Source organism: Erythrolamprus reginae, chromosome 3, assembly GCF_031021105.1.
Source record: "Erythrolamprus reginae isolate rEryReg1 chromosome 3, rEryReg1.hap1, whole genome shotgun sequence".
Lineage (NCBI taxonomy): Eukaryota > Metazoa > Chordata > Lepidosauria > Squamata > Dipsadidae > Erythrolamprus > Erythrolamprus reginae.
Window position 1 is genome coordinate 154,688,863 of NC_091952.1, and position 144,179 is coordinate 154,833,041.

At 40.6% G+C, this 144,179-nt stretch overlaps 2 protein-coding genes across 2 annotated transcripts; one reads left to right on the forward strand and one right to left on the reverse strand.

The window, feature by feature from the left end:
- The first annotated feature begins 13,315 nt into the window (after nucleotides 1-13,315).
- ANKRD33B (ankyrin repeat domain 33B) lies at nucleotides 13,316-61,724 on the forward strand. The gene is made up of 4 exons (XM_070748615.1): nucleotides 13,316-13,762; nucleotides 37,411-37,540; nucleotides 56,793-56,933; nucleotides 60,874-61,724. Exons 1-4 carry the CDS (start codon nucleotides 13,316-13,318, stop codon nucleotides 61,722-61,724), a joined length of 1,569 nt encoding a protein of 522 aa, XP_070604716.1.
- A 15,096-nt stretch (nucleotides 61,725-76,820) lies between these two features.
- Nucleotides 76,821-125,668, reverse strand: DAP (death associated protein). The gene is made up of 4 exons (XM_070747079.1): nucleotides 125,336-125,668; nucleotides 114,773-114,872; nucleotides 80,132-80,174; nucleotides 76,821-77,699 (listed from the first exon to the last, which is right to left on the reverse strand). Exons 1-4 carry the CDS (start codon nucleotides 125,388-125,390, stop codon nucleotides 77,583-77,585), a joined length of 315 nt encoding a protein of 104 aa, XP_070603180.1. The 5' UTR covers nucleotides 125,391-125,668; the 3' UTR covers nucleotides 76,821-77,582.
- Between the last annotated feature and the right edge of the window lie 18,511 nt (nucleotides 125,669-144,179).

Consider the following 144,179-nt stretch of genomic DNA (forward strand, 5'->3'; position numbering starts at 1 on the left):
GGACTCCAGTTCCTAACTCCAGTGATTCTAAGAGATGGGATCTTTCTCATCTTATTTCTTTACTGGTCATGCAAGGGTAAAGTTAGAAAAATGAAATAATTTGTATAATGCAGCCTTCTAGGTCCTCTAAATGTAGGTAGTCATGAAGTAATAGTCTCAATTGTTCCTTTCATCCTTAGTTTTTAAATAAATCTCATATAGTTCAGCCAAGTCAAGCTTTATTTTAACAAACCCCAAAACACGGGAAATCTGATTGCCAAAGCAATACATGCACCACTCCCAGGAGACTATAAATGTTCTTCAATTAGCAGTCACAGAAGGACAGTTCCTAAGAAAAAAATGAGAAAAGTAAATCTTGACTGCAGTTTTATGTTGTAACAAAATGTTTTACTTTTACAGACAGAAATAAGAGAAACTAAAGCTTCTAATACAATTAAAGTAAAATAGAAATTGAACATCAGTTTCCCTGCATCCCAACGTGAAGTCCTCTACTGTTCCTTGGATTTGTCCTGGCTTTCCTGACATAATTCCAGATATTTATCATAGTTGTTTGGGTGGGATGAAACTCCAAATTTCTTATTCTGTGTTCCTGGAATTCCACTTTGTTTCTTTTAAGGACCCACATTTTCTTTGCAGGAAAGTGGGAAAGACTGAAGAAGCCAGATTTGGGGGGAAAGGGTTGGGTGAGTCCATATTAAAGATCAAATGTGAGAGATATTGATTCACATGTTGGAGCTGGCAGCTTGCAATTTGAAAGGCCTGTGAGAACTGCAGGAGTGTACGTGGATGTGAAAGCATGCATACTCATGCACTCCAAAGCCAAATCAAAGATGTATATTTCAACACAGGAGATTTCATGAGGCTGTGAATAGTTAGAATGATCATGCAATTCTCTTTCAAGGAACAAAGTAGTTTGTACAATCAATGGAAGGTGTTTGTTGTTGACCTTAATCTATTCAGTTGTAATTCCACTGGTTTTGTACTGCATTTACTAAGTTCACACATTTTTCAACTTTGAAAACACAAAGTTTTCAATGCATGATGTGATGAGACAGTCTGATGCTGATTAGGGTTGATATGGTGTGATTGATTTTAGGCCTAAGGGAAGAGTAAAAGCTAGATCTCTCAGCTTGTAAGCTTGTACACCAGCACAAACCACTACATGCTGGCTCTCTCACACAACATGTGGAATTCCTGGTATTTACTCTTAGGAGAAGTTTGCATGGGTTGCAGAAGGATTATTAGCACAACAAAAGAGCTTTGTGCATTGTGCCCTGATTTATTAAATCAACAGTGTAAGGGAACATGCAGTTATTAAATTACATACAATTTGTATTCTGATCCTAATGAAATATATGGGACTTTAAAAAAAAAAAAAGCTGCCTATACTTCACTTGGAAAGACCCCCCTTCCCCAGCCCTCCCCACAGGCCTGTTATACCAAGAAGCAAACACAGTTTGTAGTCAGCTGGGTGTTCATGAAATAAACATATTCTGCAGTAATTATTTTAATTAATGTTAGAAATTGCCTTGTTGCTGAGCCTTCTTGAGATATCAGATATCCTTGAAATTCTGTAGCAGTGTTGGAAGTTCAATCTGGTTCGTATCTTATTCCAAGCCAGGATAGAAATGCAGGGAAAAATAAGTTTAAGGTAGGCTGCAGTTGGAAAGGATTTCTATTTCTGTTTATTGGCCCAGTAACAACAGTGACAATAGCATGGGTTCTTGGAGGAAGCTGGCAAATTGGGGTTGTGAGTTTTTGTATTTCTGATGGGTTTTTTTAATTGGTGTGTTGATATTTGTATGAAAATGTGTTCATTCTGTGTTCTGGACTGGATATAGTATTTTAATTGTCGTTAGTAAGATTTCCTACTGTGGCAGGTGGGGTCATCTCATTTGCAAAGTTAGTTTCAGTCCTTGCTCAATTCTGTTGTCTATTTGGAGACCCCTTTAGCCAAGTTTGGTTTTACAGTGTATACATTGTTTTATGAATGAAATTTAGTTTCCTTAAGCTTTGCCTGAAGGCTGTTTTAGTGGACAAAAGCCTGGGACTTCCTGCCTTTGTTAAGATTTTTTTCCATCTTTTCCTTTAGATAAAATATTTTATTCTGCTTCTTTCCTTATAGTGTAGAATATTTTACTTTTGGGAGGGGGGGCTTTCCTACAGTAGAATTGCATCCAAGAGCCACTCCGGGATGTAGAATCACCATATAATTTTGAATGACAAGCAGTTTTCTACATTGTAAGACTTATTTCAAAATACTCCCCTGAGCCAACTCCAATGCTTGTATCATAATAAAATTGAGCAAGGGCTCTGCTTTTCATTGCAAGCCTGAGAGGCAAGGGCTTATTTAATTCATGCCTTATAAAATTGCATTATGAGTCCAGCTGATTTTGGTTTCAGTACACAAAGTGTATGGGCACTGATATTTTGGCTTGCAAGATACTTTTAAGGGATCTTAGGTTGCATTAAATCATATAAGCATGCTGGAGATAAAATTGGGTGCTTTTTTGGCATCTGTTACATATAGATTAAAATGTTCCAAACTTGACAAGTATTACATAGATCTGTATTAGTAGCATGAAATGCTACACATGTCATTGATACAAGTAACCGTAGTAATTGAGTCTATTCTTTCCTTATCTTACTAGAAAAAGAAATATTGGTACTTAATATTGCAGGTTGTTGTTTAAAATAATTTTTATTAAAAGAACAATTTACACAAGATAAAAAAACCTACAAAAACATGAAAGGAAAAGAACAAATATTTAATAAACTTTCTTCGCTCCCCTCCAGGTTATCTTTTTAATTTCTCAGAATGCCCAAATCTATTTATGTGGAGCATTGTGGGAAAGTAAAATAACAACTTTTGGCTATCTGCTTCTTCTAGCCTGTTCACTCTCAGATAGGAGTGTCTGTACCTTCTGATGGAAGAAAGGATCCATCAAGGAGTCTTTTGCTAGGAAGGCTTGTCTCATTTTATCAAACTTGCTGCTGGTTCTGCAAAGTGCTCTGATTCCTTCTAGCAATAAGGTATTGGAGATATTGGAGCTTCCTTTCTATGGCAGTCTGCCTGGCTTATATGTATATTTGGTTGTCTTACATACCTTAAGCACCTGGCAATGACCTTTTCTTTTTACCATCTCTGTTTTAACAAAGTGATACCCAGAAATTACCTCAAAATTCTTTATCTTTTGCTACAGGACTGCTATCCAATTATTTTCCCCTCATTAAATTTACATTTAATTTAATTACATTTACATTTGAAATGTTTTTACTTGATTTATGAGGGAGGAGAATGTCACCTAATATCTCTGATATGAGTCTATTGAGAATCTAACATAGAAGACAATTCTACTCAGTGTTGTTGGACAAGAACTTGCCAATTTCCATTAATTTTCTTCTCTTCCTCAGTTACAGCTCCAGTATATCCTGTGATATGTTTTTTTCTGAACAGTACTTTTCAAGAACAGATGTCAGTAAAAATACTAGGTTGAAGCAAAGGAGACAGAAAAAATAATTATTTTACTAATTTAACATATTGATGTTAAATTAGTAAAATAAGACTGTACAGTACATCTAAATCCTACTTTGAACTCAGTGGGAATTACTTGAGTAAATAAATTAAGAATTGCGCTGTGAAAGGGGTCTATTAGTTGAATATTTTATTATATTATATATCTGATTTTTGAGAGCCATTCTGATGTAGTGGTTAAGGCATCTATTAAAATCTGGAGACTGTCAATTCTAGTTAGGCGACTTATGTTAGTCACTCTCTCTCTAGACCAGTGTTTCCCAAAGTGTGGTAGGCGTATCCCCAGAGATACGGGAAGAGTTTGGTGGGGGTATGCGTTGCATTGGAGTTTGGCTGGGATATGCCCTGCACCGTGGTTAGTTGCGCCTAATTTGACGTTCTAATGAGTCAAGTCAAGACAGCCTTGTGAGGCATGAGATGGTCCGGTATGACATAGCGTGAATATACTGCACATCATTACAGAGACAACTTACTTCGTAAGTAGGTGACAATAAAAAAATACTAGAAACTTTGTGTCGCAAAATGCAAAATGTAGTGCAGCGGAAACCATTGGCGAAATTTTAATCAAGCCTGCAGCCAAGATAATGGCAGAAGGAATGATAGGAAATAGAGCAAAACAAACTTTTGACTGCGTTCCTCTCTCAAACAATACAGTTCATAGATGAATCATTGATAGGTCTAATAATGTGAAACATGTTATTATCTGATATTTCTCAAAGTTGTTATTATGCATTGCAAGTCAATGAGTTCATTGATATTGCGAATTTTGCAAATCTTATGGTGTTTGTTAGATACAAAAAAAATCATGAAATTCATTACGACTTTTTATTTTGCCAGCCTTTATTAGGTCACGCAACAGGAGAAGATATCCTTAATGTTATGATTAAATTTATGCAAGAGAACAAAATTGATTGGAATAGATGTGTTGGAATAAGCACAGATGGAGCAAAAAGTATGGTCGGAATTAATAAAGGACTCGATGCAAGAATTCAAAATGTTGCCCCAAATGTCATATCCACACATTGTTGCATTCACAGAGAGGCTTTGGCAACACGTAAGATGCCTGCTGATCTATAGAGAAACTATTTCCCTGATTTAAACAAAAATATTAAATGGATAAGATATCTGTTTAACATTAACACAAAATCCATGCCAGAAGGTTTGTCGCATGCAGAAGAAGAGCAATTGTTGGAATTGGCTTCAGACGAATTCTTGAAAAATAAACATAAGGAGTGTACTTTAACATCATTCAAAATGTGTATCCAGTTTTAACAGAAAAGGTTGTGTTAACATCTTGCCTTTTCCAACTTCATATTTGTGTGAAGTTGCTTTTTGTAAACATTAAGTCGAAAAAAAGTAACAGACTATTGGACATGGAACCGCATCTCAGATTAAAATTAACAACCAAGGAACCAAATTATGACAATCTGTCATTTCAGCACAAACAATTTCATCCTTCTCATTGATCCAAATAAATGTTATTTATAATATAACTTTTATTTATATTTTATTATGAATAATTTTATTTTTCATTCATTATTATTTTGTGTATGTACCAAAAAAAGAAAAAAGAAAAATATTTTGATTGTTATTAAAATACATCCATTTTTTTGGGTGAGGGGTACTAAGCGTTACGAAAATTATAGAAGGGATACACATATGTCAAAAGTTTGGGAAACACTGCTCTAGACTTTAAGAAGGAAGCAATGGCAAACTACTTCTGAAAAATATTCCAAAGAAAATTGCAGGAATTTGTCCAAGTAGTTGTGAGAACTTGGCACAATTGAACAGAAGAAAAAAAGATCAATACCATACATGTAGTGGCAGACTTTAAAAATAACACTTTTTACTTTAAAATCTTAAAGATAATTAAACTGTGTGGGGCCTTTGAGATTAGGAAAACAGGTAAATAACTAGAAAAGGGAAACATGTAATTTTCATTTTGATAGAAATAATTATGTTAAAAATCTTTTGTTTCACCTCATGAAAATAAAAATGGATTACAAATCTAATAGCATAGTTGTTATTTTTAAATAATATATAATAACTATAACCTACCATCTGAATGGCCTGTATACAGTGATCCCTCGATTTTCGCGGGTTCAAACTTCGCGAAACGGCTATACCACGGTTTTTCAAAAAATATTAATTTAAAAATACTCCGCGGTTTTTTTCCTATACCACGGTTTTTCCCGCCCGATGACATCATACGTCATCACCAAACTTACGTCTGCCATTGCTGATTGGCCGAAATCTCGGCCAATCAGCTTTGTCATCGCAAAAAGTTTGCCCAACAACGCTGATGGGCCGAAATCTCGGCCAATCAGCATTGTCATCGCAAAAATTTCGCCCATCATTGCTGATGTACCGAAATCTCAGCCAATCAGCATTGTCATTGCAAAAATTTCGCCCGACAATGCTGATGTACCGAAATCTCGGCCAATCAGTGGTGTTATCCCAGCGTGCATTGGAACTTTTACAACTTGTTAAAACTTGTTGGACGATGGCTCCTAAACGTTGCACGCAGAGCGGAGGCGGCGACACTAAAAAGAGCAGGAAGATGCTGACAATTAAGGAGAAAATTGAACTTTTGGACATGCTAAAAGAGGGACGCTCTTATGCAGACATTGGTCGGCATTATGGGATCAACGAATCGAGTGTGCGATACATTCGGAAAGGCGAAAAGAAGATAAGGCAAACTTCTATGATAACATTCAACAAGGCAGCAAAAAGGATGGTGACGCCTAGAAACAAATGCCTTATGAAAATGGAAGCTGCTTTGTCCGTGTGGGTACAAGACTGCCGTAAAAAGAGCATTGCTTTGGATACCAGTACCATACGGACAAAGGCACAGCAACTCTACACCCGTCTTGCAAACACAGAAGGAGGCGATGCAGATGAGGGAAAAGAAGATGCTGATGAAGGTGCTGATGACTCAGAAGACCCCCAGCCATCAACATCCACTGCTTCTCCGGCCCCATCCACATTCACAGCAAGTAAAGGGTGGTTCGATAAATTTCAACGGCGCTATGGCCTGAGGAGTGTGTCATTGCACGGAGAAGCTGCCTCAGCAGATACAGGTGCAGCCGAGCAGTACGTCCATGGCATGTTTAAAGACCTAATTGAAGAAGGGGGCTACCTTCCAGAACAGGTGTTCAACATGGACGAAACAGGCCTGTTCTGGAAGAGGATGCCTTCACGGACTTTCTTGATGCAAGATGAAGCCAAAGCCCCTGGTTTTAAGGCCCAGAAAGATCGGGTAACTTTGATAATGTGTGGAAATGCAGCAGGCTTCATGATGAAGCCAGGGCTAATTTATAAGTCACGAAATCCAAGAGCCCTCAAGAACAGAAATAAGAATGTATTGCCAGTGTACTGGATGCATAATCCTAAAGCATGGATTACAAAAGCCCTCACGCGGGACTGGTTTCATCAGTGCTTCATCCCACAGGTGAAGGATTATTTGGCTGGCAAAGGACTCAATTTCAAAATGCTTCTCCTAATGGACAATGCTGGAGGCCATGATGACCTGGCACATGAACATGCTGGGGTACAAGTCGAATTCTTGCCACCAAACACCACATCGCTTATCCAGCCGATGGATCAAGGTGTTCTCCGCGCATTTAAGGCACTGTACACGCACAATTCCCTTGGAAGCCTCGTGGAAGCAATGGATGCTGATGAAAACTTCACATTGAAGGGCTACTGGCGTCAGTACATGATTGCATCGTGTCTGAAGAACATTCAGAATGCCTTAATGGATATGAAGTCACAGACAATGAATGCCTGCTGGAAGAAATTGTGGCCAGAAGTGGTGCATGATTACAAGGGATTTGCTCCCGAAAAAGTCAACATGCTGCAGTCCAGAAATCTGTGAAGCTGGCACAGGCACTGGGTGGAGAAGGCTTCATTGACATGACACCAGATGAAGTCAATGGTTTGCTTGATGAGCATGGCCTACCACTGACAGACAAAGATCTGGAGAAGCTGACCAGGTCAGCGACTGAAGAAGAGGAAGAAGAGGAAGCTGAACAAGCTGAGGAAGAAGAAAATGTTGGCCTAACGCTTGAGCGGCTTGCAGAAGTGCACAGAGCTGCTGCACATCTCCAACAGATTGTGGAACTTTGGGATCCCAACATGACTCGCTCTATACACTTTAAGGCCTCTCTTGACAACATCACTGCACCATACAGAGCCATGTTAGCCCAGAAAAAGAAACTGTGCCAACAACTGCCCATAACTATGTTCGTCACGAAAACCAAGAGGTCTGTCACACCATTACCTTCAGCGTCCATTGTAGAAGTGCCCGATGAAATGGTGATAGAAGATCCCTAGTTATCCTAGTTATGCTAATATTTTTTGCAAATAACCCCCCCCCCAAATTGTTAATAAATAATTATCATTTATAACTATCAGGATGACTAAGTGTCTTATTCAATGGTGAGTACAGGTACAGGTAGAGGTACAGTACAGTACAGTACTGTACAGTAATGGGAAGGGGAAATGGTAATTAAGGGGATGGGAAATGGTAATTTATGGGTTAAAAGTGTTGGGACTGAGTGACATAGAAGAATGAATGAATGAATGAGTGAATGAATGAATATTGTACCTGTATGTAAATTCCCCCCCCTGTGTGTGTGTGTGTGTGTGTGTTTGTGTGTGAACTCTTGAACCATTTTCAAACACAGGTGAGGGCTGGGTTTTTTTATTCTGTCATTATTTAAGTGCTTTTACCATACTGTATGCTTTCAATCAAGAGTCACTTCTCTCTCTCTTTCCTGTCATTCTCTGCTTCAATCATTTTCTCATTTCTCTTTTTTCCTCCCCCTTTTTCTATCATTTCTCTCTCCCTCTACCTTCCACTCTCCCCCCTCTTGCTCTTTCTCTCTCTCCCTCTCTCCTTTCCATCTCGCTCTGTCTGTTGCTCTCTGTGACAACACCTGTCCCACCTCCTGCAGCCCCCCTCGCTGACAGCTAGGACGAAAGCGCTCTCAGCCAAGGGACTACGAGAGGGGTGGGGCGGGCATTCCGAAAGCACTCAGAGCGGCTAGCGGCCAAATGAGGAGGCCGAGAAGCCGTAGCCGCCAGCGCTGCTGCAGGAGGACTCGTGCCCCAAAAAAGCCGGTGAGAGGGGCGAATCGGGCGGGCGGGGGGTAGCAGCGAGGAGGCCGGAGGCGCTGGGTGGGTGGCCAACATTAAAAACAATCTTTGCCAGCCTCCGCACTTTCGTCGCTCCCCGCCTCCAACTTCAAGCCCTTGCGCGGCCTTGGAAAAAGGGTGCGCATGCACAGATGGTGTTTTTACTTCCGCACCGCTACTTCGTGGAAAATCGACTTTCGCGGGAGGTCTTGGAACGTAACCCCCGCGAAAATCGAGGGAACACTGTATATGGTTTTAAAAATAAATGAAGAAACAGTTCCACAGCCCTGTTTGCATGCTGTCAGAGTTAGCTAGAATGAACTGCTTCAGATTTAGCAGAATTATTGAAGAGTTATTTATTTGCTAACAACTTTGGAAAATTTACATCATTAATATTAATATTTATTGAAATATATTCCATCAAATAGATTTTGAATGATATTATTACACATAATTACATTTAATTATGGGAATTTCATTTAATGTCGTAGGTTAGGCATTCATTTGTTAAACATGTGTCTCCCTTGAAGGCATTTATAGAATTTATAGAATTACATGGATCGAACAACTCTCTCATTCAGTAGGTAGATGTGATTTGCATTTATCTATAATTTCCCATAGTTTTACTGATTAAAGTCATACTCATTAAATCAGCACCAAAATATTAAAAATTAGGTATTTTATGTACCCTTTACCAAGTTTTAGAACAAATGTACTGGTCCGGTGTTGCAAAGGTGTATTTAGAATCAGTAAATGCATTTAAGGCTTAGGTTACTATTATCAGTTTTCTGAATGTTAATATTCACATGGCTATCTGTATTATCCTACGCATTTCAATGAAACCTCTTTTTTGGCCACTGATCCTATTTATTAATTTATTTTTTTGAATCAATTTATTGCCTCAGGCATTTTACACAGTCCAATTATCGAGTAAAATGAACAGTGCTGCAAATATTAATTAATGCAATTGATGTAAAAGCATTACAGTATTATACTGATGGTCCCATGCAGAATTAATCTTCAAAAGATCCCCTGGAAAACTCATGTTTTCACAAGCTTCTGGAAGTTCACGAGAATAAGAGCCACCCTCTTCAAATATGGCACATTGTTCCAAAATTGGAGAGTCTCTACAGAGAATATTCACCATTTTGACCTTCAGATTCTCAAGAAACATCTAACTGTTGGTAAGCAGGGAGCATGGGGAGGCAGCTTGTTATCAAGAGGCTTTGGTCTGGTCAACTGAACCTGGTGAACAGGAAGAGACAAGAGCCAGTAGGCTCAGCCTGCTAAATCTGAGAAGGCTACTGACCTCCTAGTAGACCAGTTTGGAAATTGTTGGCCTGACATATTGAATTTTCACCCAAGTACTGATTTCCCCCCACATTTCCTTTCAAATCAGTTGTGATTATATTCCATCAAATATTTTCAAGGGGATACTGATTAAATGCCAATAATTGCCTGATCCTAGTCCAGCAACATCTTGAATATTAGCCATTAATATACAGTATTACTTTGTGTGCAGAAGTGGGCTGCTAAGGTGGAACGGTGACGTGTACTCGCCCCCATGGCTCTGAGTACTAACGGAGTCCAGCGCAAAAAACCTGCACCGAAACACGGGCAAACCTGCATCTCCATGTGCGATTCTGCTACCTGCACAGGTGCAGTAGCAGAATTGTGCTGGACTCCACTACCACTCAGAGCACATCACCATTCCACCTTAGCAGCCCACCTCTGTGTGTATCAGTGGAAATTGCTTTCCCTTATTTCTGAGGAGCAGTAGAGAAAATAAGCATCTATGCAAGTTTGCAGGAAAAAACTACCTACTGGATTACTGACAGACACTGTACTAAAGATAGATCATTCAAATTCAGCATGAGTAGAACAGATTACTGGAACCTAAAACTATAATCCTATTAAATAGCTGTGCTTGAAACAGCTATATTGCAACAAAGCTATTTGTTCCTCTTAAGTTTTTAATCAGACAGTTTGTCTTTCAGAAAAGTTCCACAGGCTTGTAGCTTTATTGTTTTAATTTTAAAAAATGCCACAAGGCACATGGACTCCATTCTACCTTCTTTATCAGGCTTAATAAAGAATTAACCTTTTTGTAATTAAAGCCATGATTTAAAGGCCTTTATTACTTCAGATGTGATGTCACTTTCTGGGCAGAGTGATTACTATTAGTAGGCAGATTTTTCATTCCTTAGCTTCTTAGCCACATACACTGCTCAAAAAATAAAGGGAACACTTAAACAACACAATATAACTCCAAGTAAATCAAACTTCTGTGATATCAAACTGTCCGCTTAGGAACAACACTGATTGACAATCAATTTCACATGCTGTTGTGCACATTCAACTTTGTACAGAACAAAGTATTCAATGAGAATATTTCATTCATTCAGATCCACACACTCACACATTCTAGGATGTGCTATTTGAATGTTCCCTTTATTTTTTTTTGAGCAGTATATTTTAAAGATTGATGTTGTATCCATAAAGGTATTTTGCCCCAGTTTAGCCATTCTCTCTGCCAATTCCATGGGATTGTTTCAAAAATATTTTAAATAACCCTTTTAACCCCATTTTAATTTTTTTCTGGTTACTTTTATCACATTTGCTGTCCTGAGTGTGAGGCATCAAATGCTAAATGAGCCACACTGGTTAGCTATATCAGCCACACTAAATGGCAAAGTTCTGCAGTGCGAAGAAAAGAACATATGGAGAAGTTCTGGAATTCTTATTCTTATGCTTGGCCTCTTTTACTTTTTTTTTTTTTGTCTCAGGCGTGTTGTCTCAGGCGTAGTGTCACCGTACTAACCTGGATAATAGCTGCACGTAAATCGGTTTGCAAAAATGTGCCATCTTCTGGTGATCCGATTAGGAGTCATGGTTGCAGGACTTTTCTGAACGAGTCCGTCGCTCTGCCCTCTTTTGCCCTCTTCACTTGCTGTGCAGTAGGATTCCTATTGCAATGTTGTGCAATAGGATTGATCGGTGGCTGTATTGGTAATCGCTGCCCCTTTTTGACCCCTCCTCCCCCTTATCGACCTTGAAATGGATAAAGGAGGTTACAAAACAATGCAGGATTGTTTGAAGGGAAGTGGCGATATGGAAAAACTCTTCTCAGCTTATGGGGGGGGGGGGCTTCAATAAAACTGTAATGCAAGTAACTTTGACGGCAATATTTTACTCCCAGTGCCGCAAAGCCAGTGTTGTGGGAGAAATCCGGACGATTTTTAAAAATAAAATAATAATAACAGAGTTGGAAGGGACCTTGGGAGGTCTTCTAGTTCAGTGTTTCCCAAACTTGGCAACTTGAAGAATTCTGGGAGTTGAAGTCCACAGATCTTCAATTTGCCAAGGTTGAGAAATACTGTACTGTTCTAGTCCAAGCTCCTGCTTAGGCAGGAAAACCTACGCTTCTTTTCCGGCGGGAAAAACACTTGACTACACTTCTGCCTGCGATTTTTTTTTTTAAGTCGAGGGTGCCGACTAGGATGTCTAAACTCTGCAATTGGAAATCAGATAGTTTGAAAGTGTATTGTTATTTTATTACAGATAGCATCTGTCGAGTTTCTGCCAATTCTCCACCCCAAGCGAGTAATGAGAACGAGCAAGCAAATAATTGCTGCCGCCGTTTGCCAGCAAATCACTTGCTTGGGTGTTTTTTTCCCCCTTTAACCTCTTCTCCAAAAACCCCCGACTCTGGAGTTTCCCGTCAGGGAAAAAAAACCTCTTGGCAGGCAACTCGCGACGCCTTATTCACATTGCGGAAAGTGGGAGCAGATAGAAAGCAACGGAGCAAGCGTAACGCTTGAACGCTATCAGATGACTCGGGACAAGAATCGTCTTCTCGCCCTCAAATTCCGGAACGCCTTGCACTGAGCCTTCAATGTGCCTTGCCGCCAGTTCCAATATGTGTGAGAAGAAATTCCCATTCCCGCTTTTTTTCAACTTTTACAGACGTTAAAGTTGAGAGTCAGGAAAAGACTCTCGCACGGAATGAAGACATTTTCGCAATCTATTGGAGGGAGAACGGGTGGATTTGATCAGAATTTCCTAGCATCAAGATTCCACTTAAATGTACGGGGGAAAGTTTTCGTAAAGTCATTGTGGCAGGACCGAGTCCTTTTATTCCCCTGTCCAATAGGAAGGTGGTTGTGCTGAGGTACCTGCGGTGGATTCTCTTCTCTCTTGTGCTGCGTTTTCTGGTGTGTGTGTTGTGTGTGTACGACGCATAGGGAAGGACCTATAAACCTCCCCCCGTCTAATCTTTTTTACTGTGATGTGAACTTAACTCTGCCCCTTAAATCTGCCTCTCCCCACCTCGCCTTCTTTACGCACTGCTGTATAAGAAGTGTGTCTCCCCCCTCCCCCCGCGATAAATGTGACTTTGCTGCGAATGGTCCGTCAGGGCTATTCAGCTAAGGTGGGAAGGATGACTGTACGTTGCCACCCTACCCTCATTCTTTCCTCCTGCTGGACATTCCCTCTGGACCTCCGCGTTTATCCCCCGAGATTTATGCAACTGGGCGGGAGGAGTGGGATTACTCGGGCGCCCTTTGGCTTCGGGAGATAAGCGCTTAGGAGGAGGCAGAAGAGCCCGGGACCTCGCGCTCCCCTTGGCGGGAAGCGACGATGGTGCTTCTGTCCGGGGCCAGGAAAGAGGGCCGAGAAAGCCGGGGCCCGAACGGAGAGAAGCAGCCGCAAGCAGGGAGGCTCGGAGTGCCGGGAGCCGAGGGGGGAGTAAGTCCCGGCGGTAGCGGCAGGATTGACCCGACCGTCCCCTCAGAACGAGCGCGCAGAGAGGGCCAAAACCAGGAGGAGGAGGAGTGGGACGGTGGAGAGGAGGACGAGGAGTATGAAGACTTCTCAGATCTCCCGGAGACGCGGAGCGTCGCTTCAGACGACTCCTTCTACCCGCTTCAAGAAGACGACGAGGACGAATGGGAACTTTCCGACAGCAAGCAGCAGCACCTCAGTTTCTTCCGCGCTTGCTGTACCAATAACGCCGCCGCCGTGCGGGCGCTCATCCGGCAGGGGCTCCAGGAGGAGGACGTGGCGGAGACGGACCGCAACAAGCGGGTGAGAGGGCGCAGCGCCTAAGCGCTGGCGGGCCTGGGCGAGAGAGGAAAAAGGGTGCGGTGCCCAGGAGAGCAATTTCACTCCCATCCCTTGACCCCCTTGTTGCCCTACAATCTGATGGTAATACAGTACAGTATTCTCATTCCCGTAAGCCTCGAGCGGGTGAGCCTGTACTTTGGAGCCATCCGAGAAGAATTAGTGATTGCTTTCTATCCTCCTCCTCTTCTTCCCTTTTTTCCTTCCCCCCTTCTTTTTTTGCTTCTAGGCTAATACTGTGGCTACAATTTAAAAGCATCAGGCATTAACAACTTCCCCCCCTCTACAAATCCTTAATTCCCGCATCTCTCCCTGTAGTATAGAAGTAGCCCTCGACTTCAGGGGCAATCTACCACCCCTGTCGGTGCACTGCGATTGCAGCATCAGTTCACTTTTGCTTCTGTACTTTCACAGGAAGCAAAAATGCTGAAATCTCACGAGGGGAAAGTGTGTGTGAGAGAAATTTTGGTGATTATTTTGTTTCCACACATGTACGGAAACAAAAAATTGGTGAAATCTCTCCTGCGCGCGTCCCCTCATCAGATTTTACTTGTGCATGTGCGCAAAGCAAAAATATGCTGGGACGCATACACGCACATACAAGAGAACTGAAGCTGTGCACACAGTGCACCATGTTCTACCAGTGTGCCGTCCTCTACCGTACTGGTAGCAACCCACTACTACTCGACTTATAACTATTAGTTTAGCGAACATTCAAAGTTACAGCACTGGAAAAAAACCTTATGGCTGTTTTTCACACTTAATGATTGTTGCAGCATTCTGGTTGCTCACATGATCAAAATTTGGACACTTGTAAACTGGTTCATATTTATGAAGGTTGCAGTGTCCCGGAGTCATGTGGTCACCTTTTGCGATTTTCCGACAAAGTCAAGGTGGAAGTCAGATTCACTTAACCCTGCTATCAACTTAACTGCAATGACTCATTTAGCAACTCTGGCAAGAAAGGTCATAAAAAGGGGCAAAACTCAACTTAACTTGGTTAGCAATGGAAATTTTGGGCTCACTTGTCGTTGTAAGTCAAGCACTACCAGTACAACTTTCAAACTGCTTTTTCCTGGGCCTTTTTTCATTGGTCCATTCCTCAAATCCCTCCTTCATGTATCTCAAGACGTGAAATGGATGAAATCATAACCAGTGGCCCCTTCAGCCCCTTCTTTCCTTAATTGCTTGCAGACAATTGCCTTTTCATATTAACAGAGTTTATGTAGAATTGTGAGTGAATCCATACAGTTGGCAAGAAATGATTCTGACTCTTGTGAAAACAGAACAGATGAAAAAAAGTTAATCCATCCAAAAGGAAGGAGGCCAAATTCTCCATTAGGTGGGGCAACACAAAAAATTAAAAGTAAGCATATTTGAACATTATATTATAGATAAGAGTAGTCTATGATTTATACAGTAGTTGCTGAAATTAGTTTGGTACTGTGTTTCAACTTTCTGCAATATGGGTAATCCTCGATTTACGTACACAATTGTGAAAATTTATGTTGTTCGAGTAAGACACTTATTAAGTGAATTTTGCCCCATTTTACCACCTTTCTTGCTCCAGTCGTTAAGTGAATCAGTGCAATTAATAAGTTGGTAACCTGGTTGTTAATTGAATCTGGCTTCCCTGTTGACTGCTTGTCAGAAGGTCACAAAAGACGCAATGATAGGATTCAAAATTTTTAACAATAGGTTCTGAGGGCATGGTTTTATGTGGGGTGTGGCTTGGTGGTCATGTGACTGGGTGGGCGTGACTATGTGCATAGGGACTACTCAGAGGGCTGAAAAAAGTAAATTATGACTAGTCCTCACATTTATGGCCTTTGCATCATCTTTAACAACTGTGTCACTCATTTCACAACTGTGGTGTTTCTCTTCACCATGGTGACAAGGTAGGGCACAAAATGTAAAATGTGAGGACAGTTGTAAGTGTGAGGACTGGTCAAAATCACTTTTTCAGTCCTCTGAGCAGTCCCTGTGTGCACCTGGGGTGGCCAGGTAGTCATATGACTGGAAGGGGGGACAACTCAATGTCATCTCGAGGGATGCTTCTGACCTGGCCTCTTGTGAACTGGGTATGCTGCCACGGTCCTAAACGTGAAAACAGTCATGTGACTTTTCCAGTGCCGTTGTAACTTTGAATGGTCAATAAATGAACTGTTGTAAGTCAAGGATTACCTGTACTAAAATACAAAAAGCTTCTTTGCTTGCAGAAAGCTGCCCTAAATACCAATAATTAGATTAGAAATACCTGCAAGCTGGAGTTACAAATCAGGCAGTGTGCCAGAGCACCTTAAGTAATTAAAATAGTTAAAATGCAATGAAAACTATCAGCAGCCAACTCTTGCTCAAAAAGTGAAATCCCTTAGCAGAGAGCACACCCAAGAGAAGCAATCCTTAGATCCATTTGCACCACTTAGAGATACCAGCTGGTCTCACTCACCTCATAATAAGGAAATCATCCAGATTTAAGGAAAGATCCCATGCCCCTTCCCCCCAGAAAGGCAGTAAAAAAAATCAGTGCCAAGCTTGCATCTTGCCTCTTAGACCCCAAAAGGATAGTGCCAAGAACAACTAAAGAAGTGAAGGAAGAGACCCCCCTCTCCCCAGATAGAAAAAGCACTTGAGATAAGCGTAACTAGAACGAAGCAAAGGAGCAAACACAGTAGCCGTTGCTTGTTAAACCAATTACCAGAACAAACAGACACAGGAACTAGATAGGTTTCTGAAGCTCCTTCTTTTCAGGAACAGAGATGAACATTTTTTCCTTCCAAACGAAGCTGAATAGGGAAAATTATTCCATCAATAAACACAAGATTGAGAAGGGGCATGGCCAACATCACAGCGCTATGGGTGTTTCCTGTGCTCCATAGGAAACCTTGAATTCCAGCTGTTTGGAGACCTGGAACTGGATTGGAACCAGGAGAGGTGGTGGTGAAGAAGAGAGGCACTAGTAGTTGGTGGTCTGGGGAGGGGCTGGCAACCCTCCCCCCAGGGCAGTGTTCTCTCTAATTTTTTTTTGGGGTGGGCGGAAAAGGATAGTGTCTGAGCGGCAGTCCCTTCGGGACTGGGCGACACAAAAATAATAATAAAATTTCCCTCTCGGCTTCTGGGCAGGTTTGGAAAACTCTGAGTTGATGATGATTTTTAAGTGAGCGATTGCTCACTGCTCAGCTTAGAGGGAACTATGCCCCAGGGTGCTGGCCCCAGCGTCTCGGCCAGCAGCTCTGGAAGACAACTGGTTAAAGGAAAATATAGCAACACCCTGTGGAAAGTTTGAATTTGCTGACAGCTGTAGACTGACCTTGCTCATAAGAAGATGATTATAAGGTTGAAAAGACTTGAAGGCAGTATGTGTTGCACTATTGTATTTGATGGTGCACTGTTTTGGTGATAGAAGATAAGAGGATTTTGAATTGGATTGGACTGAAATACAAAGAGATTATATGGACTTAAACTGCAAATAAAAATAAACCTCTGAAATTTGTGAATTGTGAACTTTACAATATGGAGGTGTGTGTCTATGAAGAATTGACTGAGATGTTAAAATACATCTATGAAGATATAAAAACTTATGTTTTGGAAATCAGAGATGAAAATAAAATAGAAATGAAGCTGGATCATAAAGAACACTTAGAATTTACAATGGGGGTAAATGAAAATGAAGAACAAAGAGATTACACATGAAACAGGGACTGAAAATAAAAAACAAATTGAAGATTACACTAGGATTCACAGTGATAAAAAAGAGTAATGTCTCCATGAAACTAGTTCCTGGTGCCCAAAAGAGGGGCCAGTGCACTAGCGCCTGTCAGTCAGAAGTAGCACATGTTGATTGTTAGTGTTCTCCATGTTTCAATTACACAAAAACAAATATTGATGCTAACCAGCTTCCTTTTTTTTTTGGAGGGACATTAGATTTGGAGCCCTACAATTAAACCGTTCTATAGAAGAGCCATGTATTTAATATGCCCTCCTGTTCATATTTCTCTTTGTCCCCTTGTTTACACTCCATTTTTCTTCTTTGCCTTAGGGTTGTTAATGGTGAGTATTATTGTTAATGGTGAGTATTCTGAGCAGAGTCAGGTTACTAGCGGTGTGCCACAAGGGTCTGTTCTGGGTCCTATTCTTTTTAATATGTTTGTGAGTGACATAGGGGAAGGTTTGGTAGGGAAGGTTTGCCTATTTGCCGATGACTCTAAAGTGTGCAATAGGGTTGATATTCCTGGAGGCGTCTGTAATATGGTAAATGATTTAGCTTTACTAGATAAATGGTCAAAGCAATGGAAACTGCAGTTTAATGTTTCCAAATGTAAAATAATGCACTTGGGGAAAAGGAATCCTCAATCTGAGTATTGTATTGGCAGTTCTGTGTTAGCAAATACTTCAAAAGAAAAGGATTTAGGGGTAGTGATTTCTGACAGTCTCAAAATGGGTGAACAGTGCAGTCAGGCGGTAGGGAAAGCAAGTAGGATGCTTGGCTGCATAGCTAGAGGTATAACAAGCAGGAAAAGGGAGATTATGATCCCGCTATATAGAATGCTGGTGAGACCACATTTGGAATACTGTGTTCAGTTCTGGAGACCTCACCTACAAAAATATATTGAAAAAATTCAACGGGTCCAAAGACGGGCTACAAGAATGGTGGAAGGTCTTAAGCATAAAACGTATCAGGAAAGACTTAATGAACTCAATCTGTATAGTCTGGAGGACAGAAGGAAAAGGGGGGACATGATCGAAACATTTAAATATTTTAAAGGGTTAAATAAGGTCCAGGAGGGAAGTGTTTTTAATAGGAAAGTGAACACAAGAACAAGGGGACACAATCTGAAGTTAGTTGGGGGAAAGATCAAAAGCAACATGAGAAAATATTATTTTACTGAAAGAGTAGTAGATCCTTGGAACAAACTTCCAGCAGACGTGGTAGATAAATCCACAGTAACTGAATTTAAACATGCCTGGGATAAACATATATCCATCCTAAGATAAAATACAGAAAATAGTATAAGGGCAGACTAGATGGACCATGAGGTCTTTTTCTGCCGTCAGACTTCTATGTTTCTATGTTTCTATGTTTCTCTCTTTTCTTCCCAATCTTTAGCTTCATTCCATGTGGCTTTACTTCTGAACTGATTTGTTGCACTTTTTTGCCTGTTTGTTGAAAACCATTCAGCTGCCTAAGCAAGCGAATTCCATTGTACCACATCAGCCAAGCTAATCAATTTAAGAGGCTTTATTGTAACAGCAATACAATATAAATGCAGCAGGAAGTTCCACGTAGTGATTTTTACTCTCATAATTTTCATGTGTTCTGCTCATGCGGGTAAATTACCAGTTATCCTCCAATGATGCTGAAACAGTTTCTGCTATGACAGTAATATATCAAGATGTTTTCCGATGCGTACATTTGCATCACAGAAGCCATCAATAAAATTGGTTCCTTCAAAGACATTTTTTTCTAACTCTTCTTACATTTCGAACAAATACTGCCTTCTCATCTTTGAAGGGTTGTATTTTGGGAGTCAATGCTTCGAATATGTGAGAAAACATTTTGTTCATTTTAAGATATGGTTTCAAATGGAAAGGTGCTGAACTTTATCTTGCCTTCCTTTTTTTTTTTTGCATTTTGAAACCATGCACTCCCTTCACAATTACTCAATCTTTTTCTTCCTTACAGCAAACTCTTCATTGATTCTAACATACAAATAAGTTTTTAATGCTAATGCTAGCATCCTTGCAGCTTGGCAATGCTGTCTCCATTATGTGAAGCATAGCTGTTTGGCAGGATTAAGCTATGACAAGCTATGACAAAGACAATTGTAGCAGACACCAAAAGCAAGTTAAGCCAAATCCCAAAGTTACAGCTGCTACAATGCTCCCATAATCATTTGCCCTTACGGCTGACCACAGTTATGCTGCAGCACTCCCTTCCTTTGTTTGCCCCCAGGTCCCTGTAACCATTTCCTCTTCCCCATAGATCACTGCTGGCCATAGATCCTACTCCACCGGACCGTCACACTCATTCTCACTTACCTCATTAAGGCAACAAAGGCAACAAAAACAAACAAAGCAGTTTGTCTTGCACCCACCATTTTGCCCCTGCCCACAAGTGAGTAGGGGTAAAATGGCAGCTGCTTCTTAGTCACCACTGTGCAAACATTGTACAAGCTGCTTCATTAAGTTTTAAGTGGAGAAATGCTTATGCAGATTAAACTCCAAGTAGCAACAATTGCTTCTAAGGTACATTGGAAATAAATCTTTTATCACATTGGGATCAATATTTTCATTCATATTTGACAACATACAATTCTGTATTGACTTTACTAACCCCCCAAAATTTAAATTAAATTGGGCTATAAGCAAATAGATGAGGTGCTTCATCTATGTGTCTGGGGTCATATAGCAAATTGTTAACTCTGGGCTCATATATTAAATTGTTAAGTCATTTGTGTGAGATTTTAATTAGTTTTTAAACTGTACTTTAGACTTCCTGATTGATTGGTAAAAGAGAGGAGAAAATGTATAAAGAAATATAAGGAACGTACTATTATATTCTACTTTTTTCAGCAAGAATTCAGCCACAAAGAAGGCTACTATAATAGCTACCCAATCATTGCCATTCTTCACATTGTTAAAATTCTTTTAATACAACAATAATTACAAAGAAAGTTCTATAGCAGATGATTAGTTGGTAGGTGGCTGTGTGGATGGATGGATTGATAGAGAGATATAATTCAAGTCATTGTTTATGTGTTTTTCTTATATAACTGATTATAATTATATAAACTTTGAATATAAGCATATAAATGCTTACTTCATTACAATGCAGCCTCACATTTTGTAAATGTGCCTATAATGCATTGCTTTCAATCCAGACCACTGTGCTCTGGATCATTATTGCTGTTCAGGTATCCAGCAGAGAAATGGATCTCATTTGCTGTATAATAAAATTAACCTCCACAAATAATTGTTTTTCTGTAACCAAACATTGAGCCATGCTATATGTTGGCAGAAGGAGTAAGTAACAAAAAAAAAACAAAAACATCCCACACACCACCAACCAAGACTAGGTAAGCACGCCCCTTACTTACTCAGTCCAATACCAATCTCAAATGCAAACTAATCAATGCAAGAAGCGTAGTTAACAAAATGTCTGAATTCCTACTACTACTAAACATTGATATCTTCAACATTATTTTTGTCTGCGAATCATGGCTAAACGCGTATCTCCCTGACCCCATCATCACAGCAAGAAACTGCCTTGTCTTCTGGTCTGACTGTGAAATCCACAGAGGAGGGAAAATAGCTATATTCTACAAAAAGACAATAAACCTAAAAAAAACCATGCAAGTTACACATGATCTAACACTTCCTGAAACCATTGTCTGTGACCACACTTCGCTTCCTGCTGTTACACAGCCTCTTCAATTTAGCACCATTAGAAAGAGCAGATTCTCTTCTTTAAGAATATATTGTTTTAATTTTGGAGTCTCTTCATATAAGGATTGAAAAAATGTCCTCAACTGCTTGCGGGCAGCCTGTGATTTCTGCACTGCACCCTTGATACAAGGAGAGTAAAAGTGATTTTTTTCAACAACTTGAAGGAAAGTGCTGCAAATTGGAAGTCCTCATTGCAGCTGTGTACTGAGTACACCTGCCAAAAATCAACCTGAAAGACCAAGTAGTTTTGAAACTACAGCAGCCTGAAGATTGCTGTAAATTCATTTTTGAGGGGGTTTTTTTTGGCAAAGTTTGAGCCTGAACCATGTAAAAAGTAAGAGGACTAGGTACAGGGTTTTTTTCTAGTTTATAAAGCCTTACAGGGTGTGCAGGTTCTCTAAATGTCTCCAACATACTACTGAAACTGCCACATTTACAGATTCTGGAAGTTGGCCCAAAATGTCATTTTTGCTGACTCAGAATTTTGCAACCCTTTACTTGAGGTCTCCTAGAACTCCCAATTTTTAGTCTTTTGAACTAAAATTTTGCACAGCATAGTTTTATATCATAAAGAAACTATATGCCAAATTTCATCAAAATCTGAGATGGTAAATTGGGGATGATCTTTAAAATTGGACTCCAGGAAGGACGTCATCGTGACGTCAAAGCTCTGCCCATGGAATTCCCTATTGGGATTCCCCGCCTCCGTTTGAGCCTCCTGACCGGCCGACAGTTCTGCGGCTCTTCTGCAAAGGTGACAGCTGGGCGGCGGTGCTTCTCGATGGCCTCCCGAACCTGAACGCCAAACCTGAACTTTTGCCGAACTTCCGGGTTCCCAAACGCCGAGAAGCCCCCCCGGCTGTTTCGGAAGGTGACAGCCAGGCGGCGGCACTTCTCAGCGGCCTCTGGAACCCGAACTTTTGCCAAACTTTTCGGGTTCAGCGTTCGGGAGAACGCCGATAAGCGCCCAGCTGTTTCAAAAGGTGACAGCCGGGCGACGGCACCCAACGGAGCACCGTTTTTGCGATTTTTTCCCCTTGCACTCATTAATCAGTTTTACATTGTTTCCTATGGGAAACATTGTTTTGTCTTATGAACTTTTCGCCTTACAAACCTTCTCCAATTAAGTTCGTAAGACGAGGTATCACTGTACTGTTTATAGTTTTCATAAACACTTGTTTTTGATGCCAGCATTTTACTATGGCTATATCAGTGGGAATAGATAGCCTATTCAGTGGGAATAGAGTCTTAGCACCTGATCACTATATTGTTCTGTTTTCTTTTTCTTTTCTTAAAATAAAAAAGGTGTGGTAAAACTGTTTTTCATCATGAAATACATTTTCATTTTCTCATTTATAGCCCAGGGCTAAATGTAATCCTGTAAAGAATACACTAGAGAGAGAAACATAATGAAATCTCAGGTGCAAGATTGTTTTGCACATTAGTAAGCAAACAAGAAATATAATTATAATCTGATATTTTTACCCATGATAGAAAACCCAGGCTTTGAATCAAAATGTTAACAATATAGGGTAAAATATTAAAATGGAATTAAAATTTTAAATTGGCTGTGTTTTACACAGTCCTGACCAATTTTGATTTCTATATAGAGATCTCTCATCCCTTTTGAAGATTTAGATTTCCCAGCCACTGAATATCAGAAACCCTAACAAATAACACGAAGTATTAAAGTATTAAATTCAGTATTGAAGGCATTATTAGAGCAATCAAAAACTTCTTATAATTGGTGATAGTCTCTAGTGTAGCAATTTTAGCCCATTCCTCTAAGGAATTCAAAGTGGTATAATATTACTTTATTTCCTACATTAATGATCTGTAAAATAAGTTAGACTGAGAGATACTGATTGAGTCAGAGTAATCTAGGTCTATTTACATACCCAAGTGTGTAAATGAGCTGGGATCTCTCAAGACTTAGGGTATTGTTCTATAACTTTGTTCTATGATAGGTGGCAAAGATTTTTATAGATTAAGCAAGTTAAAGGGAAAGTTGTATACTGTAGAATTCCTTTCACTGAATTGCTTGTGATGTTTTTATTCAGAACCAGCAAAAAATAACCAATACTATTATACATTATCTAAGCACATCTACTGTGACGTCTTTCTCTTTTGCTTCTTGGTATCCTGAACTATGTAATATTAGCATCTCAGATACTTCACAGATGGGTGGGCTGTTGCCCGGATGGGGGGAATGCAGTGGGGTAGCAAAAATGGAACCCCACTCCAGAGCACTCAATTTGCACTGAAAGATATTGAAAGAAAATGTTGGGTTTCCTGCATAAGCCACACCCACAGTGTGGTAGTAAAAATTTTGGTAGCCCTTCACTGTTCACAGACTATACTTCCAAAAGTAATGCAATTGAATTTCCCGTGCCACTCCTATTGGTTGGAGTGGGACCGAAGCATTTGGAGTAGGAAGGGGGGATGCTAAGCTTTGCTGCGAAACCGGTCTCAGTGCTCTCCAAGCTGTAGAAGCGGCAGGACGTCTGTTATTGTAAACCTCTGCATGCTGAAAAAAATGGAATTGACGATCGAGCACGTTATGCGATTAAGTTTTGTGCTAAACTGAAAAAATCTATTGAGGAGACTAACAAAATGATTTGTGAGGCTTATGGGGATTCTGCTCTGTCCTATTCACACATTTCGAGGTGGTTAAATAATAATAATAATAATTTATTAGATTTGTATGCCGCCCCTCTCTGAGGACTTAAAGGCCTTTAAGGAGGGTCGGGAAGAGGTTCACGATGAACAACGTTCTGGTCGGCCATCAACCAGCAAAACCGACAACAATGTGGCTCGTGTTCGACAATTGTTGGACTCTGACCGTCGATTGAGTATCAAGATGGTTGCCAATGAACTGAACTTGTCGTCTACTGTTGTGTTTCGCATTGTTACTGAAAATTTAGCAATGAGGAAAGTGTGCGCCAAGCTTGTGCCCAAGGTGTTGTCAGATGACCAAAAGACCAACCAAGCGGAAATTTCAAGTGAACTTTTACAATGTATAAAAATTGAACCTGATTATTTGGACAACGTCATCACTGGTGATGAAACTTGGGTTTTTGAATACGACCCAGAAACAAAACGCCAAAGCTCTGAGTGGCACACTGACCAGTCTCCCAAGCCAAAAAAGGCAAAAATGAGCAAATCAAAAGTGAAACAATGCTCATTGACTTTTTCGACAGTAAAGGAGTGGTCCATAAGGAGTTTGTTCCTCGAGGACAGACAGTTAATGTTGCTTACTACATGGATGTGCTGGAAAGACTCCAAAAAAGGGTCATCAGGAAGAGAAAAGACATCTCCGCTACCTGGCAACTCCATCACGACAACGTGCCTTGCCACAATGTGCTACGAGTCCACGAGTTCCTGGCCAAACACCAGGTGCCAATGCTGCCTCACCCCCCCTATAGTCCTGACGTTGCCCTACAGACTTCTTTTTGTTCCCTCGGATTAAGGCAGCCCTGAAAGGAATCCATTTTTAATCCATAGAAGAGATCCAATCAGCCATGACGAAGACCTTGCGAGAGGTCCCCGAAGATGCCTTCCAGGGCGCGTACCAGTCATGGCAGAGTCGCTGGAAAAAATGTGTAGAGGCCCAAGGACAGTACTTTGAAGAATTTTAAGTGTTTGTGCAAATCTGTTCAATAAATTACTTTTAAAAAATAATTGCATTACTTTTGGAACGCACCCTGCATGTTCAAGTTAAGAGATTTTAAGAATTTTATTTTTCAGGTTTCATGACCAGATTATGCTGTTACAGTATTTCTGCTTTCACTTTGTTTTTTAAATGTATGGATGAGGATTGCTTGACATGGAAGATATTGATATTCCAAAGCATAGAGAACCATATTGTTAAATATGAAATTTATTCATATTTAAAAGTCTGCATCTGCACCACTGTAAACAAATAGTTAATTACATTTAATAAAGACATCTGGGAAAGGTTGAGCATTGCAATTTTTCTTTTGTTTCTTGTCATGGGGAAGAACTTATGAAAAGTTCTGGGAAATTCAAATAAATACCATTTTTTAATATACATGTTGTGTTATTTCAGTAGAATCATATATTTTGTGGAAGATAGCCAATCAATATACATTAATATTGTATCTCCTGATACAAATACTTTTAAAGATTACTATCCAACTGAAATCAGAACTTTTTAGGGGGTGAAGATTAATGGATAGAAAAGTAGGGGGAAAGACTGTTCTTATACATGGTAACTCCAACAAGTTTATTATATGTACAAAGATGGAAAGATTCTAAAGTATTTAAATGGAGGAATACTTGATGAAGATGACAGAATTTGCATAGATGGCAAAATTAACTTGCCTGAATAAAAAAGAGAATAACTATACAGTATTTGTTGTATCTGGATTTTATGGACTTTATAATTTCTGTAAAGAAGATTGGGAGCCATTTAATATATCTTTTTTGTTTTTATTTTCTTTCTTATTTATACACATTATATCTCTTGGGTAATTATATCCAAGAATTACGACTGGGATTACTAGGAAGGAGAAAGTTGTTGAATTTAGAAGATTCAATTTTGATGTCTCTGTAAAAAGTAAAGAGGAATATGCAGCCCAGATGGTAATAGGAACCCTGAATTAAGAAAACAATTCCTGCCATCTCCTTTTTCCTCACAATGTAATTGTGCAAATTTGTAGAATATAACTGAATGTAAACTCTAAATAAATTATGTAAATACCTGGTTCCAAGGAAAATAATGTGGAAGATTTTAAAAAAAAGTTGGAGAAGGGTTTATTTGAGAAACTATAGAATTGGCAGCAAACAGAAACAGTAGCACTGTGTTTGGAGGTTGCTAAAATGAGCAACCTGGAGGTTGCTGAAATGAGGCATGAGGCCAAATGTCTTCTGTGTAGCTGTGTATTATAGCATGAAGTAACGCCAAGCGATGCTGTAGCTTGGGATATAAAGTTTCCAAATTCAAAATTGGAATAGGCCAGAGAGAAAGAGGCTTTCTTCCTGAATTGATCAGTCTTTCTCAAGGAGCACTATGACTTAATAAGAACCAAGCACTTACGTTTTTAAGTATTTTGTAGGACATTGGTAATTTAATTTAATTTAATTTATTAGATTTGTATGCCGCCCCTCTCCGGCGGCATACAAATCTGTAATCTATTATGGTTTCTGTAAAGGCAGTGTAGAAGTAACTTCTGATTGTTGGGTTCCTGACATTCTGATACCTTCCACATGGGAGAGCATTAGAAGGTAAATCTTAATGTTCTTGTACTTCTGTTATGTTTGACTGGATCTTAGGAATATTAACCAATATAATATTAATTTCCCTGAAAAAATTCGACAACTGTATTCATTGAAACTGCAAAAAGCAAGAATTCCCACCATGTCCTGTCATTCAGCTCTTGCAATTTCCCAGTTTTTCTTGTAGTCAAACATCTATGGTAATTTGTCAACATCCCATCCTTCTCTGTTGCTAGGAAGAACAATTTGCAATTCCTCCAAATAGTTATATCTATGTTTCTATTAGTTAACTAGAGGGAGCATTAATGGGAGGATGCGGTTCAGCAATACGGACACTCACATAGCTGCACAAAAATGTATGTTTTATGAAAAGTGGCACCTCTGTATATTAGGTTTGCTTCTATATTGGTAAGCAGATCTTGTGAACTGCTTACCAAGTCTTGTACTGGCCTGTATATTTGTCATATAATCTTTTCAGTTTTGGTCTGTGTTACAAAAAACCTCTTTATCTTTTGTATTATTTCCAATTGGATGTTTGATGTGTATGTAGAGTTAGAAAGGAATTTTTTCATCCCTTTTTGTTTTTTGAAGTAGTGATTTATAGTACTTATCTTTTGTCAGATGAGGCAAATTTGGATTTCACCACTGGGGGAAAGACATGTACTGCCATATAGGACACAGCCAATTGAAGTGGAGGCATTTTTCTACTAGGGAAGTTAATTGTAGCAGGGAAGGTAGCGAGGGCAGCTTATGCCAGCACAAGTTAGAAAACATATTTTTGACATGGAGCAGGAAAAGAAAGGCAGAGACTATGATCTTGGTGGCCTAGAAGTGCATACAACAGGATGTTGGATATAGAATAGAATAGAATTTTATTGGCCAAGTGTGATTGGACACACAAGGAATTTGTCTTGGTGCATATGATCTCAACGTACATACACTTAATGATTGCATAGGGGTCAAATAAGCAATGAAGAAATAATCAATATTAATAAAAATCTTAGGATACAAGCAATAATTTACAGTCATACAGTCCTAAGTGGGAGGAAAAGGATGATAGCAATGATGAGAAAAACTAGTAGAATAGAAGTGCAGATTTAGTAAAAAGTCTGACAGTGTTGAGGGAATTATTTGTTTGGTAGAGTGATGGCGTTCGGGAAAAAACTGTTATTGTGTCTAGTTGTCTGGTGTGCAGTGCTCTGTAGCGACATTTTGAGGGTAGGAGTTGAAACAGTTTGTGTCCAGGATGCAAGGGGTCAATAAATTATTATTATTATTATTTATTAGATTTGTATGCCGCCCCTCTCCGTAGACTCGGGGCAGCTCACAGCAATAGTAAAAAACAATATACAGTAACAAATCTAATAATTAACTAAAATATTGTTCCTTTGAGAAATAGGTACAGTCAAGTTCTGCAGATCAGCCCTTAGATTTGCTGATTAAATGTAAGCCAAAGAAATATGCTAAGTTTTATATTTTAGGACATCCATATCCTGGCCATTTATAATTATGCTTAATTGTTGTTAAAGTTGGAAAAAATGCCTTATAAATCTTTGGAAAGTTATTTCATAGCAAGAAAAGAAAAATTAATCACAGATTAGTTACAGAGATGTAATTTAATTAAGATGAATATAGATGAATGTCAAAAGATACTTCTGCAGCTCAAATGAAATCCATGGTATTCTCAAAAAATGTATTATTTTTTCCAGACCTTAGGCCAGGGGTCCCCAAACTTTTTACACAGGGGGCCAGTTCACTGTCCCTCGGACTGTTGGAGGGCCGGACTATAAAAAAAAACTATGAACAAATCCCTATGCACACTGCACATACCTTATTTTAACGTAAAAAACAAAATGGGAATGTACTATTTAGAGAGGGGGAACAAGTCTGAAATTTATATATGTTTATGCTTTGTTTTTAATTTTCTTTTGTTAACATCTGATTGGCTATACAAGGTTCTCTTGGTTTATAGAAAAATGTATAAAAAGGTTTATAGAAAAATATATAAAGAAAGAAGGAAGCACTTTGGCATAATGGTTAATAAGTTAGAAATATAATTGGTGTTGTACTTTTTGAAGGAACATTAAGGAGGGAATTTAATTAAAAGAAAAGTATGTACCTGGATGAAAGTATATTTTCCAAAAAAAGAAAAAAAGAAAAAAAGAAAAAAAAACCTTTTGCAACTTTTTTGATGATTGATATTAGTTACTGACAAAATATCGCATTTTATTCAGGGAAAATTAGATGGTACATTGTATTGTTTGAATGTATGTTGAGAGAAAAATTTTAACCCCCCCCCCAAAAAGTCCTTCCTTCCTCCGCCCCTCCATTCATTTCATTCTTCCTTCCTTGTTCCCTCCATTTCTTCTTCCTTTCCTTCCTTCCTTTTCCCTCAATTTCTCCTTCTTTCCCTCCCTCCTTCCCTCCTTTCCACTTCTCTCTTCCCTCTCCCTTTTTTCCTTCTTTCTCATTTGTTTTGTTTCCCTCTCCCTCGTTCTTTCCCTCCATCATTTTCTCATTTTTCTCTTTTTCTCTCTCACATTCCCTCCCCCTCTCAATTCTGTTTTCTCTCCCTCTCTCTCTTGCTTTCTCTCTCTCTCTCTCTCCTTTTCTTCTCTCTTCCTTCCTCTCTTCTTTTTTTTCTTCCATGCAACACGCCGCGGGGCAGTCGGCTGCAAGCAGAAGCTCCAAGACGGTGGCACCGACGTCGGGTCACAGTACATTGCTGGCGCTGCGCTGGGCATGGGGCTGGCACTGGCCCGCTGGTTGGGCCGGAACGGAGGTGCCAGCCCCATGTCCAGCCTAGCGCCAGCAATGTACGGCGTCCTGCAACACATTAAGCTGCCGCCGCCGCCGCCACCAGTGCCTTGCAGCCAACCGCCCCACCGCTGCCCCACGGCTACTGCTCAGTGTCCTTCCGCTCGACTCACGTTTGGCTGCATCACCTTCGCGACTTGCCCTGCTGCCCTGCACCCGCCAGAGCTGCCCAGTGCGACCGAAGCGCGGGGCGGAGTAGGCGGCTGCTGCTTCAGGCCCGCCCCCGAGCTGAGCTTCCTTTGGCTTCCTTCGAGGCAAAACTGCAAAGCTCACTTGCCGCCTCGAAGGAAGCCAAAGGAAGCTCAGCTCAACGAGGACCGGCTGTTGGTCCCTTGAACCCGCCGCCGCCGCTTCCGTTCGGGCGAAGGGATCTCCGCAGGGGCGGCGGCGGCGGCGGCAGCTTCAAGGGACCAACAGCCGGTCCTCGTTGAGCTGAGCTTCCTTTGGCTTCCTTCGAGGCGGCAAGTGAGCTTTGCAGTTTTGCCTTGAAGGAAGCCAAAGGAAGCTCAGCTCGGGGGCGGGCCTGAAGCAGCCGCCGCCGCCTACTCTGCCCTGCGCTTCGGCCGTGCCGGGGCCAAGTAAGCGGAGGCTAGGCCCGTCGCCCCCGGCTCCAAGCGCGGGGCCTGGGCGGCGGGCAACCATCGGGAGGGCCTTGCTGTCGCCTGGCCAGGGAAAAGCTCTCCTCCCCGTGATCCGGGATGGCATGGCCGTTAACAAGTTAGTGCGCATGGGGTCCTAATGGCTTGGTTACTGCCCCCTCCAGACGCTGTTGCAGGGCTTCCAGGCTCCCCATGGGTAGCGAAGAAGCAAAAAAGCAGCACTCTCCCACTCTTTCTCTCTCCCTCTCTTTCTTGCGTTATTTCTCTCTCTCTCACTCACTTCCTTTCTATCTCTCCCTCTTTCTCTCTCTCTCTCTCACTCACTTCCTTTCTATCTCTCCCTCTTTCTCTCTCTCTCTCTCCCTCTCGGCAGCAGACCCCCCCAACGCCAAAAGTGCCCAAACGCGCGCAAACCTCAAAGGTGCAAAAAAAAAAAAAAAAAGCAGCACTGGAGGGACCAAGACGGTCTGCAGCTGAGCTTCTGGAGGAGGAGGAGGCGGAAAGCCAGGGGGCGGGAAGGAAAGTAATTGGCCAATTTCTTTCTCGCCTTTAGGGAGAGACTGTTGCTGCTCTGCCATAGGGTGCTTTCCTCCCCGCCCCCTGGCTTTCCTCCTCTTCCTTGCCACCGCCAGACGCTCAGCAACAGAGTGGAGGGGAGATTCGGGAACTGTATATAGATGGTAAAATTTCGTACGCTGCTGCGGGCCGGGTAAATTGCCTCAGCGGGCCGCATCCGGTCCGCGGGCCATAGTTTGGGGACTGCTGCCTTAGGCAATTGAATTTTTCTTTTCTCTCCCCTATTTCATAGATCTTGGTTTTAGAAAGATAAAGACTTTTTGAATTCAAATTGGGAAAAATGGCATAATGCCAGTTAAACCAATTAATTGTTATTTCATCAAACCCGCATAGCTTCAACCAGGGGTGGATTCTTCTTACCTGCTGCTACTGGTGCGCTGTGCGTGCAGCATGAGGATTCTTGCATGCGTGTGCTATGCGTGGGTGCATCCCCAGTATAATTTTGCTTCCGTGTAAGCACAGGAAGCAAATATGCCCTGAAACCTTGCAAGTGGGATGCATGCACAAGAGAGATTTCGGTCATCTTTTTGTTTCCATGAATGCACGGAGTAAAAAAATCGGCATAATCTTTCATGCGTGCACGTGTCCCCATGAGATTTTGCTTCTGTGCATGCGCAGGAAACAAAAAGGACCCAAAAATTCAATGAAAAAGATGCTGGTGCCCAAAGGACTAGCACTGGAGTGGCCGTGTGCAAATTACGCAATCTGGCGGCCGCTACTGGTGTGCACTTGCCTACCGCATCAGTAGCAATCCATCGCTGGCTTCAACCTTAAACTACCGTGGACCTCACCTCATTCCTAAGAGTTGTGTAAGGGAAGTGCATATGCACATTAGTGTCCCCATTTATTCGTACCCATTTTCTATGTTCATATATTCATTCCTGTTATCTTGTACAAGTTTGACTAAGCAAACTAGCAAATACATAAAATCAGTATCTCTGGCTTTGAAACTGTTTGTCCTCAGTATCCTATTGTCCACCAACCCCCAAGTGACTGGGCACACTACTAGAACTCAAATTTCATTTGGCCTATATAACCCTCCAGAGTCTTAAGTGACCATAATAAATAAAATAAAGTTATGCTTCCATTAAAATCTCACCAATTTGTAATATTTTGGAGTGGGTTTAATAAATAAAGGGTTAAGTAAATAAATAAATCCTCTTTCTGTTAAAATCTCATACTCCATTTAAATCTAATCTAACATGATCTATGGAATACAATACTGTGGCAATATATTCTGGCATGTTGTCTGATTAATACTTCATAGAGGTCTACAAGTTAATACCAGGATGAGTGAGAAGTTGAAGAAAAATATTCTTGAAGAAGGCAATTTAAAATGTCTTTTGTATTGTTGGAGAATAAATTATATGTCTCTGTCTCTGAACTCTCTACGGATAAATTCAACTTGAAGAATCTATGTCTTATTTTTTATCTTAAAGGAAAATTGAATAAGAAAATAATAAAGAAAAAATAAAGATAAGAGATTAAAAAATCCTTCATATTGCCTTTGATTGTTTAAATTTGTTATGTATTTCTTTTTGAGGATGTAATGAACTATAGCTAACTGATATTCTGGCGTTCTCCTTCTTCTCAACTCAGTCACTCTTGTTTCATAAATTTGTTTTGTGATTTAATCCTATATATTTTCTCTGGATGACCAGCCACCTTACATATACACTTTTATTATTTGTTCACTTTTGTATTCATGTTCATTCAGCAGCCATTTACTCTTGTCTGTATGTTTACTTGTTGTCCCATCCTTTTTAAGTACCACTGCATTCAATCTTCATATTATTCTTCCATATCCAATTCACATTTCCAAGGAAAATGTGGACAAAAACATGTTGTTATGCACGTCTTCCTTTGACAAACATTCTTTGCATAAGACCCAGTATATTTTTGCTAGCATTTATGTTCATTCTTAGCATTTCATTCATTTTCTTATTTTTAATGACAGATATTCATCTTCTTGCTCTATTTTTTCCTATTTATTTATAATCAGTTATTCATACAATTTTTTCTGTCACTTGCAATTCTGATCTTTTACTAAATGTATTTAGCCATAAATACATTAAACAACCAAGTACAGTCATACCTCGTCTTACGAACCTAATTGGTTCCAGGGGGAGGTTCGTAAGACGAAAGGTTCGTAAGATGAAACATTGTTTCCCATAGGAAACAATGTAAAGTCAATTAATCCGTGCAACCAAAAAAAAAACCCCGCAAAAAAAACCGCTGCCGCCCGGCTGTCACCTTTTAAAACAGCCTGGGGGCTTCTCAGCGACCTCTCGAACGCCGAGAAGCCCCCAGGCTGTTTTAAAAGGTGACAGCCGGGCGGTGGGGCTTCCAAGCAGCCGCCGAACGTGGAAGTTTGGGTTTGGCGTTCGGCTTCGGGAGACGGCTGGGAAGCCGCGCGGCTGTTTTAAAAGGTCACAGCCGGGCTGGGGGGGTTGCTGGGAAGCCCCCCAGCCCGGCTGTCACCTTTTAAAACAGTCGCGCGGCTTCCCAGCAGCCTCTGAACGCCAAACGCGGAAGTTTGGGTTTGGTGTTCGGCTTCAGGAGATGGCTGGGAAGCCGCGCGGCTGTTTTAAAAGGTGACAGCCGGGCTGGGGGGCCTCCCAGCAACCCCCCCCCAGCCTGGCTGTGACCTTTTAAAACAGCCACGCGGCTTCCCAGCCGTCTCCCGAAGCCGAACGCCAAACCCAAACTTCCGCGTTCGGCGTTCGGAGGCTGCTGGGAAGCCCCGCCGCCCGGCTGTCACCTTTTAAAACAGCCGCGTGGCTTCCCAGCAGCCTTCGAATGGTTCAGAAAAAATTTGCCTCTTCTTACGAACTTTTTTCATGTTACGAACGCCAAACCCAAACTTCCGCGTTCGGCGTTCGGAGGCTGCTGGGAAGCCCCGCCGCCCGGCTGTCACCTTTTAAAACAGCCGCGCGGCTTCCCAGCAGCCTCCGAACGGTTCAGAAAAAATTTGCCTCTTCTTACGAACTTTTTTCGTGTTACGAACGCCAAACCCGAACTTCCGGGTTTGGCGTTCAGAGGCTGCTGGGAAGCCACGCGGCTGTTTTAAAAGGTGACAGCCGGGCTGGGGGGCTTCCCAGCAGCCTCCGAACGCCAAACCCGGAAGTTCGGGTTTGGCGTTCGTAACACGAAAAAAGTTCGTAAGAAGAGGCAAATTTTTTCTGAACCCCGGGTTCGTATCTTGAGTTGTTCGTAAGACGAGGGGTTCGTATCTTGAGGTACCACTGTATTGTCTTACTTCGTTTAAAATATGCACTACATTTTCACACATGGTTACTCCTCTCATATACAATTCTTACTGTTTTTTAAAAATAAAAGAATTGATACAAAAATACAATATTAATAAGTGAACAGAGAAGTGCAAAACTTATACAATTAGTGCTCGGTACACTATCAATGAAAAATTGGTAATAAAAAATAAAATACATTATCTTTAATGAAAAAGAAAATCATTTTCAATCTCAAAGGCAAATAAATCATCTACCAAAGGGAAAAGAGAGAAGAAAACAACTAAGAACATTGTGCCTGAATATTTTGTTTGCAACATTCTCGTTGTATCCTTGTAGACTGATATATATTAATAAACAAAAATTACATATAGACTTCTATTATAAATATATATGCTGTATTTTTTTCATATATCATTCTTATCATATTCAGCAACTGATCCTTGCAAAATATTTTATAATTTCAAAAACCATACCATTATATTGAGATCATGTTGGCCCTGACTGAAGCTGCTGAGAAGGCAGTTAGGCCTTTGGGCGGAGAGGATGTTAGGTGATTATGAGTGTTTTTAATGTGTTTTGTGGCATCACAATCCATGCCTCCCCCCTTATAAATTTACATGTTACAGTAGTGGCCAAAATTGCAGAAACCTTTTGTGGAAAGTATTTTTGAGGTTTGATGGCTAAGAACATCACTTTTGTTTGGAGTAGTACCATAAAATTATATATCAAAGGAAAGATAATTTAATCAAGAATGTAATGCAACAAAATTTGTTCAACTATCTGTATTCTAAGAAAAGCTATAGCCAAATAACCAGAAAAAGGAAGCACAATTTGTTTAGGTTGATATCAAGTAGCTTTCCTTTATCTGATTGTAACCAGTGAGCATGAGTGTTTAGAGAGCCAATCAGGTGTCATCTTGTTTTGGCAATGAGCCAATCAGATCATAATAGGATTCAATTATTGATGTCATGTATTAAAGCTGAGAGGAGGACATTTGTCAGTATGTTATGTGATCGCTGTCAAGTTGGTTGGATTTTTTTGTGTGTTCTTCCATTTAGTGAGTTTGTAAAACTACAGTAGTCCCTCGCTATACCGCGCTTCACCTACTGCGGCTTCACTTCATCGCGGGTTTCTGAGGAAGTCGATCGGCAGATTTAAACAGCCCACTGAACTCGATCGGCAGGTTTTTTAAAAAATATATATATATCTAAAATTGTAAATACTGTATTTAAATACTGTATCTAAAATAAATACTGTGTGGGAAGGGTTTATAAACACTTAAAACAATGAAAACTTACCAAACAATTACAATATAAATACTTAAATAAGTACTATCAGTCGATAAATTCCCCATCGCGGATTTCACCTATCGCGGCCAGGTCTGGAACGTAACACCAGCGATAGGTGAGGGACTACTGTATACACTTTCGCGAAAAAGTTTCCAAGCTGATTTAAATAAAATCTACCCTGTCAAGATAATTTTAGATAATTAAAATATAGGTATGCAATATGTTATATCTTAGTCATAAAACTGCACAATAATTTTGCTTTTGTAATCTTAAAATTGGTTATTTTATACTATATAAACAGTAAACAATTTCAATTTCAATTTTGGAATAATGCAGCGACTTTTTCAAGACCTTTTTCTATGTGGGAGTCCACATTTATTCAGGAAATAACAGGGCTGCTGTAAAGCATTATTATTGCACTCTTCTGGGGAGTATTTTATGCAGCTTCCACTTATTTCAAAAAGTGCCTAGGAAGGTTTTTTCATCATTTAGCACTTTATTTCATTTTTAAGGTTGCAGCTTTATTTAAATTGTATAAAGAGAAGTAGTTGCCTACATTTGCATTATGCTATTATTCTTGTAAAAATATATAATCTCAGGTATAAACCTATAAGTGAATATGGGAAAGTACTAATCTATGTTATAACCTAAAAGCTAAACAAAATCCATTATATGTTACACTTTATGTACTTGGGCAAGGCAATCCCTGGAGGCATGGAGAGAGAAAGTCCTTAGTCAGGCAATTCCAATCATAGTGGAAGGAAGAAATGGCTTTTTAAAAAGTCTCTCACTAACATTTTAATTTTCTCCTCCCATTTGAGAGAAAGTAAGTATACCAGTTCATTTCCACCTCTTTTTATAAGTAGGAAAATAAATGGAGTTTGAATTTGAGGAAGTCAACTTTCACCTTTCCTTTTTGTTTGTATTTAAAGTTTCTCATTTCTGTTGCACATACATTTATACGTGTTTAATTTATATGGCTTTCCCGAACAAATAATTACATAAAAACCGTTTTTAAAGCAATATGTGTTACTTTATCTAGATAGGCATCCCTGATGACATGTATCAGTCTCCATTCTGGTATTTCTGGTAGTAACTGTGTTGTATGCTGCTTCTGGTGTATTACAGTGATCCCCCGGTTATTGCATCCCCGACCATTGCGAACAGGGTAATTTGCGATTTTTCAACCCGGAAGTCAAAATACCATCTACGCATGCGTGCCCTTTTTTTCTATGGGCATGCATGCGTAGATGGCAACCGGGAGATCAGCTGCTGGGCGGCTTCCCTGGGTCTTCCCCCTCTTGCTGGCATCAGCCAGGAGTTTCCCCACCGCCCACGCAAACTCCTCGCTGCCGCTCGCCCGCCCTTCGCCTGCCCACGCCGTTCGCTCCCCCTCTTGCTGGCGGGAGGGCGAGAACCCCTCCCCAGCAACCGCTCGCCCGCCCTTCGCCGCTCACCCGCCCTTCGCCCTGGCCGCTTCTTCCCAGCGGAGAAATTCCAGCCCCCACCTGGTCCCGCCCGATCCTCCTCCCTGAGGCAGCTCGCCCTCCCATGGCCGCTTCCTCCACCCTCCATCACAAGCCCTCGCCACCGCAGCCAACGCGCGCTGCGATCTTCAAGCCCGGCTCCTTTCGGCCCAGCATCCTGGGCCAAGCAGCTGCCTTCCGTGACTGAGCCTGGCTGGCCCGGAAGATCGTAGCGCGCGTTGGCTGCAGCGGCGAGCGAAGCCAAGCCGGCAGCAATGGGCCGAGAGGAGCCGGGCTTGATCCGCTGAGCCTGGCTGGCCCGGAAGATCGTAGCGCGCGTTGGCTGCAGCGGCGGCGACATTGCTGCCGGCTTGGCTTTGCTCGCTCGCCGCTGAGGAGCCGAAGATTGGGAGGCGGCGCGGCTCTTTTAAAACATCGCCGCCGACATGGGGGGCTTGCTAGCACCCCCCCAAACCCGGGTTGGGGGTTCGGGGGGGTGCTAGCGAGCCCCCCATGTCGGCGGCGATGTTTTAAAAGAGCCGCGCCGCCCCCCAATCTTCGGCTCCTCGCTAGCGCTGCGGAAGTTTAAAACACCATCTGCACATGCGCAGATGGTGTTTTTATTTCCGCAGCGCTACTTCGCGAAAACCCGCTCGTTGCGGGGGGTCACGGAACGGAACCCTCGCAACGAGCGGGGGATCACTGTATTTTGTTTTACTTTAATGAATCATTTCTACTTGCTGATTTATTATTGTTAACTTCCATGAAGTAGAAAATCAGATTTGAAATAAAGTATTTTCTAAAGAAAAGTAATTTATAATATTAATGTCTTCAAAAAACTTCAAATAAGTAGTACTTGAATTGATGTAAATTCAAAGGAATTGCACTCATTACACTTTAACCTGAACCCTTCTTATTCTTTATTTATAGACTGGCCTTATTGTTGCCTGCTACCAAGGGTACGTGGATATTGTAATAGCCTTAGCACAGTGTCCTCATATTGATGTAAACTGGCAGGACAATGAAGGGAATACAGCTCTAATTACAGCTGCTCAGGCAGGTAAGGATATATGCTACTCATTTAATTTTTATGTTCAGTAGTGCCCCTTTGTAATTGTGGTCCTTGTGATGAGCCAATGAATATATCTGGCTTTCTCATTTTTAAACTGAGAGAAAGTTAAGCCAGGCAGTTATCACCCACTTAGATTGCTCAGCAAAACAAGTGCAATACATGCTAGGCATTACTACACAAAACAGATGGGTTGCCAGATCCAAGGAAAGATTTTAGCTGTAGAACAACTCAGCTTTTCAATATTTAATCAAGGCATCACTCTGTGACACTTTGCCTCCCCCGCAAAATAGCCAGGCCTCTCCCCAGAGAGAACTTCTAGGCTGCCTTTATTGATATGAAGGCAATTTTTGATTTGACAGACCGCACTGGCCCCCCAGCAGTGATGGCAAAAACTCTTTATTGATTGCTTCTGCAGCTAATTACAATGTTACCCAAGGACACTCTGTGCAGATTAAATGTGATGTCAGTTATGTTCAATAGCACCACTCCTGAGGTAATAGTTCCATTAAAGTGTTAAGGGAACCAATCAGTGCCTTTCTAAATTTGGATCTCACCCCACACCCTCAAAAATTAGGGATTAATTTATATTAATTCCTCATTTATATTGTTATAGATATTGTATCCCACACCTAAATTGTAATCTTCGGGCTTTTGCTGATCATTGCCTGATTATAGGATTGAAAACAACCTATGCAAGAACAAAGGTGCTGCTTTTCACCAAGCATATATGGGAAACCAGAATGGTGGCCACTGGTCTTGATCTAGACATCCTGGAACGTGAAGTCAAATGGGCCTTAGGAAATCTGAGAAACAACAAAGCTAGTGGAGGTGACAGTATTCCGGTTGAGCTATTCAAAATCTTAAAAGACAATGCAGTAAAAGTGCTACACTCAATATGCCAGCAAATTTTAAAAAACTCAACAGTGGCCGCATGATTGGAAAAGATCAATTCACATTTCAATTCCAAAGGAGGGCAATGCCAAAGAATTTTCAAACTACTGCACTATTGTATTCATTTCACATGTAGTAATGCTCAAAATCCTATAAGCTAGGCTCCAGCATAGAAACATACCGTGTTTCCCCGATAGTAAGACCCCCCCGATTGTAAGACATATGGGGGGTTTCAGGGGGGTCGGCTTATATAAGCCATACCCCGAAAGTAAGACATATGTCTTACTTTCGGGGAAACACGGTATAAACGGTATTGCGGGGGGGGCGATGACATTGCTTCCAAGCTCCCCGCGCGCCCCTCGCCTTCGCTCGCCGCGGCCTCTTCCACCGCCTCTTCCCCTGCCGAAGCTCAGCTGCAAGCGGCCAGCGAGGCCGCTTGCAGCTTCGCTCGCCTTCCAAGCTCCCCGCGCGCCTTCGCATTCTCCCCGCGCACCTTCGCCTTCCAAGCTCCCCGCGCGCATTGCTTCCAAGCTCCCCGCGCGCCTTCGCATTCTCCCCGCGCGCCTTCACCTTCCAAGCTCCCCGCGCGCATTGCTTCCAAGCTCCCCGCGCGCCTTCGCATTCTCCCCGCGCGCCTTCGCCTTCCAAGCTCCCCGCGCGCATTGCTTCCAAGCTCCCCGCGCGCCTTCGCTCGCCTTCGCTCGCCACCGCCTCTTCCCCTGCCGAAGCTCAGCTGCAAGCGGCCAGCGAGGCCGATCGGATCCGAGGCGAGCGGCCGGAGCTGCGCCCTCCTTCGCCCGCCTCCTTTCCGCTCGCCTCGGAGCCGAGCGGCCTCGCTGGCCGCTTGCAGCTGAGCCTCGGCAGGGGAAGAGGCGGTCGCGCCGCGGCGAGCGAAGGCGAGGGGCGCGCAGGGAGCTGCGCCCTCCTTTCCGGCAGCTCCCTGCGCGCCCCTCGCCTTCGCTCGCCGCGGCGCGACCGCCTCTTCCCCTGCCCAGGCTCAGCTGCAAGCGGCCAGCGAGGCCGCTCGGCTCCGAGGCGAGCGGAAAGGAGGCGGGCGAAGGAGGGCGCAGCTCCGGCCGCTCGCCTCGGATCCGATCGGCCTCGCTGGCCGCTTGCAGCTGAGCTTCGGCAGGGGAAGAGGCGGTGGCGAGTGAAGGCGAGCGAAGGCGCGCGGGGAGCTTGGAAGCAATGCGCGCGGGGAGCTTGGAAGGCGAAGGCGCGCGGGGAGAATGCGAAGGCGCGCGGGGAGCTTGGAAGCAATGCGCGCGGGGAGCTTGGAAGGCGAAGGCGCGCGGGGAGATGTAAGACATACCCCCAAAGTAAGACACAGTGGGGCTTTTGGGGGTAAAAAGATAGTAAGACACTGCCTTACTATCGGGGAAACACGGTAGAAGTCTGACGGCAGAAAAAGACCTCATTTCATTTCATTTCATTTATTTAGATTTGTATGCCGCCCCTCTCCGCAGACTCGGGGCGGCTCACAACAGAATAACAGAAGACAATTTCAGCAAATCTAAATTTCTACTAAAAACATTTTAAAAACCCCATTTTCTAAGCACACATACATACACACATACCATTCATAAATTGTATATGCTCGGGGGAGATGTCTCAGTCCCCCCATGCCTGACGACACAGGTGGGTCTTAAGGAGTTTACGAAAGGCAAGGAGAGTAGGGGCAGTTCTAATCTCCGGGGGGAGTTGGTTCCAGAGGGTCGGGGCCACCACAGAGAAGGCTCTTCCCCTGGGGCCCGCCAACCGACATTGTTTAGTTGACGGGACCCGGAGAAGGCCCACTCTGTGGGACCTAATCGGTCGCTGGGATTCGTGCGGCAGCAGGCGGTCTCGGAGATATTCTGGTCCAGTGCCATGAAGGGCTTTAAAGGTCATAACCTTTAAACCTCATGGTCCATCTAATCTGCCCTTATACTATTTTCTGTATTTTATCTTAGGATGGATAGATGTTTATCCCAGGCATGTTTAAATTCAGTTACTGTGGATTTATCTACCAGTATATGTATCGAGAACTGCCAGAAGTACAGGCAGGTTTTCGAAGAGGCAGAGGAACTAGAGATCAAATTGCCAACATAGGTTGAATCATGGAGAAAGATAGGGAGTTCCAGAAAACACATCTACTTCTGCTTCATGACTACACTATGTGGCTGGATGGAGTCACTGAATCAGTTGGTGTGTGTTTAAATAGACTCTGGGGGATGGTAGAGTACAGGAAGTCTTGGAGGAACGTTTTCCATGGGGCCACAATGGGTCGGACATGACTTTGCAACTAACAGCAACAACAGATATTGGAAATAAGGGGATGTGATGGGTCACTAATCAAATACACTGAGCTTGTCATTATTACAGTCAAAGACCATCAATATAATAATAATTTTTTAAAAAACAAAAAAAGACAGAAGTCTTTTGCTTCTGCGAAATCTCTCTCCCACGGGATTCCCAGCCACGTGGGGGGGGGGGGGAGCCCAAGTTCTTAACCAAGCAGCCATTTCGAAAAGTGGGTGACTCTTTTTTTCAGAGATTTGATCCTGGATGAGGAGGCCGACCTGGTATGTGTGACTGAAACCTGGCTGGGCTTGGAGGGAGGAGTTCCTCTCTGAAATTTGCCTAGCTGGGTTTCAGGTTTGGCATCAGCCGCGACCCCAGGGAAGGGGGGGAGGAGTGGCTATCATAGCCATGGAGACTATTTGCCTACATAGACTCATTGCTCCTGAGATTGCAGGTTGTGAGTCCCTCCTGGTGAAGTTGGACCTAGGGGTTCAGGTGGGCTTGTTACTCATGTTCCTGCCTCCCAGCTGTGTGTCAACCCACCGTGTCTTTTGTAAATTGCTTAAGACCCACCTGTATCGCCAGGCATGGGGGAATTGAGATACCTCCCGCAGGCTTATATTGTTTTATGTATGGTATGCTTGTCTTGTATGGTTTTAATGACGGGTTTTTAAAATGTTTTTTTTTAATATTAGATTTGTTACATTGTCATATTGTTATTATTATTGTTCTGAGCCACCCCAAGTCTGCGGAGAGGGACGGCATACAAATCTAATAAATTATTATTATTACTATTATTCAGCCTTTTAAACCCAAACAATGTCGCCTCACAGATTTAAGGCGGTGAGCCATGTGCCTGCTTTTAAAAGAGCAAGGTGGCTTCCGAATGGCGCTTGGCCAGGCAATATGAAAACACACGGAGCAAAAATACACACAATTCTTCAACGCATTTGCAAATTCAATGCATTTCTTCAACGATATAGTGGCTGAAGCCAAAGGAACACTAAAAGCCAAGGATACCCTATTGCAAACTTTATCCCCCCCCCATTGCAAATCCGTTCCCCTTGCAATATCTGCCAGGCTTTGCTCGGCTAGCCCATAATAGCTCCAACCTCGGATCTTTGTAAACTCTTTTGAAAATTTTGCAACCCGGTGGCCAGTGCTCCCTCTAATTTTTTTTTGGGGTGGGCGGAAAAGTATAGTGTCTGAGTGGCAGTCCCTTCGGGACTGGGCAGCACAGAAATAATAAATAAAAAAACAAACAAACAAACAAACAAACAAACAAATAAAAAAGCCACACTGTTTTGCCTCAGAGAATTTCAAAATAAAATACAGTCATACCTCGTCTTACGAACCTAATTGGTTCCAGGGGGAGGTTCGTAAGATGAAAGGTTCGTAAGACGAAACATTGTTTCCCATAGGGAACAATGTAAACTCAATTAATCCGTGCAACCAAAAAACCCCCCCGCAAAAAAAACCGCTGCCGCCCGGCTGTCACCTTTTAAAACAGCCTGGGGGCTTCTCAGCGACCTCCCGAATGCCGAACACCAAACCCGAACTTCCGGGTTCGGCGTTCGGGAGGCCGCCGAGAAGCCCCCAGGCTGTTTTAAAAGGTGACAGCTGGGCGGCGGGGCTTCCCAGCAGACGCCGAACGCTGAATGCGGAAGTTCGGCAAAAGTTCGGGGTTCGGGAGGCTGCTGGGAAGCCCCCCAGCCCGGCTGTCACCTTTTAAAACAGCTGGGCGGCTTCCCAGCAGCCTCCCGAAGCTGAACGCCAAACCTGAACTTCTGCGTTTGGCATTCGGAGGCTGCTGGGAAGCCGCGCGGCTGTTTTAAAAGGTGACAGCCAGGCTGGGGGGCTTCCCAGCAACCTCCTGAACCCCGAACCCGGAAGTTCGGCAAAAGTTCGGGGTTTGGGAGGCTGCTGGGAAGCCCCCCAGCCCGGCTGTCACCTTTTAAAACAGCCGCGCGGCTTCCCAGCCGTCTCCCGAAGCCGAACGCCAAACCCGAACTTCGGCGTTCGGAGGCTGCTGGGAAGCCCCCCAGCCCGGCTGTCACCTTTTAAAACAGCCACGCGGCTTCCCAGCAGCCTCCGAACGGTTCAGAAAAAATTTGCCTGTTCTTACAAACTTTTTTCGTGTTACGAACGCCAAACCCGAACTTCCGGGTTCGGCGTTCGGAGGCTGCTGGGAAGCCCCGCTGCCCGGCTGTCAGCTTTTAAAACATCCGGGGGACTTCCCAGCAGCCTCCCGAATGCTGAACCCGGAAGTTCGGGTTTGGCGTTCGTAACACGAAAAAAGTTCGTAAGAAGAGGCAAATTTTTTCTGAACCCCGGGTTCGTATCTCGAGTTGTTCGTAAGACGAGGGGTTCGTATCTTGAGGTACCACTGTACTGTACTGTGTGTCTATAACAGTGAGCTCATAATAGGGCAACTCTATCAATATCAAAATGCCACTTAAATAGTTGAGCTAGTTTCAAACCAGTTTTTGATTTTCTTTCTCTCTTCCTTACTCCCATTCTTTTTCTTTCTCTTTTCCTTCCTCTCTTTTTTCTATCTGTTTCTCTCTCTTCCTCTCTTCCTCTCTCTCTCCTTCCCTCTCACTCTTTCCCTCTCGGCTTCTGGGCAGGTTTGGAAAACTCTGAGTTGATGATGATTTTTAAGTGAGCGATTGCTCACTGCTCAGCTTAGAGGGAACTATGCCGGTGGCCTTTCCTGGGCAAACCTAATCTCGCGAGTTGCCCAGCACTTTTGACTCGAGAGTCAAAAAAGGCAAATGTCTATGCTGCGACCTCCCCGCACTTTCCTCACCATGCGCCGGGAGGGGGAAAAATGGGGAGGGTGTGTGTGTGTATGTGTGGAGAGGCCGCCCACCTGAGGGTCTCTTCTCTGTCCACGCAGCACCTATGGGAAGCTGTGGCTGGAGTCACGCTGGATCCTGTAAGAGATTATGGACCAGGAGCAGTCCGTTGCTGAGTCCAAAAAGCCCGAGAACAACCAGGCTGCTTTCTGGCACTGGCTGGCCACCCTCTACCTGTGCTAAGTTGAAGTAGCGTGGTGCTTGGAGGCCTACTATGAGGAGTTCAAGCTCACGCCAGTCAGTCTGGGATGCTGGAGGGGAGGAGGGACACATGTGCCCCCTCCCCATGCATGCCATCCCTACCCTGGGATCGAACCCAAACCAGGCCAGCAACCACACTCTCCCCCCTGCATCACTTCCCCGCTCACGCTCAATCCGGAACAACTGCACGTGCTTCCCCCAATCAATCCTATCTCCTGGGTTTTTTGGAGTCCGCCTCAGAACCCGCTCAGCGCTGGGAAGAAAATTGGCAGGGGTGGGTGTGGTTCCCAGAACCGAAGAAGCCAGGCGGGGCTCAGAGCCAGACAGCTTGGGAGAGGCAGATCAGCTGTCGGGCGGGGACCACTGCGCTGCGTTTTAAAACGCTGTGCGGGGTGGTGGTTGGATGTGCGCATGCGCAGGTGTGCACCTTTGAGGGAACATTGCTGGCAGACCACAACACATTCTGGCATATTGCCATTGAATACAGATTGGGCAAATTCCCACCACTTTATGTGATTTATGAGAGAAAAACAGCATGTTAACCTAATAAATAAAAAACAAAAATATGACGTAGGATCCTTATACTGTATATTCCTTTATAACACTGGAGATGAACCCACAGATGAGTATCCAGCAGCCAGTTTCTGAGACTAAAAATCTGATCTTTCAGATAAAAGCTGGCAAAAGTCAAATGTTGCATTGCATCTGATAAAAAGCAAATACTGAATACTAGAAGCAAATTTTGACCTCACTTTTTATTTACTAAAACAGAAACAGTTCACCTAACCCAAGATTAGGGATGATCAGATACATGACTCAAATCTTGGCTCCACAGGCTAGGGTGAAATTTTGAACTTTGCTGGTGATACCTGGTTTCTTGGGAAATTTTTACCCAGAGGGCTTGGCCCCGTTTAATAATCCTTGCAAAATATCGGTTGGATTAGAAGAGAGCCTCATGAGAGCAATTGCTTGCTATTGCTGTACCATTAGTGTTCTTGTTATCTGGAAATATGAACAACCTCAGAAGACTCTTGAACAATTAAATATGGATATAGAATTGCAACATACTCTATCTAAATCTAGTTTTTTACATTTATCATAGATTTGGGACACTGGGGGATTGTATGTAACCAGTTAACTGTCTCATTACCTTGGGATAGCCTAGATGAGAAGCCAGTAATCTTAAACACTCAAAGAGCTGTAAAGGTCCTAACCGGAAGCCTCCCCCCCATTTGATTCTGGAGCTGACTGGAAGTCCAATTCTGCCACCATAGTCTTCCTATTGCAGGGTCCTCATTTCCTTTGCCAACCGGAAATCCAGTCCTCCACACCCCCTCCGCCATAGAGTCTCCTCCTAGCATGGTGTCCTTTTTCCTCTGCCTGTCCAAACCAAAAGCCCTATCAATTGTGGAGCTGACTGGTGGCAGGGAGTCGCAGCAGAGGGATGAAAGAGCCACACGCGGCTCCAGAACCGTTGTCTTGAAGCCGTTAGGGTCTGAATGGGGTTAACAAGTTAAAACTCAAGATTGACAAGACTGAGTGGCTGTGGGTCTTTCCTCCTAAAGATGACACCATTTGCCCGTCTTTGGTGCTGGGAGGGGAAGAAATTTCCCTCTCAGATAGGGCTCGCAACTTGGGTGTACTCCTAGATCCACAGTTGAGGCTAGAGCAATTAGGCTGATTGCAAATATGTATGGTTTTTTTAAAATTAGATTTTAACTGTTTTTATTGTTGTTGTATTTATTTGTACTATTAGCCACTCAGAGTCCATTTTGGAGTGAGCGGTAGGTAGATAGATATATGATTGATTGATTGATTGATTGATTGATTGATTGATTGATTGATAGGTAGGTAGGTAGGTAGGTAGGTAGATAGATAGATAGATAGATAGATAGATAGATAGATAGATAGATCAATGAAAAAGTTTGCTCCTTATAATGTTCTAAGTTTGAATGTGTTTTAAAGTTTTAGTTTCAAACTTTTTTACTACTGGTTTTCTGGGCCTTGCTTGCTGGGAATGTCAGGGGAAGGATACTGTAAAATCACCAATCCTCTCGATCAGCTGGGACTCATGAGGCAGAGAATAGATGGGGATGGAGCCAGTCAGAGGTGGTATTTACTGGTTCTGCTACCGGTTCTCCAGAACAAGTCAGAACCTGCTGAATCCCACCTGTGGTCTGTACATATACTGTATGTGAATGAAAAGGAATGGATATTGTCGACTATTTTAGAAAACCTACTAAAAAAAGAAATAATTTCTGTTGTTGGTCATATTGCCAATGATGCTGCAGACATTTCTCCGTACTGAAGGAGTGGGTCCAGCAGTCACATGGGTTGCTCCTGTCCAATCCGTTGGAACTGAGCCTAGTATTAAAAAAGACTGCTGGATCCGCCCCTTCCCCAGAATTCGCTCAGTTCGCATATCCTGCGGTTGTATTGTGATAGCTCGTTCAACATTCTAACACCTTCCCTTCGATCCTTTCCTTCAAAAAGTAGTAAGATTTATTGTCTTTAATTATTTACTTGCACTAATTGCGCCAGCCGTTTAAAAGAAAAAAAGAAAAAAAGCGGCTAGGCTTTTTTCCTTGGGAGAAGTTGCGGTTTCGTTTTCCCCCGGCGGTTTTGCCGGTTACGATTCCTGCGGCCGCTTGTGGATTCTTCTAATCCTTTGGCCTGGAGGTCCTGGTGCAAGTATTTACCTATTGAATTATTGATTATTATTGTATACAAAAATATTTAAGGGCTTAAGAAATACCTCCTGCGGAGTGAGACGCCCTCTAGTCTCCTGGACTTAGTCGATCGCTTCCCCTTTAAGAAATTTTACGCAGCGATCTTTTTCGGCGCGAAGGCCTTCGCGCCCTTTTTAAATCTAGGCCTCTCGTGTTGGCCCCCTGCCAGCCGTGTAGGCCTCAGTCCACCGCGTGGATCCCGGAGCGGGCCTTGGGGGTCCCAGGCTAAATTCTCCACCGGCTAAGCCTCCAACCAGAGTGCCTTGGTTTACTTAATTATAAAGTTTAGGGAGGCTGGCCCCGCTGGGTTTGGGGGCACGAACTCTGGGTTTGCCCAGATTGTCCTCAAGTTTCAGCAGCTTCGAGGCCTCGAAGCAGGATCCATTCCTCTTGGGAAGTCCTTGAAATTCTTCTCCTTATTATTCAGTTATTGGCTCAGCCTTGTCTTCTGTTAATTGTCAGACTATGGCTTCTTTTCCCAAGAGAGGCACTACCAAAGGTCCCAAAGAGGTTAGGCCTACTGGTAATTCTACTGAAGTTCCCCAGGCCTCTTCCTCCTCTTCCTCAGGCACCCATTCCTTAGCCAAGCCCTCCAGGGCTGAGAAGAGAAGGGACCCAGCCCTACAAAAAATACATGATAAACCAGCCAAACTTTTAAGGTGCAGGCCCAAGTGCATATCAATCCAACCCCCCCGGAGGCCTCTAACCTGCCTCTTTCTGGGGTTCCTGTGCTATCCCTGGATGAGCCAAACCTAAATCCACCCCAACCTAACCTATGGGGTTTAGGTCCAGAGGAGCCAGATTTTACCGAGGATTCCTCCCAGCCAGAACCTGCTCAGGCCCTCAGGGATCCTCCGGCTTTTCCGGCTGATATTTCTTCCTTGCCACCGGAGTTTCAGTCTATCTTGACTATTCTGACTAACACCATTGACGCTAAACTCTCATCTTTCAATGTGCCTTCTCTGTCTCATCCCTCTCCACGCTCCTCCCGTCCCGTGAGTTCTTCTCCTTCCTACAGAGCCCCAGCCATGGAGGTCTCTGACTCCTCTCAGGAAGAGGATGAGGACGTGGATGCAGAAGAGGATGATGACCCATTTCAGCGTCTGTCGGAAGATGAGGAATCTCAGATTAAGATTCCAGCCCCAGCTGCTATCTTTCCTTCGCAGCCTTTCAAATCTCTCCTGCTTAAAGCTAGAGTATCCACGGGGCTAGCCGGCCAAGAGAAACAGGCTACTTCTTCCTCAGATCCTCCGGAGGATAATCTTCCTTATTTCATGAAAGAACAGGAAGACAATGAGGTAATTCCTATGCCCAAGTTGTTAAGGATGCCTTGCTTAAACAGTGGGACCACCCAACTGCTGGCTTTACTCCCACTCCCAAGGACAAGAAGCTCTACAAGCTCTCCTCCGTCTATGAGGAACTCCTAACATGTCCCAAGCCAGATGAACCAGTGAAGACTCTCCACTCGACTGCCGCCATGCCTGGCGAAGCAGAGGAGGTCCTCCGGCCAGAGGACAATCGACTTGAGCAATGCTCAAAAGGAGTCTTCTTGCAGACTCATGGGCCTTTAAGAGTGCTGCAGCGGCATCCTTCTTTTCCAGAGCTATGCTCTTGTGGCTTCGTCAGCTCCAACCACACCTGCCTCCAGATGACTTACGGGGCCAACAGGATTTCAACAAAATCTTCGCAGCTGCCCATTATGTAGCAGATGCTACCCTCCAATCTTCTAGATTTGCAGCCAGGTCAGTAGCAGCCTCCACAACGGCCAGAAGTCTTCTATGGCTCCGCCCTTGGCAGGCGGGAGTAAGACAGAAGTGGCAGTTAGCCATGGGTCCGCTGAAACGTGACCTCCTCTTCGGAGACCTTCTGGACCCTCTCCTTACAGAGACCACAGACAAGAAAAAGGTCTTGGGACCTACCACCAAGAAGGCCCCTAAACCGTAGCCCTTTCGGCGCACAGGGCGTCTACAGGATCAGGGCTTCGCATTTCAAAGGAGTCCAGGTCAGTATTCCCCTCGGTTTCGATCCCAATCTAGAACCACCAGGGGCAGAGGTTCCCGTTATCAGAGAGGATCCTCTTCTACCAGGGCTTCCAAAAGAGCCAGATGGTAAGTTTTCCTCCTTTCCCATAGGCGGTCGCCTAGCCTGGTTCTCTTCCGCCTGGCACCGTTCTTGTAAGGACCCCTGGGTCATTGACTCTGTGGAAAGGAGCCTAAAGTTAGAGTTCATTTCACCTCCCCCTAACCGTTTTTATTTCTTGTCCTTCTCCCAGTTCCCCTCCATCTCGTATCCGAATGGAGGAGGCTATTTCTCATTTGTTGACTATTAGAGCTATTCAACCGGTCCCCTCTCTCCAGAGAGGTTTAGGCTTTCTCCCATCCTCTTCATGGTCCCTAAGACCTCTGGAGGCTGGAGAGCCATCTTAAATCTAAAAAAATTGAACCGGTTCATAAAATATAGGACTTTCAAAATGCATTCCTTATCTTCCATTTTTAGCAGCTCTACATCGGGGAGACTTTATGGTGTCTCTGGATCTCACGGAGGCCTTCCTCCATATCCCCATTGTCAAGGTCCATAGGAAATTTCTGCGCTTTGCCTTTCAAGGCAGGCATTTTCAGTATAGGGCCATGCCATTTGGGCTCTACTCAGCTCCCAGAGTCTTCTCTAAACTCTTGGGATCCTTGGCGGCTCATATCCGAGCTTCTCCCATTCATATTTTATGTTATTTAGATGACATTTTAATTCATGGAAATTCCAGAACTGGGTGGCGGCAGACATCTCTTTTACCATGTCGGTTCTACAGAATCATGGTTTCTCCATAAATCTTAAAGGGAGCCACCTTGATCCATCCACTTCCATTCTGCATCTGGGAACTATCATTAATTCTGAGTTATCCCAGGTTTTCCTCTCCACTGAGAGAAAACGCAGCTTTTTGGATCTCATTGCTCGCATCCTGCCCCAGCAATCTACCTCCATTGCCACCCTATCTTCCCTTTGGGTAAAATGGTGTCATCTATTGGTATTGTCCCCTGGGCCTGTCTTCACGCCAGGGAACTACAGTGGCTTCTATTACCTCCCAGAGATCGGGCCACAGCTACTCGAATCGTCGCCATTCCACCGACGGTTCGCAGATCCCTCAAGTGGTGGACTTCTCCAGCCCTAGACAAGGGATCTCCCTTCCAGTGCCCCGACCAGTTGTAGTCACCACAGATGCCAGCCTCTCGGGCTGGGGAGCCCACGCCCAGGGTCTTTTAGCTCAGGGCACATGGTCACTGGAGGAGGCTTCCAGGCCCGTCAATTGATTGGAATTAAGAGCCGTGTCTCTAGCTCTAAAACAATTCCAATCTCACACCTCCAACCAGCATGTGCTGATTTTCACCGACAATATAGCCACCAAAAGCCATATTTGCAGACGGGGAGGCACAAGAGCCTAGGCCTCAGGAGGGAGGCCCTGAAGTTAGGCCTTTGGGCAGAGAAGAATCTCCAGTCGCTTCTAGCCGACCTCATCTCGGGGAGCCTCAACGTCCAAGCGGACTGGCTCTCGCGAGCGACCATAGATCCAGGCGAGTGGAATCTCCATCAGTCACTGTTCCACCAAATCTGCCTCAGGTTCGGCCATCCAGTGTTGGATCTATTGGCGACCAAGGCCAATGCCCAGCTCCCTCACTTCTTCTCCAGGTTCCCGTCTCCGGGAGCAGAGGCAATCACTGCTCTCAGGAGTCCTTGGCCTCCAGGTCTATTGTATGCCTTCCCTCCAATTCCAATTCTGCCAGACGTGATCAACAAAATTCTCCTGGAGAAGGCCCGAGTAATTCTGATTGCCCCTCACTGGCCTCGCAGGCCCTGGTTCGCGGACCTCCAACAATGTCCGTCCAGGACCCCTGGCGACTCCCCGTTTCGGAGGATATGTTGCGACAGGGGGCCTCCTTCCATCCAGACCCAGAGTGGTTCCACCTCACCGCCTGGTTATTATCCGGAGGGACTTAGACCTGCGAGGGTATGACCCGGACACAGTGGAAATCATCCTGAAGTCTAGAAGAGGGTCTACCAACCGGATCTAAGACCATACTTGGTCCAAATTCCATCAGTGGTGCTTGCAGGAGGGCTTATCTCCCCTGTGTCTTCCCATCCACAGGATAATCACCTTCCTCATGAAAGGCTCCCACCAAGGCCTCTCTACCAGCACCATCCGCCGACACCTGGCCGCCATCTCTTCCGTCTTGGCGGGGCCTCGCAGGCAGCCCCTCCGCTCCCTTCCAGAAATCCAAGAATTTCTAAGAGGAGTGGCCAACCTCAGGCCTTCTAAAATCCACAGATATCTCACCTGGGACTTGCCACGGGTTCTCCACTCTCTTACTCAGGCACCTTACGAACCCCTGAACTCTGCGTCCCTCAGGTACCTATCCTTCAAGGTAGCATTCCTGGTGGCGATTACATCCGCCCGACGCATATCTGAGTTGGCAGCCCTTTCTATCAGACAGGACCTCTGGCAGTTTCACCAGGACAAGGTGGTTCTGCGACTGGACCCCACCTTTCTACCAAAGGTCAGTTCCATGTCCCACAGATCTCAGGATATCATATTACCTTCCTTCTGCCTCCAACGAGAGCATCCCCTGGCAACTAGATGGCACACTCTGGATCTCACTAGAGCGCTAAAGGTTTATATCCAACGCACAAGATCCATCCGGAGGTCTGAAGCACTCTTCATAGCCTACCATCCCAGATCCTTGGGATCCAGAGTGTCTTCTACAGTAATAGGTCGTTGGATCAGAGGGACCATCTCTAAGGCCTACGAGACAGCTTCCTTTTCCATTCCAAGGAATATTACAGCGCATTCCACCAGAAGTGCTGCCACATCTGCCGCTTGGGCGACTCAGGCTCCGTTGGAAGAAGTCTGCAAAGCAGCCACTTGGGCCTCGCCAAATTCCTTCATCAACGATTCGTACGCATCAGCGGACGCTGCCTTCGGCAGAAGAGTACTCCAATCCGTTATCTCTCACGATAGCAAGGTACTCCCACCCTAGGGACCTATCTCTTGGGTATGTCCCATGTGACTGCTGGACCCACTCCTTCAGTACGGAGAATAGGCGTTGATTGCTTACCTGAACGCCTCTTCTCGTACGGTGAGTGGGTACAGCAGTCACTTCCCTCCCTTTGTGTGGTCTTCTTTACCTTCTATTCTATTTTCTTATAACACATGAGAGTTGAACATTAAAGAGCTTCACTACTGAGCCTAGTCTATGGATTCGCGAATTCTGGGGAAGGGGCGGATCCAGCAGTCTTTTTTAATACTAGGCTCAGTTCCAACGGATTGGACAGGAGCAACCCATGTGACTGCTGTACCCACTCACCGTACGAGAAGAGGCGTTCAGGTAAGCAATCAACGCCTATTCCCATACTATTAGCAAAAAGAAGAAACCTACAAAAAATTAAACACAGACAAAGTAAGTAAGACGTATAAATTACGGTATACATTAAAATTATTTTTTATATTCATTTTGTGATCAGGGCCGCCGATAGGCCAGTATTACTGCTACTGGTGTCAGGGGCCCGGCCAAATTGAAAAATGGGGGGCGGCGGTTTTGGCCCACCACCATGTGCCAGCCCCCTGGCGCCCGCAGCAGTCATTGTGCCACCATTCCCTGTAGGCTGCGCACGCCTGTGCCAGCACACCCCAAAACGCCCCCCACGCACCCTTTCCCAAGGGCGCGCACGGAGCCGCCGCGGGCCCCCTGAACCTCTAGCCCCCTCACGCCCCTGGCTACTCGCCACTTCCTTATTTCCAGATTGCATTTCCTCTTGGTGAGGTTCCGCTCATTGCTTCTTGTACTACCTTCAGGTGGCATGGACAATAAATAGATGCCATCTGCTCTGTGGCAGCCCTTTAAGGATTGGGAAACTACTATTATATTCCCCCTCAGTTTTCTATCTGTTGAGCTAAACATATTCGTTCTCTTAGCCCTTGTCCATAGGATTTAGCCTCTAGGCCAGGAGTGTCAAACTCAATTTCATTGAGGGCCACATCAGGGCTGTGTTTGACCTCAGAGGGCCGGGGGAGGGCTTGCCCAGGGTGTGTGGCCATGGTGGGCATGGCACGGGATTTGGGGGGCAGAAGTTTTAAAATGGCGGGGGGGGGCAGACACTTAGGCTGTATGGGCCCCCAAAATTCCTGATGGCCCTGTTTGTGATCATTAGGTTCTGATTTTAAAAATGTAAACAGATAATGCATTTGAGTTGTCTGTTTAAATGAAACTTCTTTTTAAACTTTCTTGATACCTTTGATTGACATGCACGGTAGATTGCAAAGTAAAATGGGACTAACTAGACTGCAAAGCAAAATGAGGATATTTTTTATAACTTAATGCAATTGAGCTACTTTTGTGATGTTACCCATACTGAGTAAGAGTATGATCAACCAGAAACAGGCAAGTTAGAAAAATGTTTTGAATGAAGAATAATGGCACTAAAGGTTTATTTTGTTCTGTCAGATTGGAGACAAGGACTTGATGGTTTAATTGGTCTTCATCTATAATTTTTCCATGTGGTAGATTGTCCCTTCAAAAAGATTTCCTACATATAGGCAAGCATAAACCAGTCCTCAATTGAAGATTATAGCTGAGGATTTGTTGAGACTATTTCTAAGAGTGAATATACAATTTATATACTACAGTATTCTCCAAGTTTATGTATTTCATCATTTCACTTACCGGTATATCCTCTATATAAATGTTGTTCCTCACACTGAAAATTGGAATTCTGGTCAGTTTGATGTGGTAATTAAAGATACTGATCTGAAAACTAGACCCCAATAAACAAATAACAAACAAACAAACACATAATAGAGTAACCAAAGGGGATTCTCACTTGAAATATAAAAGAGAATAAAACATGGCATATGTAATTTAAAAGTGGGAAAGACATGTATGTATCAGGATAAAAAAAAAGCCTGGATAAACTTTAAAAGGCACTTCTAGTAACAAATATAATTGCCGCCAATACACAGAGGAGGGCCATCCACAGTGAAGTATCACATTGAGAAAGTTTGCTTAAAACTAACTGTAAGATAACTTCATGCAGTTCTTGACGTACAAAGGGGCTCAAAGTGGTAAAATATAAGTATTTATTAGTAAAATTAGTAAAATTTTGCAAAAGAACTTGGTTTTGAACTTCAATTTACATCAGAAAAGTTTAAATCATTTATATCAATTTCTCTAGACAACCCAACATTTTGCTTATAAAATTTGGTAAGAATTATTGTGTTTCTGTTAAAATATATGCTATCTAATTGCTCTGTTGTCTGTTCTGCAGTTGTGTACTCCATTCTGTCATGCTCTTTATCCAAAAAGGCTTATGTTCAGACTAGTGTGGAAAATAACCTAGGGGTTTTTTGACCTCTGAATCAATAAATTCCTGCTATCTGAGCAAATGTGATCCATACCTGTTAAACTGTAATTACTGGGTAATGGATATTAATGTAAAACAGCTTAGTATGTAAGCATTCCTATTCCTAATAAATATTTGGAGATACTTTCAAGAATATAGAAAGTGTATCTACAGAGGAATTCTTAATGGCTGCCACAGAAATTATTTCTGACCATTGATAAGATTGTATTAAGTAACTTTAATTAACATTTAGCCTTTTATAATTTAGTTCTTGTTTATTGCATTCCAGAGGACTTCTTAGCAGATAATATTGCTGAGATATTATATATCAGTCGCTCAGATCCGGACAGACCTCGACTCCAATTGGATAGCAGTGTCGACTGACAACGAGTCAGTTGAGGTGACTGGGGCCCGTCCTTGTCCATCTGTCTGGGTGGAGTTTGACCTGGTGACACCTGATGAAGTGGATAAGGCCATTGGAGCTGTGAGTTCCGCTACCTATTTGCTGGATCCGTGTCCCTCTTGGCTGGTTTCGGCCAGCAGAGAGGTGACACGGAGCTGGGTCCAGGAGATTGTCAATGCCTCCTTGAGGGGGGGATCCTTTCCAGCTCCTTATAAGGAGGCACTCGTGCGCCCCCTCCTCAAGAAGCCTTCCCTGGACCCACCCGTACTTAATAACTATCGTCCAGTCTCCAACCTTCCCTTTATGGGGAAGGTTGTCGAGAAGGTGGTGTCGCTCCAGCTCCAGCGGTCCTTGGAAGAAGCCGATTATCTAGGCCCTCAACAGTCGGGATTCAGGCCCGGCTACAGCACAGAAACTGCTTTGGTCGCGCTGATGGATGACCTCTGGCAGGCCCAGGACAGGGGTTTATCCTCTGTCCTGGTGCTTCTTGACCTCTCAGCGGCTTTTGATACCATCGATCATGGTATCCTGCGCCGGCTGGAGGGGTTGGGAGTGGGAGGCACTGTTCTGCAGTGGTTCTCCTCCTACCTCTCCAGTCGGTTGCAGTCAGTGTTAATGGGGGGGGGGGGTCAGAGGTTGACCTGGAGGCTTCTCCCTTGTGGGGTGCCTCAGGGATCGGTCCTCTCCCCCCTGCTACTTAATATCTACATGAAACCGCTGGGTGAGATCATCCAAGGGCATGGGGTGAGGTATCATCAGTATGCGGATGATACCCAGTTATACATCTCCACCCCATGTCCAGTCGGTGAAGCAGTGGAAGTGATGTGCTGGTGCCTGGAGGCTGTAAGGGTCTGGATGGGTGTCAACAGGCTCAAACTCAACCCTGACAAGACGGAGTGGCTGTGGGTTTTGCCTCCCAAGGACAATTCCATCTGTCTGTCTATTACCCTGGGGGGGATTATTGACCCCCTCAGAGAGGGTTCGCAACTTGGGCGTCCTCCTCGATCCACAGCTAACATTAGAGCACCATCTTTCAGCTGTGGCGTGGAGGGCGTTTGCCCAGGTTCGCCTGGTGCACCAGTTGCGGCCCTATTTGGACCGGGAGTCACTCATGCCCTCATCACCTCGAGGTTCGACTACTGCAACAATATCTACATGGGGCTACCTTTGAAGAGTGTTTGGAAACTTCAGATCGTGCGGAACGCGGCTGCGAGAGCCATTGTGGGGCTTCCAAGATCTGCTCACATTTCACCAACACTCCGCGGCCTGCACTGGCTGCTAATCAGTTTCTGGTCACAATTTAAAGTGTTGATTATGATCTATAAAGCCCTACATGGCATCGGGCCAGAATATCTCCGAGACCACCTCCTGCCGCACGAATCCCAGCGGCCGATTAGGTCCCACAGAGTTGGCCTTCTCCGGGTCCCGTTGACCAAACAATGTCAGCTGGCGGGACTCAGGGGAAGAGTCTTCTCTGTGGCGGCCCCGGCCCTCTGGAATCAACTCCCTCCAGAGATTCGAATACCCCTCACCCTCCTTGTCTTACGTAAAATGCTGAAGACCCACTTTTGTCACCAGGCATGGCGATAATTACCATCTTTCCCCCTTTTTTATTATGTTTTTGGCCTGTGTGATAGATTCGGTTGAATGTGTATGACTGCATAGTTAGGGGTTTTATTATGTTATTAATACCTTCTTAAATGAATTTAATTTTTTATTATTAGATTTGTAATGTATTGTATTACTGTTATGCTGTGAGCCGCCCCGAGTCTTCGGAGAGGGGCGGCATACAAATCTAATAAACTATAAACTATAATATAAGGAAGTTCATGGAATGGAAGCATCTTCTTGCATATCTGGTAAGCCAGCGGTCCCCAACCTTCTGGGCAGAAGGAGTCAGTTTCACAGAATCTCAATTATTTTACAGACTGGGTTGGTGGTGCTGGTTTTGGTTTTGCTCACTTGCCCACCACTCACTCCCAACTGTGCAGCCCAGTTCCTAATAGGCCACAAACTAGTACCAGTCCCTGACCAGGCTACGGTGCTAAGCAGTCTGGCGGGGATTTTCTTGGTAAGAATTGGTGGAAAGTGTCCTTGTTGTGCATTTCCTTTAGCTTCATTTACCGTAGGGGATTTCAATTTTCCTGAACTGACCTTGTCCTCTCTTCAGCATTGTTCAAGGGCTAATGGCTTTGGAAGAGAAGAAATTACTCTGAAGGAAAAAAAATGTAGCTTCAGATAAAGGAAACAAGCGGGGTACATTCATTCCATGAACATTTTAGTGTCTCTGCCCTTTGTTTCAGATGGTATTTAAATATAAGACATGTTTATGTATATTAGAGAGACAAAGAGGGAGAGAAGAAAGAATGGAAAATTTCCTCTAAGCCTTAGCATATTATATATTTTAAAAATCCTATAAAAATTAACCATGTCACATTTATACTGATTTGAAACCAATATTCTTTATATAGATAATTTTCTTCTTTTTGTAGGACATATTAACATTACACAATATTTACTCAACTATTATTCCGATCTTGATATTGAGAAAAGGAATGCATTTGGATTTACTGCACTCATGAAATCTGCAATGCAAGGCCGAAGTGAATGTGCCAGAGCATTAATATTAGCAGGTATATAGAATTCTTTTTTTCATTGTTTTCCTTCCCATTAAATTGTACATTGTTCTCAATGAAAAACTCCATTTACTTTCAGAGAAGGTTTGGTTGGCAATTATAGCAAGTCTACCATAAATGTAGGATTTAGTTCCACAACCACTTGAAACCATTCATCATCAGCTACTATTTATTCAGTCATAGATCAGCACATAGAATATAGTACTCACAGTTACTTAAATTGAAGACAATAGAAATTAAGTTAATAATGATAGTTTCCCGATGATTTCTGTGGTATGTTGTTGTTTTCTACCACTATATTTCTTAGGATAAATCTCAATCAGAAAGCTAAAGTATATAATGTATTTTCTGTATATCATAAATTGCAAAAATAATAAAATAAGCATTTAACAATTTTCTGCAAACTGTATGTGCAATTTGCAGTGAGAGTAGCTTCTGTGAAAAATCCCTATGCCTAATTTGGAGAGAATTTTGTGCAAAATAAAAGCATATATTTCTAACCACGAATAGCTTGAAAATCATTGCACTAAATCGCTATTAAAGATGGCATATTTAATCTTGTCGTCAAGAAAATTTAGCCTCCTGGAAAATGGAAGCTGTTAACACTGAGATGCTTAGCAAGCACATAGAAGCAGGATGAAACTTAATCTCCTAGTCATCCTGTCTTAACACCAGAAGTACAAATTTCTCTGAGTGCCTTTTCTGCAAGTGTTCTGTTCTCTACTACATGACTTTTTAATAATATTTAGTATTGTTAGTTATTTCTTAGATTTTCTTTCTTTTTGTTTCTTTTGCTTTTTATGCACATGGAACATGATTTCTGTTTTTCTGCTACTCACTCAGTTGTTAAATTCATAGACATTAAAGGTCAGGGGCAATTTCTGCATATATAAATTATATTTCTTTAGTCATCTGTGCTATCGTGCAAACTATGCTCTTTTCCCACCCCAGTTACAGCTAATTCTCAATTTACAACCATTCATTTAACAACAGTTGAAAGTTATGATGGCTTTAGAAAAAATGACCTCTCCATAGCATTTTGATTCTTGCAACACCCTTGGAGTCACTTGATTGCAATTCAGATGCTTTGCAACGAGCTTTTGTCTTGCATTCATCTGATCATAATTTGTGACATTCCCAACCAGTTTACAATAAGCAAAATCACTTTGGGAAACTGCATGACTGCATGATTCATTTAATAATCACATTATTTGCTTAAGAATCATTTTAACACAACCACCTTAAAAATTGTCATAAAATCCAGGTGATAACTCACTTTTAGTGACTGGATTTCCAGACCCAATTGTGATTGTAAGCCAAAGACAACCTGTCATTAAAATGTTCACAGCAATGCTGGAAAAAACAGTATAGGAAAGTAATGATCTATCCTTGTCCTCTGTGGATAAAAGGAGGGGGCAGGAATGCCAACGTTGACATTGAAACAACTTGTTTCAAACTTTCTAAAAGGTTTCATGCATTTCCAGAGTCTAATATAACATAGCATTTCACTTACAGGTAAACACCCTGCTGCTTTTGTAGAACCTGAAGCAGTTCTATAGGAAATCAACTTTATAACTAAGTTGACTTTAAATAAATACAAAATAAACAAAAATTAGGAAATTTTCCATCATACTTGGAAGTGCCACAATGTTTGATATATTTTTATATAGTTATTTGCTTACATTCACAAAGGCAACAAACAATAATGGGAAAGTCGTTGCATAAGCCAGTTGCTTCTCTGCTTTAGGTGTAGCTTTAGGCATATCTTTCACTTGTTCTTATTATAGTCTGATACAGTCTTAAATGAATCTCTTAACCATTCATGAGATTAACTTAAATTCATAGACTTACCATCTGTTATAGCAAACATCCCTTCTTTCTGTTTGTCCTTTGGGTGTGTCTCTGGTTTTTTTTAAGTGAATTTTTGGAAGATTTTTGTTGAGTTTGTTTTCTTTCCCACTGCATTGTGCTTTGAATGAAGGTCACAAATTCTTCTTTTTTCTCTTTAATGAGATTCATGATAGCTTTAACATTTTCCTTCTCTTGATCATTTCTTTAGTTTGGTCTTTAACAACAATGCAGTTTGTATTGGAGGAAAGTGTGCGCAAGCAGGTCTCCCAGTTGGTTTTCACTTAAATACTATGCTGTTTTATAAATGCTGTTTCATCACTGTTTCCTCCTGACAATATTTTACCAAATTGATTATTGTACTTTACAATGAATTCAAAAGCAGTGTGTAAATGTAAATAAATTGTTAATTACATGGCAGCAATCTTAACAAATAAAATACATTTTGTTGAGAGATTTTTTTAAACATTAAAATAAATCCCTTTAAAATAAAACTCAATTGTATTGTCAGCCATTGAAAAATATGCTTAGGTTAGACTTTGTTATCAAAAAAGCCTATACCACTTCCTGAACAAAGAGACAAAATTGATTGAAAAGAATGTAATCTATGTACAGGTAATCCTCATTCAATGATTATTCAAACATATGACAGTATGACTATTCAAACATATGACAGTACTGAAAAAGTAAGTTTTCAAATAGTTTTCATGATGGTCGTAGCATCTTAGGGTCACATAATCATGATTTAGGAAATTCAGAATGGACACCTGCAGCATCTCATGGTCATATGATTTCCATTTGTGATCTTCAAGCAAAGTTATTGGAGAAGCCAGAAGTAATGTAAATTGTGATGATGTAATGATTACATGAGTGTTTGATCATCACTTAATAACAGAGTCATTTTATGACTAAATTGCTATCTCATTTGCTGTGATTAATTTAGGACTTTTTATATTATCTATATTCAGTTTCAGAAGAGCAAATTCTGATTAAGTCAACAAAGTAGATAGCATTAGCATGGTGTCATGCAGTGACATCTAAAATGCTATCAAGAAAAAAAATATGTAAAGGAAATGGAAGGCGAGGTATCCCAAAACATCTCTGCAAGCTCCAGGTCCATTCATAGAAAAGACATATGTTCTGGTCCAACATGAACTCTCCAATACTGTCTAACTTGTGTATGGAATATTTTATCTATTTCTAGAGTTTTGTTCCAATTTGGAATCAACCTTCTGAAAAACATGTTTTCTTTCATGCTTGGAATACTAAAAAACATTTTGCATATCTCTATATTTTATATTGGAGTAACAGCCATGAGAAAGGCAAGGCAGTAAAGCTTTCTTTGTCTTTTAAGAAAAAAAATATATAAAGGAAATGGAAGGAGAGGTATCCCAGAACATCTCTGCAAAGCTCCAGGTCCATTCAAAAGACATATGTTTTGGTCCAACCATGAACTCTCCAATACTGTCTAACTTGTGTATGGAATATTTTATCTATTCCTAGAGTTCTGTTCCAACATTTGTATTGAGAGAAGATTTTTTTTTTTTACAATCACTGAGAGGACTGGAACAAGCTGGTGAAAAAAATGAGCAATGACTGTAGAAACTGCTAGCGGAAAGCATGAATTCCTTTTTAGGTCAGCCTGGACATTATCCATTGATTAGGAGAGGTTGATTTGATATATTTAATTTTTTTAATGCATATAATTTCTATTTCTGTATGAGTACATATGGATACTTCTATATTTTTGTGTGTAAGAGAATGGTTGGTGTACACGGATGCGGTAATCAGTCAATGTTGTAATTTCAATTTCTTATTTTAATAAAATTAATTTTAATCAGTGATTTCATTCTCATTTGATTATGTTGATTTTCAGAAGACTACAGTATTAATGCAGTGTTATGCAGAGCATTATATCAGTGCTGTATTTCAAACCTGTAAACAATTTAGCATAGCTCAAAACCTTATTACCAGACTGTGAACCACGATAGCTAACAATAGTAATCAAAAACTACAACTACAACTCACAGTTCAAAACACATACAGCATGATCCTAATTTCTCTCTATCTTTCTCTTATTTCTTTGAAGGAGCAAATATTAATGCAACAGATCCAGGTCGTGGATTCACTCCTCTGGAATGGGCATGTTTCACAGGAAGAATAGAATGTGCATATCTTATACAGAGACTTATGGATAAGCCATGTGCTGAGCAGTTTTGTGACCAATATTTGCTTGAATGGCCAAAGCTGAAGGAACTTCTTGCTAAGGCTGCAGATTCAAAAACATGTTTGCAGAGGATCTCAGCAACTTTGAGATCCATTGTAGATTTCCGAACTTTCCATGGTCCTGAAGAAGATGGAGTCCTTGATCACATGGTTAGATCAACAACAAGTTTAAGAAGCTCCTTCGTTGCTATAGCTTGCAGGACTGTGTGCCCTGACAGTCCTCCTTGTATAGGAAAACGTAGGCCAGCTGTGCAAGAAATTCTTAGGAAACAAAGAGCTAAAGAGCTTCAAACTCTGGAGAACAGGGAACATTTTAATAGCTATAAGAAGCTGTTTCAGAATTCCAGAATTACATTGGTGTCCAAAACGAAGGAACGGAGGGCCAGCCTGCCGCCTTTCCATTTAAATGTGCCCCAGAGCAATGTTATGGTTCGAAGGAAAGCCAGCCTGTTGCCACTGCATTTGTTAAGAAGAAGCAGTGTTCGCCCTGGACTTGTCATTCCCAGAGTCCGTATAAGTAAGGCACCTCGGCCTACGTTCCAGCCGGAGAAAGTGCGACAGAAAAGTAATACCAGTGATGGGACCTATTTGGAGATTCCCAAATGGAGATATAAGGAGCTGAAGGAACAAAGGAAGAAGGCCGAAGAAGAAAAGAAAATAGCCGAAGCTTTACAGAAACCCACATCACCATGTCTTCAGAAAAGAAGGACTTAAGCCAAATTGCTGCAGTAAATGGAGTGACGCGGTATATTATATAAATTTAAGAAAAGGAAGATCAAACTGAAGATCACATTTGTTTTAAGAGATTTAAGAAGTGCAAGGCAACTGTATGAACAAGATTAATATATGGAAAAATAATTTTTCTGCCATTTTAACAATTACCCTCCCCAAAGTAAAGGGCAATAGGATTAAACTCCAATAGAGAGGCCATGTCCTCAAATATACAGTTTACAGCAGCAATGAGGTACCATGTCCCAAATATCAATCTTCTTCCTGGGGTGCAGGACCTAATCTTCATCCTGCCAATGGATGAAGAAGTGTTAAGTTGTCACAAAATGTACACAAAAGTAATCTTTTCCCCTCTAAGCCAATATTATCTCCCCTTGTTTAAAGGTACGTACAATTGGTACTACTTTCTTATTCAGAATTTGATAGATGAAGTCAAATAACCTGTTGTGGTGATGGTGAGGAGACTGTTTCACAGCATTGAATCTCTCTCCTCTGGTCACTTGCCAGCCTCTGATGCAGCAATTGCTCTCTGAGGATTTGCACTCCATATTAGCAGAATTCTTTTCATAGTCTTGCTTTCCCCCCCCCTGTTTTTTGAAATCAATTTCTTTCCAAGCTTCCAACAAAGTAGAGAGAACAGGTCTCTACTATTTTATCTATGGAGAGTAAGGGGCTTTGCCTAATTTCATCATATTCTGAAGTAGCATCAAAGGGAATCTGATCTTTAGATGTAGGGGTTCTGCAGTTTACAAAATTAAAGATGCTAAATTAGCTTTTGCCCTGTTAGCTATGGATATCATATTGTTACTGTTGTGGTTGGCTCTGGGCCAGCTCCTGCCCGGCATAACAGTTACCCTCTCCCCAATTTCACACCACAAATAAGAAAAGTGGTTGTCCGGTAGCTGTTCACCTTCCATTCTCTTCCACACAACCTGGCTGGTTGTACATTCATGGTAAGGTTTATCTTAAAAAAAATATTTTCCAAACTTTTTAAACACATATTTAACACGTAACTACCTCTTCTGGTTACATTGCTAAGCATTAAAATCTCAGATTATTCTTCAAATTGACTGTGAGTGACACCATGTGCTTTTCTGGCAAACGGATATGAGCTGTTTGTTTTGCCTGCAGGATTTTACTTTCCAAGGATTTGTTGGTAGTTTCCCATCATAGTATTAACTAGGCCGACTTAGCCCTTTTAAATCACACTGTCAGCTAGCTAGATGAAATAGTCATGGAAGCTATAATGGTAATTGCACTACATTTACACTTTTTGGCATGTTATTCCTCAAAATTAAGGAATCGGCTTTAAGAACTAGAATGATAAATACCTCATTCCTCAGACTACACAACCTGTAGCAATTCCTTTTTCCAGGTTTTAAAAAAAACTTTTCAGGTAAATACCTCATAGGGTTAACCACCACCCCCTCCCCAGGGCAATATCTGTCAGAAGGGAGTTTTCACTCTGCATTGAATCCAATCCAATCTGTCCCAGCTCAGAACTAAAATCCACTGGGTTCAGAGGGGATTATTTCCTGACAGGATTACAGCCATAGTTAATACATGCTTGTTCCATGTATGCAAGGCTATCACAAAGTGCCTGCTTGCACTCCTTTGTTAATTCTGTGCCAGCTAAAACTACGACTCCTATAACAAGAAAGCAACATACATTAATTTTTAAGGGCATGCTTTAAGGAGATGGATAAAATTTTGAAACTGGGATTATTTCATAATTGGTAGATAAGATTTTAAATGCCAGTAGCAAAATTATTCTCAGGAGAACTCTGACATAAAAGATGTATTTTCTTCAGAGCCAATATGACATTCTTTTACATAAAGTCACAAAGTCATCTTCCTCCAAATCAATCTATTGCAATAAGCAGGTACATGAGTTTGCAATTTAATTGTTGCAAATTAAATTACAAATATGCTTGAAATGTACCACTGTATTCACTCAGGGATGTAGCTCAGTAATAATGTTGAAGGGTATAACCTATTTGTGTCAGCATATTATATATTTATAAAACAATAAATTATGCTTTAATATTAAATTATGGACTTTATTACTTCTTGAGTTTTGTTTGGGACTGTTTTGTTATTTTGCCATGATCTCTCAAAGTTTCAGTTTAATCCTAAACTAGTTCTAATTTCTATGTCAAAAGCATTTGTTGGATTAAGCCGGAAGAGGGAGGGAGAGAGATTGATTTTTTTCTTGTCTAGAAAAGTTTGCAAATAGAGACGTTTAGGTAGAGGTACCACTATATATGGCCAGCTGGGTTTTTTGGGACAAAGCATTAGTACCTGTTTGGCTGATTACTAAATATTCTACATTTCTGAATTCTACCAATTCAAATTTCATTTTCTTACTTAGCAAGACATACCGGTAGGATATTCCAATTCCATTCAACTCTGAGCAGCTTACCCTACTTACCCAATAACAAGATTCAAAGCAGAACAAAACCAAAGGCAAGGACATAATCTCTGACAGCATCAAAGAACAGGACATTAATCAGTCCTTCTCATGGCAGAGAGATCAGAGACAAATAATTCCTTCTGCTATAGCTAGACCTTAATATCTTTCCAAAAAAAAATTGCAGAATTGGGATTAAGCTAATCTGAAGAAGAGTCCCTTTCTAGAAAAGAGGGATATTAAAAGACAAGATCACTCTGGTCTGTCTCTGTCAATTTTCTTCTGGAATTTGGCTACACATTTTATTCAGATTTTTCTAAAATGCAAGTTAATCAGAATTATAGTCACACATTGTTATTTTTTAGCAGTTGTAATGACTTTCTCTCACTGTAGCCTTCCCAGAACCTCTGCCCATCCCATTTTTGCAAAAATGTGATGCGGGGCGGTGCTTCAGGAGGCCAAAAAAATTGGCTGCACTCGTGTATAAGATGCACCAACATTTCCACCCTCTTATAAGGGGGGGGGGAAAGGTGTGTATTGTACTCCAAAAAATACGTAGGTTGTTAAGTTAGTAAGCGATTATTAAATGAATCTGGTTTCTGCATTGTCTGTGCTTGACAGATCATAAGGTGATTGCAGGACACTGCAGCCTTCAGAAATACGAATGTTGCAAAGTGTCTGAATTTTGATCAAGTCACCATGGGGATGCAACGGTTGTAAGTATGAAAAGCGGCTGTAAGTCATTTTTTTCAGTGCTGTGGCTTTGAATGGTCACTAAATGAACTGTAAATCGAGGACTACCCCTACAGCATATATCTGTAAGCATCATTTTTAGACTATTTGCATTTTAACTGCATGCAACACGATGAATCTTAATTTTGCCTTTGCCTAGAAATATATATTTACTTCTTATTACTTTTTGTTTTTTCTTTTTAGTTCAGAACTCTAAATGTTATTAATTCATTTGAACGGGTGGAGATTACAGTAGAAACATCTGCTCTTCATAGCCAGCTAGATAAATTTTCTTCCCAGCTTTAAACAATACCACCAGTTGATTATTTTTTTTATAGCCCTTTTGGTTGCTCTCTGGTTGAGTAGATGAGAATCCACCGCTTAGATGAGCTGTGTACTCTGCACTAAAACTAAAGTTCTATTCCAAATAATCTAGCTGTAAAATTTGAATTCTGCAAATCTATCCAAATTAGGAAAATTAAATGCTTAATACATTTTATAATTTCTCCAGTTGCATAATATTTACTGTGGCGTTTAGCATCACTAATTCTTGTTATTTATAGTACAGGACAAGGATTTATGTTAAGTCAAGAAAGCTTCACCCTGGGAAATATTATCCTCCCATATTAAGAATTCAATTGTTAATTGTTAATTCAATTCAATTCAATTATAATTTCAACCATATCTACTGAATGTGAGTTTGATTTTATAAAAACTAGAGAAACTCATCCCCACAAATCTAAAATGTGGTTTTACATCCCTGTAGTTTTGGTGCATACAGCAAATAACTGATAATAAATATAAAATCTAGATTCTCTGTGTGATGCAGTAGGTACATTGATAAACAAACAGAAAAGTACATACAGATAGTCCTCAAATTATGACCACAATTGAGCCCAAAAATTATATTGCTAAGTGAAACATGTTAAGTGAGTTTTGCCCCACTTTACAACTTGTTTTGCAACTGTTAAGTGAATCATCGCAGTTGCGCAGTTGCTAAGTTAGTAACACAGTTGTTAAGTGAATCTGGCTTCCCCATTGACTGCTTGTCAGAAGGTCACAAAAACCCAGGACATTGCAACTCGTAAATATGAACCAATTGCCAGGTATCTTAATTTTGATCATGTGACAATGGAGATTATGCAATAGTATGAAAAATGTCACTTTTTTCAAAATTGTAACTTTAAACGGTCTCTAAATGAATTGTTATTGAGCACTATTTCTAGTGTAAAGCAAAACTCAAAAGATATTCATTTTTGCTTAATTTGGATTGGAAGTAAGACCAGCCAGCTGGTGACATGAATTATTTTATTAAATAAAGTTTTTAATAGCCTGGATTGTCATCTGTTCCAAAATATTCCTGTGCTAAGCAGAGACTCAATAACTGATCTTTTAGAATCCTTCTAACTAAATGTTTCTATGAAGAATAAGAGTCAAATGTCCAAGGATAAAGCTGAAAATCAGGAAATTTAAACTGTCATTATATGAAAGAAATATTTGGAATAATTTTAAAAAATCCAGTTTGTCTTTCCGGTAACCATTTCCTTAATTCACCAATCATGCTTGAAATACTTTAATGGAATTAACATGAAGAGCCATTTGCATACACAAGAATTTTGAGGCAATACTTATTTCTACAACAAAAACATCTCCCAAAGTTAATTATAGTCTTCAACTTACAACCATTCATTTAATGACAGTTCAAAGTTACAAGAGCGCTGGAAAAAAAGTGACTTGTGTCCATTTTTCACACTTACGACAGTTGCGGCATCCCTATGATCACATGATCAAAATTTAGAGACTTAGCGTTGGCATGTATTTATTATGATTGCAGTGTGATCACCTTTTATGATCTTCTGATAAACTAAGTTCACGGGAAGGCAGATTCACTTATCAGCTGTGATACTAACTTAACAGCTGCAGTGATTCACTAACAACGATGGCAAGAAAGATTGTAAAATGGACCAGAAGTCATTCAACAACTGCTTTGCTTAGCAACACAACTTTTGGGCTAAGTTGCGATCAGTCTAGGGCTACCTGTATACCAATGTTCATTTGCAATAAACAATTTCATATATGTACATCTAACAAAGGCATTTTTTAAGGATAATTATTCTGAGATATTTTAAAGTTGAACGCAAGTACAACCACATTTGATTTCTACAGATGCATTAGAAGTTATGGGAAGTTTTTGCTACATACTATAATTACACAAACAAGCTGTCAACTGCCAAATTGCTCTAATATGATTAGTATTATGTATTTGGTAAAAACGTAAAGGTAAAGGAGCCCCTGTAGATTATACTCCGCTAGTTGTCTAGCAGTGGTGCTATTCTCTATTTCAAGGCAATTGAGCCAGTGCTGTCTGAAAACATTTCTACAGTCATGTGGTCAACATGACATCATGCAGTGCTGTTATCTTAGAAACATAGAAACATAGAAGACTGACGGCAGAAAAAGACCTCATGGTCCATCTAGTCTGCCCTTATACTATTTCCTGTATTTTATCTTAGGATGGATATATGTTTATCCCAGGCATGTTTAAATTCAGTTACTGTGGATTTACCAACCACGTCTGCTGGAAGTTTGTTCCAAGGATCTACTACTCTTTCAGTAAAATAATATTTTCTCATGTTGCTTTTGATCTTTCTCCCAACTAACTTCATTGTGTCCCCTTGTTCTTGTGTTCACTTTCCTATTAAAAACACTTCCCTCCTGAACCTTATTTAACCCTTTAACATATTTAAATGTTTCGATCATGTCCCCCCTTTTCCTTCTGTCCTCCAGACTATACAGATTGTGTTCATGAAGTTTTTCCTGATACGTTTTATGCTTAAGACCTTCCACCATTCTTGTAGCCCGTCTTTGGATCCGTTCAATTTTGTCAATATCTTTTTGTAGGTGAGGTCTCCAGAACTGAACACAGTATTCCAAATGTGGTCTCACCATTGCTCTATAGGTACACTTACTGCTGTAGTCTACCTATTTATATACTTGTATTTGCGTTGTTTTGAATTGCAGGTTGGCAGGAGTTGGGGACAGGACAGGAGCTAACCCTTTCACTTGTCGCTCAGGTCACTAACCTGGGCTGCTGGCTTTCTAACCAACAATCATAGCATCTTAACCGCTGGGCCACACGCTGCCCTATTATATATTTTGGCATATAATAAAGCATTATGTTTGAGCCTTGTCATTTTAATATCCAGAATGCCCCTCGATTGCTGTTAAGAAATGTCAATGGCTCCAAAATAGGTTATATATAAATAACATCCTTGTTTAATTCCACAAGTTTCATTCATGATAACTGACCAAAATTTGATTTTAATGTGACATCATCTATATGGCAAGATTTTGTGAAAATGTTGTGAAGCTTCTGTGTTTAACAAGGCAAGTTTGTCAATCAGCAGAAACTTACTAACCTTCAAAGTCACATTTATACATCGCATACAGAGTCTTGATGGCACAGTGGTAGAGTGCAGTACTGCAAGCTACTTCTGATCAACAGCCGTCAGCAGTTTGGCAGATTGAATCTCAGTAGGCTCAAGGTTGACTCAGCCTTCCATTCTTCCAAGGTTGGTAAAATGAGGACCCAGATTGTCGGGGGCAATATGCTTACTCTCTGTAAACTGCTTAGGGAGGGCTGTAAAGCACTGTGAAGCGGTGTATAAATCTAAATGCTATTGCTATTGTCTCCTTAAGGCAGTGTTTCTCAAATAGTGGGGCGCACTATCCTGTGTGTGTGTGTGTGTGTGTGTGTGAAGCAATGCCAGGTGGGCACGTGACCCCAGGAACATACATGGTCCCTTGATCGGGGAGTGTTTTCCCAGTTGCAAGCTGCTCCGAGCCCGGAAGAGAAGGCAGTGAGGCGGGGCAGGGTGGCTGTGTGGGTTCCTGTTTTTGGTGGGAACCATGATAGTCCTGAATGGTGTGCTGACCCTGCTGCTGGACAAGGAGGAGTATCCTCTTCAGATGGTGTGGAAGAAGGCCTTATGGTGCCGTTCGAAGCTTTCACCCAGCACCCTAAAGCCTCCTTCCACACCATTTGCAGTAAGTGCCTGGCAGAGGTGGCACATATGGGCCAGTCGTGACTCCAAAACATTGACTCAAGCTGGCCTAACCCCATGTCAAAAGAGGGTCCTAACTATGGTAGCCTTTGCCTGCCTAACCAAAACAGGCTCCACTGAGTTCAGTGTGACTTACTCCCCAGCAAATGGTTAGAATAGCCTTCCCCAGCCAATAATTTGCCTGCAGCTTATAATAAGTAAAATAATAAATATTAACACTAAAATTCCACTGGGATCCAGATCGGAGTTGTTTACTTCTTCCATGTGTGTAGCAGAACATAATTGAGAAGCACTGCCTTAAGGCAAGTTGGAAATCCTTCATGTAATTAAACACCATAAACTTTAGCAATCTAGTGATCTTGCAGCATTATTCTTCCCTTTGGTCTGTGTTCTACTTAAGTTTCCGTTTATATTCACAAGGTAGAATCATTGAGAAAAGGTTCATATTGATTCCATTAATTTGACTGTGGCAAGGACAACATTATTGCCTATGCAGTTAGCTAATTAGATTACAGCATTAGAGACCTTTTGAGCTAGAGCGGAGATATCTTTATTTGCTTCTTCCATGATATAGATCCATGATGGTGAACTTATGGCAAGTGTGCCACAGGTAGCACGCGGAACCATATTGGAGAGCACACAAGACATTGCCCTATGTCAGCTCTGTCGGCCTTGGGGAAGGCTGTTTCACCTTCTGGATACTTCAGGGAAACTTCCCTGAACCCTCCGTAGTGCACAAAAAAGCACAATGGGCAAACCGGAAGTCCGTTTTTCCAAACTTCTAGTTTGCCAGTTTGTCCGTTTTTTCACTGTCTCAGGCTTCAGTGAAGCCTGTGCCCATGCGTGGGAACAGGGAAATGGTTCGCCATCACTGCTATAGATGATTGGAAGATGATTCCAACATTTTAGTTGCATCATTAGTAGTACATTTATTTGCAACCATAAATTTTAGTAAAATACATTATAATTACAACAGTCTATAAAGTTCAATTTAATTCTCTCAAAAAAATAACAGCCTGTCAACATCTGCATTTGTAGCTTTCTTGCAGCTATTAAACAATGCAACTTGTTTTGATACGTGTTTGTCTACATCAGTCAGTGGGAAATATATTTTTTTCTTTTAATGCTAAACTTATTCATGGTATTTAAACTTATTAAACTTTATTCAGTTGGTTAGGAAAGTCGTAATAAATCTACTTTTGGATTCCTGAGACAATTTGCAATGGATCAGATGAATTATAAAAAAGGCATAAACAGTCTGTGATTGGTAATTCTTTACACCTTCCATCCAAACAGGCTAGGATCCATCTCTAAGGCTTTGACTTTCTGGCAAACACTGTTTTCAAATATTTCATTTGTAGATATCTGAACAAATTCCAAATTCTGTGAGTGTCTTTTCATTCCAGATAGTGTTGACATAAGTACTATATTATCAGCATATAATAACATAGAACTTCCAGATGATGGAGCATAAAAGAAAGATGATTAAACTCTTCTACAATGTTGTTTCTAAAAAAGTTAAAGAGCAAAGGAGCCATTATGCAACCTTGGGGACCTCTTTTGTTATTTTAATCTGCTGTGTTAGGGGACTCACCAAACAGGGAACACTTTTGATGGCAATATGCCATCTCCTGTGTTGTTCCCATCCATCTGTTGGGAGATTATTTCATTATTTTTTCTACAGCAGTTACTGAGGCCATGTTAGTGATATTTTAATATATCTGTACTCATTACAGATATATTAAAATATATCTATAATCCAATCCAGTCAGAGTTGAAGGCATTTCTTGGATGAGGATTTTTTCAAAGGAAACCCCCCCAGAAATTCTAGTTGCCTCTTGAAAAAGCACATTTGGGACAACTATGACCTGGATGACTGAGAATCTCCAGATATCTTCAAATTGATTTTGGGGAAAAAATCATCCAAGCTTCAGGTAAAATCTATGCTATCACTGCTTTTATTTCCCTTTTTTCATGGAACACAAATTTCCTGAATTTTGCGTACCTTAATTATTTTGTTAAGCATGACAGTTACCGTAATTCCTGCTTTTTGTAATACTCTTGTTTCCTCCTCTTTATCTGCACTTGATACTTCCAACAGGTATGAAATCCTTTATCTTTTTTGGTATGCTATTGTTAATCTACTAATTAGGAGTGCAATTAAGCTAGTTTGGGAACAATTGATATCTAGTTTTTTTATAGCTGCAATAAAATGCTAGTGTTTGCAGACAATGCCTCAAGCCAACCAAAATCTAAGATAAAAGAACTGTGTTGCCAGCCTATTAAGGTGTATACAGTATAAGTATTTGCTGGCAGTAGAAGGTGAAAAAGCTTAAAAGGGCAAAGCTATAACCTTATTTATCTTTTAGAATGGATCAGAGAATCCTAAGATTGGTATATTCCATGTTTTTGACGGAGTTTTAATCTAATAATCAAAGTAATTGGTGATCCATGATAGTGGATGTGCCCACAGACTTTCCCTAAATAGTCAAATGATTTATTCAAATTAAAGACATGGTAGACAATGGGCCTTCTGATTAAAACAGAAAAAAATGATTATGGATTATGGATGCTTGGGGAAACTATAATGGATTGTTATCTAATACGTAAGGCTTTATTTTTTATACTTTATAAAATTGTGTTAAAATTTAATGAAAAAGAGACTTGTTATTTTTAAAGTGCAGTAACTTTTCTATCACTTAGGCGGTCTGAATAGATAAATGTGCTAATGATTTTGATGTTGTTTTCAAAATAATTTTGGTATTTGTAACTGTTGATTCAGAGCTGCCCAGAAATGAGTGGCTATATAAATATCTTAAATAATTAATTAATATGTCATACATGCCTAATCTACTGTATTTATCTGGCAGAATCTCTATCTCTTCAGGAACAAAAATAGATATTAAACATATGTAAACAGGAAATGCTATTGGTCATAATGACTATACTCTCGATAGAATAATAAATATAAAAATTATTTTCTCCTGTATTGTTGAAGATGCTTTTTGAAATAAACTTTCCAGCTTCCTCCAGTGAGGCTTCAGTTACCAAGTTTGAAGGCTGATGAAGATTCTCTAATTGTACAACGGTTGCCTAATCTTCTGGTTAAATATTGAGAATTTGCCAGAATTTTGAGCATGTAGATTACAAATAGTATTAATTATTTAACTGTGCAATTGACAAACCTTGGATAATATGATACTACTGTACAATCGTATATATTAGATGTGCATTCAGTAAAACTGGAATCAGGAGTGTTAGTATAACTAGATGTAGAAAAGACTTTAAAATTATTTTTTAAACTCAAAATACAAGGTTTAGTACAAAGGAAGTTTTTGTCATGGTTCCAAGTAATACCCCCAACGAAAGAAATCTCTGAGGAACTGGGGAGATGAGATTTTTTAAATAAAGGTTCAAAAATTAAGATAAACTTCCTTCTGTATTCAATCAGCCAATAATTTTTTTTCCTATTCTTGTCTGTTCTATTTATCCTGTATTCTAAAATTAGCTAGATATTAATAAATATATTATATAGGTATATCAAAGAACCCAGGAGACTGTGAGTTCTAGTCCTGCTTTAGGCATGAGAGCTGGTTGAGTAACTTTGGCCCACTCACTCCCTCAGCCCAATTCACTTCAATAGTGTAGTGTTGTGGGGAAACAGGTGGGAGGGATAGTGTTGTGGGGAAACAGGTGGAAGGGATAAGTTGAATAACTTATAAAATAATAAACGCAGGATAGAAAATAAGAGTATAAGATGTTGAGTAATTAGGAGCATTAGATAAATACTAGGAGTGTTATGTGCATGCGTATATGATACTAACATATAGGATATTGAATGCTAAACAGACTACACAAAGGATATAAAACTAAATTACTAGTTTTACTAACTAAAATATTTCTTTCCAAAACTGTTGGATTTCTGGACGCTCTCAATAAATGTGACAGAAAATGCTAACAATTTCACATGTTGTAATAATCCTTAAAAGTATAGATTTTTCACATTTTTATTGAAAATATCAGTGATTTTTCTTCTGGAAACACATCTTAAAGTTTTTTTGTCTCCATAGAGCATTTCTGTTTTATATAATATTTTTTCCCAAACTCTTATTTTCCATACCTGGTTTAAAATCCAAATTTGCATTCCAGAAATCTTTATCAGTTATCAGATCACCCTCACATCCTTCCAGTAGTGCTTGTGGAGTCTACTTCTGAACTTCACCTATCTCAAATGGCCGACATGACTTCTTAATTCACTTGGAAAGACTGTATCCTTTTAGGGAAGGGCATGATGCTAATTTGGGGCACCATTTTCATCCGATTTGAATAATACACTTAAAAAAGAAAGATTTTGTATGTTCTCCTCTTGGCCATTTAATCATTAAACTGGATTACACCCAGAACGTATCTATGTAAATGTGATTATTGTATCCATTTTTAAATAGGACTTTCAACATAATAAAAGCAATATGCTTCCATTGAAAGGCAATAAAATGAAGTGTTACCGGTATATTAAACTGCTCTTTTGTGGTACAATATAATCTTCAATTTATACAGGAATTTTCTTGTTAAATGCACATTTTATAAATTAAAATTTCCTTTGTCAAGGAAATTGGCAGTCTAAAAGCTATATAGTAATTTAGGAAGTTGAATTCTTTTTTATTGATGTAATTTTCTCCAATACAGTGGTACTGCAATACTCATTGATTGCTTATTATATGTTCTATAAGAGTTGATTAGGAATTTTGTTTCATTGTCCTATCTGTTTTGCAATTGGTTAGTTTATATTTTTTTTGCAGATTGGTTCATGCGCAGCAATCACAATGGATAGCCACTCTAATATCTATTATGAAGCTATTTTCGTATTACAAATGGTAATATATTAAAGGGTTTTAAGTGTGATTACTGTAAAAGTTACATGTATTTCAATTCTAACAGTTGCTACTTTAGCTATTTGCATTAACTTACCTTGGAGTTTTTTGCTTTTTCTTTTATAGGATATTGAAATGTTCAATTCTTTGCAGTGGGGAGAAGTATCTAGTAGAACATCCATCTAACTTTCATTTTTCTCTGGTTTAATTTTTAAAGCAAAGTTCAAAATTTACTAAGCAACTTATAACCTTAATACTGTAATTGCATTATCATGTTTTAACACACACACACACACCCAAAAAATTCCATGTTCTCTAAAGAGATGACTATTTATCCTTAACATAATATGGTTATATCAATGATTACATTGCACAGAAGGTTCTAATAGCCAACTGGGTAAATTAGGCTTTCCTTGACAGTAATTCAGTTGAAATTGTTAGTTTAATGCAATCTTACATCCGCTTACATGGACACATTTAGGACACATTTAAATAAATGGGACTGTTTCCAAGGAGAAATGTGAAGAATTGCACTGCCAGGCTTTTATAAATCCACACCATGTTGTTAACTTTCATTAGACTTTTTGGGAGTTGGGAGTAATTAAGCACTTCTGCTATCTTTAATTCATATGGAATTTGCTAGCCATATAGAATGGTCTGCAGGCAAGTAGCTACTAAACCAGATTTATAGAATCTGGAAGCTACTCTATATGGCTGATAAACTGTATTTGGATAGGTGGAGTTTAAATTGCTTATATATTCTCTCTGATTGCAAGCACACACAATAATATATTTCTTGGATAACTACAGTAGTGTTCAACAATAGGGCTGTTTTGAGGACTGATACAAAAAAGTCCTCCATGAGCTGAGATTCTGCCTCTGTGGACAAGGGATTGTTGAAACTACAGCTCATGTCCAGCTCTAATGTACTCTCTACAAGGATTTGCCTTATACCATATTTTTCAAAGTACTGTATAAGACACCCCTTCCAAAGAAGGTCGAAATGTTGGTGCATCTTATACACCGAATACAGCCATTTTTGGCCTCCTGAAACCTCGCCCTGCATCCCAGTTTTGCAAAAAGTGGGTCCATTTTCCACAAAAATAGGATGTGCAGAGGGTTTGGGAGAACTGCAGAGTACACCTGAGGGCTGGAGGAAAACAAAAACACTTTCATTTTTGCGGGACAAAAGGCCGAAAAATGGGCTAATTTCCCCCCCAAAAAACGGGGGCATTTTTGCCTTCTCTCAGCCCCTAGAAGCCCTCTGCAGGCCTCACAAACCCTCTGCACACCGCATCTTTGCAAAAATGGGTGAAAAATGGGCCCATTTTTGCAAAACAATGGGGCATGCAGAAGGTTTGGAAGGTTTGCAGAGAGCTCCTGGAGGCTGGGGAGGACAAAAACTTTTTTTTCTTACTTATCTTTTTGAAATCTTAGTGCCTCTTATGCACTAGTGCATCTTACGAGTTCAAAAAATATATTAAGTCCTTATCTGGTAAAATACCCAGGAAATTCTGATCTTTCTTATCAGCAGTTATTGTTATCAGAGCAGTACGATTCTGTCTCCTTGAATATAGCTACATCTCGTTTACTGTAAAAATAGGCAGGTTTTGATTATCCATAGACAAATCCACTTTGTAATATTTTATCTTTAATATATTTTTGTTTGCAATTCTGGTCAGTAACTATAATAAAAATATTTGTTCATGTGGAAAACTGGGATTTATCTGAGATTCCTTTCTGGTTAATGATAAAGTGAGAAACATCTGAGGTGGAGAAACCAAATAGTATATATGATACCCTGAAAAAATATACACTATTATTTCGTGAAATTTCTATGGGTAGCATCTTACCTATTACTAATGATGTTGAAGAAAATCAAGATGATCCTGTTGTGATTTTTTATCTGTTTCAAAATACAGTAGTACCTCGTGATACGAACCCCTCGTGATACGAACTTTCCGAGATAGGAACCCAGGGTTCGGAAATTTTTTGCCTCTTCTTACGAACTTTTTCCACCTTATGAACCTGCCGCCCGAATGCCGAACCCGGAAGTTCGGCAAAAGTTCAGGTTCAGTGTTTGGGTTCAGGAGGACGCCGAGAAACCCCGCCACCCGGCTGTCAGCTTTGCAAAAGAGCCGCGGAACTGTCGGCCAGTCGGGAGGCTCAAACGGAGGTGGGGAATTCCAATAGGGAATTCCATGAGTGGAGCTTTGACGTCACGGAGACGTCCTTCCTGGCCGGCCGAAACGTGGACTCCAGGAAGGACGTCTTCGTGACATAAAAGCTTACTGTAACTTAATAACAGATTCTTATTTAGCAACATTTCCAGAAAAGTTTATTATGAAAATTTGTTTTACCACTTTCTCATGTGATCCTTAAAAGTAAAATGGTTTCCCTAAGCCCAAAGGAAACACTTATAACAATGATATATTAACAGGTAACCTCTGAAATTCATTAAAATGGTTTGTTTGGCAATTGAAATGGGACATAGTGTACTTTAATCAATTAAAAATGAAAGTACTTATAAAAAGGGAAATTTGATTATGTAGAAATGAATGATTTTAAAATTATGCAGCTGAAATAGTTGTGTATGCATGACCAGCTTTCATTAAGCAGCTTACATTGTTTGCTTTCAATTGTATGTCTTATTGCTCTCATAGTTTCCACTGAACGTAAGATACATCTAACAAAGGGACACAGATTTTTCAGCAGCAATCTGAAATCTGAGATTGCTTATCACATGAGAGCTGGCTTTGGTTCTGTTTGCTATGAAAAAGTAGCAAGTAGACTGCTTTCTCATTAACATTCATTACTTCAGCTTTCACAAAATTCATCTAACATAAAACTTTAGTTGTCGGTGTATATCAAACTTGCAATAATTAAGTATGATCCATAGCATTGTAAGGTATGCAGGACATTTTAAACCTGAATATTCATTCATGGTTCATTGAAGAATTACTTGCACATACAGATTCCCAGGGAAAAAAAACATTTCAGCCAATTTTCCATGTACCGTAATTGACAGTTTTATTTGTAGGAAAGACTGCATATCTGATTCCTGCATATGTAAAAACTGTTTTGAAAAGGTGAAAAACTTCAGGAGTATCTAAAAATTAAGCAAGCAGATCTATACAATATTTTAATTTTTTGCTCATTCTTCTATTAATCTGGAAAAATAATGCAGACAACCAGGCAATAATTAGAATGTTTGGCTATGTTGCCAGAGCTTCAGGAACATTCTCTTAAAACTTGACATATTGCAAGAGAAAATTTATCATTTCAGATTATTCATTAAAAAAATATAAGCAGCTAGTTCTTCCTGAAACACATTTAAGAACAGAACAAGAACAATCCAAAAGAAATCTGAATCACACACATTTTTTTAAAAAATCATTAGAAAAGAGCAAGAAAAAGTTAAAAGCCACAACAAATTACTTAACATGTTCCTGGAATGCCAATACCCAAGAATAGAAAAAGCTTAAAATAATTATTCCAAGAAATTAATAACCAAAACTATCCACATTGTGTTGCATTGCAATGAATGTAACATTTTTTGGCTGACAGTACAGAAAACTCTGCTTTTCAGTTGGGAACAAATTAAGTGATTTTTCCCTCTTTCTACTCTCCCCTCACCTTCATTAAAACATTTAAACCATAGGAATTAAGGCAAAAGCAGGAGATACCCATTTTTAAAAGATCTGGTAGTAGAAATCTCTTAATCTTTCCATTTGCAAAACACCACGGCTGATCTGGGATAAGTGATTCATTTACGGGGCTGATGAATGTACTGATTGACATGTGGAGGAGGAATTTTTTCCACAGAGGGATGTGGTTTTTGGTGTGCCACTTGTGCTGCAGCTGGAGGGAAGTCTTTATCACCCTGATTAAAGAACAAACACATCAGCATTAAAAACATCACACAGACATAACAATTATTATCTCCCCTTTTTAAGAATACTGTAACAAAGTTTTGCTGAAATGACCTTTAGCTGACTAATTTCAGGTTTTCTTATCAGACTCTTTGAATTTGGAGTTAAGAACTTTTGAATCTGCACATGTAGCTTCAAACAGACTACAACATCCTTCAAATCTTGTTGCAGATTTTTAGAAGGCCACAGAGGCATCCTTCTATCTTAAGCATGAAAAGTATTTGGGTAGCAGAATTCTGGTTGGGAATGGGAAAAGAACATCTCAGTGTTCCCTCGCTTTTCGTGGGGGATGCGTTCCGAGACTGCCCGCGAAAGTTGAATTTCCGTGAAGTAGAGATGCAGAAGTAAATACACTATTTTTGGCTATGAATAGTATCACAAGCCATCCCTTAACACTTTAAACCCCTAAATTGCAATTTTCCATTCCCTTAGCAACCATTCAGATTATTACTCACCATGTTTATTTATTAAAGTTTATTAAAAAAAATATTTATTAAAGGCAGACAAAAGTTTGACAATGACATATGACGTCATCGGGTGGGAAAAACCGTGGTATAGGGAAAAACACCGCAAAGTATTTTTTAATTAATATTTTTGAAAAACCGTGGTACAGACTTTCTGTGAAGTTCGAACCCGTGAAAATCGAGGGAACACTGTACTATTAACCTTAGAATAAACTGCCTTTACATGTTTCTCTTAACAGTAATGATGTAAAGAAATGACAAATTTAAGATGTGATGCTGATGAAGGCTAGCTGATTTCACTCATTGGTGAATCTAAGCTTCTAGATTCTATCTAGACAGTCTCACAATTCCTGTGTGTGTAATAATAATAAAAATAATTATAATTATTATCATAGTTCATTGTACACTGTTTTATTATTGTTGTGAGCCGCCCCGAGTCTGCGGAGAGGGGCGGCATACAAATCTAATAAATTATTTTAATTTTATTTTATATTAATTAATTAATTAATTAATTAATTAATTAAATTTGTATGCCGCCCCTCTCCGAGGACTGGTAAATGTGCCAGGTTTGATTTTTCTAGTTATATGAGCGGTGTTTATCAATTCTTCTAGCAGATCTTAATACTTAAGTCAGCTTTGCAAGTTTGATTTTTCTTGCTTATTAAACAGCATGCATCAAATTATTGTCCCACCTTGTCTCCCAAGCACTTATGCTTTAAAAAACCGAGTGTATATCAGCATGAGCCCATTAGAAATCCATAGTGTATGTTTGTGAATAGATGGTTGGACTTGCTCAATTTCAACCTCCATAGATAAATACTATAGTAGTGGGAACTGTTTAGAATAGGAATTATGCCTGAATGAATCAGTAAATATTGCAAATTCTAAATCCATTAGCATATACAGTATAGTGTTCAGTGAAGTCTTTTCAGATATTGGGCACTGAACTTCCAGTGTGCTGGGCTTTTTAAACACAAGTCGAAATTGAAGTGTGCTTAATATTTGCACCTGAAACTGAGGATTTATTTTTTAAAAAAAATAAAATGATGCTCTTAAAGCGGTTACACAACTGATTACATTGGAAGTAAATACATTGAGGTAAATGAAGTACAACTTAAAAAGCTAATATATAATTTTGTAGCCATGTCTGGATATATTGTAAGCAAGAAAAATCAATTTCTTTCAGAATTTTTATTTGCTGAGTATGTTTGTACAATCTAATGCAATTTGTCTGTTCCTGGTACATTTCAGATGTTTGGTGTTTTTCACAAGCTTAAGCATTTTCAGTCAACCTCCTTATACTGTAAGAAAGTAACGGATTTAGGGCCCCAGAAGATGCTACAAGACTGCACTCATTTTTGAAAAAAAGGTTCTCCTTTAATTCACTTTGTTATATTTTCAGTGCCTGGGAAAGAACTCCCTATTTTCCAAAATTTACCTTTAGGCATTATTTCTACTAGTTTCACAACCCACACTAGAAATTTTCCAGCCCTCCAGGAAAACAAACTACGTTTTAAAGAATGCAAAGTATTTTCCTTCATGTTCCAATATACATATTTTTACTTTTCATTTTCCAACTTTAACGGTAAAACTAATAATTTTATTGCTGCCAATTTTCTATGCACCCTGACAACATTTAGAAAGACAAGGAGATTGAAATTCTAAAAAACAAAAAAGTGAGTTACAGTTCAACTAATAGTATTTTTAAATACACGAGTAATTTACATTCTATTAAAAAGCTTAAAAAAACAAGTGTTTTTCTTTTCCAAGATAATGGGAATTACACAATTGAATTACGTTATCTTGTATAAAAAATCCTTGGCAAGGAAAATCATTGATTTTTTTTTTTAAAGTAGCAGACATTTGCAATTCATATTTTCACAATGAAAAGCTGGAAATTATTGAAAATGTGGACTTACCCTTGCAATTACACCAGAAATAAACACAGTTGGTTTAGGTGGACTGCAAAATAAAAAGGGACCATTTAGTAATATACACTCAATTTGATTTGATAGAAACCATAAAGCGAAATTAAGACATTTGAAAGGTATAATCAAACGTTCAAAATAGTCCTGCTTACAAATTAATTTGCTCAAAACAGCCATAATATGCAGCCTACTTGATCTTATTAATGCTTAATCAATTAGTGCATGAGAGGGAAATATCTGAGAAAGCTAAACAGGATTTTTTAAAGGTGTTCTTGATTTTAAAAAATTAATAAAAGGAGAATAAAAGTGGCAGTACCGTGGAAGTTTTCTTCTTTAAAATAGAAGCTATTACAGAGTTTATCACTACACAAATATGAATAAAAACATCTGTGGCAATTAAAATAATGAAGAGCCTGACTGTTACAATGACAGTTATAGCTGGCAGTTACAGCAGCGATCCATTTAGTTCAGGGGTGTCAAACTCAATTTCATTGTGGGCTGCATCAAGGTTGTATTTGCCCTCGTGGAACAGCAGGGTGTAGCCAAGCTTGATAATACTCATGTCTTGGGTGCCTGTGGTGGTCTGAATGCTCTGCCAATGAAAGCAGAGCTCGGGAGGGCCGGCTGGCAGAGAGTTGTTTTCACTGGCAGAGGGTTGTAGGAGGTCGTTGAAGCTAAAAATGGAGCTCCATTTTCAATGGCAGAGGCACTGCAGGCCACCCCTTTGCTGTTTCCAGGGTGGCTCATGGGCCAGATCTAAGCAACTTGTTGGCCGGATTTGGCCTGTGGGCCTTGAGTTTGACACCCCTGGTTTATTTTGCTATTATCCTTCCGCTGATTGTTTGTTTCACAAGAACTGCAAGTAACTGGAGCTAAATACAAAAGTTATAAATGCCAAATACTAAAAATCCTTGGGGGCAGCGCAGGAGTTCATGGCTTCCATGACAACCGTAGACCTGACCCAAGTAGTTGAGGATCCGACTCATGAGGGGACACACACACTCGACTTGGCTTTTCTCTTGGGGCAGTAGATACATGATCTGATTTTAAGGGATATAGACACTTTTCCCATGTCATGGTCAGATCATTTCCTGGCGATGCTTGACTTTAAGATGCTAATCCTTCACTGCAGAGAGGTGGAGCCAATTACATGATTCCGCCCCAGGCGCCTAATGGATCCGTTCAGGTTCCAGAGGGAACTTGGGTAGATACAGTGATACCTCGTCTTATGAACGCCTCTAGTCTTCATACGAACTTTTCAAGATACGAACCAGGCGTTCAGGTTTTTTGCCTCTTCTCATGAACCATTTTCGTCTTACGAACCCTCGCGTCTCTCCCAGCTGCTGCTGCTGCAAGCAGCAGCCAAAACAAGCAATTTTAAGTTAGCAGGCTCTGATGATTGAAAGGGAAATGGAGCCAGGCTTTCCTGTGCGGGATCTCCCCCCTCCCCCCATCCCATCTGCTAGAAAACGGTGTGTCTGAGGAAAGGAGCTCTCTGCTCCGGGGTGGCGGGTGGATAAAGCAACGCTAGCGGAGTGCTTGTAGAGGCAGGGAAAGGGAGCCTGTGGAGCAATAAATGGCATGGGGGGTGGTGGTTTCCTGGAAACATTAGGATTCAGGCCAGCTGGAGCAATAAATGGCATGGGGTGGGGGTTCCTGGAAACATCAGGATATTAATTTGCAATTCCCTACCGGTCTTCCTGAAAGCTGTTAAGACCTGAATTTTCCGGCAGGCCTGGAATTAAATTGACCGTACTGTATTTATGGTTGTTTTAGGATATTATTGTTTTATTATATTATTGATTTTATGTTGTATTCTGATTATATTTTGCTACTGTCTTATGTATGTCACTTGTTAGCTGCTGTGAGTCCATTTTGGAATAACCGGCATGTGTGTGTGTGTGTGTGTGTGTGTTTCACATGTTTTTGCTGAATTTGAAAATTAAGGGAGACTAGGATATATACATATACATATACATACATACATACATACATACATACATACATACATACATACATACAGTGATACCTCATATTACGAACTTAATTGGTTCCAGGACGAGGTCTGTAAGGTGAAAAGTTTGTAAGACGAAACAATGTTTCCCATAGGAATCAATGGAAAAGCGATTAATGTGTGCAAGCCCAAAACTCACCCCTTTTGCCAGCCGAAGCACCTATTTTTGTGCTGCTGGGATTCCCCTGAGGCTCCCCTCCATGGGAAATCCCATCTCTGGACTTCCGTGTTTTTGTGATGTATAGTTTTTGTGATGTACAGAATACACCATAAAATTATTATAATATAATAATAATTGTATAATCATTGTAAATTTAGAAGGATAGAAAGATAGAGAAATCTTTCTATCCTTCTAAATTTACAATATTCACCTCCCTTTTCATCACTGCACACCAGCTTCTTTTTAAGTTGTTCAGTAGAACTTAACTCCAATAAGTATAAAAAACAGAATCTTCATGGCAGGCTTGGTAGATACTATTGCTACCTTCAGTCATTTCTGGAAAATCAAAAGGAAATTTAGCAATGCATCTCCTGTTTCCCACCTTGTGTTAATCATGTTACACTAATTAAATAACAGGAAAAAAGTATCACAATTAACAAGGTAATGTGCTTAATTTGTGTTTAGGCATGCAATTCTCTAACTCACCACCCCAATTCCATTTTTCCACTGCACAAATACCCAAGGCTCTTAAAGCCACCTGTTAGGAAGAACACCTGGGAACTGTGTATGAGCTGCTCTGACCTCTTCACCAGGCTACAAATGTACTTGTAGTAAATAAGCTCTTCTAATTCTATTTATCTTCATTTCCAAACACAGCAAGACCTAGCAAGCAGCAGGATAAACAATATGCTTCAAGTACCATGGGGAAAGAAAAGCAGATGAATTAATAAACTCAGACTTGGTTGTGCAGTAAGTAATTTCTACTATGCAGAAAGACTTCAAAGGTACTGGCCACAGACTGTGCTTCAAGTTGCAAAATAACCTGGGTTTGCATTTTTTCCAATCCCTTCTCAAATATCTGGGGGCGGAGGGGAAGATCTTCTCAAAGAGTGCATTTATTTTAATTACTGTAGCTACAATACAAAAAATAAGGGAACTGAATTACGACATTTCTGGAGCATTTTTTTCTTTGCAAACTTCTTGAATGAATATCTACTAAGCACATAATACACATGAACAAAATAAAGAATAACAAGTAGCAGACAGTATATTAATAAAACATGAAATTTAGTTTTCACACATGATTTGCCTGCTCGGGCATTTTTTGAAAGGCTTTATAATAGCAAATCTGAATTTGAATGATTTCCTCACATATTTCCCCCCTGACCTTTCAGTTTTCATTGTTCTCCAGTGAACCATGAAAGTTGACTACAGCATTTTCTGACAATCATTCCCTAATGCATTTATCTACCAATATCTTCAAGAATTGTTGCTGTGATGTTACGCATAGCAGGAAAGACAGCAGTTTGGATATTCTTCTCTCTGACTAGAATAGAATAACAGAGTTGGGAAGGACGTTGGAAGTCTTCTAGTCCAACCTCTTACTTAGGTAGGAAACCCTACATCCATCTCATGTTATCCAATCTCATATTAAAAACTTACAGTGTTGGAGCATTCACAACTTCTGGAGTCAAGCTGTACCACTGATTAATTGTAGAATAGAATAGAATAGACCTGGAGGTCTTCTAGTCCAACCTCCTGTTTAGGTAGGAAACCCTACAACACTTCAGACAAGTGATCATCCAATCCCTTCTTTAAAAATTCCAGTGTTGGAGCAGTCACAACTTCTGGAGGCATATTGTTCCATTGATTAATTGTTGTAACAAAATTTCTCCTTAGTTCTAAGTTGCTTCTATCCTTGATTCATTTCCACCCATTGCTTCTTGTCCTACCCTCAGGTGCTTTGAAGAATAGCTTGACACTCTCTTCTTTGTGGCAGACCCTAGTCCTTCTTTTCATTAAACTAGACATGCCCAGTTCTTGCAACCATTCTTCATATGTTTGAGCCTCCAGTCCCCTAATTATCTTTGTTGCTCTTCTCTGCATTCTTTCTGAAGTCTTTTTTACATTGTGGGGACCAAAACTAGATGCAGTATTCCAAGTATGGTTTTACCAAGACATCATAAAGTAGTATTAACACTTCATGTGATCTTGAATCTAGTAAGCATGCATACTGAAACAATTTCAAGCTAAAAGCTAACCACACAAAATTAGGGGACAGCAACATGGCAAAGGGCTCATAATTTGGGTTGAAGAATAAATGGATAATTTGGCTTAATCAGAGGCTACGGTTTAGGCAGCTATGGGCTTGCGATGGTAGCACATGACTGAGAGCATGTAAGAATCTTCAATAAACTGGCCCTCACAGGTTTGACAATAACTTCTATGGTCCTTGGCGGGCATAGACAACACTTTACTAATTGGAATATATGCCAGGTATCGATTTACACAAGCAGAATACTGGGCAGGAAACACTTGTGACATTTTGCTCTCAGCTAAAACAGGTTTAGAAATTGATACTTGCCTAGTCATATATGATGTGAAAAAGGCAAATACACAACTCTGTCCAGGCAACCAGGCTTTGTATTAATATTAAAAGAGTAAGCAAACAACAATTTGATAACAACTTGGACAGGCAAATATAAATTTAAGTGTCAGACTGTAAATTAATCTGAGGATGACAACAAAAACATATGGGAAGATGACAATATTGCTGTCCACGAAACTAGATTCATGGGTATCTCTTTTTCTTTTTTAACTGACCCCAATAAGCTTGCTACAGAAAATACTTAGGGTATCAAACTTGGACTACAGAAATAGTTTCCAATTAAGACTCAGATATAAACTCCACAGGGCAAAGCCTAGTTTCCTTCACAGGCTATTACAAGAATGACAATCACAATGGTTTGAAGAGGCCTATAGCCCATTGTCAGTTTTCTCTTTTTTAAAGAAAGCTTGCATATAAACATATAAAAAAGAGCTTTAGGATAAGAGGTAAATCAAAGATCATGCCAACAAGTTGCAAGCCTGGAAGAAATATAAATGATCTCTGATCATCTGAGAAGAAAAAAAAAGCATACTTTCAAAAGATCTCATTCTTCCCAAATGTCAAAGCTTCTCTGGAGCTCTGATAACTTGTCCTTAAATAATTATGACGACCAAAGATCCCTGAAGTTACATTACTAAAAATGGTAGCAAACTGAAAACTTATTAAAGGCAGGCTCTTAGTATTTATGTCAATTGCTCCATTTCAATGCTAATCACAGAGCCTGCATTTTGTCTATTTCTTTTTAAAGAGGGGCTCCAAAGTCCAAAACACCATCCATCACAAATAACAGCTAAAAAAAAAAAAAGGAGAGAAAACCTGGCAGTGATCTTCTTTCTCACTTATCTAATGCTAAGGGGCATAATTAGGAGAAAGCAAGAAACTTTTATTTTTAAATGCTTTACACTCTGCTTTTGTTGCATGCAAAGTGTAATTTACACTCCCAGTACAGTAGTACCTCTAGATACGAGCTACTCCACATGCGAGTATTTCAAGATACGAGCCAGGAGGGGAGAGACATTTCTGTTCCAGACCCGAGCTCAAATTCGGGATACAAGCCGAGTGTCCACTAGGTGGCGCAAGAATCCTTGCTTTTGGTTATCTCGGAGGGGAAAAACAAAGTCTAAAGCTATTTGTTCCAGATACGAGTTGCTCGACATACAAGCTCCCTTCTGGAACGAATTATGCTCGTATCTAGGGGTACTACTGTATTTTGTAAGCTATAATGGCTGCTTTGACAGATGTTGGCTCAAAGATGTTGTTAAGGTTTTAAAAAATAAAATAAAACATATTCTTTAAAAAAAATCATATAGAATGGTTTGATTTTTAAAACACTAATGATTTGTTACATTTCAGAGATAATATTTTTTATCTAAGATAAGCAAAGATAAGCATTTCTTTCTAACAATTAACATATGGAGGAGAAAACCGCACTTGTTTTTTTCAAGCACTAACTCCGATGTCACATGCACTGTTATGAAACAATCTACTGAACACTGGGGTTTCTTTGAGGGTTTCATTTAGTTTTAATCCCATATAACAGAATTATAACGAATTATAACGCAAGGGATTAAACATGCAGTTTACTGACTCTACAAATAAATCTCCGAGAAAACTGATTAGTTGAGAAATCCATTTAAGTTAAAGAAAAGATCTGACAGTCTTGGTCTCTATGCAGTTCCTCTTAATTATTATTAGATCACATCTATAATATTTCATGTAGCCCATTAGTATTTTTAAAGTACTTTGTGCATATCTGGGCAATAATCCTTATAAAAACCAAAGCATTGCATGTGCTGGCTGTCTTGTGATTTTTGTACAACATGTTTCATCTATGAGTGGAGAAAGGGAAGCAGGTATGCTAACACTCTCTAATACTGCTTAGTTTTATCTGCGGTCAGTGAATTTCTAAAGGAAGCCTGTGTTTTCTATATCTGCAGTATTTCCTTTATAGTGTTGTTGCTGCAACAGAAATACATGCATGACTACTATTGAACCATAGCTATGACTACTATTCTTGCTTAGTCAGAAGAAAGCCTGATTCTGATCCTGGGTAAAGGTATGATGGTAGTATGATGGTAGTAACTGAAATACAGACACCTCAAAATGCTTGCTGCCTTACCCTCTAGTGAAAATGTGGGTGGTGGGTAAGGCAAGCTCCAATCCCCATATTATATGTATGCAGAAATGATTTTGTGAAGTGATCAATATTGGTATCTTCTGCTATTTAAAAAACACAGAGGAATTGCAAATTAACATTTTAAAAATGCACAATCTTGCTTTGATGCAGCTATGGAGACTCTCAATAGGGTGCTCTCAACTGGTGTGTGTGTGTGTTTCTACTTACTTTTCCTCTTTAATTTTTTATATTTCATTTGGGAAGTACAATTTTTCTAGCAAGCAGCTGTCCTAAAACTACAAGAGTTTGGATTTCTGACCATTATTTAATTATTGTTTGCTTCTCACAATGCTCAGATTTTGTTAGGAGGGTGACACAATGTCAGGCATTTTATTAAAACACAATATTGTTTTCCTAACAGCTTAAGCCTGGTTGTACATTTACAAAGCTTTCCACAGGATGGCACTGATGAACCTTCAAGATTTTGAAACTGAATAAAGGTAAGCAGTTTATTTTTTCCTAAATAAAGTTGCACCGTTGCAAATAATGTGCCCCCAAGCCTTTTGAAGAATTAATGTATACTTATAGATACACCCCTGAGGCCCTTAAAAAAAACCCATCACTATTTTTTGTAACATTCTAAAGTAAAAAACAAAAGGCAGACAAACAAAATGCTAGCATACAAGATGAAGAAAGATTTAACACAGTCATTGTTTCCAGAGTCTTGAGCATACATTACACATGCTTGAGTACCGTATTTTTCGGAGTATAAGACTCACCATTTTCCTTCCTAAAAGAGGCTGAAAAATTGGATGCGTCTTATATCCTGAATGTAGCTTTTTCAAAGCTTTTTCCCCCAGCCCTAACTAGGGGTTGACGATCTTCCCGGCTTCCTTCTCCCCCTGAAAAAGGTTATTTCCAGCCCTAAGTCTTTGCAGATTTGTTTTCATTCCTACTTCCTCTGAAAAAGTTTTTTTCAGCCCTAACGCAGTGCTAACGATCTTCCTGGCTTGCAGCATTTATTTTTATTCCTACTCTCTCCGAAACAGTTTTCCTGCCCTAAGTCTTTGCAGGCTTGTTTTCATCCCTGCTCCCTCTGAAAAACGTTTTTTAAGTCCTAACCAGGGGATAAAATAATATACTGAAGTTGAATGGACTAAGGAGGCTAGCCGGATGAATACCTGGTAGGTAGATCCCCCCCCCCCCTATTTTCCTCCCTCAAAAGTTTATCCTAGGCATGTTTAAATTCAGTTACTGTGGATTTACTAACCACATCTGCTGGAAGTTTGTTCCAAGCATCTACTGCTCTTTCAGTAAAATATTTTCTCACATTACTTCTAATCTTTCCCCCAACTAATATCAGATTGTGCCCCCTTGTTCTTGTGTTCACTTTCACTATATTCTGGTGTGTCTTGTACTCTGAAAAATACAGTATGCTGAATTATAACTCTCATCACCCCACAGAGCAAGTTAGTCCAAAGAACCAGGTTTAATAGCAATGAAATTTCCCCTTACTCCCTGTTGTAAGCAGTCCAACCGTTTGATGGCAAGTTTCAAATAGCTGTAACATACTAAACATTTCCCAACCATCATTCTTTTATTCAGCCCAGTGGAGGATATGATAAATGCTGCAATATTTGCACATCCCTACTGAGCCAATTTCTCTTTACTTACATGCAGTGTTGGAAACTTGCAGCATCTTTCAATAATGTCTCAGTTTTCAAATCAAGTTTCATTTTGGGGGAAAGGAGGACTCCAATTGTCATTCCTAGATATAATCAATCCTCTCAGTAGGGTATGTAATTAAGGTTCCTAGTATGTTAGCCTGTATTTAGGAAGAAGTTCTAGCACTAGTAAATAATCGTATTAAATGAATGAGAAAATCTACTAAATTCAGTTTTGCTTATTTATAGTTTTCCAAATATTAAGTGCATGTATTTTCATCCACATCTCCTAATATTTACTTTTAAGTAATTGTTTCTAATACAGCATGGACTTATACATATGCTTTTTCATCACGGGCAGAGCCAGCATTCAGGATGGGTTGTCCTTGTCCACTCAAAATGAGGACTGAGTCTGTTATTTTTGTAGGATCCACCCTCATAGGATCCAGCTTTGACTCAGTTTTCAGACTGGATGGACGTGGCTTCTTAATCTCCATTCTTGAATGGGGGTTTCCTCTCAATTCTGACATCAATTTGGACTGTTTTCTTCCGACTGTGAGTTTTTGTTGAGGCCTCAGTGACATTCGAGGCGCTTGAACTTTGGCAGTTGAGTTTTGGCTCCTACCACAACAGGGGCTTCCGAGACCTTGACCTTGACCTTGCAGGATTTGCCCTGGTCTGCTACAGGAGGGGAGTGTTCTCCATCGCTGCAGCAGCTCGGAATTTTAAGGCAGAGTGTGAACTTGGCTGAGCTCCCAGCCTTTATCTACCAGGCGGCAGAATTCAGTGGACCCTTGATCATTGGCTCTGCCATCGAAGCGCCGTACCTTGTTGCCCTAGACCCCTCTTTCTTTTTGGAACGGCTTTCACTGCTGCCGGGGTGGACCTGCTTACCATGCCCCTTTGACAGCTAGGGGGAAGAATATTTAAAGCGCTGGAACACATACTTACGCAGCCTTCCCAACTGATTTTGACCGGCTCTTCGGTCTCTGAAACATCGTAGCCGGGCAAGCTACTTGGAGCCCTCTACATCAGCTCTTTCAGGTGCCTGGACTGCACAGGGCTTGCTCTAGTTGTCACTGGTGGCTTCTTGGCTCCCCTCCAGTCTGCCTTTTTAAACTGACAGTTGTGACAGCCATTTTGTTTCAGCTGGTGGCTGGGTTTTAAACTGGCAGTTAGCGATTCAGCAGATAAGCTGCAGGGCAAACAGCTGCATAAAACGGATCACCCAGCTCCATATGAGGCTCAACTGGAACCCTCTTGCCAGGTCGTAGACTCCTCACAAGGTTCCTGGGCACTGAGAAAGTGGAGTGTCGCAGGGACAAGGTCCTGAAAAGGCTTTGCAGCCAAGAAGTGAACCATGCCGCTGATCCTCTCCATGATCAGGGCTTGTCTTCAAGGGTCTAAGAGGTTGAGCTCCTAGTCTCTCAACCACTGGGAGAGCTATTGTCCTGGCTCTGTCTAGGGGTCATTTGGACTTTTGGAAGGCATGTGGTGAAAAGTATCCTTTGTTATTTAAAATCTTGATGCAAACTTTTTAGTCCTGTGAATGTGTTCAAACAGTTTGTAATGAATAGTTCACTGCTACTTGGAAAGCATTTCATTATTTATAGCTTTCCTATTATAACAACAAAACAATGTATTTCATCCATTTTAATAACTCTTGACAAATTCAAATAGCTTGTGAAACTCCCTTTTTATGATCCTGTAATCCCTTAATTTGGGGTTGAGTTGGGATGACTGGATGGAGCTCGGTGTTTATTGATTGGATGCCCTCATCAGGTTTTATTTTTCTTTGTGACCAAGGAGAGAAACATCTGCCACTACCTAGGACTGAACAGTCTACCTTTTGAGTGAAAGGTGAGTGTCTTCACCTCCAGGCCACCATGCCACTTCTAAAACAGCTTGTGTAATCCTGTTAAAAAGTATTGTGCTTCTGGTTCAGCCTGCAGTGTTATTCTTGTGAAAGATGATGATGTAGGCTTCTCGTTATTTGCTGCTATAATGTGAGCAAAATAGTGATACATGCAAGAATCATCCCTGAGAAATCAAGATTTAGTTTTATGAATTATGTGATACCAAGTTTAGGTATTTGCAAACATGAAGCTGACTGGCAAGTACTTTGGTCTTTAAAAAATGTGGGAATGTCTGTTGTGGCTCACCAGCTGCTAACAGAACTGGCGGCAGACTTGGATAAGAAGGAGGTTGAGGAGGAATTTGGGCTGGGATCTGGGGAAGGCTCTGATGGATTCACCACATTGTACACAGAGATAGAATTAGAGCCGTCCAACATTTTCCAGCCACCGGAGAGGTAGCTGCTTTTGGATGCTGATATGAGTGAGGAGGAAGAACAGCTGGAGCCTGTTCTAGATGCATGTACTGTATATGCAGAGTAGTTAAAGGAGGTAGATTTGTATTGTATTTCTGAAGATTTTGCTCATTTGTTTCTCGACACAAAGACTGCTTGCCAGAACTTAATTTGCAGCCTATTGCAAGGAACAGATAAGGTCTGCTCTGCAGTTCACTCCTTGAAGGACTATTGCCTGGACTTTCTTTGAGTGAATGAAATAAATAAAGAGGGTGTTTTTTGAGACAAGGAGTCTGTTTTTTGTTTATGCTAAGGCCAAGTCAAGAACAATATCTTTAGAACAAAGGAACTCCTTCATGAGATTTAGAAGAAGCATGAGTTCAAAAATGAAAATAGGCGTTGATTGCTTACCTGAACGCCTCTTCTCGTACGGTGAGCGGGTACAGCAGTCACATGGGTTGCTCATGTCCAATCCGGTGGAACTGAGCCTAGTGTTAAAAAAGCTTGCTGGATCCGCCCCTTCCCCAGAATTCGCGAATCCATAGACTAGGCTCAGCTGTGAAGCTCTGTAGTGTTCAACTCTCATTGTTAGAGGAAGAAAGGATATAGAAAGGTAAAGAAGACACATACAAGGGCGGGAAGTGACTGCTGTACCCGCTCACCGTACGAGAAGAGGCGTTCAGGTAAGCAATCAACGCCTATTCTCCGTACTGAAGAAGCGGGTCCAGCAGTCACATGGGACATACCCAATAGATGGTCCCTAGGGTGGGATTAGATTGCTATCGTGTGAGATAACGGATTGGAGTACCCTTCTGCCGAAGGCAGCGTCCGCTGAAGCGTAAGAGTCAATCTTGTAGTGCCTGATGAAGGAATTTGGCGAGGCCCAAGTGGCTGCTTTGCAGACCTCCTCCAACGGGGCTTGAGTCGCCCAAGCGGCCGAGGTGGCTGCGCTCCTGGTGGAATGCGCTGTGATGTTCCTTGGAACTGAGAGGGAGGCCGACTCGTAGGCCTTAGATATAGTCCCTCTGATCCAACGGCCTATTACTGTTGAAGACACTTTGGCACCCATGACTCTGGGGTGATAGGCTATAAAAAGTGCTTCTGACCTCCGAAAGGGTCCTGTGCGTTGGATATAGATTCTCAGCGCTCTAATGAGATCCAGGGTGTGCCATCTAATTGCCAAGGGATGGTCTCGTTGGAGGCAGAAGGAAGGTAGGACAATATCCTGAGTTCTGTGGAACATGGAACTGACCTTGGGTAAGAAGGTGGGGTCCAGTCGCAAGACTACCTTGTCCTGATGAAATTGACAAAGGTCCTGCCTGATTGAGAGGGCAGCCAGCTCCGAAATGCGTCGGGCAGAGGTAATAGCCACCAGGAATGCTACCTTAAAGGATAGGTACCTGAGGGACGCCGATTTTAGGGGTTCGTATGGAGCCTGCGTGAGGGAATGGAGAACCCGTGGCAAATCCCAGGATGGATACCTGTGGACCTTGGAAGGTCTGAGGTTGGCTATGCCCTTGAGGAATTCCTGAACTTCTGGGAAGGAGCGGAGAGGCTGTCTGCGGGGCCCCGCTAGGACAGAGGAAATGGCCGCCAGATGACGCCGGAGGGTGCTGGTGGAAAGTCCCTGGTGGAAACCTTGCATAAGGAAGGAAATGATTCTGTGTAAGGGGATGCACAGGGGAGAGAGGCCTTCCTGTAGACACCACTGGTGAAACTTGGACCACGTGTGGTCGTAGATTCGATTGGTCGAACCCCTTCTGGCCTTTAAAATGACCTCCACTGTATCGGGGTCGTGGCCACGCAGTTCTAAGTCTCTCCTGATAACAGCCAGGCGGTGAGGTGGAACCACTCCGGGTCTGGATGGAATGAGGCCCCCTGCCGCAGCATATCCCCCGAAACGGGGAGTCGCCAAGGGTCCTGGACGGACAACTGTTGGAGATCCGCGAACCAGGGCCGGCGGGGCCAATGAGGGGCGATTAGGATTACTCGGGCCCTCTCGGTGAGGACCTTGTGAATCACGTCCGGGAGAATTGGAATTGGAGGGAATGCGTAAAGTAGGCCTGGAGGCCATGGGCTCCGGAGGGCATTGGTTGCTTCCGCTCCCGGGGATGGAAATCTGGAAAAAAAGCGAGGGAGTTGGGCGTTCGCATTGGTCGCGAAGAGATCCAGAACTGGTAGGCCGAATCTGAGGCTGATTTGATGGAACAGGTCTTGATGGAGGTTCCACTCTCCTGGGTCTATCGTTGCTCGAGATAGCCAATCCGCCTGGACGTTGAGGCTCCCCGAGATGTGGTCGGCTAGAAGCGACCGAAGATGTTTTTCCGCCCAAAGGCCTAACTTGAGGGCCTCCCTCATGAGGGCCTTGGATCTCGTGCCCCCCTGTCTGCAGATATGGCTTTTTGTGGCAATGTTGTCGGTGAGAATGAGAACGTGCCGGTTGGGAATGCGAGGAGAGAAATGCTTCAGAGCCAGGGAAACGGCTCTTAACTCTAGCCAATTGATTGGCTTGGAAGCTTCCTCCGGGGACCACGTGCCCTGGGCTATCATCCCCTGGGCGTGGGCGCCCCATCCCGATAGACTGGCATCTGTGGTGATGACAAATTGATCCGGGCACCTGAACGGGGATCCTTTGTCCATGGCCGGAGACTTCCACCACTTGAAGGATCTGCGAACAATTGGTGGGATGACAATGCGACGACTTGAGTTGCTGTGCCCCGATCTCTGAAAGGGTAATAGGAGCCACTGTAGTTCCCTAGCATGAAGGCGAGCCCAGGGAATGATGCCTATGCATGACACCATCTTCCCCAAAAGGGAAGACAGGGTTACTATGGATACTGAAGGTTGAGATAAAATGCAAGAAATTAACTCCCCTATACTGAATTTTCTCTCAGGAGAGAGAAAGACCTGGGAGGATTCTGAATTAATAATGGATCCCAGGTGTAAGATGGATGTGGAAGGTTGGAGATGACTTTTGTCAAAGTTGATGGAAAATCCATGGTCCTGAAGAACTGACATGGTGACAGAAAGGTCTGTTTTCACTTTCTCTAGGGAGTTCCCATGAATCAAAATATCATCAAGATAACATAAAATGTGAATGGGAGACGCCCGGATATAGGCCGCCAGGGACCCCAAGAGCTTTGTAAAGACCCGAGGGGCCGAGGAAAGGCCAAATGGCATCGCCCTATACTGGAAATGCCTGCCCTGAAAGGAGAAACGTAAAAATTTTCTGTGGCATTTGGCTATAGGAATGTGGAGGTAGGCCTCAGTGAGGTCTAAAGAGACCATGAAATCTCCCGGGTGGATGGCGGCCAAAATGGATGATAAGGAGTGCATCTTAAACTTCCTATATTTGATGAATAGGTTCAGCTTCTTTAAATCCAAAATAGCTCTCCAACCTCCGGAGGATTTTGGAACCATAAATAGGATGGAATAAAAACCTAGACCCTTCTGACCGGGGGGAACCGGTTGAATGGCTCTGATGGACAATAAGTGGGAAATGGCCTCCTCCATACGGTTACGATCTGAGGAGGACCTGGGAGAAGGGCAGGAAATAAAACGTTTCGGGGGGGGAGAAATAAATTCTAAAAGAAGGCCTGTTTGAACAGTGTCAATGACCCAGGGGTCCTTGGAGGTGAGACGCCAATTAGAGGCGAAATGGGCTAGGCGACCACCTATGGGAATCGAGGGAAAACTACCATCTAGGTTTTTTTGAAGCCCTGTTAGAGGACGCTCCCCTTTGGAAGCGAAAACCTCTGCCCCTGGAGTTCCTACCTTGGGAACGAAAGCGGGGGGAATACTGACCTGGAGATCTCTGATAGGAGGCCGCTTGATCTTGCTGACGCCCTGGGCGACGAAAGGACTGCGTTTTGGTAGCCTTTTTGGTGGTTGGACCCAATACTTTCTTCTTGTCCGTGGTTTCCGTGAGGAGTGGATCCAGAAGATCCCCGAACAGAAGGTCGCGCTTTAAGGGTCCCAGAGATAACTGCCACTTCTGGCGTACTCCTGCTTGCCAAGGGCGAAGCCATAGGAGTCTTCTTGCCGTTGTAGAAGCTGCAATAGACTTAGCAGAAAATCTAGTAGATTGTAAAGTGGCATCAGCCACGTACTGAGCAGCTGCAAAGACCTTGTTGAAGTCTTGTTGACCCCTCAAGTCATTGGGAGGAATATGCTGTTGAAGTTGGCGAAGCCACAGAAGCATGGCTCTGGAGAAAAAGGAAGCCGCTGCAGAACTTTTAATGGCCCAGGAATCTGCGGTGAATCCTCTTTTGAGCATTTGTTCAATCCGCTTGTCCTCTGGGCGGAGGACTTCCTCTGCTTCGCCTGGCACAGCCGCCGCCGAGTGAAGGATCTTGACAGGTTCATCTGGTTTAGGAAAGGATAGGAGCTCCTCATAGGAAGAGGAGAGTTTGTACAATTTTTTGTCCTTGGTTGAGGGATTAAGCCCAGAGGCTGGGAAATCCCACTGCTTAAGTAAGGCATCTTTAAACAATTTAGGCATAGGAATTACCTCGTTATCCTCCTGTTCCTCTGTGAAGTAAGGTAAATTCTCCTCCGGGGGATCAGTGGATGTGGAGGCCTGTTTCTCCTGGGCCGCCAATCCCGTAGAAATTCTAGCTTTGAGGAGAAGAGATTTGAACAATTGAGAAGGAAAAATAGTAATTGGAGAAGGAACCTTTATTTGGGATTCCTCATCATCTGAGAGGCCTTGAAAGGGATCCTCATCCTCCTCCATATCCTCATATTCGTCCTGAGAGGAATCTGATTCATCCTGAATAGGAGCTCTAACCGCTGGGGAAGAACCCAAGGGGCGGGAGGGACGAGGAGGTGGAGGAGGTAAGGGAAGCGCATTGATGGTAGAGAATTTAGCATCAATGGCCTTGGATAACACAGAAAAAATAGATTGGAATTCAGGAGGTAAATCAGAAATATCAGTAGGAATGGCAGAAGAATCCCTGAAGGCCTGGGAGGATCCTGGCTGGGGGGAATCTTCAATAATATCTGGTTCCTCTGGACCTATTCCCCATAGGTTAGGTTGGGGTCTGTCTAGGTTTGGCTCATCCAGAGATAACACAGGGACCCCAGAAGGAGGCAGGTTAGAAGCCTCTGGGGGGTCTTGACTACTGAGTACTTGGGCCTGTACTTTCAAACGCTTTGCTGATTTGTCATGGATTCTTTGTAGGGCTAGGTCCCTTCTCTTCTCAGCCCTGGTGACCTTGGTCGAGGGGTGGGCCCCTGAAGAAGAGGAGGTCGAGGCCTGGGGGATACTGGTAATCTCATCGCCTGTAGGCCTGGCCTCTCTGGGACCTTTAGTGGTGCCTCTCTTGGGAAAAGTAGCCATAGTCTGACAATTAACAGAAGACAAGGCTGAGCCAAATAACTGAATAATTAGGGAGAAGAATTTCAAAGACTTCCCAAGAGGAATGGATCCTGCTCCGAGGCCTCGGAGCTGCTGAGACTTGAGGGCAATCTGGGCAAACCCAGAGTTCGTGTCCCCAAATACAGCGTGGCCAGCCTCCCTAAACTTTAATTAAAGTAACCAAGGCACTCTGGTTGGAGGCTTAGCCGGTGGAGAATTAAGCCTGAGCGTCCCAAAGCCCACTCCGGGATCCAAGCGGTGGACTGAGGCCTACGCGGCTGGCAGAAGGCCAACACGAGAGGCCTAAATTTAAAAAGGGCGCGAAGGCCTTCGCGCCGAAAAATCGCTCCGTAATAGAATTCTTAAAGGGGAAGCGATCGACTAAGTCCAGGAGACTAGAAACAAGCGTCTCACTCCGCAGGAGGTATTTCTTAAGCCCTTTAACAATAATACTATAATGAATCAATGAAGCAATACTTGCACCAAGACCTCCAGGCCAAAGGATTAAAGGAATCCACAAGCGGCAGCGGGGATCGTAAACGGCAAAATAGCCGGGGGAAAACGAAACCGCAACTTCTCCCAAGGAAAAAAGCCGAGCCACAAACGGCTGGCGCTATTAGTGCAAGTAAACAAATAAGGATAAACAATTCTTACTACTTTTGAAGGAAAGATCGAAGGGAAGGTGTTAGAATGTTGAACGAGCTATCACAATACAACCGCAGGATATGCGAACTGAGCGAATTCTGGGGAAGGGGCGGATCCAGCAAGCTTTTTTAACACTAGGCTCAGTTCCACCGGATTGGACATGAGCAACCCATGTGACTGCTGGACCCGCTCCTTCAGTACGGAGAACAGAACATTTCCATTTGTAGTAAAGCATTCTGCATTCAAAGGCTAAGAGTGCAGTGTTCCACTGCAGCAACAAAGTTGACCTATTTTTACAGATATCTGAAGATTGGTTTGGCTTGTTTCTAGCTTTTATTTATATACACCCTATGTAAATGTCATACAAATAACACACATGCCTCCAAGAAGGTTTTCTTATATTTCAATTTAAAGTCACTGTACTAATGCTATCCTAAAGATAGTGCTGAAAGAATTAATGGGAGTGAGAAATAGGATGACAATTCTATGTCATAGCTTTAAACTATATTACCGGTAGTTATCAGACAGCTGGGACATTGCTACTAGTTTTTAAAGATAACAATTCATTTCAGATCTACTTGAATTTACACTAAAAGCCATATGTAAGGCATTAGCAGAAGCCATAGATTATTTTCACATTTGCAAATACAGGATATAGACATATTGAATTTCTTAATCATAACTACATTATACATCATGGTAATAAATCTATTCATATGTTATGCTCACAACTCTCTCTTTCCTGTCGTACTTATTGTAGTATGACATAAGCAATGTTTTACTGCTGGGTAGTCATCCTGATCTCCATTATCCAAGATTACAATTTAATTATTTATTAAAACAAATAATATTTGTTCTCTGAAATCTGGCTTTTGAAGTACATGCGTACTCTCTCCCCTAATCAAAACAACATAATTTTCCTGTGGGATTACAAGAACATTCCCCAAACTAGAAACTTCTAGTGATTTTGGTCTTTACCTCATGTGATTCATCAAACTAATCAACCTACTTTATTTTGCAGGGATTTAACCAACATCATGGAATGAATAAAATCACTCAGTGAAGCAGTGGAGGTAATGTGCCGGTGTCTGAAGAGTTTCAGGGTCTGGATGGGCGTTAAGAGGCTCAGACTCAATCCTGACAAGATGGAGTGGCTGTGAGGTTTGCCTCCCAGGGACAATCCAAACTGTCTGTCCATCACCCTGGGGGGGAGTCTTTATCCCCTCAGAGAGGGTCTGCAACCTGGGTGTCCTCCTCGATCCACAGCTGAGCTTAGAAGACCATCTCTCGGTTGTGGCGAGGGGGTACGGGTATGCCTTATGTGCCAGTTGCGCCCTATCTGGACAGGGAGTTGCTTCTCACAATCACTCACACCCTTATCACCTCGAGGTTCGATTACTGCAATGCTCTCTACATGAGGCTGCCTTTGAAGAGTGTTCAGAGACTAAAAATTGTGCAAAATATTGCTATGAGTTGCCCCGAGTCTACGGAGAGGGGCGGCATACAAATCTAATAAATAATAATAAAAATAATAATACCAAGATCTGCCTACATTTCAACATCACTCCGTGAGCTGCACTGGCTGCCAATTGGTCTCCATGCACAATTCAAAGTGCTGGTTATGATCTACAAAGCCCTATATGGCTTTGGACCAGATTACCTTCGGGACCGTCTTCTGCCTCATGCATCCCAGCAGCTGGTTAAGCCCCAGAGTTGGCCTCCCCTGGGTCCCATCAGCCAGACAATGTTGACTGGCGGGGCCTAGGAGTAGAGCCTTCTCTTTGGCGGCCCTGGCCCTCTGGAACAAACTCCCTCCAGAGATACATACTGCCCCTCCCTCCTGGTCTTTTGTAAAGCTTTGAAGACCCACCTCTGCTGGCGGGCATGGGGGCCGTGAGTGTTGAGATTGTCTCCAGCCGATATTATTAATAATTGAATTGGATGAATGTGTATGACTGTATATGGGGTTTTCTAACATTTTTAGTAATTTTGTATAATTCTTTTAAAAGTAATTTAGATGTCTTTGTATATATTGTTGCATTTACAGTGTTCCCTCAATTTTCGCGGGTTCGAACTTTGCGGAAAGTCTATACCACATTTAAAAAAAAATATTAATTAAAAAATACTTTGCGGGGTTTTTCCCTATACCATGGTTTTTCCCACCCGATGACGTCATATGTCATCGCCAAACTTTCGTCTGCCTTTAATAAATATTTTTTTTAATGAACTTTAATAAATAAACATGGTCAGTAATAATCTGAATGGTTGCTAAGGGAATGGAAAATTGCAATTTAGGGGTTTAAAGTGTTAAGGGAAGGCTTGTGATACTGTTCATAGCCAAAAATAGTGTATTTACTTCCGCATCTCTACTTTGCGGAAATTCAACTTTCGCAGGCGGTCTCGGAACGCATCCCCCGCGAAAAGCGAGGGAACACTGTATAATGTTGTGCGCCACCCGGATTCATCTCGAGAAGGCGGCATAGAAATCTAATACATAAATAATAATAAATAAATAAATATATAAATCAACTTAAGACACACATACACCATTTTATGCCGTCTTTTCCTTTGAGTTTTCAAAGCAAATTTTACTGTAGTTCCTTCTTTTATCTCAAGAATAATCATCTTCCAGAGATGATTGGAATGACAGAATGATTGGTCCAAAGTCACGCAGTGAGCTCTATGGTCCACTGGCAATTTAAATCTGGAGGCACAATACCCTAACCTGTGTACCACTTTGGCTCTTTATTTTCATATAATAAATATGCCTATATTTATTTTCTTAATTATTTTACCTCTAATACACATCTGTATAATCTACCCAGCATACATTGCAACTCTACCAGAAGGAAACAAATTTAAATATTCTTATAAGGGCATAGCCTCATTTAAATTTCCTGCTCAGAAAAAATGTGAATGCTAGAAAAAGATGTGACTTGTTCTCAACCATAATAATTGGTTTTCTGTGACACTTTTTTTAGCCAGTAAAAATAGCAGTTCATTGAAATGCTCCCTTAACATGTCAACATCCTATTGAGTCACTCTCAAAAGTACCTGGGAAATAGACTATTTATAAACTTGTTAAAACCTCATAAACATTAATGATATATCTAGCTACTGTTTGTGCAGCTAATGATCTGTTCAATCACTTATAGTGTACACAATCATACACCTGTGGAATTGAAAAGGAAGAGGGAAACAATTAACACTTTGGCTACACATTTTTGCATAACTAATGCTTAACCTTCAATCCTACCATCACCACCACTGTATTATTAAGTTAGTACATCAGGAAAGGATACACGCTACAGAATTTCTGCACAAGAAGCCTTCCTTTTCCTTGTATACAATAAGATATACTGAAGCAGTAAACTCTCATTCCTTACATTCTTTAAAGCAGTATCTTCAGAAATGATATTTCTTAACTGAAACTGGTTCAGTTTCACTCTTTAATAAAATGTGGGGAAAAAAGCTTCCGATTTATGAGCTTGTGCTGTTTATAACTGTTTCTCCCCCTAAAAATAGTATCTCCATCATTACAAAACATATATATACAGACTCATATATACACACTGTATTTGCATATCAGGCCCTCTGGATCAACACAGCATCTTGGTTTAACATCTAAGAGGAATCGGCGGGGGGGGGGGGAGCTCATAACTTCGAAGGGGCTATTCTCAGCCAAACTATGGTAGATAACTTCTACAAAGAATTATTGATAGAAATCAGCAGCATCTCATATTAATATTTTGTGGATCACTCAATATGTCACTTTTGTCTGCTAATTTAACACTTTAAAAGATTAAGTAAGTTTGCTACTTTTCTTATATGGTATAACATTCTTTTTAGAACAAAGATTCTTTAAATAACAAATCAAGTGTGAGAAAGCTATTTGTGTGTGTGTGTGTATGTGCATGCACTATCCTTGAATTTCTGTATGAGCACCATTTAAATAAATTTGAAGTGGAAGCACAGAAACTAAAGTATAAGCAGTAAAGGGCAGCAATTCGTGACCCTACTGGAATGCTCCGGTGGGTGGGTGGCGTGCACTTGCGGTGCGCACACACGCCCTTCAGCTTCCTGCGCATATGCAGAGTTGTGGCCCGAAGCAGTCCCAGTTGGGACTGACCTCCGCCGCTGCTGTGCCTTGCAGGACCCAGCCCCACAGCTGCCGGCCAGTTCAATTGGCAGCAGCAGCGGCGCTGCCCCACACCCGCCGGACGAGCACTGAGCTCTCTGATCTCACCTAGCGGGAGACACTATTGCTGTGGTGGCGAGATTCTGCTGCTGCACATTTGCAGAAGCCAAATATTGCAGGCAAGGCCTGTGCACAGCCGGCGGTGATGGAGCTGCGCATGCAGCTTTATTTCCACTGGTTGAACGGCATTCCATGCCATTCCACTTCCTGCCCACCCCTGAGTATAAGCCATTACTACAATTTAAACAAATAAAAATTAACTCTTTCCCAAAACAAGCCCTGTTCCTTTGCCTTCTCTCATTTATGACACAATATTGCATCATTATTGCCAATTCCAAATGCTTGTGCTGTTCCAGGGCATCTAAAGGTTGCCTCAGACTAAAGCATTTCAATGCACAATATTTATTCTACCTAGTTATATATCCACTACAACTGCTTTATATTATCAGAATTGAATTTCAGCTAGAGTATTTTGTTGAAAAATGGAGAGAAAGCTATCATAGCTATTGTAAGATTGCACGAATAGCCAACTCTCCAGAAGATAGGCTTAAGGTACAGAAGGATCTTGACAGACTTGAACATTGGTTGCTATAGAAAAAAATGAAATTCAATAGTGGAAAAAGTAAGGTTCTACATTTAGGCAAGAAAAATAAAATGCACAGGTACAGAATACGTGGTACCTCACTCAACAGTAGTGACTGTGAGAGGGAGCTTGGAGTCCTAGTGAACAACCATTTAAATATGAGCCAGCAATAGGCAGCAGTTACAAAAAAAGGGCAACACTTCTAGGCTACATAAAGAGAAAGATAGAATCAAGATCATGTGATGTGTTAATACCACCTAATAATGCCTTGATAAGGCCACATTTGGAACACTGCATTCAGTTTTGGTCGACAGGATGTAAAAAGATATTGAGACTCTATAAAGAGTGCAGAGAAGAACAACAAAGATGATTAGGGAACTAGAGGATCAAATATATGAAGAATGGTTGCAGGAACTGGGTATGTCTAGTTTAATGAAAAGGACTAGGGAAGACATGATAGCAGTGTTCCAATATCTCAAGTGCTTCTACAAAGAAAAGGGAGTCAAGCTATTCTCCAAAGTACCCGAGGGTAGGACAAGAAGCAATGGGTGGAAACTAATCAAGGAGAAAAGCAACTTAGAACTAAGGAGAAATTTCGTTAGAACAATTAATCAATGGAACAATATGCCTCCAGAAGTTGTGAATGCTCCAACACTGGAATTTTTAAAGAAGGGGTTGGATGATCACTTGTCTGAAGTGTTGTAGGGTTTCCTACCTAAACAGGAGGTTTGACTAGAAGACCTCCAGGTCTATTCTATTCCATTCCATTCTATTGTTCCGTTCCACTCCACTCTCCTCTCCTCTAATAAAAGGATGTTATAAAGCACTTGAGGGCATCAAATTTTGGTTAAGCTAGCTTCAACACAAAAATGCTTTGACGATCACAGGTAAGTAAAAGAAATCCAGCTCTTTATATTTACATTTCTAAATAATAAAATATATAGAAGTAAACTATTTTTTTGAGTCTGGCCTCTGTGTCACACTGGTAAAATCTTTCCAGATTCTACTTTCTTCAGGGGCTAGATATCTTTTAAAGATCAGGAGATTAATTTTCAGAAGGAGAGTTACATCACATAATTGGAAGGAGTTATAATAGAACAGAAAAATAGAACAGAATTTTTTATTGGCCAAGAAGAACACACAAGGAATTTGTCTCCGGTACATAAGCTCTCAGTGTACATAAAAATACTTTCATCAAGAATCATAAGATACAACACTTAGTGATAGCATAGGACAAGGTTCGACAAACCCAGGCGCCTGGTCGCCAGTGGCGCCTAGAAAATGTTGTCTGGCGCCTAGAAAATGTTGCCTGCTGTACTGTATGTGTATACAGCAGTGTTTTTCAACCGGTGCGAGACATGGCCAGGTGTGCCGCGAGGTGGCTCCTGCAAGTGGGAGCTCCAGGGCTGAGGCTTCAGCCCTGGAGCTCCCACTTGCAGAAGCCGCCCCCCGGCTATTGCCCGCCGCCGCTACCCGCACACCCCAAAATACCCCCCTGCGTGCCCTTTTCCATGGGCGCGCAGTTCCCATTCCCCTGCCTGCCTGGGGGGGGGCGGGGGCGGGGAGGCGCCGGCAGTAGAAGGCGCTGCCCCCGCCCACCCGATCCGCTCCCTCTCCTCTTCCGCTGAAAGAAACGCGCGGAAGCTGCCTGCTTGAGCCTGGCGTTGCTCCACCCCGCTTCTTCCTGCTTGTCATCCTCCGTTGCCAGGAAAGCCGGGTTTGTTTTCCGTGAAAGCAGCGCGCCTTTTAACACGCTGCTTTCCTGCACCAGCGACGTTTGGCTGCCGGGGGGGCGGGGAGGAGAAAATCCTCCCCCCCCCCAGGAGCAGCAAAAGCCTAAGCGGCGGGGTGCACCGTTTGCCTTCCGGCTCAGTCGCAGAGGCTTTTGCTGCTTGTGGAGGGGGGGGGGGTTTGGCGGTGCCGATGCCAAATGCTTTCCCTCCGTGGTGGGGGGTGCAGGGCAGGCGCAGTCAGCCCCAGGAGACAAAGATGGAATGAGAGAAAGGAAAGAGAGAGAAAGGGAGGGAGAGAAAGAAAAAGTGAGAGATAGAAAGGATAGAGAGAAAGGGAATGAGAGAAAGGAAAGAGAGAGAAAGAGAGGGGGAGAAGGAAAGAGTGAGAGATAGAAAGGATAGAGAGAAAGAGGGAATGGAAAGAGAGAGAAAGGGAGGGAGAGAAGGAAAGAGTGAGAGATAGAAAGGATAGAGAGAAAGAGGGAATGAGAGAAAGGAAAGAGAGAGAGAGAGAAAATAAGAGAGAGAGCAACAGAGAGAGAAAGAACGAGAGAGAAAGCATGAGAGAGAGAAAGAACAAGAGAGAGAGAGAGAAAATAAGAGAACAAGAGAGAGAAAAAGATAGCAAGAGAGAGAGAAAGCAAGACAGATAGGGAGAGGAAAGGAGAGTGAGAGAAATGAGAACAAAAAGGGGAGAAAAAAGGAGAAATGATAAAATGATTGAGGCAGAGAATGAGAGGAGAGAGAAACAAAAGAGAGAGAGAGAGAGGTGATTCTTGAAGCATATGGTAAAAAGCATCCAAATAATAAGAACCCCCCCCCCCAGCCCACACCTGTTTTTGAAAAGGATAAAAGAGAAAAAAAACCCAGCCCTCAACTGGTTTTGGAAATGGTTGGAGTGTGTATACATACACACACATAAGGGGGGGAGAGAGACAGGGATGGAAAAAGAGGAGAAGTGAGAGGGAGAAGGAATGAGGGAAAAAGGGAGGAAGAGAGAGAAATGAGAAACATGAGAGAGAAAAGGGGGAAAGACAGGAGAAGTACCCATAAATGAGACAGTGGTATAAATTTCAGGAGGGATGATTGATGATTGACTGTATTTATAAGGGGATGTTACATGGGATTGTATATATGAGGGGGTTATTTATGTATGTATGTATGTATGTATGTATGTATGTATTATTTATTTATTTATTTATTTATTTATTTATTAGATTTGTGTCATTTTGGTTGGTGGTGTGCCCCAGGATTTTGTAAATATAAAAAGTGTGCCGCGGCTCAAAAAAGGTTGAAAATCACTGGTATACAGTATATTTTTCCCGCCTTGTGTTTACGCCCAGAAATGGTACATCTTGGCTTCCGTAGCTCCGCCCATCAACCTCGGAGCGAGCTGCTTTCCCAGCGTCCCCTGCGCTTGCGTGCGTCTCTCCCTCCCCCCCTTGCCTCCATTCCGCCTCCTACTCGAACCCCTTCACTCCCCCCCACCGCACACAGACGCTCCGATCTTGGCCGCTCACCCGCCTTCGGAGAGAAGCGGAAGCCCCTCCCCTCCCGGCGTGAGGTTTTGTTCATTCCTCCTCCGGCCGCGTGCGCGGTGACTTCCGACCAGTAACCCCTCCTCCCCCCTCCCCCGCGTCCCCGGCCCGGTCTCCCTTTCCTTCTTCTCTGTTTCGGTTTCTGACTAACGGTCTCCCCTCGGATCCCGACGGGAGTACAGCAGAGCCGGCTCGGCGGAGCCAGGCCTGCGCCGGGGGGGAGGGGGTGAAAGCGATGTCAGGTGGAGACTCGGCAAAAAACCAAGTTTGCTTAAAAAAAATTCTGGCTCCTAAATTTTTTGGCTGGCTCCTAGATTCTGAACAACTTTGTCGACCCCTGGCATAGGATACTAAATAAGCAATCAAATTATAATAGGAAATTAAATAAAACAATATAAATAATAAAAATACAAGCAACAAGGTTATAGCTATAAGTAGGAGGAGATAGGTAATAGGAAGGATGAGAAGAAGAATAGTAATACAATATTAATAAATAGTTTCAGAGTGTTGTGGGAATTAGTTGTTTAGCAGAGCGGGGGGAAACTGTTCTTGTGTCTAGTTATTTTGGTGTGCAGTGCCCTATACTGTCGTTTTGAGGATAGAAGTTGAAACAATTCATGTCCAAGATGGGGAGAGGTCTGTAGAAATTTTTTAATATTAGGTAAACCTTTGCTTTTTTCTAGTTCTGTTGAACAATGGGTTAAAGTAATTAAATATTTTTGGCTACTGAAGTATCTTCCCCCCGCCCCAAAGAAGAGAGAACGCAAGATTTGCCTGCCCATGTCTTAGGTTAAGACTGTAACAACACATTCCAACATCTGAGGCTCTGAAAGGGAGTTTAGCCTTCTGCACTGAAACATTATCTTGCCAGCTTTGAATTTGCTCACATGCGATCATAACATTTAATCTTATTCCAAACTCTGAAAAGTTTTAGCTTGAGTGACACCTTGTCGAAAACTACCTTTACTTGCTTTCACACTATATGACAAAACTTTTTTTGATTAGCATGATTTCAGATTAATAGATATGTAGTCTATGATAAATGAAGAAATATAATGTGAGTGCTTTATCTTATATTAGGGTCATCATAATATAAAGGAGAAAGTTCTCACTTGCTTACTTAGGATTTATTCCTACTAATGGAATTGAAGAGTCTCGTTTTACTCTACAACAGGGGGACTGGAAACAAACTGAAAGAGAACAAGGACAGGCAAAATTGTAATGGGTTCAGTATCTGTAAAAAGACAAGATTATTTTCCAGGCTGCACCCTGACAACTCTATTATGTACAGAAGTTAAGAGGCTTGTGGGATTCTATCAGAAGTGGAGGTGCAGATAATATACTAATAAAAACTAATATGGTGAACCCTGTGAGGACAGATAAACTGTGAGACAGATAAATTCAAGAGGAAGCACAGAACATTTCCAGTCTTCTTCCGTACTAGTTATAAATGACATGTAGAGAAATGACTTACTCAAAAATTATCTACACTAATCTTGATGTGGTTTACATTTTGAAACCACGTACTGATTCTCTTTTTAATTGTTCTTTTACCCATGATCCATTTTCTCAATTAACATTATTCTACATGATAGGTAATAAGAAAAGCATAATAGGGAATTCAGTTAAAATCAGTAGATGAATCTGAATCCAAATACATTCAGCTGAAACCAATTAGCCATGGGCATTTCACCTGTCAATTATTTAGCAAAACATATCCAAATAACTCTAATATAATCCATTTTCCATCTGAACCACGAGAGATGCAAAATTAAAAATTATCTTCATCCTCCTTTGAAAACAGACTTAATAATTATTTTGGAATTAGTATTTTGAAGGGAATGGAAGGCACTTTGATTCCAACAATCAATGAATGGCTGCAAAAGTTGATGGAGTTAGCAGAAATGGCTAAATCAACTGCTTTGATTAAAAAAAGAACACAATTAACTTTTATTCACCTTGGAAATTGCTTTTGGAGTTTGCACTTGAGGTGGGGAAAAATGAAACTTTCATTTTGGGTTTTGCTAATTAGATAGGTTTGTTGTAACAGAAATGGCTAGCTTATATTATCCAAAAGTAAAAAGTTAAGATTGTATGAACTTGTATCTTTACTCTACTGCACCAAAAAGAGTTAGAAGACAACAATTTCTCCATTTCCCATTTCCCCTATACTTTTTCCTCTTTCCCTTCTCCTCCCGTAATAAAAAATATTATAATATTATAATAATAATTATAAATTATAAGTTATAATTTATAATAAAAATAAAAAATAATAAATAAAAAATTGAAACAAAAAAAGTATTTCGAATGGAAGTCAATTTCCTCCTTTCCTTTTGTAGCTAGCATCTAGTGACCCTAATATTTCACATCAGAAAATATTAGGTGGGTGTAAGAATATTGAAGAGGTTTTTAAGAAAAGACTGGACAATCACTTGTTTGAAATGATTTAGGACTGTGATGGTGAATAGCCAGCTGATTTTCGGTCCTTGGAAAGGCCGTTTCACCCTCTAGACGCTTCGGGGAACCAAAAGGTCACCCAACGGACAAACCAGAAGTTCGGGAAAACACACTTCCAGTTTGGCCATTGGGTGATTTTTTTTCACCTCCAGGTAGTGGTTGCTTCCTACTGGTGCAGTCCAGAGTGCCGCATCGGTAAGAACCCACTGATAATGCAATTTTCGGCTATTTTTTTCTGCTGTCAGAAGCCTTCGCGCCCACGGTCATCTTAATGCTGATCATTATTCTTTGCCCGAAGCACAGCTAAGAAGCTCTTTCTCAGGACACATCAGGAAAAAAAATGCTGAAAATTGCATCATCGGTGGATTCTTACCAATTCGGCTCTCTGGACCACACTGGTAGGAACCCACCACTGCCTCCCGGGCTTCAGAAAGGCCCATGTGCATGAATGGGGTGCAGCGTGGAGTGATGGTGTGCGCATACATGGGAAGTGGGCACGTGAACGCATGCTGCTAGGACACCCACACACACCCTTTGGCACACCAAAAAAGGTTTGCAATCACTGATCTAGTTCTTATATATTATCAGTTTTCTTTATTGCTCTTAATGATCCAGTTGTGGAGTCCAGTTCACTCAATTTCTTTCCGCTTGAAGTCGCTTTATTTTTTGCAATGTCACTCTTGTCTGTATTCAATAATGGCGCCTGTTTCCGGTTGATTTCCTGTTCTTCATTAATCTCTACCCAGCTCCTTATTTCTTCTCCTTTATAATCAATAAGAAGATTTTCCTTTATATCGGGAACAAGTCCACTGGCTTAGTTATTTAAATCTTATAATTTTAATTGAGCGCAAAATCTCACTGTTAATCAGTATGGTCTTTCAACCTGTCTTTTCCGTTCTGTCATAGAGCGCGCTGTTAGTTCTGCAGCTTCTCTGATTGTTTCTTTTGTTTGCCGCTGAATTCAAGTTCAATTTAAAATTCTATGGTGCTCTCGCCCTTCGACAAGCATACCACAATAATCCAAATGTAGTCCTTGTTTCTCCAATTTCGTTTCTTTGGTACTCACTCTTTTCCTTCCTGCTATGTGGACATCTCTGCTTTGGCCGGACAGAAAACACCAGTTCTTTTCTGTCGAAGATGAGGGGCTTATCCTTATCCTATGGAGCAGTTGCAAATTGCCTCGTGAATTTCGGAGACTCGCCTTTCCATTGGCCAGACCCTCCAGTCGAACCTTCCAAAGGCCCTTCAGAACAGAAAAAGAGGTATACAAGCAGAGTCCTGCTCTTCAGCCTCCTAAAATAGTACTACTGCCACTGGAAGTCTGCAGATTTCTAATGTAGTTTTCCTCAACTTGCATACCAGGACATTCTCTAGAAGTGTAGACTTCAATCTCCAAAATTCTAGCTGGGGAATTCTGGGAGTTGAAATCCACCCATTGCAGGCAAGTTGATCTATTAGTTGTTTTAGTTGAGTATTTTTGTACTTATAGTACACATAACTGGATTATGTGTATTACATGATTAAATGGTTTTAAGTATTACAGTGATCCCCCGCTCGTTGCGAGGGTTCCGTTCCAGGACCCCCCGCAACGAGCGGGTTTTCGCGAAGTAGCGCTGCGGAAGTAAAAACACCATCTGCGCATGTGCAGATGGTGTTTTTAACTTCCGCAGCGCTAGCGAGGAGCCGAAGATTGGGGGCGGCGCAGCTGTTTTAAAACGTCGCCGCCGGCATGGGGGGCTTCCTAGCAGCCCCCCAAACCCGGGTTGGGGGTCCGGGGGGTGCTGGCAAGCCCCCCATGCCGGTGGCGACGTTTTAAAACAGCCGCGCCGCCCCCAATCTTCGGCTCCTCGCTAGCGGGCAGGCAGGCGGCAGACAAGCCGTTCGCTGGCGCTCGCTCTCGCCGCTTTGGAGCTGAGTCCTGAAGCGAATTCGCTTCAGGACTCAGCTCCAAAGCGGCGAGAGCTAGCGCCAGCGAACGGCTTGTCCGCGCTCGCTCTCGCCGCTTTGGAGCTGAGTCCTGAAGCGAATTTGCTTCAGGACTCAGCTCCAAAGCGGCGAGAATGAACGGTGTGGGCGGGCGAAGGGCGGGCGGCAGCGAGGAGTTTGCGTGGGCGGTGGGGAAACTCCTTGCTGATGCCCGCTGCTCGCCCTCCCGCCAGCAAGAGGGGGAAGACCCAGGGAAGCCGCCCAGCAGCTGATCTGCCGGGCGCCATCTACGCATGCGTGCCCATAGAAAAAAGGGCACGCATGCGTAGATGGTGTTTTGACTTCCGGGTTGAAAAATCGCAAATTACCCTGTTCGCAATGGTCGGGGACGCAATAACCGGGGGATCACTGTACTTGATCTAGTGGTTAGAAGGACAAATGAATTAAGGCAATTTTTACTGCATTTATCAAGACAGCCATAAAAATATTAAGAGCAGAGGTATCTTCTCTTGTTTATTGACTGAAAATTTTTCTATCTTGTTTCTACACAGAAATTCTCCCAAAGTGGCATGGAAGAGTAAGTCCGCACGTTTTATAGTAAAGATGCACAGGATTAAAGAGGATAGGAATGTAAGGATAAAAATGCTCAGAAAGCTTCCTTGAAATGCATACTTCTCCTTGCAATCAGTTCTGGGAGGATGATGGATTCACTGTCAGACTGGGGACCATTAGGGAGAATCCACAGCAAGTGTCTCTTCCAAAAGGGATTAAAAAGTCTTGTTTCCTCTAAGCTAAGCGCTAAAGGAATAGTAATCACTACTGGAACATTGCTGACATCTACTTTTTTACTGTATTTAATAAAATCACTGCTATAACAGCAGGCCTCAGTCTCATATCCATGAAAATATGATTAAGCACAATGGTCATAATCCATAGCACAAATGCCATTAAAATAAATGGAATCTGCTGTGCGTGTGATCTCATGGGCTGTCGTGTAGCTCTGATTCATTTCAACAGCACTTACAAAGAAATTGCCCCATAATTATTAGAAATAATCATGAAAAATGATCACCTTTTTGGGCAAGGCAACCCAGATTTTGTCATCACTTCATACACAGGTAACATCAAACTTGTCATTACTCTATTCCAAACTGATATGATTTCTAAGAGCGCATGTTGGATGCTGGAATTTGTTCTTGGATGAGTTGCAGCTAAATGAAGGAAGAATGGGTGAAACAAAAAGCTGACAAAGAAACTCTTGACCACCCAGCTGGCCACCTGGTGAGCCTTGATAAGGGCCTGTTCATTCCTTTTGTCTTCAGGCTGTAATAACTCCTCCGATTCCCACACCGTGGCTGTTGGTGCATGTAGGGCCACTACCGGAGTATCAACTGAAGGAACATTTAGAAGAGAGGCCAACGTCAGGGCCACGTTGAAATGCTTGCAGTTAATGGAAGAAGCCATGAGCCCTGACATGGAGCCAACTATTGTCATTGGACATTGTCCAAGAATAGCTGCGAAGCCAGAACAACGTCCACCTCTAGTATGAACTCCACAAATGACAGGTCAAGTTGCATTCTCCGAGTCTTCGGAGAGGGGTGGCATACAAATCTAATAAATTATTATTAATTATTATTATTGATGCCGGGTCAGTGGGAGAAGTTCCTGTGACATACCTTCATCCTCCAATAGCTCGTAGTTACGCTGGTCTATGTCCATCAAGGGTGGTCTATGTCCATCAAGAGTGCAGGACTATCATTATCTGACTTGTCAGAGCAGCAGTCTGAGCTCTGCTGCCTGGCACTGGCACCAAGCCTAAGAAGGGACAGCTCAGAACCTACCAAAGTGCCCAAAGATTGCAGGCATGAGGCCAAGCCCTGTTGGTACCACAGCCACTATCAACATCTGCAGGTTTGCAGGCTCCAATGGAACTGGGGCACTGCAGAGGTCCCAGAGGAAGAGGGCAGGACTGGAGCCCCAGTCCCTTGGTGAACCTCAGGGACTGAAGGCTGAAAATAAAAATTGCTATTTAGAAAGGGAGACAAGGTAGCCACATCCATCCAGTCTGAGGACAGAGTCGAAGCTGGGTCAAGTAATCCACAATTCAAAATATAAAAAGCTACATCTGAGGAGAGTTTGTAAATAAAAATATATATGTACATATTTCTGTAAAAGTTGATACTGCAATATATAATATCATTGTCATTTAATATAACTAAGTGTGAACAGTAATTGAAGCAAAAGTATTGGACAACCTGTATAGGTAGTCTTTGACTTTCAACCATTTGTTTAGTGACTGTTCAAAGTTACAACAGCACTGAAAAAGTGACTTAGGATTGTTTTACACATTCACAACCACTGCAACCTTCCCACAGTTACATGATTAAAATTCAGATGCTTGGCAACTGGCTCATAACAGTTGCAGTGTTCTAGGGTCATGTGATCATCTTTTGCAACCTTCTGATAAGCAAAGTCAATGGGGAAGTCAGATTCACTTTACAACTGTATTAACAATTGCAGTAATTCACTTAGCACTTTAAGCAAGGAAAGTTGTAAAATGAGGGGAATGGACAGACCTACATTAGTTTTCATCTATTACTGATCACAAAACACTGGGAATTTGCTTATGTATTTTCAACAATTCTATCTAAAGGATTCCTGAGAAATAGAATACCCTACAAAACTAGACCTACAATCCTGGAACTAGAAAGCTTAGAAATACGAAGTCTCAAACATGATCTAAGTATTGCCCACAAGATCATATGCTGCAATGTCCTGCCTATCAACGACTACTTCAGCTTCAACCAAAACAACACAAGATCTCACAACAGATTCAAGCTAAATATTAACTGCTTCAAATGTGACTGTAAAAAATACGACTTTAGTATAATCAAGTTGTCGAAGCGTGGAACTCATTACCGGACTCTGTGGTGTTATCACCTAACCCCCAGCATTTTACCCTTAGACTATCCACGGTTGACCTCTCCAGATTCCTAAGAGGTCAGTAAGGGGCGTGCATAAGCGCACTAACGTGCCTTCCGTCCCCTGTCTCTTCTCTTCTACCCCTCTAACTTTTCTTCTTTTCCTTCTTTGATATATCCTATCCCTATATTTTCTCTTCTGTTCTTTCCTTGATATATTTTACTTTGAGTGTATCCTCTATAACCTTCATGATGTATTATTATGTTTTTGGACAAAATAAAACAAACAAACAAATAAATAAATAAATAAATTGGGGGTGATTGATTACCAAACTGCTGTTTGTTTTTTGCTGCAAGGTGGTAAGTCAATAACTATAAATGCCTACAGAATGTTCAAAATTATTAGATTTATTTTTTAAAGACTGCTTTATTATTACTCTAGACACCTTAACAAAATGAAGAAGCTTTTTAAAATAAATGCTTGACCTTAAGAGGCCCAGTGCTATTGTATCTTCTTTTAAATAGCAGAGAATACTTCCAGAAAGCCACATCAATTTTAAAGATCTGTAAAAGTATAATCTGAAATGTCCTGTTTTAGTATTAAGTATTAGTAATAAGATAAAACAGCTGAGTTAAATTCTGACTTAGTCATGTTTGGAGTAGTTTTATTTAAATAATTGGGAGGAGTAAGTGTGATTACATTTAAGAAAACTCTCTGAGATTAATATTCTATCATAATGTACATTTCTCCAATTGTTTGCTATTTCTATGGGTCAGGCAGACATGCACACAAATACACAGTAAACAGTGTATATCATCTGTGCTGTTTGATGTTTGGCAAATCGCCAGGAGGCACAGGCCTTTTTTTCTTGTTTTCCTCCCCCAAAATTAAGGTGTGTCTTATACTCGGAAAAGTATGTCCCCCCCCCCGCTCCACTATAATTTCAAATGGTTGCAAAATAAATGGTTGTGGACCATCTGTAAACATTTTTGTACTGTTCATAATTAGAATTGAATAGAACAGAATAGAATTATTTATTGGCCAAGTGTGATTGGACACACAAGGAATTTGCCTTTGGTACATGTACTCTCAATGTACATAAAAAGACAAGATACATTCATCAAGAAACATACAGTACAACACAAAATGATAGTCATACAGTACAAATAAGCAATCAGGAAACAATCAATATCAATATAACTCATAAGGATATAGAATTTCCTCACACTATTTGAACTGACCATTGTCAGAGATAGAGCACTGGACCAAAATGGTATTTGGCTTAATCTAGCACAGCAGTTTTAACTTTCTCAGAATTACAGTATAAAGGAAAATATGTACCTCATATTTTGAGTACACAATTAAATGAGCATTTTTTATATTGATTTTTCCCATTGTTATCTGCTAGTAAATGTCAACTGATAAATCCAAGCCTATTTGCCAACATGATTAAATGCAAGAAATATGAAAATTGCATCATAAAAGACATGGCTAGCAGCAGAAACTGAAATTGTATATAGTAAGGAGAAACAGTCTTAAGCAAGTATCTGAGCCCTTTACAGCAGTATCTGGTTGGTCACTGCAGGTAACCCATCAGACTACAGTCTTTGACTTTCCTCAGAAAAGACATAATGATAGAAGGACTAAACACTAAACACTAAATTATTTTGGTATATTATTAAATGGCTCTTAAGACTTCAAGAAAAGTAATACAGTTGCAATGTACCATATTTTTCACACTCTGATGCACTTCTCCCACCACAAAAAAATGGATAGAAATGTCTGTGTGTCTTAATGAGCGAATATTGCGGTGGGGAGAGGGTGGGTGGTGCAGTGGATGCGTTTGCAGCCACCTGCCACCACTGTAGATTTTCACCGCCACCAAAGGACCCTGGAGTCTTTGCTGCTGAACAACTGATTGTGGTTGCATCGACCTCCCAGAATACTGCTGATCAGCTGTTCTAGATGGCAGGGATCGCCACCAGTTCCACTGAGGAGACTGAACAATGAAGCCATGGTTATTTATTTATTTGTTTGATTATTTAGATTTCTAGACCACTCTTCTCGTAGATTCAGGGTGGCTTATGTCTTATGTCTGTTATGCTTTTTATTCTTATTTTATTTATTGATTGGAATTTGTCAACAAAAACAAGAACAAGAATATGAGAATAAAAATACGATGACAGGGACAATAGACACGTTAGTGCACTTATCACGCCCCCTCCTCTACTGACCACTTATTTTTGTGACTGAAAGTTTGAAAATTTGTAGCTGAGACAACTGAATCAGGTAGGGCATTCCAAATTTTGACAACTCTATTACAGATATAATATTTTTACAGCCCGATTTAGAATGATTTACATTGAGTTTAAAGCGGTTGTATTATTGTGGTTATCCCAGACTATGCCCAATTACGTATTCTTACTTCCAGTTCAGCATTTTACTAATAACTATATCTGTTGAAATACAGTCACAAATAAGCCTTAGACTAAGAGAAATAAAATGGTTTTTTAAAAGTGTCATAATTCCTATTCTTTACCACTCTTTAGTTGTAAGTACATGAAAGCTAAAACAGGATAATGCAGATTATATTTCATGTGTCTTATTTATAATACTTCACCTGGTGCCAGTTTCCCATTCCTGATCGTCTTTATCTTTGTCTTCTTTGGTATCAGGAACATGTGGATGCTTTTGCACAATTCTCATTCCCCCAGCTTTGACTGCAAGAAAAATAAGATGAGGTAAAGAATCCACCAGATATGCTAAGTAAATATATAATGAAATATTAGAATTATGTCATTTAATAACTGATTCCAAGACATGCAGAAAATGACCATTATTGTTGTGATTAAATTCATTTAGCACTTATTGATTCAATATTTACTGTATGCCTAAATATTTACAAATTTTTGAAAGAGATCTTTGTGGAAGACCTTTAATTCAATTACAGCATTCCAATTAAAATCATAGCTAGGGATAGGGTCAACAAAAGAATCCTATCATAATCATTGTATTAATTAACTGATAAAATGTTATATACTTTGAGATATGAATTTATATTCCCATTCAGACTTCTGGTCCAATTATACTTTAAAGAAATGTATTTATGTTTTAAATTTCACATTGTCTGGGATATGGAAAAGTTACCACTGTAGATGATTACTTGAAAGTGTATATTGTGTGTGTTTATGAGTGTGTGCACCTGTGCATTTGGACACAAATGCATCAGCTATGGCAATGACAAAAAGTGTATTGTGTAGAGCTAAAATGGAGTAAAATGGTATAACAAATTATGCTAAATTATTTTCATAATACTTTCTGAAGGAAGTTATGTTAGAAAGGTTCTACCCATGGAATTGTGGTTGGTGGGTTCTTTGGAAATGAAACAAAACATAAATCAATAAAGGGTTCACTTTATAGGTACTTTTCATTTTAAAAATTATGTTCCAATAGCAGAGGACTTCAGGATGTACCTACTGAACTTCACACCATGCAGAGGCTAATATCATGCCTTCTGCACAAAAGATTTCTTTATATTACTACAGTATTATTTCAGTACATTTCTTCTTGATTTCCAAACCCTGAATTTATAGCCTTTCAACTGTTTTCAACCTCACTCCGACTGAGTCAAATTGCTAAATTGAGTTTAACAAATAAGTGTTCTGGCAAGCCAATTAGGGAAAATCAGATTCTTAAAGCTATTTGCAAAGAAATGCTTTTTTCCTGAAACAAGTTATGATACTTTAAATCTATGCTGGAACTTTCTTCCCCCAAAAGCATCAATTGTATATTGCTGGCTATGACGGTGCCTGGATTTAAGATGAAAAACATGTAACATATTGCTCAGACTATAAGACATCCCGAAGCTTTTGGGGAGGAAAACAAGAAAAAAAATCTGCCTCTCAGCAATTTGCGTCCTTGTAGTAAACAGCAACGTCAGTTTTAGTACAGCCTGATTTAGCATGAGCAGCTGATTGGCAGTTGGATTGGCTTCCCAGAATATCTCCTATCACCTATTCCAAGCTGAGGGGATCACCGCCACCCATTGCTGCTGTTACCTATCGCCACCTACACGTGCCGATTGAGGGAAAGATCAGAAGCAACATGAGAAAATATTATTTGACTGAAAGAGGAATAGATGCTTGGAACAAACTTCCAGCAGACGTGGTGGTAAATCCACAGTAACTGAATTTAAACAGGCCTTGGATAAGCATATATCCACCCTAAGATAAAATACAGGAAATAGTATAAGGGCAGACTAGATGGACCAGGAGATCTTTTTCTGCCGTCAATCTTCTGTTTCTAGGTTTCTACACACAAATGGACTATTTAAAATTTGACACAATAGAAATGGGGAAGAGAAATTTGACCTGGTAAGAGAAGTCTGCTTGAGACTTTGGGGAGACTTTGGGAAAACTTCGGTAGGTGAGGGGATGGGGGGTTAGTCCATTTTCAGCCTTTGCGTGCCCCATTTTCAGCCCATTCCAGGTGACAGGAATCACCACTATCCCTGCTACCTGGAACGGTCCAAAAGTGGGATGCACGGAGGCTGAAAATGGGCACATGAAGGCGCCAATGGGCGCCACTGATCCCTGCAGCCTGGAACAGCTGATAGGAGATATTTCCAACCACCAAACAGCTGGTGTGCTAAATCAGGTTGTTGTACAGTTTGCTGTACGGCAAAATTCTGGGAAGCAAAGGCCAAAGGATGGGGGCTGATGGGTGGGCGGTACTTTGGCAACATTAGCTGTATAAGATGCCCAGACATTTCCACTAACTTTTGTTGGGGAGGGAGTGCATCCTATACTTTGGAAAATATGGTAACTTTTTTAATTCTACAAATTAACTCTTGGTGAATGACCAGAATAGTTTGAAATGAAAAATAACACTGACTACATCTATACATCCTGAAATAAAATTGCACAATATATATATTTTGTCAGAAGGCATTGGAAATATCCCTCAGTACTGATCCCTGAATAGCAATGCTATTCCTGGAAAAAAACTAGGAATTTCCTTACACAATCACTATCTTCTGAGAAGCTCCTGGCCAAAAAGATAGAAAGGTTATTTTGCTGATAAATTCAGAAATATGCATATCCTGCCTCAGTATATATAAATTTAGAAAATAGGACTAAGAAGTGTTGAGTTAAAAAGCAGGAAAAGATTTTGATAATTTGACTTTCAATTGTCCATGTAATAAATAGTAACACTGCAACATCCTCTATTTCTATGTTTAAAAATATACATAAGCCGTAAAGTGAAGCATTCAATTAAGCTTCTAGTAAAGTATTTGTGCCAAAAGGAGTTAATATGCTTTTGCGAACAACTTGTTTGTACTTGAGATCTTGCATGTAACAGAGTTAAGATTCCATCTGAATTCATTATATAGTGCATCAATGTGATTTGTATTTGAATTGTCTAACATAATTAATTTAGGGATTCTAAAGCAGTAAAGTGTCTTGCTTCTTTTCTGTATCCTGCCCACCGAATTCTAACATTAACTTCTAGCACTTGTTCACAGTACAAAATGTTATGATGATATTTTATAATATACAGATAAAATTTATTTCAGTTACAGCATAAAGACAAGAAAAGTTGGTACTCTTCAATTAAAATAAATAAGCAAAAGGATCTCCAATAAATAAATCCACCATAGGGTCTATCTCTAAAATTCTAAAAATAAAAATCCAAAACATTCAATACAACATTCTACCAGGCTGCATTTGTCTTGTCTCCAAATACTATGTAGTGCACACCACAGTGCAAAACATGCCAATGCTGATAGAAGCACAAAGATAAAAGTTTGGTAATAAAGACAGGACAATGTAAGAACATGAACAAATATGAAGAACAAAATATGTTAGGATACTTAACACGATGAAAAAGAGTAAAATAGGTGAAGGTAAAAAGCCCAATTTTTCAACGTTGGAACATCAGAAAGGTTGAGATACTGTATTAGTAAAAGTTAATGTTGGGGACCCTGACATAGAAATGGGTGCATCGTCAGATCCTTTGTTTTTAGATCCAAGTTGTTTAATAACTTTTTAAGAGTTACTAGTATTTAAAGCGATGACAAATTTAAAAGCAAAACAAACATTTAAGGCTGTTTTTCTAGTGATTCCTCTCGATAGGTTTAAATTTAGCAGCTAGAATTAGCAAGCTAAACCCACTAGAAAGAAGACAAAAGTGAAAAAAAAAAGCAACCAAGCCTATGTTTCCAAGGAAATAGAACTCACCTCTACCTGTATTGCCACAATTAAAAGTATAGAGCAATAATTTGCTATTTTTAATACACAACAGTCCTTAAAGTTACTAATCTACACTTCAAAAAGCAACCAAAGTAACATTTTAACTTCAAACACTTTTAAAGTACAGTGATCCCCCGATCATTGCGAGGGTTCCGTTCCAGGACCCCACGCAATGATCGGTTTTTCGCGAAGTAGCGCTGCGGAAGTAAAAACACCATCTGCGCATGCGCAGATGGTGTTTTTACTTCCGCAGCGCTAGCGAGGAGCCGAAGTTTGGGGTTCCTGGGAAGGGGACTCAGCTGGGAAGCGGCGCTGGGGTTTCCCCACCGCCCACGCAAACTCCTCGCTGCCGCTCGCCCGCCCACGCCGCTCGCACCGCTTCCCAGCTGAGTCCTGAAGCCAATTCGCTCCGGAACTCAGCTGGGAAGCGGCGCAAGCAAATGGCGTGGGCGGGCGAAGGGCGGGCGAGCCGCGGACGCGTGGGCAGACAGGCGGCGGACAAGCCGTTTGCTCGCGCCGCTTCCCAGCTGAGTCCTGAAGCCAATTCGCTTCAGGACTCAGCTGGGAAGCGGCGTGAGCGAACGGCGTGGGCGGGCGAAGGGCGAGCGCGGCAGCAGCGAGGAGTTTGCGTGGGCAGTGGGGAAACTCCTCGCTGATGCCCGCCGCTCGCCCTCCCGCCAGCAAGAGGGGGAAGACCCAGGGAAGCCGCCCAGCAGCTGATCTGCCCGGCGCCATCTACGCATGCGTGGCCATAGAAAAAAAGGGCACGCATGCGCAAATGGTGTTTTGACTTCCGGGTTGAAAAATCACGATTTAGCCCGTTCGCAATGATCGGGAGCGCGATAGCCGGGGAATCACTGTATTGGGATTATAGTGACACAGTGGGATCACATCTTCTATGCAAATACTGAAAAATAGAAGTAACAATTCTGAATGTACTATACAGTACAATACAGTGTACAATGTACAGTATTTTATTTAGATGAAGGAGAACCAAAATAGATGTAAAACCTTCTTCATTAGATTTTCCATCTGTCAACTGTGGTTTTAATTAAAACAACTTAATTTTGTATTTTTATGGGTTGCCAATTAATAGGCTAAGGTAGGCTAGGCTAGGAATAGAATAATTTATTGGCCAAGTGTGATTGGACACACTAGGGATTTGTCTTTAGTGCATATGCTCTCAGTGTACATAAAAAGACAAGAAACATTCATCAAGAATCATAATCGAATCATCTTCGGAGAAGGGCGGCATACAAATCTAATAAATAATAATAATAATAATAATAATAATAATAATAATAATAATAATAATAATAATGTACAACCATTAATGACAGTCATAGAGTACAAATAAGCAGTCAAATCATACTAGGAAAAGATTGATATAAATTGTAAGGATACAAACCACAAAATTAGTCATGCAGTCATAAGTGGAGGAGATGGGTGATAAGAGCTATGAGAAGATTAATAGTACAGGGTGTCCAGGGGAAAGCATTTTGAAATTCCCTGATATTTCCTTGACATTTCCCTGTAACTTGCAATCCAGTTAAGGCACGGTCATAGATGATGTCATAGCCAACAGCTAAGCCGTGGAGAAATGTCGGTAGCTGAGGAAGCAAGTTGTTGCCAGTTATCTCATTTTTGCCTGACTCTGCCAGGCAGCGCAATCCGGTTTTTTAACATGATTTCCCCCCCTGACTTTTAAACATTTTAATGCAGTTTCTTTTTTCCCTGATTTATTCCAGTTTTTAAACAAATTCCCAGATATTTACCTAACCGCTGATTTCCCTGACTTCCGTTTTCCTGTAGTAATGCAGACTTAAGTGAATAGTTCAACAATGTTGAAGGAATTATTTATTTATCAGAGTGATGGCATTCAGGAAAAAACTGTTCTTGTGACAAGCTGTTTTGGTGTGCAGTACTCTATAGTGTCCTTTTGAGGGTAAGAGATGAAACAATTTATGTCCAGAATGAGAGGGGTCAGTAAATATTTTCACAGCCCTCTTTTTGACTTGTGCAGTATACAAGTCCTCAATGGAAGGCAGGTTGGTAGTAATTGTTTTTTCTGCAGTTCTAATTATCCTCTGGAGTCTGTCTTGTTGGATTGCAGAATCAAACCAGACAGTTATAGAGGTGCAGATGATAGACTCAATTACTCTGTAGAACTGTATTAACAGCTCTTTGGGCAGTTTGAGCTTCCTGAGTTGGGGCAAAAATAACATTCTTTGTTATGCGTTTTTGATTATGTCTTTGATGTTAGGTGACCATTTTAACCTAGAAATTTTAAGGTCTCTACAGTAGATACCGTGTTGTCTAGTATTGTAAGAGATGGTAGTATGGGAGGGTTTCTCATAAAGTCTACCACCATTTCTACGGTTTTGAGTGCGTTCAGTTCCAGATTGTTTCGGTTGCAGCACAAGGCTAGTGGTTCAACCTCCTGTCTGTATGCGGATTCATCACTGGTATAGAGGAAAGAGCACACATCCTTGGTGGTGTGTGTGTGCTAATTGTACAGGTATCTGATTTGATTCAGCTTAGCTTCACCTGCTGCTTCCTGTTTGTTAGGAAACTTACAGATTCACTTACAAGTGTGTTCAGGTACCGCTAGCTGATGTAATTTAGTTAGAAGTATGTCTGGAATGATGATACTGAATGCTGAACTAAAGTCTACAATGAGGACCTTTGCATAGGTCTTTGGAGATTCATGATGTTGTAGATGTAGTGCAGAGCCATATTAACAACATCATGTGTTGATCTATTTGCTAGGTATGCAAATTGTACGTGGTCCAACAATGGATCTGTGATGGTTTTCAGATGGGACATCACAAGCCCTTCAAAGGTTTTCATAAGTACAGAGCAACTGGTTTATAGTCATTCAGTGACTGAATTCTATTATCATTGGACGATAGTGAGCGTTTGAAGCAAGAAATAACATAGCACATCTCTAGTGCTTTATTGAAGATTCGGGTGAGGTTGGGGGCCAATTGGTCAGCACAGGCTTTTAAGCAAGGAGTTATCTTGTCTGGGCATGGTGGTTTTCCTGGCTTTATTTTCGAAAACATTTCAATCAGTGCAGTCAAGGCAGGCCTGTAGCTTTAGTTTTGCCTCCTCAGTCAAAGTCTTCACTGATTTAATTGTTGGTTTCTGTTGTGAGTGCTCCTTGTCCACCTCTGGTAATGATAGACTCTGAGGAGGATACGCCAGGCCCATTTGGTACCCTGGGCCAGTGGGGTTGCCAGCTGATGCAGAGAGTGATGAAGAAATAGACCTGGATGAACCTGAGGGACCACCAGAGGTGGCAGATATGACTATGAGGGATTTTTGTCATGACTTTTGTTTGTAAATGTGCCGTTTTCATATAAAGAGTGTAATTCAAAGCTTAAATTGTGTTTTTTTGCCTTTTGTTTCAATCTGGGTAAGGTTGGGATAGAACAGTTTCATGGTTTTAAGTCTTTGTAAGCAGGTACAAGGTGAATCGTGCAATGATCAGAGAATCCCGTAGCTGCTCGTGATAAAGGATGATAAGCATTTGTTAGTGTTGTGTCTAAAGTACTCTTGCCTCTAGTGAAACAATTGATATGCTGAAAATATTTTTGAAGCTCTTTCCTCAAGTTTGCTTTGTATAAGTCTCCCAAAATAATGGCCAGTGAATCTGGTTATTTGGCTTCAGCCTCCATAATCTTGTCAGCTAGAGATCATAATGCCTTGTTTACACAAGCTTGTGTAGGAACATACAGAGCAATTAGGAGAAATGAGGAAAAAACTCATGGAGAATAAACAAGTTGATAAGACTCTAAGTTTTCATCACAGAATTTGTATATAATAGTTATATTCTAAGACCCGTTGTTGTTGATATATATAGTTGGCCTTCTCCGGGTCCCGTCGACGAAACAATGTCATCTGGCGGTACCCAGGGGAAGAGCCTTCTCTGTGGCGGCCCGACCCACTGGAATCAACTCCCCCCCCGGAGATTAGGACTGCCCTCACCCTCCTTGCCTTTTGCAAACTCCTCAAAACCCACCTCTGTCGACAGGCATGGGGAAATTGATTCCCCTGGGCCATTTCCGCTTTAGGTATGGTCTCTATGAGATGTATGATTGTTTTTTATATTAAGGGTTTAAAATTGTTTTAATGTATTGGATTTGTACTGTTTCTTGTTGTGAGCCACTCCGAATCTTCGGAGAGGGGTGACATACATGCCGTCCCTCTCTGAAGATTCAGAGCAGCTCACAACATACACACGCGCGCACGCACACACACACAGACAAGCCTCCTCCCTTCTTTTTACCTGATGATTCTGTCCGCTCTAAGTATCTGAAACCCTGGTATATGTATGCTATTGTCATCATTTTCCTCATTTAGCCAGGTTTCAATGAAGTATAGGGCTGTTGCATTGTAAAAAATCAGAATTGCATCTATTTAAAAGAAGTATTTCATCTATCTTATTAGCAAGTGAAAATAAATTAGTCAAAGATTGAAGGGAGTTGGCTTTTTACTCCCCCTATTCATTAGTCAATTCAAAATTTCCGCTTTTTTACCTCTCTGTCTCTGCTGTTTGCTTTTGGTGATCCATAGCTCTGTGGAATTTGCTTTTTTCTGTGATAAAATCTCCTCCACATTTGTGAAGAGGGGTGTGTATGGTATGATGTTACAGAAAGTTGCTCCCAAAAGAAATATTGCTTAATTCTTTGCAAGATGGTAGTGCCATCTTGGAGTCATAATGTTCAGCTTGTAGCAGGTTAACAGTTTAAGGGAGACTCCTGGCCCAAGTATTTATACAAAAATTAAATAAGAGGAACCAGAATACTGGATAGAGCAGTGATTTGAATGCAGTACTGCAGGCTAACTCGCTGCTCACTCCAGGAGTTCAATCCTGACCAGCTCAAGGTTGACTCAGTCTTCCATCCTTAGTTTAAAGGTTGGTAAAATGAGGATCCAGATCATTGGGGGCAATATGCTGACTCTGTAAACTGCTTAAAGAGGGCTGTAAAGCACAATGAAGTGGTATACTGTATAAGTCAAAGTGATATTGCTATTATCTATCAATATAGGGCAGTGTTTCCCAACCTTGGCAACTTGAAGATATCTGGACTTCAACTCCCAGAATTCCAAATTCTGGGAGTTTCCAAATATCTTTAAGCTGCCAAGGTTGGGAAACACTGATATAGGGAATGTTTTCCTAAAACAGAGACATTACATGGACTTTTACATAAATATTAATTTTTAAAAAATTGTCTCATAGTGAGGCAACTTACAAAAAAAGCATATGAAACAATTTCCTAATTTTCTCTTTCTTTTTATAATAAATAAATACGATTTGCCCGTACTTTGCTCCCAGAAAGTGGCTGAGCCAAAGACACACAGTATCTTTTCAAATCTAATGGAGGGCTAGAAATTGGATTACCCTGCTCCTAATGCAGCACCTTTAATCAATATTCCAGACTCTGAAGTTATTCAGATTACATCTTTATTGTGCCTTTATTACTTTATAGGTAACTCAAGACAGGAAACATATGTAATACTCCCCACCATTTTCCTTACAACAAACCACCTTATGAGATGGACCAACTGACTTTCATGCCTAAGGTGGAACCAAAACTCAAAGCCTCCTGGTTTCTATGCTAGCACTGTAACCACTATACCAAACTGACTGCAAATAAACATCTCAAGAAAATGTCAAAATCAAATAAAGCAACTCTGAAAAAGTACAGTACTTGCTTTTTTCACTGGTACTTCTGAACTTGTAAGCCCTTGGGACTAGATGAACTTAAAAATATTTCCCTATTTTATTTATTTATTCATTCATTCATTTATTTAATTGGATTTGTATGCCACCTCTCTCCGAGGACTCAGGGCAGCTCACAGCATATATAAAAACAGAATAATGTAAATCCAATTACTGTAATACTACAATTTAAAAACAATTAAAAGAAAAACTTATCAACCAAACATTCAACAATCATTTTACACAGTACATTGCAGAAAAATAAAGAACATGATTATTGTCCTGATGTTTAACATTAAAAAAATTTCAACATCTGAATTAGCATCATTAAACTTTTGTCGCTCAGAACAGGTGTGATTTCTCATCTTTTTGTTCATTATTGAAATTAAAACAATCTTTAAAAAGGCCTAATAAGGAATAATCACTTCATTGCACTTGATGTGTTGATTTTCAAAGTGATTTTTTTTTGCCCCTTAAGTGTTACTTTAAACATCATTTTTTTTGCACTTTTGTTCTTTAGTTAGATGTTTCTTGTTTTTTTTTAAGTAAGCAACTACCTCTTTACACAATCCCGCTTGGCATGCTACCTTAAATCAAAGTGAAATCTGCAAGAAAAAAAACACCCAGGAAGAATATCCTAGCATACACATTTATACACACATACACACACACTCGGCCTCAACCAGAAGAGAAGGGGGATGGGCAGCCCGGTTCTTAGGAGACTTGCAACATATTCCATGAGCCTAACAGAAACATTGCCCTCCCCCCCGCCCCGTTATTTCAAACGAAGGCGGCGGGCAGTTACTAGCGAGCGTTTAAAAACTGAGCCGTTAATACTTTTTCTGCAGCATGTCGAGTGAACCCCCGCTTTAGGAATAAGCGCTGACATAGGATCGCGCAGTCTTGTTTACTCAAAAGTAAACTACCTTCCCGTTCCAAGAACGAGACGAACTCCCTCCCACACACAAAACCCCGCCGCCTTCCTCCTGAAACAATTTACATAGGAGAAGGGCTCGCACCCAGACTATTAAGCTTCCGAGACCCAAGCTCAGTTTAAAAGCCCCCGCAGAAACAAGAGCTGGGGGTCTTTCCCCATTATTAGTCTCCCTTCTTCGCCAGCGCGCCCTCCCGCCATAAAGTTCCCAAAGGAGGCAGAGCAAGCAGAAGTGGCGGAAGGACAGCGGGGAGAAAGTAGCAGCTGTACCGGCGGGAGGATGTCCAGCGCGGGTTTCTGTTTTGACTTTGGGCGACGAAGACATTGTTTGCTCTGGAGCCGCCGCCGCCAACAGGGCAGTCGCGAGTCCAGCACGGAAGACCGCTAGCAGCTGGTAGGTTTGCTCACTTCCAAAGCGAGACAACTCCTCCTCCGCGTAGCTTCACTTGTCAACGTGGCTACTCCCCGTGGCTGCGTTGTGCCCGGCTGTCGTCAGAGCTTTGGGGTAAAGCAGGAGGAGGAGTAAAGTTTACTCCTTCCTCTTCCTGCGCTTCTCGCAGCCAATGTGTTGAGGTTGCCAGTGGAGTTTCCTTACAAAAAAAAGAATATATCGCGTTCAGATAAACCCAGATTCCACACAAAATCCCACAAAACAAAAAAGCACGGTCAATAAGTTTCGAGCGAAATTATTTTGCTCTATTTCCAGAGTTGGCCAGGTCACCTCCTAGCAAGATTTCGCGCTCAAATGAACCCAGATTCTATACCATGCTCCCCATTCCCAAAACCACAAATCAAAGTTAAATCATTTGATACATATAATTTGATATATGAATGTAATGTATCCAAGAAATTAAGATTCCACTGAATTTTTTTTTAAAAAAATTTAAACCCTAGAAACCATACACGAACCCCCAAAACCCAGTTCGGGATTTTAAAAAAACCCAGCGCCGGCAACTGCAAATATATAGGAGGCTTGAAAGAATTGCGCATAAAATGGCTGAATTGTGTGTGAGAGAGTAGGTAAAAATAGGAGTGGGGAATCTCGGGCAATTAAAATAATCAACGGCTCTTAGTAAGTACTTATGGTATATGTAAGAACCTCCCAGTTCGACGAAAGTGTATCTCATGCTGAGAAGAAGGCTGCTGGGATTACAGTACATCCAAGTGCTGGCTCTTTCCCAGAAATATTTTCCCGAATAGAAAGGTGGGCTGAACAGAGTATTTCTTTTAAAGAAGCTCTTCTTCGTATTCAATGTACAAAGGGAACGCTTAAACAACAGAACTCCAAGTTAATAAAACTTCTGTGAAATCAAACTGTCCACTTAGGAAGCAACGCTGATTGACAATCAATTGCTCATGCTGTTGTGCAAATGGAATAGTTGTGCAAGTGAAATATTCAATGAGAATATTTCATTCATCATTTATTTGAGTGTTCCCCCCCTTTTTTGAGCTGTATATTTCCCATCTCCAAAAGGAGAAAATAAATTTCCAGTTGGAAGCCCCCCCCCCCCCCCCCCAAATTTATGGGAAGCACCTTCAAAAATCTTGGGACATTTAAATTATATTAAGAGTTCCTGCACCTTTCTTTGAAAGTACAGGTAATCCTCGACATACAAAAGTTTGTTTCATGACTGTTCAAAGTTACAATGGCACTTTGAAGAAGGTGATGTGTGACTGTTTTTCACACTTAACAATGGTTGCAGCATCCCCATGGCCACATAATCAAAATGCAGATGCTTGACACCTGGCTGATATTTATGACTGTTGCAGTGTCCTGGGGTCACCTGATCAGCGTTTGCCAGCTTATGACACAGTCAGTAGAGAAGCAATTTTGGGCTCAGTTGTGGTCATATGTCAAGGACTACCTGTATTTACCAGTTTGATAATAAAACCACTTTGTAGGGCTTGGTAGAGCTTATGAGCCACAATGAATTTATTTCAATATCCCCAGCAAATGTTAACATAGCCAGCATAATGCAAAAGCACCTTCTAAACAATAATTTTTACTGTCCAAACCCTGAATGGTGTAGATACCTGGATCTACACCATTCAGGTATTTACACCATGGTGTAGATCAGTGATTTTCAACCTTTTTTGAGCCACGGCACATTTTTTACATTTACAAAACCATGGGGAACATTGAGGGGGGGGGGCCTAAAAAAATATTGTATGAAAAAATTCTCTCTCTTCCTCCCTTTTGCTCTATTTCTCTCTCCCTCTTTCTCTCCCTTCCTCTTTTTTTCTCTCTCTCCATCCCTCTTTCTTTCTCTTCCTTCTTTCCTCTTTTTTGCTCTCTTTCTCTCTGCTTCCCTCCCTCTATTTCTTTCTCTCTCCCACCTTCCCTCCCTCTCTTTCTCCCTCTCTCTTGCTTTCTTTCTTTCTCTCTCTCTTTCTTTCTTTCTCTCTTGTTCTCTTTCTCTCTCTTTCTTTTCCCTCTTGCTTGCTTTCTCTCTTGTTTTCTTTCTCTTTCTCTTTCTTTCTCTCTCTTGTTTTCTTTCTCTGAGCTTCGCGGCACACCTGACCATGTCTCGCGGCACACTAGTGTGCCACGGCACACTGGTTGAAAAACACTGGTGTAGATACCTGGATGGTAGTAGCTGGGATTTTTTTTGACTTGCACAATAAATAAAACCTAGAATTCATAAAGGCAATATGCCTACCTACGGTATCAGAAATGTAGAAGTCTTTTTTTCTTAGCAATAGCATCCATTTTCACTGGTCAGCTGCTTTCTTTAATATTCTTTCTATTGGCATAAATAGAAAGCATGGAGCATGTGCACCAAGACAAATTCCTTGTATGTCCAATCATACTTGGCCAATAAAGTTCTATTCTATTCTATTCTATTCTATTCTACTCTACTCTACAGAGGATCTCTAGGAAGAACACTGGATCTCTTTAATTGTTATCCCCTTTAATGCCTTCCCTTATAATATCTGCTGTAATAAATTTTTGTTTGAAAAATAGGATTTATTGAAGAAAAACAATTTAAAGTTAGATTTTAAAAAGTTTTTATAAAACACACAAAGGATAAGCTTTTTTCTAACCTCATATACTAATAAACTAAAATATTATGGTTTTTATTAAGCTATTAAGAATTTATTAAGAAAATTTAGAAACACTTTAAAATTTGTAAGTATAAATACATATACATCTTTAAGAAAAGGAATTGGGCAAGAAAAGATTAATTGTTTTGTTGATGCAGCATTTTTAACAATGATAAATGCAAGAATACTTAGTGGTACTTTAGTTGCTCCTGTTCTCACTTGTACAATCTATATAATTGATAAGAATAAAGGTAATGTGCTTAATCATTTCAGAAGCATAAAATTGAAGGTCATGATCTTGATAAATACTTTGATATCCTTAAACACATATTAAAAGGCTGCTTAAGAATAAGTACTTTCGCAGGAATGAATATTAGTTTTCCTAACCATTTAGCTTTTTGTTAAATTGGACTGGCATATAAATTCTTTAAAATAAAAAATGAAATAAAAGATTGAGGTTGGAGGGAACTGTTTGCTCATTTTTGCTTGTTTGTAGTCTGTAAATAATTACCACAGAAGTTAGTATAGTTGGTAACTCTTTGTTTAACCTACTATTGCATCTTAATTTGCTAATGTGATACGAGCTACAAAATTGAGTTGGGCTAAAAAAATATGAACCCAAGATGTCACAGTAACCTGGACTTCTGTATTAGTTGTGCAAGGCTTTTATCCTGAAGTTGCCCTTTTTACATTTCTAAATCAGATCTGCCATGATGCTATACAATTCTGTGATAAAGTAGTTCACTCTTTGGGATTTTCAGAATTTTTTTATATCTTAGCCACTGAATGAATTGTGCTATATATCAAAGTATTGGAAAGATGCCATCAATCAGCTAAATCATGCGTTGAGTCATACAACAACATAAGGATTGCAGACATGTTAGCAAGTTTAGAAAAGAATATGTGAAGCTGTAAAGCATGGGTTTTAAAACCTTTGGCTTGCCTAGGCCTCACTTGAGTGAAGAGTAGACGGCTGCGTTGATCCTGGACTTAATGAAGCACAGTGGACCAACACCAGCAGATGATATGGCTCCCAAAATTGACACAGACCGTGGAAACTTTACACTGGACCTCAAGCATCTTGCAGTATGTAACTCTACATTCTTCCTCCAGAGATGCAAAAGTTTCCACAGTCTGTGGATGAACTTAATGAAGCACAGTGAATACCAGAAGATGACATGGTTCCCCAAATCAACAGACTGTGGAAACGTTACACTGGAAGTCAAGCATCTTACAGTGTGTGCCTCTCCATTCTTCCTCCATACTCTGGGTACTTGGTTTCCAAATGAGATGCAAAGGTTTCCACAGTCTATGTTGATTTGGAGAGCCATGTCACCTGCTGGTATTTGTCCACTATGCTTCATTAAGTCCAGGGTCAACACAGCTGTCTACCGTGAGATTTTGGAGCACTTCATGCTTCCATCCGCATACGAGCTTTATGGGGATGGGGATTTAAATTTTTCAGCAGGACTTGTCACCTGCCCACAGTGCCTAAAGCTATTGACGCATCCTGGTCTTCCATACCTCCTCAGCAGTGCCACCTCAGCAGTGCCACAGGCTAATAGCATCTATGTCATGCCGCACTGAGGCAATAATTGCTGCAAAAGGGGCCCAAACGAAGTACCGAGTACATATGCATGCTTATACTTGTCAGAAGTCCAATATTGTTCTATGTACAATCCTTTTTTAATTGATCTCATGTAATATTATAACTTTCTGAGATGAAGGATTTTGGGTTTTTCATGAGCTGTACCCCATAATCATCACAATTATGACAAATCACAGCTTGCTATCTTGCCTTGCATGCTATGAATATCTCTCATATATTAAGTTTCACCTTTTAAGTTACATTACTGAAATAAAAGAATGTTTGCACGATATTCTAATTTTTCAAGTTTCAAGATATTGACAAAGTTGAACGGGTCCAAAGATGGGCTACAAGAATGGTGGAAGGTCTTAAGCATAAAACGTATCAGGAAAGACTTAATGAACTCAATCTGTATAGTCTGGAGGACAGAAGGAAAAGGGGGGACATGATCGAAACATTTAAATATGTTAAAGGGTTAAATAAGGTTCAGGAGGGAAGTGTTTTTAATAGGAAAATGAACACAAGAACAAGGGGACACAATCTGAAGTTAGTTGGGGGAAAGATCAAAAGCAACATGAGAAAATATTATTTTACTGAAAGAGTAGTAGATCCTTGGAACAAACTTCCAGCAGACGTGGTTGGTAAATCCACAGTAACTGAATTTAAACATGCCTGGGATAAACATATATCCATTGTAAGATAAAATACAGGAAATAGTATAAGGGCAGACTAGATGGACCATGAGGTCTTTTTCTGCCCTCAGTCTTCTATGTTTCTATGCAGGTCAGTATCTGCATTATAGGATCTTGCTGTTTGGGCTGTCTTCAGCTCTCAGGTGTTTTACTAAGGCCTTAGCCGCTCACCTGAGATCCATCCCAATGAGACTGCAATGTAATTTAGATGATATTTTGCTGCAGGCCATGTCCCCCTCCAGGGTGAAAGAAGAGCCACACAGTCCATGGAGAGGTTTTCCTCTTGCCGGACAGATGGAACAGTCTAGTGCTTTGGTTTTATCATTTTATCATTATGGAGGGCCCTATAATGTGCCTCCCCCCAAAAAAAATGTTTACAGACTTCTCAATTTGTTTGATGAGCCTCTTGTGGTGAGTTGCCAAAATAAGGTTTTGCAAAATGCAAAAATCAGTAAATATTTGACTTCTATCACAGGCAGATGAAGCTCATCCTCTTCTGATCCAAAAATATAGATGAGATGAAAGCACAAATGCTAAAGCCATTGGCATATAAAGCTCTTCAAATTATTCCCTGTCTGCAGCTTCAGTCTTCAGAGAGGGGCAGCATACAAGTCTAATAAATTATTATTATTATTCCATCATCTATTTGTTTTAGATGTAGTCCACCAAGTGGTTACTATTGCATTTCCGTTCAAGTATTTGATACTTGATTTAAAATTTGTTACCTTTGTTTCATGTTTTATCAAACAGAGGTCCAGGTCTTTGCTCCTTTCATTTTTGTCTCAAAAAACATGAACTGGGATAGTTGGTTATAAATTATGCCTTGTGGAGGCTTTGAGTACTCTCTCATCTGAAGCTGTAATATCAACTCATTTTTCTTCATGTAGAAAACATGATAGACGATACATGGCAAGGTTGTAGATACTTAACACACAGGTTATTTTCGTTCTGAGCAGAGAGCAGAAAATGTATTTTCAGACAAACTTTAATTATCAGATAATGTTTTAATTATAATTGCTCATCAGGAATAAAGAATCCAATGTTTCAAACTGATAATCATTTTTCTTGGAAAGTACATGCACATCTAAGAACTGAACAATTAATGCTACTGAACAGATAGTTCATCATAGTTAGGCACTTAGTAGATAGTGTGTTATTTTCCCCAAATTAATGCTTTCAGGATTCTTTCCCCACAGAATTGAAATCCTCTGTGATTTCATGTAGGCTGGAAGGAAAACAAATTAAAACTGATGTTGCGTTTTCTAAGGAAAATAGAGTTATATATTGCTTGAAAAAGTTACTTCAGTAAAACCATACAAAATCTGAAGTTATTATTATTAATAATATTTATTAGATTTGTATGCCACTCAGAGTTCATGTTCATGTAAACAAGATAAGAACTTTATAATGGTATTATTTATATAATACATATATAGTTATCTGGTTTAAAAACAGACAGAATGTTTGAATTATAACTCCAAGATTGAAAAAAACCCCCATTCACAGCAGTTTATGGAATATCTGTAAAATAAAAGAAAATGTTATAGAGAAAATGTATATGTTGTCAAAAATGGTATAGAGATGTCTAAAGTGAAATTCTTGAAGAAGTTGAATATTTTCATTCACAAAAGACTGTTTGAAACTACCATATGTTGTGGTTGGCTCTGGCCCAGCTCCTGCCCCAGGGAATGTGGAGGTGGATGCAGGGGAAACTTCAACATGCCATAGGCCTGTGTTATTGCCAACAGAGTCAGTTCAGAGTTTAGTTTCCTCAGACGGAGAAGAAGGTGAGAGTGACTTGGAAGAGGGGGGCTTGGCACACAGCCCAGGCAGTCAATCTCCATTATTTTCCATTGATTCGGATGAAGACGTCTTGGACCCACACAAGTGCAGAATTATGCGTAGAAGAGACCAAGTAAGGACACATTACAGGAGATAAGAGCAGCCACCTGTGTTTGGGTGGGGCTCCAGTAATTAGGGCTGCTGCTATAAATAGCAGCGTGTGGGTTTGGCTGTTGTGGAAGAGTATCTGATCACAGTTCTTCAGGAATCCTGTGTTGCTGTTTTCTGGACTTTGTTGATTTTTCATGCCTTTGAAACCAAAGTAGAGCAACGTGTGTGTGTGTGTGTGTGTGTGTGTGTGTGTGTCCCACTTCGTTGGAAGAAGAAGGGGTGTGAAGTTTCTTCACAGCTGCTAGCTAAGTACTTAATGACTGCTTAAGGGAAAATTGTACAGACTACCCGGTTGTTTTGGGACGAGTGCTCTTTGCAATACAAAAAGAGTGCTTAGTTTATTTTGAATTTTGTGATAAAGAACATTGTTTTGAATTTTCAAACGTGTGTGTGTGTCTGAAATGTGTACCTTTGAATTTTCGGGAGGCTGCTACCAGAGAGCCCGGCAGAACACCATATGTGGGCCTTTATTGGCCTGGAATCATAATAAGATGATGAGATAGAAAATATTTGATTGTGTAGAATAAAAATATTTCGCCAGATAGTTGAAGTATGGGAAGATAAATACTGTACTGGAGGATAATGGTTAGTTTTGTAAATAAAAGATTGCAGATCCTTTGCTATGTTCATTTAATCATACTACAGTACTTTGTTTTGGTATAAAACATTGTTTTCATATGGATAGTCTTTGATTTATCACCATTCAACAATGGTTCAAAGGTAAGGTATGACAATGTTGGAAAAAATAACTTATAATCTTATTTGCAGTTACAATCACCACACTATTCATGTAGTCACATGATGGCTATTCAGACACATGGCAACTGTCTCAATTAATGAATTGTTGCAATATCCTGTGGTCATATGAGAATGTGGGATTCATTGTCTAGTTTTGAAATAAACAAACATCAGTCAAAACCCCCAAGAGAAAACAATGATAATTTTATTTACTACTTTGCAAAGAGGGTGCACCACACAAACACACCGGTACGGTGGACACACTTTAAATCATCAATATGTTTTGTTTATATTCCCTGTTGCCTTTGTAATTTTACCTCCCACCTTTTCCTCATTGGCTTAGTACTCAGGCTATAGCCTATCTGAATCATCTAAAATGAATACATTATCTCCACCCATGATTACATTTCCCATTAATTCTATCACCCCTTGCCCTTATTTACAAATTACCTTTTATGGTACTGGTTCCTAGAAGTTGTCTTTAGAGTAACTATCATATCACCAAATTCTAGTTAAGATCAGTTTTTAGCAGAGGCCTCTGATCCTAGCTTCTACATACAGTTTCCAAGTTTCAGCTTAGCTCATGAGATATATACAATATAGTTTCTTCACAAGCTAGTGGATCTTATGTATCTCTGTTTTCTTTGTTGATAAGGAATTTGTGTGGCTCTCAAGGCATTTCACTCCAATCAAATTTCATAGATTTTCTTTCATCCCTAGATAAGGATGCTCAACTATTCAATAATTGATTTCATGTAGAACATAATAGAATTTGTTGTGTTTATCTTAGTATGTGCGAACCTAGTCATTATGATTTACTAATAAATTAGACCACTTTGCTTTATGAGAAGCACAATTACAAAATTATGGGCATAAGACTGTGCAAGTACAATCTTTGAGGTTTCATCATTACTACAATATGTTTTAGGCTTAGGGCATTAGACTTTAACTATACAGATTTTTATTAGCTATGGGAGATTAGGGTTGAGCCAAATGAGAGTTGGTGCCTTTATATTGTTTTTAGCTGTTGCACTAATCATACTTCATATGTATTTGCTTTTTAATGCGTTCCTAGCTGCTGTAGATCCTGGAGGAAAAGGGTCCTTTTTGAATATAATCCACATATTGTCAAATCAATCATCCCTTCTATATCTGATTTTCCACCAATAGGGCTCATAGGATTTCTCAAGCAAGTAGTAAGGTATGAAAAAATGGTATTTCTTGTACTCATTCGAATATCCTATATCAGGAAATGAAATATTTTGACAGAACTGAGCTGGGCCAAGAGTCTCAAAGGGGTAACATATGCTAACTGACTTTTTTTTTTAACAAGAAAGCTGCCAAATGTAGCTTGTTGCAAGGTACCTACCCTTCTCTAAGAATATTTTTTCTCCCTTTGGCCAATTGAGATTAACACTAAATATGTTTTAGCACTGATGCAATGGGATCTGCCTGGATGTGGCCTATTTCCCAACACTCAAAAGTGTTTACATGGCACGAAAAAGAGTGGCAGCCACAAAATGCAATCTGGTGTGTAACTTCTGAAGTGAGAGGACAAAAGGATTAAAGGGATGTGAGAAAAGCTTTCAGCAATCTGGTTACACCTATCTATCATTTTTTTTGTAGTTGAAAGCAATTTACAGGTGTTATACAGTATTCAGATAGGTAGATAAGGATATCTTTATCATTAATGTTTGCAAATCTGTTGCTTGATAATCAAATCCCACTTATCAGATTAAGAAAGTTGGAAGGGACCTTGTAGGTTTTCTAGTCCAACTCCTTGCTAAAGCAGGGAGATACTACACCCAGGCTGTCAAACTACCAGCCCACTGGCAGGGGGGGGGGCTACAGCCTGGACGGGGGTGGCGGGGGGAGGAAGCAGCGGGAGGCTTGCTAGGATTAGATTTTCCTCCTAATCCCTGGAGCAGCTCTCACATTCCCAAATCAGCGACTATCAGCCACACTCAGCTGTGTGAGCACGGTGCAGGTTGCTGGATCATGGAGGCTTTCCTCCTAATCCTTTTTTAAAAAAATTATTATTTTTATTAATTTTCTTAAAATAGACAGACGCACAAACAAACATTGAACACAAAATGGGGATACATTTTCCCCGCTTATCTTGAAAGTATAAGTTCAAATACAGAAAAAGAATACATAATTAGATATATATTGAATGTTAAAAAATTTACTAAATTTGAGTTAAGGTTTTTCACATTGTTACTAATATATATATAAAACCAAAATTCTTACTATATTACTTGTATATAAACTAATTCTTATATATAAACTAATTCTACCTTAGTCATTAAACAATAAATTTAAACTAATATTAGTATTATTATTACCCAAGTAAAAACAAGTACAACAAGTTAACTAAAAATAGATTATATATCTTATTTTTTCTTATCTATCCATTTATAAACATTGTTCCATGCTTCATAAAACTTAGTATCTTCTTGATCATTTAAACGTCTTGTCATCATATCCATTTCCGCGCAATCTAATAATTTTACTATAACTTCTTCTTCTTTGGGGATTCCCTCCCCCTTCCAATTTTGCGCATATGTAATTCTAGCCGCAGTTAATATGTGTATAATTAAATATAAAATTTCTTTCTTATAAGTCTGATTGGTAATTCCTAATAAATAGAATTCTGGGGTATTTTCTATGTCCTGCTTTACTATTGCTTTTATTATTTTCTCTATCATCTTCCAATATATTTTAGCTTTACCACAAGTCCACCATTGATGGTAGTAGGTTCCTATTTCTTTCTTACATTTCCAACACAATGGAGAGGTTTTAGGAAACATTTTTGCTATCCTATTTGGAGGAAGGTGCCACCTATAGAACATTTTACTTTGATTTTCTTTTAATGATACTGATTTGGTCATTTTCCAATTATTAATCCAAACTTTCTCCCATGTATCGATATGTATTTCCTTGTCGATGTTTCTGCACCATCTTATCATATTGTCTTTTAGGGTCAATTCTATATTTTTGTGTGCGATGAGAAATTTATATATTTTCCCTATTGTCTTTGTTTGGTTAAGAGTAATTAAATTGCTTAACAAATTTTTACTTTTATTAAAAATATAGAGTGTTTTATCCTTCTGGTATCTGGATCGAATCTGAGCATAGTGCCACCAATCTATTATTATCCCTTCATCTTGTAATTTAATCCTAGTTTTTTAATTTCATTTGGTCATTTAATAAATATTTATATCTTATAATTTTTTTTTAATCTTTTATAGACTTTGGGTGTATTATTGCTTCTAAGGGGGCAAGCCATTCTGGAATATTTAAAAAGTGATTTTTCCTTATATCTTTCCAAACTTCTAATAAATATTTCCTTAATGTATGTCTTTTAAAATATGAGTGATTTTTCTCCTTGTCATACCATATAAAGGCATGCCATCCAAGCATGAGATCGTACCCTTCTAAATTTAATATTCTTTTGTTTTCTAAAGTTATCCAATCTTTAATCCATGTTAAGGCAGCCGCCTGATAATATAATTTCCAATTTGGAAGACCAAATCCTCCTCTTTCTTTAATATCTTCTAAACAATTTATTTTTATCCTTGCTTTTTTCCCTTGCCATGAATTTTTTTTAACTATATTTGTTAAATTTTTGAAAAAAATACCCCCTGGATTTATTGGGATTACCTGAAAAAGAAATAAAATTTTAGGTAGAATATTCATCTTAATTGTTGCCACTCTTCCAAAAAAAGATATTTTCAGATTATTCCAAATTTCTAAGTCTTTTTTAATTTCTGTTAGTAATTTTATATAGTTATCATTTTTTAAAGTTATTGTTTTAGCTGTTAAACATATTCCTAAATATTTTACTTTTTTAACAATCTTTATTCCGGAAATACATTCTAATTTAGTTTCTTGTATTTTACTCATATTTTTAGTTAAAAATTGTGTTTTGCTTTTATTTATCTTTAAACCTGCTACCTTTCCATATTGTTCTATTGTCTGCATTAGTATTGGGACAGTTGTTATCGGTTCCTCAATTATAAACGTTAAGTCATCTGCAAAGGCTTGAGTTTTATAAGTTTCATCTCCTACAGTTAGACCTTTTATTTTGCGATCTGTTCTTATCTTGATTAATAAAGTCTCCAAAGCCATAATAAATAACAATGGTGATATAGGACAACCTTGGCGAACTCCCTTATTTATCTCAAGTATTGGTAGTTGGTTATTATTCAGTATTATCTTCGTTGTTTGTTTTGAATAGATAGTGTCTATTAAATTGACAAATTTTGAGCCAAATTTCATTTTATTTAATTTCATTTTTATAAATAACCAATTGAGGTTGTCAAAGGCCTTTTGGGCATCTAAGAACATTAAAGATAATGGCTTACCTGGATGTTGTTCATAGTATTCTAACGTATTTATAACTATTCTAAGGTTATTTTTAATTTGTCTACCTGGTAAAAAGCCATTTTGATCTTGATGTATTATCCCATTTATGACTCTTTTAAGTCTATCTGCATAAATAGCAGTAAATATCTTATAATCTACATTTAATAATGATATAGGCCTGTAATTTTTAATTTTTTCTGGTTCTGTACCCGGCTTATGGATTAAAGTTATTAATCATTCTGACCAGGATTTAGGAATTTTACCCTCGAGTCTGCATTCATTAAAAGTTTCTAACATATTATTTGTTATTACTTCATTTTCTATTTTATACCATTCTGCCGGTATAGCATCTGGGCCCATGGCCTTATTATTTTTCTGTTTCTTAATTGTTGTTAGGAGTTCTTCCATTGTTATTGGTCCATCCATAGTAGTCTGTTGATCTTCTGTTATTTGTGGTAATTTTGAAAGTTCTAAGTAATTAAAAACTTCATCCTCGTTAATATTATCTTTTGCATATAGATCTTTATAAAAATTATACACAATGGCTGCCTTTCCTTCTGTGTCATATTTTATTGAGCCGTCTTTATCTTCTAATTTTTTAATTAATTTTGATTGCCTCTGTTTTCTAAGTTTGTATGCTAACCATCTGCCTGGTTTATTTGCATGCTCAAAATAATGTTGTTTTGCTCTTTTAATTTTTTCAGTTATTTGATTTTGTTCTATCAGTCTAATTTTATGTTTAATTACGTTTATTTCTGTTTTTAAATCTCTATTCCTTATATGCTGTTGTGATAAAGATTCTAGTTGTTTTAATTCATTTATTAATTGTGCATATTTTAATTTATTTTCCTTATTATATTTAGCTGTATAAGATATCGTTAATCCTCTTATGTAAGCTTTAACTGTATCCCATAAGTTTTGTGGAGTAGTGTCTGAGTTTTTATTAATTTCAAAAAATATTTTTAGTTCTTTTTCAATCCAATCCTTATATTTCTTATCTTTTAGAATGTTTCTATTCATCTGCCAGTTAATCTGTTTATTATTAGTTCTCATATAAACTACTACGGGATTGTGATCGGCCCATGTATTGACATCTATCTCGACCTCTTTTATTTGTTCTGCGATGGTTTTTGGAGCCCATATCATATCTATTCTTGTCCAAATTTTATGGGGGTTAGAGTAAAAAGTATATTGTCTCTTGTATGGATGTCTTTCCCTCCAAATATCATTTAATAATAATTCTACTTTCATTTTTTGAAAGGTACTAGGTAATAGATTCTTTCTTCTCTTTTTACTTTTGTTGTTTCCCCCCCCCGAATGATCCAATTGTCTGTTTGCAATAGCATTAAAATCACCAATTATTAATATATTTTCAATAGCTAATTCTGTTATTATTTGATGTAATTTTTTGTAAAATGTCATTTGATCTTCATTAGGGGCATAGATCGAAACGATAACTAGAGGTCTAGGCTCGATGTCAATTTGTACAATCAAGATTCTGCCCTCATTATCCTTGAATATTTGTTTGGAATTTATAGAATTCTCAACATACATCACTACTCCTCTCTTTTTTTGATCTGCTAATGCAGCATACATTTTTCCAATTTTGGGATTCAGTAATAATTTCTGATTGCTTTTTTTAATATGCACTTCTTGTAATATTGCGATTTGAGCGTTTTGGTTTCTGATTTTGGAAAAAATTTGTTTCCTTTTCCTTGGTTCATTAAGTCCATTAACATTTACGGAAAAGATTTTTAAATCTTTATTTATTGTCATTTAGTAGGTTTTTTGGTTTCTCGCTGAGGTTGAACTCTCCTAGCGCATTGGTCCTGCTCAACTATTTGAGCAGTCGCCCCCATTGCTTGCTCCTGTTGTGTTGCTAATTTTTCCACTGGTTCCTGTTGTACTGGTTGTTGTTGTACAGTTTGTTGCTTTGCTGATTGGTCCAGTTGGCTTATACCACTATTTTCAAAAAAGTACATAGCTTGATCCAAATTTTCCAACTTATATCTTGTAGAACGCCAAGTCAGTGATAGTCCTTATGGAATGAGCCAATGGAAAGTTATGTTTTCTTTAATCAAAATTCTGGTTAGAAAATGGTAATCTCTTCTACTTTCTCTGACACTTCTTGGAACTTGTTTTAATATTTTTATTTCAAGTCCTTTATGTTGCAATTTTGAATTTCTTGCCCAGTGCAGTATGTCATCTCGCAGAGTCTTTCTTGTAAACTTTATGTGAATCTCTCTCGGAAGATTGTGGCGACGAATGTAGCTGTTTGAAATTCTGAAAACTTCATCAATTTCTTTCAATATTTCTGTGGGATCCTCTTGGAGTATTCCTCCAATAGTTTCAGCCATAGTCATTTTTAAATCTTCATCTTTTTCTTCTATTATATTCTGAAATCATAGCCCATACGAAGCTCGTTGCATCTCCAAATGAGTGATTGATTCATCATATCTTCTGTATCGTGCATCAGCTCTGCCTTCAAAATAGTCCATTCTTTTTTCAGTTTTGTCAGACTTTTCTTCAACTTTTTTAACACGGTCTTCACTTTCTTGTAGTGTTTGTTGCATCTCCTTTATCTGTGCCTTCATTTCTCCCATGTCAACTTTCAGTTCAGCCATCTCTATTTTAAATTCCGCCAACTCAGATTTTATGGCTTCTCTTTGTTGTGTTGCATCCTCTTTTATAGCCTCTCGTTGTTGAGTTGCATCTTCTTGAGATTTGAACATAAAGTCCTTCATTGTATTTAAAGGATGGGGCGACCCTTGTGGAGAAGAAGTTGCTGCTGCTGCTTGCTTTTTAACTGTTTTGACATAAGTTGAAGTGCTTGACATTTTCAAATTTAAGTTCACTATTTCAAATTTAGGATTACTGTTAATTTATGTGTAGTAAAAGGAAGAAAATTCCTATAAATTCCAAACCTGTTCAATTGACCTTATTACCAATTTCCCTTAAAATATAACAATATATTATTACTTAATAAGGACAACAATTATATCAATCAAGTTGCTAGCAGAATTCACAATGTGTTATTTTTTTAAAATTTAAATTAGCAAAGCCAAAGAAAACAAGTATAACACTTTTAAAAGAAGAAGAAAAAGGGAGAGGGTCTAATAGGAAAAGAAAATGGAAAAGTAACTATTTTAAAGAAAAAAGAAGAATAAAAGAAGAGGAATATGAAAAGAAAAGAAGAGAAAGAAAGAGAAAAAAAGAAGGAGTAACCAGATAGATAAAAAGGAGTGTTCTAAGAAGGAAAGAGAAAAGGGGGTATTTTAATTCCACTAAGGAAGAACAGGAAACCAAGGTTTATTAACAACGCATATGTTTTAAGTCAAATTTCTTTTAGAAACAACAATAAACACACAAGGAGGAAAAGAAAGTGATTAATCTGGAAAACAAGATATCAGTATTATATACTTATATTCTTCTTATGAGTCAAGTAGTCTTTGTTGATAGAGAAAAGTTATAAATCCAAATGTCAGGAAGTATGTTTCTATTTAGTTCCAATTTTCAGCTCAGAAGCAAAGTCAAATTAAAAGTTTTCTTTTATTTTAAAATGGAGTCAGTTAATATTTCCCAGTCCAAGACAGATGGAAGCAAATAGGTCTTAAGATGGAGTCAATTTATGCTTCACACTCCGAGGCAGATGCAAAGAAGATCTCCGCAAATAATCCAAAAACGATCAGCAGGTAATCCAAATGCAATAATCCAAAGGCAAATAATCCAAAAAAAAGGCTGAGTAAATTCTTTTAACTTTAGTATTTCAGTTCATTTATTTCCCATTTATTTTCAAATTAATGATTTATTTCATTTTATTGTTGTGGAAAAAACGGCAGAGAAGAACACCCCCCCCAGCAAAAGTGTGTTCCTCCGCTGTCAAAATTAGAGCCCAGAACACAGTACTTGTTGACGATTTAAAGTTTCCGGATTCCAATCATCATTGCAAAGTAACTTTTGACAAATCAAATCTTTTCTATTTTCATGTCAGATTTAAATTATTTCGTTAGTCCATCTTAAAAAAATTATTTTTTAAATTCCAAAATTAAGGTTCAAAGTGAAAGAAAAACGAAAGTGAGGGGGAAAAAAAATTAGATCCGGCTGTAACTTGCGGTTGGATACAAATCGTCCAATAACTTTCACCTTCGCCTTGTAAAAAATAACTTTCACTTAAAACTTTTACTATGATCCAATCTTCTGTTTTTTCACATGAAACAATAAAATTTTACCTTGGATTTTCTCATCTGTTGTATTCTTCTTCAATCAAGTAGGCTGTAATAGTTTCCACTTTCTTTAACTTTTTGTTGCTTCCCGCTAGGCTTGGAGAGAACGCTCTGGCCGTATCCTCCTATGGAAGGAGGATCGGTTCTCCCTTCTCCGAAGCTGCGGGGCAAACCGCTGTCTCCGGAGCTTCGGCGATGGCTCCTCGGAGAGAGGGGAGCCCCCTGTTCTAGGATCGGGCCATCCGGACCCGATCCGATCGCAAACAGCGACCTTCGGAGGGGTAGAAGGAGTCTCGGGGCAGAGCCCTGCCCGGGGAGACTCTGCTGCGGTCTCGATCCAGACCGGAAGTCTCCTCCTAATCCTTAAGGAGTTTCTGCACTTCCATTTATTGCTGCAACCTCCTTTTCTCCTCAGTGGCTGTTGTTGAGCCAGGGCTTCGGGTAAAAGTCTACGCATTCTGAACCTGTGATATGCCATTTTACTGAAAGATATTTGGTTTTCCTGCTCAAAAAAAAAGGTTGCCTTCAAAATGACATCAAGTGGCAGCAGAAGCCAAGGCAGGCACACGAAAAGACAAAGCTGACACTTTCACTGGGGCTATGACCAAGGCTGGGTCCAAACAACATAAAACATCTGCAGCAGCCCTCAAGGGTTCCAAAGCAGCCCAGAAGGATGAACAGTGCAGGGATAAGGCTCTGGACAAACTCTGGGCTACGTCTGTCAGGGGAGACACCCAAGTGCCTGAAGCATCAAAGGAGCCTACCAAGCTCCACAGCAGGCATTCCCATGCCTTGACTCCTCAGCAAGCTGGAATCCATATCTCTCCACTAGGCTCTATATTTTATCATTATAAAATAGGATCTATGGGGCCTAGTTCCTGGCTTATAGGTACCTGAGGAGAGTGCTCATCAACCCTCCAGAAGCATGTTCACCCTATGGCAGCTGGCCTCAGTCCACAGGCAGATTCGGGGCCATTTATTCAGGACACCAGGACAATATACAGTCTATTATCGCTGAGACTATCCAACAAGGAATATCTGCAGGTTTGCAGCAATCCAGGCACAACTTCAGTGACCTCCAGAAACTTCAGCCACTCTGGCCAATGCCACCTTCCAGGGGATATGAACCAGGCTCACCTGTCTCCTCCCAGGAATGACTAATTTTTGAGAAGGAGGGTCCCAGAGATTTAGACTTCTCAGTCGACGAGGGCAGATTGCCTGACTAGCCATCTTTTACGGGACTCTTTCAGCCCAGCCTCTTCAGGTCTATATTATTCAAGGCAAAAAATGTGGCAGGCCTTCGGCATTAGAGTGTAAAGCTAAAACCAGGGATGGACTCCAACATGATGGATCCTTTTTTGGGGGGTGGGGGAGCATACATCTGAGGCAGAGGTCATTCCTTCACCAAAACTCTTTGTTGATGTAATCCAAAGAAAATGGACCTCCCCCTACCACTGACAGAAGACTCAAAAACATGGCTCTGGACCTGGCACAGATCCTTCAGGTCCCCAGAATTGGTGCTCAGGTGGCGGCCTTACAGTCCTCCTCTGCCAGACTTGCCAAGCCAGAGGAGTTCCTGCAGCCAGAGGACAGATGTTCAGAACAGGCAGCAGTATGGGCTATTAGAGCTTTCACAACTGCAATTTCTTTCAACCGGGCCTCCTTAATCTGGCTCCACAAGATGCAGGAGTGGGTCCCAGCAACGGATGTCCAACTCCCACAGGAGCTCATAGCCGCAGTACAATTCTCTGCAGATGCGACCGTCAACACCACCAGATTTGCATCTAAACCAATTGGATCTACTGTAGCAGCCCACCATCTGCTCTGGTTGAAACATTGTCAGGTGGATACATGCCACAAATGGCATCTGGCATCAACCCCTTTCGTAGGGGAGAAAGTTGTTTGGGGAGACTCTGGACTCTTTGTCAGTGATCCGCTTTCATTCTTTTTTATTCTTTGTTTTATCTCTGTCACTATGAATATTCAATTGATTCTAAATTTAATTTAATGCAACCACTCGTATACCAATCTAATATAAAATGATTAACCTATTGTTATGTTCTAGCACCGAGCCCCTCAGGAATCAAATGCAGACCAATGAGCATAGATAATAAAAGGTCTACTATGTACAATTATATATATATCACATGTTTGTGCTGAATTTGAAAATTAAAGGAGACTAGGATAGATCTATTTTGGCCTTGTTCTGGCCTCATCAGCTAGCCATACCCTCACTGGGATTTGAACTTGCACCCTTTGCCTTGTAAGGCAGAGAATTAACCTTTAATCCCTTCAGCTTTGTACCAGGGAAGTGTTATATGTTTTTTTCTGTTGAATCATCCTGGTATACCCAAATATGGGAGGAGCTTAATGCTTCCTTTTGTCTCTGGGCCTTCCGGCATGTCGCTCTCCACCGAGCCCAGAATCGGCTGCAGCAGTGAAGGGCGAGGGGAACAGACAGACCACCCTTCCGCCGAGCAACATCCTCCATCCTTCCTGCACAAGTA

Coding starts and splice junctions, on each gene's coding strand:
- ANKRD33B (XM_070748615.1), top strand. CDS start 13,316: ATGGTGCTTCTGTCCGGGGCCAGGAAAGAGGGCCGAGAAAGCCGGGGC. Junction 13,763..37,410: donor AGACGGACCGCAACAAGCGG/GTGAGAGGGCGC, acceptor CTTTATTTATAG/ACTGGCCTTATTGTTGCCTG. Junction 37,541..56,792: donor AATTACAGCTGCTCAGGCAG/GTAAGGATATAT, acceptor TTCTTTTTGTAG/GACATATTAACATTACACAA.
- DAP (XM_070747079.1), bottom strand. CDS start 125,390: ATGTCTTCGTCGCCCAAAGTCAAAACAGAAACCCGCGCTGGACATCCT. Junction 114,873..125,335: donor CGCTGGACATCCTCCCGCCG/GTACAGCTGCTA, acceptor TTTTTCTTGCAG/TCAAAGCTGGGGGAATGAGA. Junction 80,175..114,772: donor GAATGGGAAACTGGCACCAG/GTGAAGTATTAT, acceptor TTTATTTTGCAG/TCCACCTAAACCAACTGTGT.